Source organism: Abramis brama (genome assembly GCF_963993115.1).
Source record: "Abramis brama genome assembly, chromosome: 14".
In the NCBI taxonomy this organism is placed as follows: Eukaryota; Metazoa; Chordata; class Actinopteri; order Cypriniformes; family Leuciscidae; genus Abramis; species Abramis brama.
Window position 1 is genome coordinate 3,064,507 of NC_139976.1, and position 119,882 is coordinate 3,184,388.

At 38.5% G+C, this 119,882-nt stretch overlaps 6 protein-coding genes across 8 annotated transcripts; all 6 read left to right on the forward strand.

Moving 5' to 3' along the window:
* Positions 1 to 13,277: 13,277 nt before the first annotated feature.
* LOC311095874 (pancreatic secretory granule membrane major glycoprotein GP2-like) lies at positions 13,278 to 15,538 on the forward strand. Its single transcript, XM_084134718.1, has 5 exons — positions 13,278 to 13,343; positions 13,703 to 13,948; positions 14,649 to 14,811; positions 15,001 to 15,103; positions 15,235 to 15,538. Exons 1-5 carry the CDS (start codon positions 13,315 to 13,317, stop codon positions 15,342 to 15,344), a joined length of 651 nt encoding a protein of 216 aa, XP_083990844.1. The 5' UTR covers positions 13,278 to 13,314; the 3' UTR covers positions 15,345 to 15,538.
* A 19,131-nt stretch (positions 15,539 to 34,669) lies between these two features.
* On the forward strand, positions 34,670 to 51,642 carry LOC311095872 (uncharacterized protein). 3 transcript variants are annotated; one of them, XM_084134715.1, is made up of 13 exons: positions 34,670 to 34,722; positions 34,840 to 34,924; positions 35,231 to 35,416; positions 35,620 to 35,683; positions 35,768 to 35,794; positions 45,241 to 45,651; positions 46,025 to 46,414; positions 46,498 to 46,569; positions 46,831 to 47,223; positions 47,350 to 47,751; positions 47,846 to 47,935; positions 49,119 to 49,499; positions 49,576 to 51,642. In XM_084134715.1, exons 4-13 carry the CDS (start codon positions 35,635 to 35,637, stop codon positions 49,653 to 49,655), a joined length of 2,295 nt encoding a protein of 764 aa, XP_083990841.1. In that variant the 5' UTR covers positions 34,670 to 34,722; positions 34,840 to 34,924; positions 35,231 to 35,416; positions 35,620 to 35,634; the 3' UTR covers positions 49,656 to 51,642. The 3 variants fall into 3 exon arrangements, with proteins under 3 accessions (XP_083990841.1, XP_083990840.1, XP_083990842.1); XM_084134714.1 differs by lacking the exon at positions 35,231 to 35,416; XM_084134716.1 differs by lacking the exons at positions 34,670 to 34,722; positions 34,840 to 34,924 and having other exon boundaries at positions 34,927 to 35,416.
* Positions 51,643 to 51,742: 100 nt separating this feature from the next.
* LOC311095875 (uncharacterized protein) lies at positions 51,743 to 53,945 on the forward strand. The gene is made up of 4 exons (XM_084134719.1): positions 51,743 to 51,946; positions 52,040 to 52,186; positions 52,341 to 52,406; positions 52,513 to 53,945. The coding sequence occupies exons 2-4, from the start codon at positions 52,122 to 52,124 to the stop codon at positions 52,859 to 52,861; spliced, it is 480 nt and encodes a 159-aa protein (XP_083990845.1). The 5' UTR covers positions 51,743 to 51,946; positions 52,040 to 52,121; the 3' UTR covers positions 52,862 to 53,945.
* Positions 53,946 to 66,217: 12,272 nt separating this feature from the next.
* LOC311095873 (uncharacterized protein) lies at positions 66,218 to 77,570 on the forward strand. The gene is made up of 10 exons (XM_084134717.1): positions 66,218 to 66,310; positions 66,525 to 66,588; positions 66,674 to 66,700; positions 67,662 to 67,736; positions 73,934 to 74,344; positions 74,807 to 75,196; positions 75,280 to 75,351; positions 75,599 to 75,991; positions 76,118 to 76,519; positions 76,614 to 77,570. The coding sequence occupies exons 2-10, from the start codon at positions 66,540 to 66,542 to the stop codon at positions 76,739 to 76,741; spliced, it is 1,947 nt and encodes a 648-aa protein (XP_083990843.1). The 5' UTR covers positions 66,218 to 66,310; positions 66,525 to 66,539; the 3' UTR covers positions 76,742 to 77,570.
* Positions 77,571 to 77,641: 71 nt separating this feature from the next.
* Positions 77,642 to 85,943, forward strand: LOC311096285 (uncharacterized protein; the record flags this gene model as incomplete). The annotated part of the gene is made up of 9 exons (XM_084135352.1): positions 77,642 to 78,032; positions 81,473 to 81,883; positions 82,291 to 82,680; positions 82,765 to 82,836; positions 83,097 to 83,489; positions 83,616 to 84,017; positions 84,112 to 84,201; positions 85,384 to 85,723; positions 85,841 to 85,943. The coding sequence occupies 9 exons, from the start codon at positions 77,642 to 77,644 to the stop codon at positions 85,941 to 85,943; spliced, it is 2,592 nt and encodes an 863-aa protein (XP_083991478.1).
* A 277-nt stretch (positions 85,944 to 86,220) lies between these two features.
* On the forward strand, positions 86,221 to 103,351 carry LOC311095867 (alpha-tectorin-like). The gene is made up of 23 exons (XM_084134707.1): positions 86,221 to 86,407; positions 87,339 to 87,617; positions 87,743 to 87,838; positions 87,923 to 88,076; positions 88,235 to 88,488; positions 88,583 to 88,729; positions 88,816 to 89,395; positions 89,522 to 90,105; positions 90,437 to 91,001; positions 91,113 to 91,717; positions 91,831 to 92,386; positions 92,976 to 93,181; positions 93,454 to 93,663; positions 94,864 to 95,052; positions 95,157 to 95,446; positions 96,313 to 96,584; positions 97,044 to 97,163; positions 97,352 to 97,536; positions 98,908 to 99,068; positions 99,433 to 99,678; positions 99,925 to 100,087; positions 100,253 to 100,355; positions 100,494 to 103,351. The coding sequence occupies exons 1-23, from the start codon at positions 86,237 to 86,239 to the stop codon at positions 100,601 to 100,603; spliced, it is 6,246 nt and encodes a 2,081-aa protein (XP_083990833.1). The 5' UTR covers positions 86,221 to 86,236; the 3' UTR covers positions 100,604 to 103,351.
* Positions 103,352 to 119,882: the final 16,531 nt, after the last annotated feature.

Genomic DNA, 119,882 nt, shown 5'->3' on the forward strand with positions numbered 1-119,882 from the left:
TCCTACTGAGGTGCTCACACACACACACACACACACACACACACACACACACACACACACACACACAGAGAGAGTTGTTCTTAAAACATCTCCAGACATATTATTTTAATGAATATAGCCAGTGTTTTGTAGGTGTAATGGTATTCCTGAATGTCTTGACTCAAATATTTCTGACTCAATTAACATATAGGCTACCCTATTGATCAACCAGCAAAGATTTTGACACTCAGGGTGTCAACATTGCGTAATACTTGCTTGGGTGAATTTCACCCCCAACAATCAAAGGAAAATACAATCAGCAACAGTTTACCCCCAACAGACTGGAAGGCGCCAGTTACCCAGGATTCAACAAATGACCAGTCAGTTTGGCACTGTAAATCAGAGACACTGTTTTCTTGGCACATGGATTACCTGTCAATCATGAGTGACAAGGGGGTCATAAATCAATCAAAAGTGACACATAGCATATGTTAATACTACTTGTATGCATTGTATGTTTTGTCAGGCCCACATTAAGAAAAGCCACATATTTAACACAGATATAGAATGTATTGTATCTACAGTATATAATATTCCAGGTTACAACATATTAAAAGCATAAATGCATTAACACCAAATATGAGGTCAAAGCAAACAGGTTTCCAGAACAGCAACAACTTTTGCGCATATATGACTTGGTACACTTTAAATAGGTTTAACATTAGAATGTCTTCTTTCTGTCTCCATACGTTTCCTCATTAATGTTTTGCTGGGCTAAGTCCTTTAAATTGGAAACAAATAAATTAATTACTGAACAAATAAAATAAATATTTTTGAGTATACTGCAAATGTACTTAATAATATTAATATTGCATTATATTGCAAGGCTCTTAGTTGTTATATATATATTTGTTATGTATATATACAGTGCAATGCATAAGTGAATACACCCATGCTAAAGTTGACTAAAAAGAGGAATAAAAAATCATATTTTGGAAATTGAACTTAATGCCTTAATTTAAAAAATTAGGAAAAATCCAACCTTTAAGGACACCAATTTTCTTTGTGAATGAATAATGTATCGTAAATAAATAAATGTTCTTCCTTAAAATACATGGTGCATAAGTGAGTACACCCCTATGTTAAATTCCCATAGAGGCAGGCAGATTTTTATTTTTAAGTATTTTTAAAAAAAAAAAATTAGGATACTATGCATCCTGATAAAGTTCCCTTGGCCTTTGGAATTAAAATAGCCCCACATCATCACATAGCCTTCACCATACCTAGAGATTGGCATGGGGTACTTTCCATAAGATCATCTCTCAATGCAAATCAAACTAGCTATTAGGCTAACTGAAATAAAATCATGCCAATCTCTAGGTATGGTGAAGGCTATGTGATGATGTGGGGCTATTTTAATTCCAAAGGCAGAAGAATATGTGAATAACTAAATTTTGACAAAAATGTCAGATAGAACCTTATAATTCCAAGGGGACGATATATAAAGCATTGCTCAATTGATAACTGGTAAGAATAGAGAGCCAAATCAACATGGTGAAACATCTAGTTTAAATATTACTGCTTATTTAACTATATGTGTAAATTAATATGTGTTAAAATTTAAATTTTACGTTTGTACATATGTACATTTACAGAGGGGACACACTGTCTCTTATCAAAGGCATTGATAAGATTGTGAGCGCTGCAGTTCAGCATCACTGTATTGAACTACTGAAGAGAGAATCTCATAGACCAGTCATCAATCTGAGTTTGCTCTGCAGCAGCATCTGACCTCAGGTAAAGTTACTTCTGTTTTATCCCCTTTGGCTCTAATGAGTTTGGCTGTTTCTCATATTATGTAAAATTAGTGTGTCATTTAAATATTTAAGTGAAAGTTTAGTTCTTTTACAAATGTGCACAACAAAGAAAGAATAAAATACAACAAAATATAAGAAACATATTTCATGTGTGTGTGTGTGTGTGTGTGTGTGTGTGTGTGTGTGTGTGTGTGTGTGTGTGTGCAGGTGCCGTTCGTCACAATGAGGTTTCTGATCTCACTGTGTGTGTCACTACTGTTGCTGATTAATGGTGAGTGTTTTAAAATCTGTCATATAAAATTACAGATTTTTTTTTTTCTCAGTAATAAACAATTATGTTTATATTGTGAATTTAACAGGTGAAATAACCAATGGACAAACAACAGATATGGGCCCGGTTCCCTAAAATGTTCTTATCGCTAAGTAGTTCTTAACCTATTCCTTGGCTTAACCTCTCTCTTAACGTTATGGCACGATTCCCGACACGTTCGAGTATATCTTCTGTAAGTCACACTTTCGTAAGGTTGGTCTGGACCACTCTTAGCTTTACCTTATCACTGTTGCAAGTCTATATGAATATAATTCTTAAGTTTTAATACACCCAGACAGTGTTCAATTAGGGTAATTCAAGTGTTTTCATGCAAAGAATAAAATTGTCATTAGACTGATTGTTGTTAGATTTTTAATTATATTATTATTAATTTAATTAAAAAGCGCTTTTAAAGGCCAGTGAAAGCATAGGCTACTGTCAGTTAAGTCCTATTCGGACGCTAATATGGTTTCTCATGGGCTTGTATGGTAAAACGTTTATAGGGGTGAGTCGGTGATTTTAGTGCCGTCCGAATCCATAATATCAGTGTTTTTCTCACCCAACCCGCGTAAAAATCCCTGTCCAAATTAGTACCTACTGTTTTTTGACAAACAGGTCGTGTGGTAGGCTAATTTAATTGCCGTCTGAATCCACATCTCTGAGTTTATAAGAAGAGATTCAAAATCCACTGTTTAAACCCTTTTTGATCACTGCCGAGCACCGAGATGTAGGCCTGCCCTACACTTTTACTGAAATGCTGTAAAGTATTTCCAAGAACAATATTTCATCGCAGCTCCACCTCAGCGAACAAATTTGAAATGGTTATTATGGCAGCAATATATGATACAATTTAAAAATATGTAGGCTAGGCTATTATAGGCTATTATAGGCTAGTTTTGATTATTTTTGGTAACACTTTAGAATACTGTTCCTTCATTAATGAATAATTACACAGGAACAAACGAGTAACGAATTATTAACATTCTAGTAACTACTATTAACTAACAAGAAACTCTGATTAACAAATTAGTAAGTAATAGCGCTCAGATGAATGTAGTAGTTCATTATTAGCTAATCAATAACTACTATTTTTTTCATACCTCCCAGAGAACTACTATCTACAGGTTCATAATTAACATGAATAATGCATAATTTTAATAAAAGGTAATGGTAGCCCATTAGTAATGAATCAAGTGTTACTACATCCTTCTAAAGGATCTACTAATTATTTGGATAAGTATTCTAAAGTGAAAAACATGATGACTACCTAATACTGACTGAAGTCAATGTAAGCTTTTGAGATTTTTGTAAGATTTTGAATAGCAATTCCTTCCAATGGATTTGGTAACACTTTAGTCATTACTAGTGTGTTCCCATGATCTTCACTTTAGAATACTGATCCAAATAATTAGTAGTTCCTTTAGAAAGATGTAGTAACACTTGAGTCATTACTAATGGGCTACCATTACCTTATATTAAACATTGTGCATTATAAATATTTATTAACCTGTATATAGTAGTTCTTATAGTCTTCAGTGAGGTATGAAAAATAGTAGTTATTGATTAGCTAATAGTGAACTACCACATCCGACTGAGCGCTATTACTTACTAATTCGTTAATCAGAGTTTCTTGTTAGTTAATAGTAGTTACTAGAGTGTTACTAATGCATTACTCATTTGTTCCTGTGTAGTTATTCATTAATGAAGGAACAGTATTCTAAAGTGTTACCTTATTTTTTATAATATCCCATGAGTCCTAATAAATGCAATTTCAGCTATTTCTGAAGTACTTCTTTTATAAAGAACATCGCTTTCTCACATAATGCAGTGAAGCAGCCCCTGCACGAGAGAATAACTGATTCTCGAGCCGTCGATATCAACCAAATCAGCTCCATCGCCACGGACAGCACCGGGTAACGTCGCACGTAGGAAGGTATATCTTAAGCAGCTTCCTATGGTTCGGGGAACACACTTAGTAACATAAACAACTTTGGTAAGATATAGCCTATCTTTCCAGTCTTCTTAGCGCGCTAAGAGTGCGCGTTATCGGGGAACCGGGCCATGATCATTCTTTCATTTTATCCATTCTTCAATTCATTCTTCATCACAGAAGATTATTACTAAATGTATACTATATATATGAATTATTTAATATACACTGCAGTTCTATTGTAACACATAAAAGTTTTAAAACGAAACCCCCAAGCCAGGCACATTGTGTTTGGAATTTGTGACATTTATGAACTGCACAAATCTCCAACACTTGCTTGTTTTGCGTTCAGTCATTATAGTGAAACAAAGCCCTCGCAACACACTCATGTCATTTCCATCCAAATGCAAATAAATAAATGTCTCACAATTGTGACTTTGCTTCATATGTTTTATCTTAATTACTGTGCAGGTAAATATATTTACATGCATGCGTCCTCTGTATATGTAAGAGTTGTTTTTTTTATGTAATAGTCTATTTTCTTTTATTATTTATTTTAATTTTTATTTATTTTTCAATTGAAAGTACTGTTATAGCCTACCAGAGACAGTCACAATCGAAACCACGGACATTACGACTGGTAATAAAATGTGCTATATTAGTCTTTATGTATTTTATGAAGATTATGTATTTATTTAGGAGGCTTAATATGTCATATAAAACCTATGGTATATAGGAAATTAAATATAAAATGACATGTGTTACAGGTCCGTGTACTTTTTCGTTCATTCATTATTCTATTTCGGAATGAAAGATGAAATTTAAAAAAGGGTGCAGCTTGTTTTTTTGTTTAAAGGAGACATATCATGCTTTTAAATCGTTCCTTTTTGCATATAAATCATACATTTGTAGTCTATATAAAGCGGAACTGCAATGCTTGTCTGAATTCCTCATTATTATAGCTAACAGGCCCCTTTTCTACCCCTTTTCTGATGTGCGTCTGAGAGCAACCCGTTTTGGTGCGGTCTCTTTAAATACAATCGAGACACTTCATACCCCGCCCCCTCTCCAGGTTGTAGCGTGACACTTGGTTCAACTCCACCCCGTTCGGCCATTTTTGTAGTTTGATAGCAGAGATAAGATTATCTAGCGGCACAGACACGTTTTATTCACACGTTATTAACAAAATGTCAACAACGGAAGACTTGTCCAGCCAGCCTTACATGTTCGAGCCAGAGTCGGAGCCGGAGCGAGATGAAAATGAAGACGACGAACCTGCAGAACAACGTCTTCATGGATGTATCGCAATGGTGTGTTACTGTATTTACACATGAAACTTTGGTCTTCCGACCTTTTACCACCGTGTCGATTTATTTTGATTAATATGTGCGAGGGAGAGAGAGCAAGAGAGCGTCTAGTTTGGAGACGGTGAAGTCTTGAAAATCTTGGGAAATCCTAACCCCGCCCACCTTCTGACGCAGTGCGCGTCACTCACCTCGCTCTGCTACTCCGGTTATCTCTGTGTATATTTTAGGCAACGAAATATGTTATAAAACACCATACTAACTCTTTTCGTTTTCATTTAAAGAAATCTTAAACATTATAGCCACACAAATGTGGTTCAGGCAACACGTATTGATTATATTCACTGCACATAACGTTTGCCTATTTATAAAAAACGAAATATAAAACACAAACCTGCCTCTTTTCGTTTTAAATATAATATAAAAATATTAAACATTTTAATATGGTCCAGGCAATATGTGCATTTGTACTAAACAACAGATTTTGCAGTAAACAACTTTACAGATCATCTTTGTTGTATTAAAATTTAAAATGACAAAACTCAAACCTGTCTCTTTTTGTTAAATTTCACTTTTATCAATATTAGCCATTATAAAAGTATAAGTAAAAGGTACAAGAAGCTATACAAATAAAGCAAACAATTCAGTCAAAAATACAAAGTCAGCGCTCGTCTAACCATACAACGGTAAAGTTAAATAGCTTATAAAGTTATGAAACTTACCCTCAGCCAAAACGATTGGCCAGGGAACAAATAATAGATTCACGAGACCAAAAATCGCCCGTTAGATATACACAAAGACGAATTATATCTCATGTTTAACCACTACAGAGACGCCAGAGTCCGCGGCAAACGCCAGAACGACAAGCCGAGGAAAGGCTGTTCCAGGCAGGGTACATGAACGCCGAGCGCCCGGTCATCGCTGGATCAACTGGATAAAATTTTCATAAATCTTTAAATAAACCACAGATTTGAGATTTAAACAACTACATTCTCGCCTGAAAAACTCTTAAAACCACATTTCATGATACAGAAACAGTAGTATTATATTTCAACTGTGTTAAAAAATGGCGCTTCTTATGTTGTCATTCTCCTTGGCGCAGCCTAAGCTGTCAATCAAGCTGTCAATCAAAGTTAACCACGCCTTTATTTGTCATACATTTTATATCTAAATACGATCTAAACTAACGAGTTAGAAAAAAATTCACCCCCCTCACAGTTGTCAGGCACTCGGAAGCTATCGAAAAATACAATAAAAGTCCATGGGACCAACCTGTAAAAACATGAATTTATGCTGTGAAAACGGACATTTTAACATGGGGGCTATGGCCATTTGCTCCCTTTTGGGACCTCCCTCTAGCGGATTTTCGATGTATTGCAGTATTTCGCACTTCCGGGTAGGCTTCATTTTTCAGATTAGAATGTTGCCGCTTGGGTGTATGCTGGATTTACGGTGCGTGTCCACTATTTTTATACAGTCTATGGTCCACTGGCACAGAGCGAGCGGAGCGGAGCAACCGTTTTCAATTAATTCCTATGGAAGTCGAGCTTCACGCTCGCGCTGTGCATTTTGGGATTGACAGCGGACCAAAGAAAGCGTTGAGAGCGTCAAAAGGTTGAGCAGTTCTGTAAATTTTGTTTACAAATTAGACGCTTTGCAGTTGTTACATATAGACCTTATGTAGCCCCGCCCCTTTTCAGCGCTGCGCTCGTTGTCTTTTTACTTCCGGTCTGTATTTTCATAGCAATCTTATGTATTTATGAATGAACGGCTCGTTTTAAAATCTTACCGGTCTACTGACATTTGTTAAGACATCTGCTTTAAACATTACAATCCTCATGATAACTTTCGTTAACTTTACAATAAGTAAATCCACTTCAAAAGCTAATTACTCCTGGACAGCAATGCCATTGAAATATACAGAGCGACCGCAAAAACGAAAGTTCAAAGACAATATTCTAAAGATGGCGGCGCCCTCATTTCTCTGGCGCATAAGGTCATAATAATGTTATATGAGTAAAAGTAACTGTATAAATATGCTTAATTATTAATAAGGTAGGCCTATATTGTGTACTAAATTTGGTGCTTCAGTATCACTCACATTAAGCGTCTTAAATGGGGAAGAATGCTTGATTACGCTGCCATTGTCTGTTTTAGCAGAATACTGCCATCTAGTGGTAGCAGGTTTTTTCAGACATCTGTGTGTGGATCGTGCAAGGTGAAACCTGCGAAATGAAAGTCTCAAAATCCAAATGAATCAAATAGGATCGACTCGTGTCACCTCATCCACAAATACACATGCTTACTTGTTGTTGCATGCACAAATTCTGGCCTACATTAATACAAAATCGAGGTTTTGTATTAACAACTATGCCTCTATTTGTACAAATTGCTGCACATTCATGTGATTTTGGATTTTGCACACACAAGTTGTATTGTATCAGTTTAAATGTAGTGACACACATTTGTGAATTTGTCAAAGGTTGGGGAGAAACAAAATACAAACTAAGTAAAAGTAGCCTGATAATATTAATAATAATAACTTAATTATTAATTAGTTAATAATAGTTCATAGTTAAAAACAACTATTTTTGCAATATCTAAGCAGTTTCTTCACATTACATCTCAAATCTGAATATGGCATTGAATTGCCCATGTAGGAAAACTTACAAAAGCACATTTCTTTCATGTGTGTACCTTGTTTAGTCAAAAAGATATATTGAAAAATAGATTTCAGCCTGGTGGTGGCGGCCATTTTGAATTTCTCAATTTTGAGGCATTTTGGGACATTTTTGAGCTTCATATACAGCAGATTTGGATTCAGCACCCCTTAATACCCCTAGAAATGTTGTATAATATAAATAATCACAAAATGCCTTCGGGGTTCTGATTTTGTGAAAATTGACCCTGTCTAGCAAGTTGAAAGGCATGGATAAAACATTTCTGCAACATGTGATACGTGTGCTTGCACGTGTTAATCATTTTGATACTATATTCATCCCATAGTATGTACACTACTTGTTAGAATATAATTGCTATAACATAGTTAGAATATAATTGCAAGTGTATATATATATATATATATTTAATACTTTTTAATAACTCCATGACAGTTGCTTTCCAAAGCATCAGCAGTGATCCCTGCTACAACTATGAGTCTCTGGATCGTCCCTGGAGAGCCAACAATGAAAGTGGAGATTACATTTGTGATGAACATTTCTCCTGGAATGGCTGGTACAGGCTTTTGTACTATGGAATGGACATCCGGATGTAAGAGACCTGTGTTAGTTCATACAGCTGTAACACAGACATCAATCTGTGGCTCAATGATCCTCACCCTCTGATAGAGGATGGAGTGGTGACCAGGGAGGTCTGTAGTGGTGGTTATTGGAGTGACTGCTGTGAATACAAGACAAACCCCATCAGAGTGAAAGCGTGTCCAGGCAATTACTATGTCTATGAACTTGTGAATCCAGCATGGTGGTGTTCAGGATACTGTACAGGTACTGTGCTTTTATCATTTATTTAAGAATTTCAAACCTTTTTTTAAAAAAAAATTCTGCATGACATGAATTTCCTTCTTTTAAGATGTCAACACTATTTCACAGGCAGTTTCCACTATAAGTCCAGATATATTCACTGGATCCAGCATCACCTTGAGTAAGTTGTAAATAATATATATGAACAAATACATGAGTGTTATTAAAAATTATAGTTTTTTTCAATGAAAGATTTGCATTACAGTTTACATGGAAATGTTTATGCATGAACATTTTTACTATTACACAGTTGCATTGTGTATGAATGGTTTATGAATCTCATGATTATTAGTGTTTGACTGGTTCAGATTTGCTCTTGTGAAGTTTCTTGTTGAAATATATAACTTGTTTGTTTTGGTGTCATCATCTCTCACTAACAGATTATGACCCGTGTAATAATTACAACATACTCGACAACTACTGGAGAAGCACTCACAATTACTGGCCTAGTAATGGATTCATATCTGATCATGATGACACTCGTGTAGAATGGGATGGCTGGTATCGACTCTTCATTAATGGATCAAGTGCTCAGATGCCTGAGTGGTGTTTTAATTACATGTCCTGTGGAGGTTATAGTTCTCTGTGGCTTGGTGACTCTCATCCTCAGCTAGAAGATGGAGTTGTTACTCGTGAAATTTACGGCTCCCGTAATGATCAGTGCAGTCGCTACAGATCCGACCTGATCCAAGTCAAAGCTTGTCCTGGAAATTATTATGTCTACAAATTTACCAGACCATCTCTTTCAGTCCCGGCTCCTGTATATTGTGCAGGTACATTTGTTCATCTTTATATTTGATGTGCTTATCATGAATTGTATTGGTTTGAATTCATATGATCATCTTGAATATATTTAATCTTCAATATATAATGCTCTCTTTCTCCTTTTTCCTTAATAGTGCCTTTCTCCACCCCAAGTGTCGACCCCTGCTACAACTATACCAGTCTGGATGAGCCTTGGAGATCCACAGACAACTCTTACTATAATAACCAATACCACTATGGGATGTGTGATTATAATGTGGAGTGGAATGGCTGGTACAGGATGTTCTACAATGGTGAAAATATGATGCCAGAATCATGTGTAAATCAGTACATGTGTGGCACTTATGAACCACTGTCGCTCAGCGGCCCTCACCCACAGCTGGAAGATGGAGTGGTCACCCGTCAGGTCTGTGTCTCCTCATGGAATGGCTGCTGTACTTACACATCCCACCCTATAAGAGTCAAAGCCTGTCCAGGAAATTACTATGTTTATGAGTTTGTCAAGCCAATGTTTTGTGGAGCTTACTGTACAGGTGAGCATTTACTTATCCAATCCTCATTCTTTAATTTTTCCTGGATTTTGTTTGAAAATTATTGATGTTGATATAAAATGTTCCTAATACCAGAAGCCTCAAACCAGTCCATCTCATCAGCGTCTACAACAACAGAGACGATCCCATCCATAGAATCCATGACTCCACCAATCACAATCACTGGTAAAGTATTGTGTTGCTTCCTTAATAAACTCTCTTGAGCATCTTTTTGGACATGCATTTTCTCTGAAACATGAATTATTGAATTTTTGAATCATTAATGAACATTGAAATGCTCCTGATTATCACATATCACAAAAGATAATAATAATAAAAAAATCACATTAACAAGAAGTAATACAGCTCACAAATGAGTATGCAATTCAAACTCTTAAAATGGAAACAATGCATTTCTAGGCAATGTGAAGTACTGAAGTGTTGTAAATAGTGAAAACTAAACCACCAGAGTTCCTCAAACACATTTTGTGACACTAAACTTATTTTTTAACCCCAAAACCCTAAAGTTGTTCCAAACCTGTATGTTTATCTGCTGAACACAATAGAATAAATATTTGTAACCAAACAGTTGAGGGGCACAATTGATTTCCATTGTATTTTTCCCCCATACTATGGAAATCAATGGTGACCCAAAACTGTTTGTTAACAAACATTCTTTAAAATATCTTCTTTTCTGTTCAGCAGAAGAAAGAAATTCATAGAGGCTGGGAACAACTTGAGTGTGAGTTTATGATGACAGAATCTTCATTTTAGGATACATCTTCATTTCTGAGAGCTCTCAGAAAATTGTTTTCAGCTTTGAATTTAAAACACAAATGAAACAGGGAGCTTAAGTATAGATCGTTCTGGAGACAATGTTTTCAGCTCAACTACTACAAAAATAAAAATATATCACATCATCCATTTATTCATTCAGCAAAATTTATATTTGTAATGTTTCTGTGACAACAGCTCCCCCTGTTGACCCCTGCTACAACTACAATATCCTGGATGATTCATGGAGAGCCACCAACAATCAACATTCCTCTCAAATAATGTGTGACTCTGCGGTCAGCTGGAACGGCTGGTACCGTCTCTTCATTCAGGATCAGAGCGTTCAGATGCCAGACACATGTGTTGATGAGTATAGTTGTGGCACTGCTGCTCCACTGTGGCTGAACGGAGGACATCCAACAGTTGAGGATGGAGTGGTCACTCGAGATGTCTGCGGTCACTGGAGCAATAACTGCTGCGCTTTTCAGTCCAATCCCATTAAAGTCAAAGCCTGTCCAGGAGATTATTATGTCTATGAGTTTGTGAGCCCAACTACCTGCCATTTGGCATACTGTGCAGGTAAATATATTTACATGTGCACTTTGTTTATGTAAGACATAATTGCTATTTATGTAATATTTATCATTTATTTCAGATTCAAGCAACATCAACACTACCACTACTACTGTCATGCCAGAGACAACCACAGATGAAACTACAACAGCAGAAACTACAACCATGGACACTACAACTGGTAATATATTGTGTATTGTGTTACAATCTGGAGGATAATTGTTTGGCATAAGCAAATCAGATCCATGTTGTGTTTGTGATGCATGTAAATAATTTAAAATAATTTATAAAACCATATAGGCTATTAAATTATGAGCTATATTAAGGATGATTCAGCCATAGGCACAAGGTCAAAGGTAATCATAGCAATGCTGATATACTGCTGCTATGCTGTATCATGTATCATGCTGTATCTAAGTCAGTGTTATGGAATATGACTTATCAAGTCTCAGTTCATAGCCGGGTGAACACCGGCCGGTGCAGTAAACCGATTTCAGTAGCCTACAGTAATATCAAAGATCCTTGCTCCTTCTCAACTCTCTGGTAATATTCTATTCACAAAATACAACCAATAGTACGGTAATGTTAAATCTTACTTGTGAAAAGTAATCCCCTGAGCCCTATTTGCGATGGTCCGCCGATTTGAGCATATGCTGTACAGTGCTCGGCATCTTAACTGCTGCCATGCAACGAAACTATGAGTATGACCGGTTTAAGATGGCGGCCGCATTTCTCAGCGCCCAGTGGCCAATGGGGCGTATATCTCTATATTATGTCTATGGAGCAGCGCCCCGAACTTGATTACACGACACTGCTACTAGGAAATCAAGACTGGAGATCCAGTGAAGAAATCCATTTAATTCGCCTCAGAATTAATAACATCATCGCTGCGAGATCCAGTGAGAAGCATTCCGATTCGGCGGACCATTCGACCAGAATGTTAAGCTCTGTCCCTTAACATGACTCAGTGTCTTTGTGTTGTATTAAATCTATCTGTGCTTTTCCTCTTAGATCTGAGAGATCGCTGTTCTGAACTCGGCTGCTCTGAGGATGAATGGTGTGGGAAGAAAAATGGTGTTTATGGCTGTTTATGTAACGATGACCAACCCAGACCACAACCTGACTCTTTTGGTTAGTATCATTAAAAAAAAAAAATTCAGCCTCTTTGAGGCTGGTTTTCCAGCTGATGTCTTACACCTCAATGATCCCAGCTGCAAAGGAACGGTCCAGAATGGCAGAGTGGAATTCCATTTTGATGATGATGAACACATCTGTGGTACAAATCTTGTGGTAGGTTTAACTATGTATAATCTATTCAGTACACAATTTAAATATATGTAGTGCCTGATATAACCAGAATAGTTTGTCCTCTTGGGGAATCTCTATGAGACTTTGAGAAGTCTGTAGGGAGGTCTGTAAGGAGACTGAATCTGTAACAACCAAAGGAAGGGCCCAAACAGACCTCCCTATAGACTTCTTAAAGTCTCAAAGAGATTCAGAGGGGAAGGAAACGCAACACCATGCCACAAAAGATACTGGAACTTCTCCACCATTAATACGTAACCCATCATAATTTTACTTGACTGATGAAACCTTTTGGCTTTATATATATATGAATTCAGTTTAGACTAAATTACAAATGTTTTCTTTGTTGTCCACAGGCTAACGGCACCCACTTCATCTATAATAACTTTATTCTGGGGACACAGAGGTCAGAAGGTCTAATCATCAGCAGAAAGAAAATCCTGAAGCTTTCTTTCAGCTGTGTTTATCCTCAATCACAAACACTTTCCATGAATGCGGAAATCAACCCACTGGAGAGGTGGGAGTGAAACAGCACTATTTTTTAAAAGGGGTAGTTCACCAAAAACAGAAATTTTATTTGTTAATATTTGTTCCAAGGAACACACACTTTTTTCTGGTCATATCTTTCAATCCAGTTAATCCCCATGGGGAATTTCAAGCTTAAGAAAGGTAAAAATAAAAATAAAAAAAGGTCCATATAACTCCTGAAATATATTCCAAATCTTTTTAGGTGAACTAATCTTTTAAGCAGAAAAATAAATATATTTAAAAAGTAAATATATGTTTATATTCTCGAAACCAAGAATATCTATTTTAAACATAATTTTATCCATAAAAATAATAGTTTTAACAGAGATCCATCCATTATTTCAACAGCATTGTGCACAAGACTCTTCCCGCTGGTGAAGGCAGATATTGGGTCCGGATGATTCCATATGAGGATGATGAGTTTACCCGGCCCTTCACTGGTCGTGTGGATGCAGAGCTCGACCAGGAGATGCATGTGGAAGTTCGTGTTGAGGGGGTCGACAGCCGCCAGTTTGCCCTGGTGATGGACACGTGTTGGGCTACACCTGTGAATGATCCTGATTACAGCCTCCGCTGGGATCTCATCCTTTCAGAGTAAAGCAGAGATTTTTTCTATTCTTTTAAGAATGTAACATTTTTACTGAATAATCATATCACCTCTAGCATTACTCTCAGTGTTGGTTTATGTTCCCTGGTGTCCACTAGAGGTCCTCTTTCCCCACGATATCTTTCACATTAGGAACTGCATTCCCCACAATCCTTGTCTGCACTCATCACTGTTCATTGCACCCAGCTGTTCCCCATCATGATTGTTATTTTCTGTGTGTATAAATACCCTGCCTGTTTAGTGTTTGTTACGGAGTCCTTGTTATTGTCACACCACTTTTGAGATCTGGTGTATGTGTATGTGTATGTGTATGTGTATGTGTATGTGTATGTGTATGTGTATGTGTATGTGTATGTGTATGTGTATGTGTATGTGTATGTGTATGTGTATGTGTATGTGTATTTTTTTGTTTATGGACTGCTTTTATGGATTTTGATCCCTGCCTGGACTGGATTATGATTCATGGATTACCTAATGTGAAAGACACCGTGGGGGAAGAGGACCTCTAGTGGACACCAGGGAAAATAAACCAACACTGTGACAATTACATTACATGTTACATGTTTTTCAGGACTAAAGGAAAATATAAAATTTCTGAACATGGAATGCAAAGATGTGATGTTTTAAAGGAGATCACTCTGTATTGACTTTCAAAAAGAAAGATTTTGTCATTATTGATATTCTCAGGTGTCCCAATCCAAACGACGACACAGTGGATCTGCTGCAGAACGGCGTCTCGACATCCAGCCGTTTCTCCTTCAGGATGTTTATCTTCACTGCAAACTCCACTAAGCTTTACCTGCACTGTGCTGTTCACCTTTGCCTTCTGTCAAGCAATCGCTGCTCAACGGTGAGTTTAGTGTGCACTGATTGTGTGTCAGATTGTTCTGGTTCCTTCAGAAGACACTGGCACTGAGTCTTAATGCCAAAATCTGTTTTTGGCATTATATCGCCATTTAGAGTGAAGTAGTCTGTGTGTATGCAGTAAGACACTGTTGAAGACTGTAAAAATCTCATCACATCCATTTTTAATCTTTAGAACTGTTCTTCTGGACTCCAGCGGAGGGAGGGCAGGTCTCTCGACTTCCATGACAGCGCTTCCATATCCCTAGGTCCTCTGGTCTGGTCTGAACGGAGCTCAGGTAAACATTAAACTTAATAACCTAATGCTTCTTTTTTTTTACTTATTCAAATTTCAGTAAGATTTAATCCATATTTATTTATTTTTTGCAACTTTACAATGCACTGAATCATGTCTTGTCCCCCTTCACAGACATGCCAATCCCAGAAAAAGTGCAAGTGTCCAGGGCACCAGGCCTCTGTGGTTCCTTGATCATTTTGATGGTTTCACTCCTTAGTGCCTACACTTTGTTGTATGTTTAGACATACAATTACCTTTGAATTCTTTGATTCTTTGTTTCTCATATCTGATTTGTACATTGTACATTGGATTAGGAACAACTGGCATTGAACTTATAAATTGTTCTGCTTTGACTTGTATTTGCACCTAATAATAATGAGGACCCTTAAGTTTATGATGATAACTTTCTCTGTCTAGTATGGTAAAATAAGAATTTTATTGCTTTCTTTATTTTCAATTGTACTTAAAATACTTAAAATATATTTTAAATACTCTATATATTTACTGCGACAAATGCTTTCAGCTAATAACTGTGTATTATGAGAGGGGTGGGGGAAATACTTACTTCCTAAATAAAAATATTTTTTGAAATCCTCATCCAGACTGTGATTATGTGAAACTGTCCGGTCCCTGTGTAATTTTATGATCGTATCAGGCCGTTTTGTTTTTCTAAAGGGTGTCCTGACCTTCGACTGTTTCTAGTGACATGGATATTAAAGGTCTAATATGAAAAAAAATAAAAATAATTATTAACATTATCATATCTGTGTGTGTTTTGTTTAAAATATAGGAAAATATATGTAGCCTGCATACCTGCATTGAAATGACTGAACCATTGAATCTGATTGCTCCTGTCTGCCTTGCTGCCTGCTGTGTGAGTTTGATTGCTTCGGTGCTGTCAGATTCTTATAGCCTCGTATCTCCCTCTGTTTTGAACTATCATTTACTATAATTTCTAGTTGTTTATACTACTAAATACAGCTTACCCAAACATCTCAGATTAACCTGACATCACTAGCTTCCGTTATTACTAGCACAGCACGCTAGTAATTCGATAGCCTGTCAATGCGCCACCTGTGCGCTCAGTTATTTATTTTCTCTCGCGCGCCCACGCCTTTGAGTTCATAAAAGGCTCAGGTGAGTAAGAATCAGTCAACAATCACAGTGAGTAATGTCTTGTCCTGTTATTGTCACCTGCACTTCATGTCACATGTTTAGCATAGCCTTCTCTGTTGGCAATATAGGATTTATATGTGATAATTGCAAGGAGACTGTCAGGCTAACAGAAAAGATTTCAGAACTAGAGACACGCATCCAAACTTTAATTGAGGATAGTAAGAGTGCTGGAGCTTTAGATACTATTTTGGATATGCCTAGCATAGTGAACTCTCTACATGAATCGGTTAACTTACGTCTGAAGTAGTGCCTGTGCAGCAGGGCAAATGGGTGACAGTGAGGGATCGCTCTAGTCGAGGATCAAAAAACCACTCTTCCGTTCCGTTCCAAATGCCAATCCCAATGCATCTTTTTCATTATCTATGTGTATATTAAAATCACCAACAATTAGTACTTTATCTGCAGCCAATATTAATTCTGATAAAAAGTCTGTAAATTCTTTGATAAAAATCTTTATGGTGCCCTGGTGGCCTGTATACAGTAGCCAGCACAAATCTCAAACGTAATTTATCGTTTACACTATATATTTTTACATTAAGCACCAACACCTTTAAGATGGCTATGATTAAACCGCTAGTTAAAAAAACGCAACTTGATCCTACAGAATTAGTCAATTACAGGCCGATCTCGAATCTGCCTTTTCTGTCAAAGATATTAGAAAAGGCAGTAACTATGTTTCTTTCTTGAAAGAAATGATATCTGCGAGGATTTTTAGTCAGGATTTAGACCGTACCATAGTACTGAAACAGCTCTCATTAGAGTAAAAAATGATTTGCTCTTATCATCCGATCGTGGTTGTATCTCTCTATTAGTGTTACTCGATCTTAGTGCTGCTTTTGACACTATTGACCACAACATTCTTTTAAATAGACTCGAAAATTATGTTGGCATTAGTGGAATTGCACTCGCATGGTTTAAATCATACTTATCTGAACGTTATCAGTTTGTAGCAGTAAATGAAGAGATGTCTTATCGATCACAAGTTCGGTATGCCGTACCACAAGGCTCAGTACTAGGACCGTTGCTGTTCACTCTGTATGCTACCATTAGGAGATATCATTAGGAAACATGGAGTTAGCTTCACTGTTACACTGATGATACTCAGCTGTATATTTCTTCAAAACCTAACGAAACTTACCAATTCAAAAAATCAACGAATGCATAGCTGATATTAAAAATTGGATGACTAGTAATTTCCTACTTCTAAATTCTGAAATAACAGAGATTCTAATTATTGGACAAAAAACTTCCTCACATAATAACCTAGAATACTGTCTAACACTTGATGGCTGCTCTGTCAAGCCTTCGTCGTCGGTTAGGAACCTGAGAATATCAATAATGACAAATAATGACAATAATGACAAATTCTTTCTTTTTGAAAGTCAATACAAAGTGATCTCATCCTTTCAGAGTAAAGCAGTGCTTCTTTCTATTCTTTTAAGCCTATAGCCTTAACTCAATGTAACATGTTTACTGAATAAATAATAATCATATCACCTCTAGGATTACATTACATGTTACATGTCTTTCAGTTTTTCAGGACTAAAGGAAAGTATTACATTTTTGAACATGGAATGCAAACATCTGATGTTTTAAAGGAGATCACTCTGTATTGACTGTTTCAAAAAGAAAGAATTTGTCATTATTGATATTCTCAGGTGTCCAATCCAAATGACGACACAGTGGAGCTGCTGCAGAACGGCGTCTCGACATCCAGCCGTTTCTCCTTCAGGATGTTTATCTTCACTGCAAACTCCACTAAGCTTTACCTGCACTGTGCTGTTCACCTTTTCCTTCTGACAAGCAATCGCTGCTCAACGGTGAGTTTACAAAACCTCTCATAGTTCATAAATCTGTGATACATTTTCAAGAGTAGCTTTACTACTGTACTATACTATAACTTTAGTACTATAAATAAGGTTGCGATATTTTAAGGTTAAGGGCCAGATTTACTAAACAGGTCATATTAGTGTGAGACACTAAAGAACATGGATGCAGTCAGTTCATTTACATAATAACCAACGCAATCTATTAAGAGAAGTGAAATTTGTTTAGGGCTACAAAAAAGCAGATCCACTGATGATCATGTGTGTGTTATCTAACAACACGAGTGCAAAATGGGTTAAGACATGCTTTTTAGGAGCGGTAAATAATGGAGTAAATACCAATAAATTGACTAGCACAAACCTTTGTAAATTACATTACATGATTCATTAAAGTACTCTTCTCTTATACATTTTGTGTCTGAAAGTTAAACTCTTACAAATGCATATGCAATAAAGTCAGCAGCAAAAATAACAGTGTCCACATCCTTTCATCACTAATTCTTCACTGCAAGTCTTTAGTAAATCCTGACAGTATTGTTTTGTTTTGTTTTTTCGTTTTAAAATAATGCTACTGACACAGAGGTTCAGTACCGAGCCATAGAGCCACAGAGGCCGGAGCATCACTTAAAGAAACATTGTCAAAATGACAATACATTACATCTTCCCTCCTAAAGTATGAAACAAGAATGTCAACATAATCACTTTACATACATATGCAGATATTGCAAACATTATACACTGCTGTTTACTTTAACTCTGGAATTTGACACCATGATGACACAGAGCTTCAGTACCGAGCCATGCTCATACTTTTTACTTAATAGATAGATGCCGTGCACATACAAAGTAGGAGGGGACATAGGTACAACTACGGAGGCCAGAGCGTCACTTAAAGAAACATCAAAATGACAATAAATTACAAATGTCAAACGAGGTTATGTGCTGGCTCTATCTGTTAGTAAATCTGGTCCTTAATGTTCAAGGCTGCCCTCTTCTGGAGACTTTGTGCTCTCCTTTATCTTGTTGTTCAGTGATATTTAACAGGGATTCACACAGCTGGATTTTGATCTTTTCTCTATTAGGACTGTTCTTCTGGACACCAGCGGAGAGAGGGCAGGTCTCTGGACTTCCATGACAGTGCTTCCATATCCATGGGTCCTCTGGTGTTGTCTGCAGAGAACACGGGTGAACATTTCATTTACTTTAATCATTTGTAAATAAAGGTTTCTGTTGGTTTATATTGTGAATACATTATATTTCACTGCATTTCATTATATCCCCTGTTCACAGATAAGTGGGTCCCAGAACAAGTGAAGGTATCTGAGGCTTCTTGTCTGTGTGGTTCTCTGATGCTGATACTTGTTCCTCTGATGAGTGTCCTGACACACTTTTAGTTTAGTACCACAACATTTTACATGCATATTGTTTAATGCCATTTTAATTGGCCACACTGGTTTTGGGTTTCTAAATGTTTCTTTATTTCATAACTGTTATTTGATGTAGCATAAAGGATTTATTGTTTAATAATTTGCATTAATTGTTACTACATTAATACATAGGTCAAAACTGCCTAATGTTACTGAATGAAATGTCGACCCAGGACGAGCTATAGGACTGTGAAGCTTTGGGAGTGTTGATGGACTCGATCTACTCCATCTACGTTTTGATTCCGATCCAGATTTTGTCTTTGACAAAAATGTGATTTTCTCAGCTTTTTGTTTAAAATGCAAAGTTTCTTCTTCTTCTTCTTTTTAAAGCAGAGGGTATGTTCTTTCATTTGATATATTGCATGTTCAGACATTCATGCAACAAAATATTCTTTGTTTGAGTTTATTTGACATAAAAAGTAGCAATACAACTGCGTTACGCATTATTGGTCAAGGATAACACAATAAAGTTGCATTCATTTATTTCCATTGTGGTCCTTGATTTTAGAGAGTAATTCTCATTTATTTTCTTTAAAAAAGTTATTTAATATTTTATTCAGGCAATTATTATAAGGCATGTATGAAAAGGGTCTTAAAGGGACAATGTGTAGTTTTTTAGGTATTTTATTATCTAAAATCAATATTTTTATTCATAATTATGTCCTCAATGGTGTACAAATACCTCTGCCAATGATCTGACTTCTCCTCGCAAACGAAGAATTTATTATCTTTATATACATGGGACGGGTAGGTCCACGGAGGCTTCCTTGTAGTTCCGCCATCTTGAAAAACTATAATAGCAGAGAGGGAGAAAAAGTTCTAGGCCAGCGCGTTTCCGTTCAGAGCCAGCATCACGTGACTGAAACCAGCAGAAGCGGAGGAGCAGAGCAGTGAGAGGCCCTTGTCACTGCCCCGGCAAGTTTAAAAGGCTGCACTGCACGGTTATTTATAATGGAGGACCATACAAATGCTGAGTCACAGGATACCATCCTGTGTGCTGGATGGCAGAGGCAGGCTAAATACACATTTATTGCACAGATATTAACATAAATAAATATATAATCTCTGTATTACATACATAATACATTACATACATAGACTCCAATGCCATCTTTCTCATGTTCGTCCAACCAAGGGATGCTGCTGTTCTTCTTTGCGCAATTTTTTTATCCCGCAAACTACTTCAGCGGAGCCTACACCAAACACTGATCCCTAAACCTACCCGTCATTGTAACCTTAACCAATAAAATTAGCTGGTTTGCACCCAGTGGGATTTGTTTTACTTTTTTATAGAAAGATTAAAAATATGGGAGAAATACAGGAAAATATTTAAACAGGATGATAGCGGGATAGCAAGGTAAAATACGGGAGAATCCCGGGAAAAACGGGAGGGTTGACAGGTATGAAAACAAGGTTGTAAGTTTTGTTTGTTCAAAACTGTAACATTCGTTTGTTCGTTGTGTCAAGTTGCAGTTTGTTTGTAATAACAAACCAGTTCACCTGAAGGAAAACTCGATGAAGTGCTATTAGAAGACATCATGTCATAGCTTTTTGGTACATAACGGCTACCGTAGATGCAACATGCATTTGAAAAAGCAAGGCGCTGGAGAGCACTATTCGTTTGAATGCAAAATACAATTTCACCACTAGATGGGAGAAAATCCTACACAATGATCCAAAAGGTAAATGAAAAAAAAAAAAAAAATGGATGGTTGGCCTTTTCCTTTTGTAATATTTTTTCTTTCAGCAAAAGTATGAGAATGTTTAATGATCATAGTGCTATCTTTTTAATGATATCTTTGCAATCATTTTACTTCTTTTCTATTGTGAAGTTATGACAATATGCAAGAGAATATGCATGAGAAGAGTCTTGCTATTTTACTTTTAATTCTAAAGGCTTTGAAGAATTGTTCAGTTGAATTGTTCTTTCCAGAAAGCAAGACGGGGTGAAGTTCAGTCAGTGGTCAGATTACCAATTTTTTAATTTTTTTTATTGTACTAGTTTTTTAGTTATAGAAGGTGAAGAGAAAATGAAGTTAAAGAGCCAGTAGGACAGAGAGCAAGTTCACATTCAGGCAGTCCTCTGACACTGTCCTCGACTGAGAGCGTAATATTAATAACTGTTATTATTATTATTATTAATACCATATTGTGAACGTGTTTCTTTTATTAAATATGTTTGGATTTGACAACAAAATATTACAGATCAAATACTTAGAAGATATCTACATTTGATCATAAACAATCAGCATGTCAGTATAGTCAATAACCATATTGTGTGATTCAGATTACAAATTCCTATCAAACATGTTAAGGTAAATATATGAGCTATTATGTATGATAAAGTAGAAAGTAAGATAAAGTATGAACGGTTTCTATGTGTAACCTGTAAAATGTACTGATTGTGTTCCAGTTGGTCTCTAAGGATTAAAATGCTGAACATGTGAAAGACTCTTTGGCCTGTATGTCATGTTGGAGTTTAGCCTGTATATTCAGTATAGCAGGTTTTAAATGTGTCAGTTGTACAATAGCTTATTTTTCATTGTTCATTTTTCATGTTGTAGTCAGGCCCACATTAAGAACATTAAGAAAAGCCACATCTTTAACACAGATATAGAATGTATTGTATCTACAGTATATAAAATATGAATATTCCAGGATACAACATATTAAAAGCATAAATGCATTAACACCAAATATGAGGTCAAAGCAAACAGGTTTCCAGAACAGCAACAACTTTTGCGCATAATAGTTTACTTTAAATAGGTTTAACATTAGAATGTCTTCTTTCTGGATCCGTACGTTTCCTCATTAATGTTTTGCTGGGTTAAGTCCTTTAAATTGGAATAAATTAATTAATTACTGAACAAATAAAGGACAGAAACAAGAGTATTTTGAGTATACTGCAAATGTACTTAATAATATTAATATTGCATTATATTGCAAGGCTTTTAGTTGTTATATATATATATATATATATATATATATATATATATATATATATATATATATATTAAATATGTTCAATAATATTTTAAAGTTAAAGTTTATTAGAACTGCACAGAAGAAAACGTCATAGCTTTGTCCTTAATTCATCCAGGCTATAAAGTTCTTAATTCTCCTTTGTAGTTTCCCTAATAAAAAGTTGCCATAGTTATTGCTTAAAATCCGGAGTTTAAATGCAAGTTCAAGACACAGTAAAAACCAAGCTCCTCATTACCATGGTTTTATGGTTTCTATAGCAACAACAACAATACAATAATAAACTATGGTATTTGTAATGAAAAACATCTTAAACACTATAAAACAACCTCTATAAAAGTGACTTGTTTGCCCTAATATTACCCAATATTTAATGTAAAACTAATAATGTTAATATTAACAATAAATAACATTATGTCATATTTCTACACCTTTAGTAGCTGCATGGTAATTTCTGTGTGTATTGAAAAGCTTATGTAATTATGTTGTGTACAGTTGACCTCAACACTTCAGTTTACATGGAGCTGTTTGATCTGGTTTCGGCTAGTTTTACCACAGAACTTGTAGTTTAGCCGGTATATTCAGTATAACAGGTTTTTAAATGTGTACATTTGCTTATCCTTCATTGCACATCCATTTACCTTAGGCATACAAAAGCTTATGAAGAACATTTGGGTCAAATTAGTATCCATTTTAATTCAATAAGATGCTAATCAGAGATTGTTTAGGGAATAATTAAACAATATTCATCCTCTTAAGCGTGTTTCTATAACACTTTTATACATGAGGTTTGAGCTTCACTGAGAGCCAGTATACGATCAGCTCCTAATAATGTTCAGGTTACATGCTGTACATTCATAAGTTTCATTCTGTTTGTCTTTATTGATTGTTAGATAATCTCGTCATAATTTTTAACCCTTTTACTTTTTATCACATGATCCACTGCATTCTTATGACTGATTTTAACATGATTATTTTGCCAATTTGTAAAAACATGCAGAAACTGCAATCATCATATTTGCCGTTGTGTGATAATGCAAAATAAAATAAAAAGACTGTTAATGTAGTGATGACAGTCACGAACTGTAAGTAGTTTGAGGGATTCTCGATCAACCGAGAATCCCTCAGTTATTAATAGTGTTGGCGGGTCCACGCAACATTCTGTTGTTGGATGTGATACCCGCTTGGACTATCTGGCTGGATTTGGAACTTTCTCCTTTCTCTCTACTGTTTGGATTTTTGACACTACATAGACTACATCTTCCTCTGATTTTGTGAATCGAACTTGAGAAGCCCGATCACCAATATATCGTAAGGACACGTTACTACTCAGCATCTCTGTTGTTTATCTGCGCGCGCGCATAATTTCACGCGCAGCGCTTCTTTTTTTTTAAAAAAATCTGTATTTATTTATTTATTCTTATTTAATGTTGTGTGCATTTCATGTCAACATGTTTTGCTTATTGTTACTTGAGTTAGTTTTTATTGTCCTATTTCAGCATAGGCCAGACAGTCATGATAGCTCAGACATCCACTTTACCCCTCCCCCCACTTTCGCTAAGACCTTTACTGGTCCAACTGGTTTATACAACTCCCCTAGAGATGCAAATGTTTCTTTGTCACTCTACACATAGAACCCTCACACTGCTCTTACTTTGCTCAGGTGATATTGAATTAAATCCTGGCCCTGTAGCAAATAATGTCATCTCAACCCCCCAGGAGCTCTCTTATGCAGACTTCTGTAATAGTAATAATTTGAGGTTCATGCATATTAACATCAGAAGCCTACTTCCTAAAATGGATTTATTTGTTGCCCTTGCACACTCAACTAACCCTAATATCTTAGCAGTGTCTGAGTCCTGGCTCAGGAAATCCACTAAAAATTCAGAAGTTTCAATCCCGGACTATAATATTTACCGTCACCCAGTTGTGCCCTAGACAACCTATGTGAACTGATTGCTCCCTGTTTATCTTCTGAGTTTTTACTGCTGGGCGACTTAAACTGGGACATGCTTAATGCTTCATCCAACTTACTTTCCAAACTTGATGCCCTCAATCTCACGCAAATCATTAACGAACCCACTAGATACAACCTAAAATCTGCAAATAAGGGCACCCTCATAGATATTGCCCTGACTAATATGCCCACTAAATACATCTCTGGTGTCTTTAGCCAAGACATCAGCGAACACTGCATAATTGCATGTGTCCGTAACGGGTCTGCAATCAAAGGGCCTCTTCTTATCATTAAAAAACGCTCTCTAAAACATTTCTACGAACAGGCCTTTCTATCTGATCTAGCCCAGGTACCCTGGAAGGATATCAACCTTATCCCTACAGTTGAGGATGTTTGGTCATTCTTTAAAAATGCCTTTTTAGCTGTTCTAAATAAACATGCCCCTTACAAAAAGCTCAGAACTAAAAGTAGATACAGCCCGTGGTTTACTCCAGAACTCACTGCCCTTAGCCAACATAAGAACATTCTGTGGCGTACGGCATTAGCGTCGAACAATCCCCGAGACCGGCAACTCTTCAAGGAAGCCAGAAATCGATACACTCAGGCGGTCAGGAATGCTAAGGCTAGCTTTTTCAAACAGAAATTTGCCATCTGCAATACTAATTCTAGAAAGTTCTGGGATATAGTAAAAACTATGGAGAATAAGAACACCTCCGTACAGCTACCCACAGCACTAAAGCTAGATAATACTATCACCACTGACAAGCCCTCTATGGTTGAGAACTTTAATAAGCATTTTGCCATGGCTTGTCGTGCTTTTCATCTGGCGAACCCGACCCTAATTAACAGCCCCTCACCCTCTGTAGCACTTAGCCAAAACTTCCCACGTTTCTCCTTTGCCCATGTCCAGATAGCCAACGTTCTAAGGGAGCTGCAGCATCTTGACCCCTTCAAATCATCAGGATTAGACAATCTGGACCCTTCCTTTTTAAAGTTGTCTGCGGTAATTATTGATACTCCCATCACCAGTCTTTTTAACCTTTCTCTCAACTCATCAGAGTTACCTAAAGATTGGAAAACTGCTGCAGTAATCCCTTTATTCAAAGGAAGGGATAGCTTAGTTCCAAACTGCTATAGACCAATCTCCATCCTCCCCTGCCTTTCAAAGGTCTTTGAAAGAATTATCAATAAACAAATTATTCACCATTTCGAATCTCATCACAGCCTTTCTGACATGCAATCTGGTTTCCAAGCCGGTCATGGGTGCACTTCAGCCACACTTAAAGTCACAAATGACATAACTGCTATTGATCAAAGACACTATTGCACAGCAGTCTTTATTGACCTGGCCAAGGCCTTTGACTCTGTCAATCACAACATCTTAATTGATAGATTAAAGAACCTGGGTTTCTCAAATGATTGCCTTGCTTGGTTCACAAATTATTTCTCTGACAGGTTGCAGTGTGTTAAGTCAGAGGGCCTACTTTTACAGTCCTCTGGCTGTCTCCATGGGGGTGCCTCAGGGTTCAATTCTCGGGCCGACTCTATTTTCTGTATATATCAATGACGTTGCTCTTGCTGTAGGTGACTCTTTGATCCACCTCTATGCAGACGATACCATCCTCTATACGTCTGGCCCGTCATTGGACACTGTGTTAAAAAACCTCCAAGAAAGCTTTAATAATATACAACATTCCTTCCGTTCCCTTCAATTGCTTCTAAATTCTAGCAAAACTAAATGTATGCTTTTTAATCGATCTCACACTGCACCTGCCTGTCCAATAAGCATCACCACACTAGATGGGTCTGCAATAGAGCATGTAGACAACTATAAATACCTAGGGGTCTGGTTAGACTCCTCACTTTCTTTCCAGACCCACATTAATCAGCTCCAAAATAAAATTAAATCCAGGATTGGCTTCTTATACCGTAATAAAGCCTCTTTCACTTTCCCAGCCAAACTCGCCCAAATGACAATCCTTCCAATTATCGACTTCGGTGATGTTATTTATAGAACTGCTTCAAATTCTCTCCTTAGAAAACTAGATGTCGTATATCACACCGTCATCCGTTTTGTCACCAATGCTCCATATAATACCCCCACCACTGCAACCTCTACAGTCTAATCGGCTGGCCTTCATTACATACCCGACATCAAAAACATTGGTATCATCTCATTTACAAATGTCTACTGTGTAAAACCCCACCTTATCTAAGATCATTAATCTCCAGAGCTACCCCCTCTATGAACCTTCGTTCAAGCAGGTATATCACTTTGACTGCTACTAAAGCCCGTACTTCTTTTGGCCGTCTTTTCTTCCAGTTCTCTGCTGCTAATGATTGGAATACACTTCAAAAATCTCTGAAGCTTGAATCCATTGTCCCGTTACCCACCTTCAAATTACTATTAGCGAATCTATTGTCTGATCATTGTACATGTTAACCCGACTCACACTTTTGCCATTAATACATTTATTTGTAAATTCTAATCTACCATGGCTGTCTCTGTTTTTGTTTTTGTTTTGTTTTGTTTTGATGTTTTTGCATATTCCCCATCCAGCAATGGTCACTTGCTATTTTGCCATTTGCCACCTTTCATATTGCTCTAAGCATAGCCACTTTGTACCCGACAACAGTACCTCCTTATTAGACCTCTACACTTACTTCCTCTATTGACTGTATGGCACAGAGCAACGCTACTTTATCTACCAATCATTTACCTCCATATATTGACACCTTTTGCACTAATTGTATAAATTTGTAAATGTTTGATCTGCTGACCTGCATACTGTTGTGTACTACTTTGTCTTGTAATTACATGTGTAACTTTATGTTCTTTTGTACCTCGACGCTTTTATCTTGGCTAGGTCGCCATTGTAAATGAGAAAGTGTTCTCAATGTGCTCACCTGGTTAAAAAAAGGTTAAATAAAAATAAATAAAATAAACTGCATTTGCAACAATTACTGGAAAAATCCAGTACTGTAAGCCCGAACAGTACTACTAGCATGGGCGTTGGAACCATTGCATATGGGTGGGACAAGACCCACCTACTTTTTAAGACCAATGATATTATACCCACTCACTTTTACTGTCTCTAATTCAGCTCCGTCAGTCAAATCCATTCCACTTGAGGAATTAAAATTATTTTTTTATTTTTTTAAATTAAAATTAATAAATTAAACTTAAAATTAAAATTTCCGCTGAATCGCTACATTATATTTCTCAACGAGCCGCAACTGACGAAAGTAACCGCCCGTTGTACCTTTCCAGTCAAATATTGCGTTGCAAACATCAAAAACAGCTTTAAGTTGTCATTGCTGGCAAATGACCATGGTATTAGGGGATAATCCACGGATAGCTGTGCATTTAATGCGCGACGTGGAGGCAATGAACCGCCCGACGTGAAGTGGAGTTAGTTTACTTGTTTAATTAAAAGGCACCAGAATACATGAAATGGTATTTACTCCAGTAACATTTTTCTGGGGGAGGACCCACCCACTTTTTTTTTTCTTCTGACGCCCATGTCTACTAGCTTAAAGACTGAGGTCACTACAGTTAAAATCTCTTGCTGAGTTAATCCACCTTTAAACTATTAATGTCTTTGAACAAATATGTATTTTTATGTTTGTGTGCCTCAGCATTTCTGAGTGAACACCGCTGGTTCACTCACTATTTTTGTGTACTGTCGATCACGTGATATGATGTCATGATGTGCGGCCCTAACTGACGTTACCTGAAAAATCTATCCAAGATGGCTACCCTCTCGAGCGTCGTGGTATCAAGCATGAAACAACTTATAAGTAAACCAAAACACTTCAAAACTACTTTGCTTGTTGTAATATTGTAAGAATATCATATTGCACGTGATATTTGACTGTTAGACGAGGCTATTTTTAATATAACGTTATAAGTTGCAAGCGCGCAGCTTCACGTTGCCGCGGGCGCGATTACCGTGACCGTCAGTCCGCCTGCTAGTGACAGATAATATCCTGTGTACTGTTAATGTCGTGGCAGGGCAATAATGTTAATGTTAGTCAATAACTCTTTTCAGCAAGAGATAGTCCTTCTGTTTTTGAGTGTGTTGCTGCTGTTTGTGTGTTAAGCGCCCTGCTCTGGAAAGGTCAATGTGATGTTACATGCACCCAAATGAGCTAGTGGCTAACGTTAGCTGTAACTTTTACTCAAACAAAGTTAAGGTTATGGACATAATAGTTACCGAATGAACTCTGCAAGTTTTTATTAAACCTTTACAAACGTCTTTTCATTATAGGTTGAAGTGGAAGAAGTGCAGTGAGCATCCCCCAAAATCAAGGTGACTCAAATGTTAATTTAGGCTGTAACCTATTTTTCACCATTTCTTTTATTTGGAGCCTAATTCATTAGCATATAAAGCTAGCCTTACACTATCTCTTGAGCTAATATTTGTGAATAACAAGTTAGCCACCCTCTGAAGTGGAACAACATGGTTTCTGTGTTGTCAGACTACTCATTTAAAAGTGTAGGAAGAGCGGAAGCAGACACACTCTGTGTGATTTCATAATATCAAAGCATAAAGCAGATAAGACCCCACCTGTATTCTGAAATCTGATAACATTGTTATTTGTACTCTTGGGGCCCGTTCTTCGTACGTCGCTAACTCACTTAACGTTAGCTGGATTTGATTGTTGGCGATTTGGCATGATCTTGGATTGTTTGGTTCTTCGACGCTCATCCTGGACTTGCTGTCATAGCAACAGGTGCGCAAGCTTAAACCTGCTCGGGAGCAGGCTTATTTCATGTTAACAGGATTAGACTGCGGCTTCATAAGTGGAGCTGATACGGGAAGTATCACTTTCCATATATTTTTTCTCGTTGCTCGTGAGATTGTCGTTTACATTATTAATTTGTTGGAAACGCACATTTATTTTCGACTTGTCGGAGTCGGGCTTTAACTAAAGCACAAACTGTTTGCATTGCCCTAAGATTATTTGCGAGTGGCTCTTTCCTTTACACTATTGGAGATGCGGAGAACTTGATGGAAAGTGCTGTCTGTCGTGTCATTCGGAGTTTACCTGGCGCTTTTAGGTTTAAAAAACAGTTTTAGGTTTTTTTGTGGCATTTCCAAGCCACTTAAGACCCAATGTTGTAAAGCAGTTTTTTTAAAGCAGTTTTTTTTTTTTTTTTTTTTTTAGGCTATCATAATTTTTTATGAAGATCATGCAATCATGACCATGCCGATTACAGTATATGTCACTCAGGCTTCATTAACGTGATTGGCACCATAGATAGGCTAGACCATAGACTGCCATCAAGGCCTCAATGAAGGGGATTAGAAAGGGGGTTCACAATGTAAATGTGCAGCCCAGTTACTATTGTGATTCTTAATATTCCAGATTAGTAATATTATATCAATTATATCAAATTAAAAAAAGGCAGTTGACTAAAATCCATATCACAAATGTGAAAGCAAAATGGCCAGGATTTGTGCATGACTTAAGAATTTTCAGAGATTCACATTTCTGCATATTATTTGAAAGTGGTAAGGAAAGTTCCACAATTAAATATCAAGCTCACTGTATTACATACACTTATGCTGATCCTAACAGAACTGCATTTTTTCATGGGTGATTATGACATGTTCCTGCCTGCAGACAGGTGTGTCATGACCCCATTCCCTGACCCAAACCAGTTACAATGCAGCTCTAGACAAGGGCACACAATGAAATGAACTTTGGCTAACTAAAGGGAAGATTTCAGTGTCTGAAAAGTCTGAGGGTTGGACACCTGACAGGGCCTGTGACATTGTTGCATGTGCCATATTACACAACATTGCCAAAAAAACAAAACACTTTTCATTAAATGTTTAATAAAAGACAAATATGCTTAGTTCCTTGAGTTTTATTTCAATTGTTCTTTGTAAAGAAAAGCCAGTGGTCAAGTGCCTGCAACAAGAGATATTAGACACATGCCTCATGCAACAAATAAAAAGGAAAAGTTGTCTATACACTGCCCACCTGTAGGCCTATGTCTTCTCTGTCTGTGCAGACTCTTCTGTAGGCCTTTCTGTAGATGTGGAATCCTGCAACTTATATTGCAGCCATAAAGCATACAAGTATAAATTAAGTAAAGTTATTTATGCACTTGCATGTAGGCTAGTTCCTCCATATGACAGTTATCTGAGAGGGTTTATTCACTGTCCAGTGCAATGGAAACAAATGGACATTACAAAGTCTTATACTTTCTTTCCTTTGGAAAGTTAGAAAATGTCCACTTACTGCACATATTTCAGCCACTACTTTCTTGGGAACACATACAAGTGTTGGTGTATTATGTAAAAGTGCACAAAAGAGGAAAACACAATGTCATTACAATGAACTACACTCGGAAAAAATGTGATCAGTAACTCATGGCAAAATATTTTTACATTAACATAAGTTTATCAGTTTTCACTTTCACAAGTCAAAGCAATTCATCATTACTCAAGATTTAACAGTTGAAATGACTATACGGCCTTAATTTAATGCAGCAAAAATTATTTTACAGTGTAGGCTACTAAGATCTTTTTTTTTTTTTCTCAGCCTTTTTCTTGGTTGCTTTTATAAACAGACAACCATTTATTTAAAGGGTTAGTTCACCCAAAAATGAAAATTATGTCATTAATGACTCACCCTCATGTCGTTCCAAGCCCGTAAGACCTCCGTTCATCTTCGAAACACAGTTTAAGATATTTTAGATTTAGTCCGAGAGCTTTCTGTCCCTCCATTGAAAATGTATGTACGGTATACTGTCCATGTCCAGAAAAGGTAATACAGACATCATCAAAGTAGTCCAAGTGACTACAGTGGCTCAATCTTAAGTTTATAAAGCGACGAGAATACTTTTTGTGCGCAAAAAAACAACAAAAATAATGACTTTATTCCACTATTCATTTCCTTCTCTCTGGGCCTCGAGTTAGTTCACGTAGTATAACTGCGTAGCGCTTCTGTGTTGTACGTCACACGTAGGCTCACTATTGGCCGACGCTGGTCATTTGTGTGATGCGTGTGACGTACAACCCAGAAGCGCTACGCAGTTATACTACGTGAACTAACTCGAGGCCCAGAGAGAAGGAAATGAATAGTGGAATAAAGTCGTTATTTTTTGGGGGTTTTTGCGCACAAAAAGTATTCTCGTCGCTTTATAAACTTAAGATTGAGCCACTGTAGTCACTTGGAATACTTTGATGATGTCTTTATTAGCTTTCTGGACATGGACAGTATACCGTACATATTTTCAATGGAGGGACAGAAAGCTCTCGGACTAAATCTAAAATATCTTAAACTGTGTTCCGAAGATGAACGGAGGTCTTACGGGCTTGGAACAACATGAGGGTGAGTCATTAATGACATAATTTTCATTTTTGGGTGAACTAACCCTTTAACAGTGTCTTTTATAAAAGAGACTATAATATAACTAAAAATTACCATTATGTAGAATATTTTTGTACTTCACTTTTATTTGTTCCCGTGTTCTAGTGTGGTGACTCTGTCATTACAATGAACAAAGTAATTATGCAATTATTAAAATACAAAAATATAGGCTAATAAGTGATAAAAATATCTAACATGGCCACTTCTAACGGAATTAAATTTTCTGCTACTTTTTGCCAGCCCTCTCTCCTGGCTTTTGCAGACTTTGAGGTGTTCCCTGGCATTTTGATTAAACATTAAAATTCAGAATAAACTTCGACTATTAGTTCTTGCTCTGCTGAGGAGAAAAACTGAGCGCGCTCTTTGGCCACGCTGAACAGCCAATAGCAGCGTTGCTGATCAATGTTTCTACTATCGATACATATCCCCTTTTAAACCAGCGCATGAATGCGCAATTATCTCAGATAACTCAATCCAGCGATACTAATCATATCCGGCAGGTGTGTTCGAAGAACCTAATTAGCCAGATCATGATTAGCACGATGATATCATCTTGGATGTGCAACTCTAAGCAACGTACGAAGAACGGGCCCTTGGTCATAAAGTGCTTCACTGGTTGGGGAGTCAGCCCTGGTCTAGATCAGTTATTTTAGGCAGTCAGCAGTGAATGCATGGACACTGAAGACTTTGATCGTTTTTTGCAAAGTGAGTTGTAATAGTATCTATATAACCCAGTCTTTGCCAATTATTTTTGCTTTTTCTGTCCTTGAGTAAATCAATCTCTTAAAAATTAAATATATTGCTGTCTGTTTTTGTGTGCATGTGCAGACCTACATTGTCACCAGAGAGCAACTTTATCGGTAAGTTACATTAACACTTGAAATTTTGTATCATATTTTGTATCATTAATTTGTAAAGAGGTTGATTGTATAATTTGACTGGTTTCATATTGATTGTTTTATCTGTGCAGGTGAAGGACTTCTTGGGGAAACGGCCGGCTCGGCTTCGGATTGAATCACAGGTAAAACACAGACTCACTTCTCTTTTCTGCCACTCTTCACATATGTTTCTATGCCAAATTTTGAATATGTATCACATTCAAATGGAACAGCAAATGCCACTATTCACTGTGGGTAAGAACTATCACTTTGCATGTGACCATGTTGCTCAACAATGTATTTTAACGGAACATGTTGCATCACAAATGTGTTTTCTGTTGCAAATCGAGTATTAGTCTTTTTATATAATTATTTTTGTTTGTTTTTGGTTTTGTAACTTTGTGCTGAGTTCCAACGCATCACAAACGTCAACCTACGGAACCAGTTCTATGCTGTGCTTGACCAACATACACCTGCACTGGTGGCCTTGTATAGGCAGAAGGCGGCACGAACCGGAAAGATATCAGAGGCACTGCGTGACATCTTAAAGATTTATGAACTCCAGGTGAGTTAAAGATGAACTTTGAGCTTCAGGTCCTACTGGACAGCAGGGCCTCAGGGTGTCATTGTCTGTCTAACACTTTGCCAAATGCCATGAAATGTGGTCAGCACATCCATACTGAAAGAAGAATGAAATCTGTTATATTCATTTTTGCTTGTTCTTCCAGGAAGTGCACAATGTCAATATGAAGCGTACTGTAGCCCTTCGTGCCCTCCCGGTATACCTGCGTGAGGAGGACCCACAGTTCTTTAAGATGCACAGTTCCTGATTATCTTGTTCCTGTTTGATATACATATGTGTATATATATAAATATATTAAAAAATATGAACTATGACTATGAATATTAACTATTAGCTGGCTATGAATGAATAAGAACAATACATGACAGAGAATAAACTATAAGATGAAGATGTTAGATGTTATGACCAAAGTCCAGATTGTGTAGGAGGGCTAAAATAGCCTACACGACAATTGTACAACAGTCAAAGTAATAGAGAGAGACAACTGAGAGACACAGACTCTTGCTTAAAAGTCCATCTCTCCCCTCCCCCTTTGTGTGGTATTGAAGAGCTAGATGGCCCTGGGGACAAAGGACCTCCTCAACCTGTCTGTAGAGCATGACAATGACAGAAGTCTGCCACTGAACATGCTCCTCTGTTTAATGAACGTGCTATGTAGTGGGTGGCGATCATTGTCCATGATCGCCAGCATCCTGCTCATGGTCCGTTTCTCTGCAGTAGCTGTGAGTGACTCTAGCTCAATGCCGACAACCGAGCCAGCTTTCTTTACCAGTCTGTTCAGTTGCCCAGCGTCTCTCTTCTTAGTGCTGCCTCCCCAGCACACCACAGCATAAAACAGGACACTGGCAATGACTGACTGGTAAAACATCCTGAGTAGCTTACTGCAGATATTGAATGACCGCAGCCGCCTCAGGAAATTAAGCCGACTTTGCCCTTTCCGATACAGCGCATCCGAGTTGGCTGACCAGTCCAGTTTATTGTCCAAGTATAGCCCCAGGTACTTATATGTGCTGACCACCTCCACATTGACCCCCTCAATGGAGACTGGTAGCATGTGTGGCTTCGATCTCCTAAAATCCACCACCAACTCCTTGGTCTTTGTTGCATTCAGCTGCAGATGGTTGAGCCTGCACCATTACACAAAGTCATTAACCAGATTCCTGTACTTGTACTCCTGTCCATCCCTGACACACCCCACAATTGCAGTGTCATCCGAAAACTTCTGCATGTGGCATGACTCCGAGTTGTAGCTGAAGTCAGAAGTAAACAGGGTGAACAGGAACAGTGAAAGCACAGTCCCCTGAGGCGCTCCAGTGCTGCATACCACAGTCTCTAAGAAACAGTCCTTCAGTCTTACGAACTGTGTTCTCTCCGTCAGGTAGTCTGTTATTCAGGATACCAGGTGAGCATCAACCCCCATCTGCACCAGCTTATCCCTCAATCTGACAGGCTGAATGGTGTTAAAGGTGCTAAAGAAATCAAAGAACATGATTCTCACAGCACTTTTCCCCTTGTTCAGATGAGAATGCACTCTGTGCATTAGGTATATGGCATCATCCACGCCCACCTTCTGCTGGTATGCAAACTGAAGTGACTTTCAAAAGGTGAGTTACTCTGTTTTGGTTGCTACCATAGACATCAGTGTTTATTCTCGAAATATAAACTTTTATTTCAGTACTTCTGTAATCATTTTAATATTTGTAACACAGAAATACCGATACTGTGTTGTTGAAAAGATTGTGAAAGTAAAGCTGTTTCATATTGACAACTGCTCTCTCAGCGACAGCGCAAACAGATTTGAATGTTCCAGTGTGTAGTTTTTGTCATTTAGGGATAAGATTGCGTGGGTGTTTGAATCGAGATCGTCTCTCTCTCTCTCCCTCTCTCTCTCTCAAAACGTATACGAGTAGCGCGAGTGCTTTCATTACTATTTTGATGAGGTGAGTGTGAGACGTCGCTATTAAAGGATAAGCTCCCAGCACTTCGCCCACACATCGGCCCAGAACCGTTTTTGGAACCGAAACTTAGGAATTTCGCACGGTTCCGGTATTTTTCAAAACTTTGGTTTTCGGTTCCCAACCCTAATCAGACCTCAGGTAAAGTTACTTCTGTTTTATCCCTTTAGGCTCTAACGAGTTTGGCTGTTTCTTATATTATGTAAAATGAGTGTGTTATTTAAATATTTAAGTGAATGTTATAGTTCTTTTACAAATGTGCACAACAAAGAAAGAATAAAATACAACAAAATATAAGAAACGTATTTCATGTGTGTGTATGTTGTATATGTGTGTGTGTGCAGGTGCCGTTCGTCACAATGAGGTTTCTGATCTCACTGTGTGCGCCACTACTGTTGCTGATTAATGGTGAGTGTTTTATAATCTGTCATATAAAATTACAGAATTTTTTTCTCAATAATAAACTATTATTCTTATATTGTGTATTTGCAGGTGAAATAACCAATGGACAAACAACAGGTAGGCCTACAATCATTCTTTCACTTCATCCAATCTTCAATTCATTTTTTAACTTTATTTATTATTTTATATACACTGCAGTTCTGTTGTAACACATACACGTTTTAAAACGAAACCCCCAAGCCAGGCACATTGTGTTTGGAATTTGTGACATTTATGAACTGCACAAATCTCCAACACTTGCTTGTTTTGCGTTTAGTCATTATAGCGAAACAAAGCCCTCGCAACACACTCATGTCATTTCCATCCAAAGTGATCATGTGCTCTAGTAACCCGGGGAACCCCCGAGTATTACATAAGAGGGATCCCATGATTGAGTCAAACATCTAGAAATAATTAAGCAAAATAACAGGTATTCCTCAGACACTGTGTTGATACTATTCACGAGTTACGTCGTTGTTCTGGAAATGCTCCTCTGGCTGAGAATTACTGAAGAAAGCAGGAATCCACATTGAAAAGTTTGCTGTATAAACGCAATAAAAAGCATTTCCAAAATTGGGTACTATGAGATGAAACTATTCTACATTTAAAATTGTAAAAGCATTAACAAATGACTAACAGAGCATAAATAACCTCAAAAGGTTGATTATTTCTGCAGCAATATTACAGACGTGTTAAATATCACTGTAGTGTTCAAAATTGTTCATTAACTGATAATATTTGTGTGTGTATATATTAGTTATTTGCATCATTTTGAAATACAATATATATTGTATTTATTAACCTGCTTTATAAACATTCCAGTAAACACAGCTAATAGGGATTAGAAGTGAAAAAGGGAGACAATTACATTTTAAAGCATCTGTTGCACACACAAGAGTCTGTTTTTTCTGGTGGCACATATAGTTTTTATTTCTGTCACACACTGTAAGATCTGCAAGTTCAACAAAGACAACAGTATATTAGTTTCTGTATCACACAGTGTTGAAATAGCTGGCAGTGTGACTTCTTCAGGTCAACAAGAGAAACGCTCTCTTTCAATAAACTCATTACACATTTATCTGTTATAAAGCATGGTCACAGAAAATTAAAACCGTGTATTCCACCTAATAAAACATTACTGACATTAACATTTCAGTAGGCTACTAAGCTTATAAAGCTCAATTGACAAATACTAACTCTATACAAGCACCATTTAACGTTATAACTGTAAACTCTCTTTACCAAACGATTGAGTGCACTGAAACATAATAAATCTCATTTAAACATTGTAAAGCCGCGATCTCCCGCACGACATCCGACAGCGCGGCCGCGGACATCCGGAAGCAGCGCGGGCGAGCAGGCCGCACTCCCGCCGCGGGTGCGTCGACGCGGTCATTCTCATCGATTCCATAAAACAAAAGCATAAAACTAACACATCGAATTTACTTATACACCAGTTATGATGTCACATCACTTTACTTACCTGCAAGTTCAACAAAGACAACAGTATATTAGTTTCTGTATCACACAGTGTTGAAATCATAGATTGTAAAACAATAGACACGCTTGGTTGAAATAGCTGGCTGTGACTTCTTCAGGTCAACAAGTGAAACGCCCTGCGGCTCACCACTGCCCCCTAGCGTCACCCTCCAGTATTCGCAGGTTTAAGTGATATTAACATAGACATCTATACTTAATAAATGGTAACCAACAATACATAATAACAATAACACATATGAATAACAACACAGTATTTGAATCTATATGACTACACATCCATGTGAAAACAAACCTGGAAAGAGACGTGAGGATTTAGGGAGGAAAACGAGAGATTCTTAGTGCATTCCAGTGAATTATTCATGGGATAAATCGTAAATTAAATGGAGAGAGCAGACCACAAATGCGCAGGATATGTTGAAAGAGTTGAGAGCGGCCGAGAGCGTCAAAAGGTTGGGCCGTTACAAAAAGACGCTTGACGCAAAGCATCAATTTGTAAACAAAATGTTTTACACACTAAATCCAGCATACACTCTCAATAGAGACACAGCCCGAACCTCAGTGCTGCCGACCGCGTTGTTCACTTGATATTTGCATAAAGCCTTGTTTATACTTTCGCCTGGCTCCGCAGCGCGAGTCTCCGCAGACTGCGCGCGCACCTCCCCAAACAGACAAGGCGTTTATACCAGGGGGCCAATGTTTCATAAAACACTAAAGCTTCCCCAGGCGCCGCCATTGATTAGCAGACCATCACCTGCTGTTAGCATTCCATTGACTCCCATTAATTTTGGCGTCACTTTGACAGCGAATAACTTTACATCTGAGGCGTTTAAAGACTCCATTTGTCCATTATTTATTTCTAAAGAAACACGAAAATGTATAAAAGGCTCCATTACCTTGTATCTTACGTTATGGCCCCGTAGAAGCAGTTTTTGTAAAAATATGCTAACGATTGCATCATAACCACGCGACTCTCTGTCGCACAGTAGATAAATTACCATATAGATAGGAGGAGAAGCTCGCGGGCAATCGGGGAGACGTGGAGGCAAAATGACAAAATAATTAATCAGAATACTTAGCAAAAGTTGCTCCTGCTCCTAGCTCATGGACACCTCCTACTCACGCTCTCCGTCTCTGCAAGTTTCGGAAGGGAATGATTCAGATTTCTCTTGGCACAGCTACTAGAAGACAGACAGGTTGCTCATGTCACATCTACATTGTCAAGCTCAGTAATTGTCCTCTAAACCATCAGGAATCAGCAGTGAGAAGAAGAAAGCTATACACACGTGACAATGTTTATTTTAGTAGCCTACACAACCACCAATACCACACTACAAAAAGAATCGTGTAAAACCCAGTAAACCCTGAGATTATTACTTAAATAAAAGTAACAATAAAACAATAAAACAAAATATATGGATATGAGAATGTGTATACATAACTAAATTAACGATCTCTTACATAATTTCTAATTTCACTAAACATTTCATTAAGTTTCATGAACATTTTTATTAAACATGGACCTTATGTTCATTAAAAATACTTTTTATGCTATTGTATGCTATTTTTTTTAAATGTAAGCAACTCATTTAGACGTGCAAACTGGGTGCCGGTGTGGTGAAAAGTTCAAACTCGGCCAGATTCGACTCGAAGTCGTTCATCTTCGGATAAAGCCATGCACACCACCAAGCGAAATGGGGTCTTGCGCACCCAACGCGCATGACCGCCCACACCGCAATGACGTCATTTTTGCAGCACGCACCTTCGCGCTCATGCGGACGCGTCGAGTATAAACCTAGCTTAAGTCGGCCCAACCTTTTGACTCTCTCGACCACTCTCAACTTTCTCCGGTCCGCTGTCAATCCTAGTAGGCTTTCCTGTAGCTCAAACAGTAGAGTGTTGGCATTAGCAATGCCAAGGTCATGGGTTCGATTCCCAGGGAAAGCAAGAACTGACAAAATGTAAAATGTGTACCTTGAATACTATGTAAGTTGCTTTGGATAAAAGTGTCTGCCAAATGCATAAATGTAAATGTAGGAAGTGGGGGTTCACCTGCACCGAAAGGTTTTTTTTTTTAACCTGTTTTTTTGTAATCCTTAAGGTGTCTAGAAAAGGAATTTTGATTGCAAATTATTGTCCCATATGTGATTTTTTTGTATCATCTTTTGTGTCTGTGCTTGATTTTCGGCTGTGAAAATGAAAACTTTAAATCTACATAGAATCTGAACAATACATCCTACAGACACACCCATTTTCTCTTCGTCTTTGCATGAGGAATTGATAGATATGAGGATTGTCATGATTAGATGATGTATAATGCATAAATACTCAAATAAACACCAAAAAATGTAAAAAAAAAATGGTGACATTCGATCAGTGGAACTCCTCCCCTATGGACCCTATTGATATACGTTTTCTAAGTTTTGTATTTTTACAGTCTTTAAGATGTCTAATAAACAAATGTTGATGATCCCCACCTGAAATATTGTCACATGTATGTCTTTTCTGGCTATATTGGTTGCCACCCTGGATTTCCAAAAAAAAGAACATTTACATAATGTCTTAACTGTACATTATGTAATGACAAATGTCTTTTTCAAACTGTTATATATTTGTAATGCTTTAGGTGTCTGATAAACATATTCCCCACTTTAACATATTGTGCCAAGTTTTTAATTTAGATTTGAATCAATTTGAAACTTAGAGTAATAAGTGTGGTCGAAAGTCAATAACACTGAAGGCCATCAGAAAATCCAGACTTAGCAAGCTCAAAATACATAAAAAGCTGTTTGGAGAAATCCAGTGCCACACTGTATCAGTGCCGGCCCATCTTCCCACCAAATGATTGATGATAATCTGGGAAATTAAAACTGATACATGCTAATCATCCTCAAAAAAGAGAAGGGAGATAGTGATGGTGAGTCTGAAAAATATACTCCTCTACCAAGTTTCCAGTGTTACCAAGTCAACACTGTTATACTATAATAGCTAATTGGCTAGTTGGTGATCATTGCTAATCATGCCCAAGTCAAAGTCTAAGTCAAAGAAACACAAGGAAGAAAATGATAGTGAGTCTGAAGAGTTCAATCCTGCTACAAAGAAATCCAAGAGAGATGATGGTGTCAAATAAAAAGACCATGGTCCTGAAAATTGTATTTTACATGTACATGGCTTTGAGCATGCAGATTTCACACCACTTAGTAAAATTAAAGGGTCTGCTACTGACAAGCTGGCTCTGCTACACAGCATTCATGATAGACGTCTCCAAGAAGCTCTTGATTCGCATTTCGCAGGGAGGATGTCTGTAATCTCATTCCAGAGAGTCTTGTAGGTGCCAATTTAGAAACAACTGGCTATCATCGAGCCTGCTACCAAAAGTTTACAAAGAACCAGGGACGCTTACAGGAAAGACCTACTGTGACATCTCAGCAAGCTTCAACATCACCACGTAAATGTGGGTCCTCCTCAGCTAAGCAGCTGTTCCCCCCAGAGTGTATCTTCTGTGGAAAGCTGGAAGTGAAAGTATTGGGAAAGACCGAACGATGCATCAAGTTCCCAGTATATAAGGCTAAGGACAGAGCATTGAAGGAGCCTATATGGAAACAGATTACGCCTCAAGCCTTTGAACTTGGACCTCACTGTCTACATCGCATGGTGCAAGGTGAGGACCTTTTTGCGAGAGAAGCAAATTACCATCAGTCATGTTGCAAGTCATTCAACCTGAAATATGCAAAGCATATCACATGCCGAGGTAAAGCCCTTGCTACCAACCCTGTCAGTGAAACAGAGCAGACTACCATGGCTGCTGCACATCAGATGTCATTTAATGCTGTACTTGATGTCATTCAAGATCAAGTGATAAGACAGAACAAGATTGTGCGGCTTGCATCACTGCCTCTTGTGTACACCCAAGAGTTGGAGAGAAATGGCTTCCCCAATCCCAAGTACAGACGTGAGAAACTGAAGAGAAAACTTGAGAAGCATGAGGGGATTGGCATTTCTATGGTCACAGCAGATTTGAAGGGTTGTATCACCCATAGTTTGATATTCAGTGCTAGCTTATCCATCTCAGATGCAGTGCATATAAGATGGGGAGCATGGACAAGTATGAAGATGAGGCCCATCTTCTTCATGGTACAATCAAGAAGACATACAGAGAGTCAAATTGTCTTCCTTGGCTTCCCACAGCTGATGATCTGGTCATGTCCTTGGATGACCTCCTCCCATCTAATCTCATGAGGTTCCTGACCCTCATGATTTCTGGTGACGCTGACTTGGAGAAGAGTGAGAAGACAAGACGCCTTGTGCTGTCTATAAGTCAGGTATGACAACTCTCCACTTTGATATATTTTTTGCCTTTAACTATTGCAAGTGTTGTATTTTGTGTACACTATAGTGGCTTGAACACTTCAATGCTAATTGCTTTCTTTATTATTTCAGGACATCTGCCGTGCTGTGACAAAGTGTCACAATAACGAGTTCCAGATCCAAATGCAAGTTACTCAAGTTTATTAGACAGAGAAGATACTCAGATCAGACAAGATGCAGGAGACTGAAGAAACACTACAAGGGTGCACTACAAGAGACTGGTCGATGTGAATTCCTGAACTGGTAATCCAGCGCCACATGGGACTCAGAGGAGAACGCGGGGAACAAACACAGCAGGCAGCTCAGACGAGGTAACTGGCAACAAGAACAAGACATAAGTGACGAACCGACACCCAGCATTACTCTCTCCAGCTAGATATAGGCAGTAACTAGCTGCAGCTGAAGTGACTGATTGGAGTGATGAGCTGGTCACTAGGCAACAAACAAGCAACACACATAGACCCCACACCTAACACATACCAACAGATCCACAAAATGAACACAAGGATTTGTGAACCGTGACACAAAGGGAGAGTGGAAGTTGCCTAAGCATATCCTCCTCTGTACCACTATACATCACCTTTATCACAGTAAACTACTGACTACTATTCTCAGTAGGCTAGGTCACTGTGAAACTTACGACTTTGGCTTGGAACTTGAGACCGCTCTAACCAAGGCCCTCAATGAGGTTTCCATCTCTCTCGGTCCACAAATTATTACTGGTGAGGGAAACTATGTGTTTCATCTCGAGTGGGACAATCTGAACAAAATAACGACAAACATTCATGGCTCAAATGTGGTGAACTGGACCGGTGGGATCATGATACAGGAGGTGAAACCTGGATTTAATGCCCCCAACTCTCTGGAAATTCAACGAATGCTCCCACTCTACGAGCGGAACAAGACACGCTCTCTTAAGGTAGACATACCTGAGACCCTAAACACCGTCCATATCTATAGCCGAGTCGGCCCCAAATTTCCTGAGGGAGCAGTTTTTACTCCACCCGCAGCAAACAACAAAGTCTACTCAAACTGCATCCAAGAGTATTGTGTCTGGCTACTTGTCCGAGTGGTGGGAAGCAGTGGATCAAAGCAACTTGTAGAGGGTACCCTGGAACCAGTGTGGTCTTGTGGATCTATCCTCCCCACTTCACTCACTGACTTGCTGGAGGAAACTGTTGAGGAGATGGATGGAGATGGTGAAGAAGACGAGGAGCAAGAGATCGATTATGAAGACCTGCTGTATGATGAATAGACATCATTGCCCTTGACCTTTGATTAGAATAACTTTTTTCTATTTCAGTTGATTCTAATGGGGATTTGTTATACCATATATATATACACACATATTTGACTATATGAGTGGTTTTCTGTTTTGTTTCAATAAATACACTCACCTAAAGGATTATTAGGAACACCTGTTCAATTTCTCATTAATGCAATTATCTAATCAACCAATCACATGGCCGTTGCTTCAATGCATTTAGGGGTGTGGTCCTGGTCAAGACAATCTCCTGAACTCCAAACTGAATGTCAGAATGGGAAAGAAAGGTGATTTAAGCAATTTTGAGCGTGGCATGGTTGTTGGTGCCAGACGGGCCGGTCTGAGTATTTCACAATCTGCTCAGTTACTGGGATTTTCATGCACAACCATTTCTAGGGTTTACAAAGAATGGTGTGAAAAGGGAAAAACATCCAGTATGCGGCAGTCCTGTGGGCGAAAATGCCTTGTTGATGCTAGAGGTCAGAGGAGAATGGGCCGACTGATTCAAGCTGATAGTAGAGCAACTTTGACTGAAATAACCACTTGTTACAACCGAGGTATGCAGCAAAGCATTTGTGAAGCCACAACACGCACAACCTTGAGGCGGATGGGCTACAACAGCAGAAGACCCCACCGGGTACCACTCATCTCCACTACAAATAGGAAAAAGAGGCTACAATTTGCACAAACTCACCAAAATTGGACAGTTGAAGACTGGAAAAATGTTGCCTGGTCTGATGAGTCTCGATTTCTGTTGAGACATTCAGATGGTAGAGTCAGAATTTGGCGTAAACAGAATGAGAACATGGATCCATCATGCCTTGTTACCATTGTGCAGGCTGGTGGTGGTGGTGGTGGTGTAATGGTGTGGGGGATGTTTTCTTGGCACACTTTAGGCCCCTTAGTGCCAATTGGGCATCGTTTAAATGCCACGGCCTACCTGAGCATTGTTTCTGACCATGTCCATCCCTTTATGACCACCATGTACCCATCCTCTGATGGCTACTTCCAGCAGGATAATGCACCATGTCACAAAGCTCGAATCATTTCAAATTGGTTTCTTGAACATGACAATGAGTTCACTGTACTAAAATGGCCCCCACAGTCACCAGATCTCAACCCAATAGAGCATCTTTGGGATGTGGTGGAACGGGAGCTTCGTGCCCTGGATGTGCATCCCACAAATCTCCATCAACTGCAAGATGCTATCCTATCAATATGGGCCAACATTTCTAAAGAATGCTTTCAGCACCTTGTTGAATCAATGCCACATAGAATTAAGGCAGTTCTGAAGGCGAAAGGGGGTCAAACACAGTATTAGTATGGTGTTCCTAATAATCCTTTAGGTGAGTGTATAATACCAATATAACGGTTTGAATAGTAACTCCTTATTATGGGAGATGTTCATTTGGACCAACATGTGACAATATTACAAGTAGGGATCTTCAACATTTGCTTATTAGACATCTTAAAGACTGTAAAAATACAAAAGTTAGAAAACATATATCAATAGGGTCCATAGGGGAGGAGTTCCAGTGATCTAATATCACCGTTTTGTTTTTTTTTGTGTTTATTTGAGTTTTAATGCAGCATACATCATCTAATCATGACAATCCTCATATCTATCAATTCCTCATGCAAAGACAAAGAGAAAATGGGGTGGATTGTGTCTGTAGGATGTATTGTTCAGATTCTATGTAGATTTAAAGTTTTAATTTTTCACAGCCGAAAATCAAGCACGGACGTAAAAGATGATACAAAAAAATCACATATGGGACAATAATTTGCGTGGGGAACATCACAATTCCTTTACTAGACAACTTAAGGAATACAAAAAAATAGGCTAAAAAAATATACCTTTCGGGTACAGTAGTTTGCGTCTGGATGGGAGAAAGTGTGAAATATATGATTTTACAATGCTTTATTTTTCCTTTACAATTGACAGTTATTTATTAATTTGTTTATTTTAAGTTTTATTTAGAATTTTTCATACAGTACACAGCATCACAATCTTTAATTATCTGAGGATGATCTTGAATGTTGTTCCACTTTTATATATTTTGTTTCAATGGGAAAATAATCGTATTAAAATATTTGAATCTCACATTTGTCATCAAAGTTCCAACACTAAGTTCAACATTGTTATTCAAGTGGTGAAAATAAATATACAGTTCCTTAACACTCAGTTAAGATCAAGGTGGCAGCTCTTTTTTAATTAGTGAGAGAGGGGTATAAAGGATACACTTGTTGTAGGTTTAGTCAGTTTATCTAATAATCCATTTTCAGTTTACCATCCCAATATCTTCTCTTTCAGACAGACACAGATGTTAGATGTTTACCTGTACTCTTGTGTTTGACACCTCAGTGAATGAGTCTTTTTTCTTTATTCTCTCAGAACCTGCAACTGATCCATGCTATGATTATAACACTCTTGATGAATATTGGAGAGACATACGGCAAAGCCCATATCAGTACTCTGGATATGATGACACTCTTGTTGAATGGAGTGGCTGGTATCGGCTGTATTTGAATGGAGAAAGTGCCCAGATGTCTGAGTGGTGTGTGAGTAATGTGGGATGTGGTGGTGACACTGGACTGTATCTCAGCGGTTCTCATCCAACACTTGAGGATGGAGTGGAGACCTGTGAAGTCGTGGGAAATAATGCATGGTGGTGGTGGAGTGATTCCCGTGAGTGCGGCGCCTACAATTCCACATCCATCCGAGTTAAAGCCTGTCCAGGAGATTATTACGTCTATGAATTGGTCAAACCCATCATATCAGCTCCAAGGCCTATGTACTGTGCAGGTACAATTTTAACCCTTGTCTCTGGGATTTTTGTTATGATTTTTTATTTCACTATAATGAGTAAATGCTCTATATATTAGATAATTTAACATACTTTTTTTTTTGTTTTATGAAAATAATCATGTTTTAACTAGTTATAATCAGTGGTGTGCAGTCCATTATCTATTATGTATAGTAGGTTATGTTACAGATCAATAGCACCTAGATCTCTTTGTTACACAATTCCTTAAATTACACGTTATGCCATTTGTTCAATAATTAATATGTATACTGTATATGAACGTATCATAATATTACTCTACAGTCCTCTTGTGCCTATCTGCAGTCAAGTTTTTGTCTCAGAATAAAGCTTATTTTCATACCTCCATGACAGTTGCTTTCCAAAGCATCAGCAGTGATCCCTGCTACAACTATGAGTCTCTGGATCGTCCCTGGAGAGCCAACAATGAAAGTGGAGATTACATTTGTGATGAACTTTTCTCCTGGAATGGCTGGTACCGGCTTTTCTACTATGGAATGGACATCCGGATGCCAGAGACCTGTGTTAGTTCATACAGCTGTAACACATACATCAATCTGTGGCTCAATGATCCTCACCCTCAGATAGAGGATGGAGTGGTGACCAGGGAGGTCTGTGGTCATTATTATTGGAGTGACTGCTGTGAATACAAGACAAAACCCATCAGAGTGAAAGCGTGTACAGGCAATTACTATGTCTATGAACTTGTGAATCCAGTATGGGGGTGTTCAGGATACTGCACAGGTACTGTGGTTTCCTCATTTATTTAAGTATTTCAAACCTTTTTGTAAATGATTTCTGAATGACATGAATTTCCTTCTTTTTAGATGTCAACACTATTTCACAAGCGGTTTCCACTATAAGTCCAGATATATTCACTGGATCCAGCATCACCTTGAGTAAGTTGTAAATAATATATATGAACGAATATATGAGTGTTATTAAAAATTAAAAAAAAATTTCAATGAAAGATTTGCATTACAGTTTAAATGGAATTTTTTATGCATAAACATTTTCACTCTTACACAGTCACATTGTGTATAAAATGGTTTATGAATCTTATGATTATTACAGTGTTTGACTGGTTCAGATTTGCACATGTGAAGTTCATCATTGTAATATAACTTGTTTGTTTTGGTCTCATCATCTCTCACTAACAGATTATGACCCGTGTAATAACTACAACATACTCGACAACTACTGGAGAAGCACACTCAATTACTGGCCTAGTAATGGATTCATTTCTGATCATGATGACACTCGCGTAGAATGGGATGGCTGGTATCGACTCTTCATTAATGGATCAAGTGCTCAGATGCCTGAGTGGTGTATGACTTACATGTCATGTGGAGGTTATATTTCTCTGTGGCTTGGTGACTCTCATCCTCGGCTGGAAGATGGAGTTGTTACTCGTGAAATTTACGGCTCCCGTAATGATCAGTGCAGTCGCTACAGATCCGACCCGATCCAAGTCAAAGCTTGTCCTGGAAATTATTATATCTACAAATTTACCAGACCAACTCTTTCAATCCCAGATCCTGTATATTGTGCAGGTATATTCGTTCATCTTTATATTTGATGTGCTTATCATGAATTGTATTGGTTTGAATTCATATTAACATCTCAAATATATTTAATCTTCAATATATAATGCTTTCTTTCTCCTTTTTCCTTAATAGTATCTTTCTCCACCCCAAGTGTCGATCCCTGCTACAACTATACCAGTCTGGATGAGCCTTGGAGAGCCACAGACAACTCTTATAGACAACTCTATAATAACAATGGTATGTGTGATTTTAATGTGGAGTGGAATGGCTGGTACAGGATGTTCTACAATGGTGAAAATACTCAGATGCCAGAATCATGTGTAAATCAAGGCATGTGTGGCACTTATAACCCACTGTGGCTCAGCGGCCCTCACCCACAGCTGGAAGATGGAGTGGTCACCCGTCAGGTCGGTGTCTCCTCATGGAATGGCTGCTGTAACTACACATCCCACCCTATAAGAGTCAAAGCCTGTCCAGGAAATTACTATGTTTATGAGTTCGTCAAGCCAATATTTTGTGGCGCTTACTGTACAGGTGAGCATTTACTTATCCAATCCTCATTCTTTAATTTTTTTCTGGATTTTGTTTGAAAATTATTGATGTTGATATAAAATGTTCCTAATACCAGATGCCTCAAACCAGTCCATCTCATCAGTGTCTACAACAACAGAGACGATCCCATCTATAGAATCCATGACTCCACCAATCACAACCACTGGTAAAGTATTGTGTTGCTTCCTTAATAAAATCTCTTGAGCATCTTTTAGGACATGCATTTTTTCTGAAACATGGTTTATTGAATTGTTGAATCATTATTGAACATTGAAATGTTCCTGATTATCACATTAAGCAAATGCATTATAATTTCTACAGAAACAGATAATTAAAAAACACACATTAACAAGAAGTAATACAGCTCACAAATGAGTATGCAATTCAAACTCTTAAAATGGAAACAAAGAATGCATTTTTAGGCAAAGTGAAGTGAAGTGTTGTAAATAGTGAAAACTAAACCACCAGAGTTTCTCAAACACATTTTGTAACACTAAACTTATTTTTTAACCCCCAAACCCTAAAGTTGTTCCAAACCTGCATGAATTTCTTTAATCTGCTGAAAACAATAGAATAAATATTTGTAACCAAACAGTTGAGGGGCACAACTGATTTCCATAGTATTTATTTCCCATACTATGGAAGTCAATGGTGACCCAAAACTGTTTGTTAAAAAACATTCTTCAAAATATCTTCTCTTGTTTTCAGCAGAAGAGAGAAATTCATAGAGGTTGGGAAAAACTTGAGTGTGAGTTTATGATGACAGGATCTTCATTTTAGGATAAATCTTCATTTACGACTCGGCTCGCTTTACTTTGGCTGGGTTTGCTTTTCCACTGCAGTTTAGTACTGCTGTAAAGTGGGTGGGATTATAGACTGATCGTTATAGTTGCAACAAATCCAATGACGCTGGTAGTGACGATTCTCTCTGACCAATCAGTGATCTGCAGTGTTAACACGTCACATTTTAGTATCCTACGGCTCGCTTGGAACCTCAAATGAGGTGGTACTAAAAAAATAGTACCAGGTACTAGGTGTTGTACACAGTGGAAAACCCCCCAAAAGTGAGCTCATGCAGTGGAAAAGCACCATTTGGGCTCAATTGCAAAGGGACTCAAGTTTAGATGTTTTTAACACTTGTTTTGTCAGCTAAATGAGTGGAGATGTTCTGAAAGCTCATGACAAATTGTCTTCAGCTTTGAACTTAAAACACAAATGAAACAGGGAGCTTAAGTAAAGATCGTTCTGGAGACAACGTTTTCAGCTCAACTTCTAAAAAAATGTTTTTATCACATCATCCATTTATTCATTCAGCAAAATATATATTTGTAATATTTCCATGACAACAGCTCCCCCTGTTGACCCCTGCTACAACTACAATATCCTGGATGATTCATGGAGAGCCACCAACAATCAACATTCCTCTCAAATAATGTGTGACTCTGCGGTCAGCTGGAACGGCTGGTACCGTCTCTTCATTCAGGGTCAGAGCGTTCAGATGCCAGACACATGTGTTGATGAGTATAGTTGTGGCACTCATGCTCCACTGTGGCTGAACGGAGGACATCCAACAGTTGAGGATGGAGTGGTCACTCGAGATGTCTGTGGTCACTGGAGTAATAACTGCTGTGCTTTTCAGTCCAATCCCATTAAAGTCAAAGCCTGTCCAGGAGATTATTATGTCTATGAGTTTGTGAGCCCAACTGGCTGCAGTTTGGCATACTGTGCAGGTAAATATATTTACATGTGCCCTTCGTTTATATAAGACATAATTGTTATTTATGTAATATTTATCATTTATTTCAGATTCAAGCAACATCAACACTACCACTACTACTGTCACGCCGGAGACAACCACAGATGAAACTACAACCATGCCCTTGTGAAAAAAAAGTGCACTTTAGTGTACTTTTATAAAGTGTACTTATACAAATAATATACTTTAAATGTATACACTTAAGTGTGACTTAAATGCAATGTTCGGTGCACTGAATGCACATTAAGTGTAATTGATTTCAAATATATCAAATATTAAGTTGAAATACAATGCAATAAGTTGTCATTAAGAGTAATTTTTTTGGTACAACTTAAGTGGGACTTTAATACAACTTTATATTTACTTTAATAATTGCTTCTAGTGTCTTTAAAATTGATTTAAAGTGCACTGCTCAATGTACTGACAATCAATTAATGTGAACTAAAATGTACTTTAATGTCAGTTAACAATACACTTAAGTGTGAATTAAATGTAATGTTTTCACCGCTTAAGTGCATTTTATTTGTATTTAATTTCAAATGTATCACAAATTAAGTTCATATTAAATGCAATTAGTTGAACTTTTGAATGCTTTTTTTAAACAACTTAAATGGGACTTTAATACAAATTTAATAAGTACTTTCATAATTGCATATAGTGTATTTAAAATATAGTTAAAGTGTACTGTTTAATGAACTGACAAGCAATTAATGTGAACTAAAATATACTTTAATGTCAGTTAACAGTACACTTAAATGTGAATTAAGTGTAATGTTTTCGACAAACGTATTGCATATTATATGTAATTGATTTCAAATGTATCACAGATTAAGCTAAAATTAAATGCAATTAGTTGAAATTAAGAGTGATTTTTTGGAACAACTTAACTAAAATATACTTTAATGTAATATACATGTACACTATTATATAATTAAATACATTTGTAATTAAAAAAAATAATAATAAAGTTGCAATTTATTTCAAATTTGAATAAAAAATATCTTAATAACCTAGTTACAATCAACACAAATTCAATTTAAAACCCTCTACATTTACTAACAAAACAATCTCTAAAATAAATACATAAAAACCTTTCTGTTGATGCACAAGAAAAACCCAAGAAACACTATACATAAACAAACAGTTACAACACTTTAACTCTCATTTAGAAAGAGTCTGGAGGACAATGATGCTTATATGCACAATCATTTTCTCCCTCATACAAAGGTACCTAAACCTAAACCTATCCATCACAGAAAACATTTTCCGTTTTTACATTTTCAGAAAAATGTATAAGATTGTTTCCATGTAATTTACTGGTATCACTATACTTTTGGGGTAATTTGGTCCCCATAACCTAGGGATTACCAGTACACACATCATTTTAGAAGCAAACACACAGTACCTCAAACACACAACCCATGAATTAATTACAAATGTTTTCTTTGTTGTCCATCAGGCTAACGGCACCCACTTCATCTATGATAACTTTATTCTGGGGACACCGAGGTCAGAAGGTCTCATCAGCAGAAAGAAAATCCTGAAGATTTCTTTCAGCTGTGTTTATCCTCAATCACAAACACTTTCCATGAATGTGGAAATCAACCCACTGGAGAGGTGGGAGTGAAACAGCACTATTTTTTAAAAGGGGTAGTTCACCAAAAACAGAAATTTTGTTTGTTAATATTTGTTCCAAGGAACATACACATTTTTCTGGTCATATCTTTCAATGCAGTTAATCCCCATGGGGAATTTCAAGCTTAAAGCTACACTGTGTAATATTTTCCCCCATCTAGCGGTGAAATTGTATGTGACTACCCAGTGAATATTAGTTTCTGTTCCTTTCAATTCCGAGGGCGTTTTAACTCCTATGGTGGCCGTATTATTCCAAGATTAACATGGCTTTCAAATTGCGCCTTTAAAACTATTCATCACCTATGTTCATCACCTGTGATCTGTCGCAGCACAGATTTATGTTACAAGGTAAACAATACTTTTTCACCATTGACGCGAGGAAAAGTAACGCAAGTTACACTAGAGGTCGTTCTGGCGTTATGTACAACCATGCTATGGTTAGACATGCAACTATAAAAAGAAGGTGTCATGTAAACGGGCTATTCTGTAAAAAAAAAAAAAAAAAAAAAAAAAAACTACCTCTCATCTAAGCCATTTTGCCTGTGACATGCTTAGCTGTAAGTGCCTATCCTTTAACACCATGTTGGAGCAATCTTGCCATATCACTTTTGCGTGATTGTACATTGTAATTATTCCTAAACGGTCTTGATGCAACACTTAAATGATAATCAATGTGATGTTATCCCTAACTCAGTGTCAAACAAAGTGTCAGGCACAGGGAGAGTCAGTGTGCGAGCTATGTGCCACAGGTCCCTGAAGAAAAAGGAGAGACCTCACAACTTGAGAGTAGGATATAGTTCACATCACATTATACTGCACTTGCTAGGATTAAGGTTTGTTATGCGTGAGTAGTAACTTTTTCTTCTGTTTTCTTCCTAGATTGTCCTCGAAAGACTCCTCCCCAGTGCAGCTGTATGAGACGGTGTGCTCGTGTTCTGCTGGCAAGGCACTCCTTTTTCAGATGGCGACCTACTCTCAGCTCCGCCTCCTTGCTGTGACCCCAGCTGGCACAAGCCAAGGACTATGGTAATTTTCAGAGCATTATTATTATCAGTAGCCACATGTGCAGGGTGTAGTTTGTCTGTGCATAAAAGACAACATTTTCCACACGTTACATTTAACCACCTCTGAAATACCATTTCTTTTTACTTTTATCATTGGTTGATGGGTGTAAAACCAGGCCGGTCAGTGATATGGTTGTGCTGTCTGCCAAGCCCAAACAAAGGACAGTTGCCAGTGGGGTCAGGTAGGTTATGTCTTGTTAATTAAAAAAATAATCATGAAAATGTGGTTATCTGTCACACAGATATGTATAGATACTAATTTGAATTGTGATATAAAATTCTACATAGGAGCACTCTCTACAAGGTGATGCCGGGGGATATGCCTGATCCTCATGTTTTGAAAGTGACAGAAGCATATGAAGGCTTTTCACCTGACATAGCACCCCTTATTACCACCACGTCCATCAGTCCTGATGTCCCGCTGGTCAAATCAGCTTTGGGCAAAGTTCAGGAGGACAGCCTGCAGCCAGTGCCAGTCAGCGCATCACGTTACTCCACACCGGAGCTCCTCCACGCCCACCTCTGCCCTTGGATGGCTACAGTTAGGAGCCCACTTGTTGCCAGTTTGTGTGCAGTCTCCACCAGTAACTGCATCTGCAATCTCTACAAACCAACTTGGAAATGGCAAGGGGAATAGAAGTGGCAACAAGGGACCAGAGTATGTCTGTGGAGTGGTATCGGGTCAGAAAGATGAGATTAACATCTTCTCACTTTAGGGAGGTTTGTCATGTTCGTGGTCAGACATCAGCAGAACATCTCACTGAAAGACTGCTCAGGGGTGTGGCCCAAACATCGGCCATTAAAAGAGGTCTGGCATTGGAGCCACAGGCCATTCAAGAGTACTGTAAAATGAAGAACAACAGCTACTGGCCTTGTGTCTTCGTCATACACCCTGATGCCCCCGTTTAGGATCTTGTCCCGATTGTATTGTTTTTGACCCCACAGACAACCCACCCTTTGGCCTGTTGGAGGTAAAATGCCCCAATGTCAAGAGTTATGTTGACTGCAAATACCTGAAGCTCCACAATGACTCCATAAAGCTGAAAAAGCAGCACAGTTACTACTGGCAGGTCCAAGGGCAACTCCTGCTGACAGGTATGAACTGGTGTGACTTTGTTTTTGCAGAAGAGGAAATGGTCATTCAAAGGATCTACAAGGACCCAGAGGTGGCTGCAGTCATTAGGGAGAAGGGGGATTTTTTCTTTTTCTACTTTTACTTATCATGTTCCATGAAAACATTAATCACCCCATTCTCCCTAGGTATGAGTTTGTGTAAAATTGAATCTCATAGTTCTCATTACAAAGTACACATGCACATGTCTGTAAATAGTTTCATGTTTATTATGTATATAGTTATCATTACAAACCTATACAAGGTGCCTTTTGATGATGTATATAGTTTTCATTACAAACCTATACAAGGTGCCTTGTTATTGTTAAGTGTTCAGCTCAAAGACAGATGCCGCTCTTTCTGTGTACAGGTAAATGTCAACAGTTCTATACAAACCCATGATGTTCATCCAGTACTGACTTAAGTCATACAGTTGTGTATGTACAAACATAACTAAAATATACATGCCTGTAGCATGCTTGTGCATACAGTTATCACTACAAACCTATACATGGTGCCTTATGTTACAGTTTTTCTCGATTGCTTAAACATGTTTCTTGAAACTATGCCTCGTATTCTCAAAACAGTAAACACAAATCCATAACATCTCACCCAGTTCCCCAAACATCCTATTTTCAGGTCAAAATGAAGCTCTACACTCAAAACCATTCACTCTTGCTGAAAAAACAAACTTTGCCATCAGACAGGACACACAAGCCCTCAAAATCACACACACTACAACATAGTCTAACACACTGGTGCAATAAATTCAAAACAACATTTCCAAAACTGGTAAGTTATGTTGCTTGTGGTTCCCCCCCTCACAAACCTTTTCACATGATGAACACAACCAATGGATACATTGGCACATTTTTATTCATTCATGTACTACACAGTACAACACATCACAAGCAACATAACTTTACAACACAGTACAACCCAGACGCGCTACGCAGTTACACTACATGAAATAGCTCGCGACCAGAGAGAAGGAAATGAATAGTGGAATAAAGTCGTTATTTTTGTTTACTTTTTGCGCACAAAAAGTATTCTCGTCGCTTGATAAACTTAAGTTCGAGCCACTGATGTCACATGGACTACTTTGATGATGTCTGTATTGCCTTTCTGGACATGAACAGTATTCCGTCCATTGACTTTCAATGGAGGAACAGAAAGCTCTCGGACTAAATCTAAAATATCTTAAACTGTGTTCCGAAGATGAACGGAGGTCTTACGGGCTTGGAACGACATGAGGGTGAGTCATTAATGACATAATTTTCATTTTTGGGTGAACTAACCCTTTAAGCTGGGCTAGAGTTAAAAGATAGTAGAAGACTGAAACTATTTTACAAGTTTATGAAAATGCAGTTGACAGTCCTGAATGCCCAAGAGTCTCTCTCTCTCTCTCTCTCTCTCTCTCTCTCTCTCTCTCTCTCTCTCTCTCTCTCTCTGATTGCCATTCAGGGGGCAATTTGTAGTTAAATGTTTTTAAAAGTAAAACTGAATGACTTTAAAGAGGGCTTTAAAATATTAATACAAATCTTAAATGATAGAAGTGACATATTTGACTAATTTATTCTATGACCAGTAACTTTTTTTGTCTCATCTTATATATTGCTGCTTTGAATATGTCTAATGGATTTTAGTGATTAAATACTCCTGTTATTAACCTGTCTCCATGTTTTAACACTGTTAGGCAACTTAATGGATGGTGTCTCTTGAATGCACCTTTCCTAAGCTCGAGAAAACACCTTATTCTGTTGAAGAAAACAATAGGAAAAAGCGGTTACCCAGTGTACACGAGGTGATTTCTCAATGACGGGTAAGATCCTCTTTGGCCAAACAGGGGGCAACCTAAGGCAGGGGGTCACCACCGCCACTGGGCATCTACCCTGATGGAAGGTGTTTTATGTGAGATGGGTATGAGAGTGGAGCGGATCTACAAACAAGGACCCATATCCATGGGTCCTCTGGTGTTGTCTGAAGGGAACACAGATGAACATTTCATTTATCTTAATCATTTGTAAATAAAGGTTTCTGTTGGTTTCTATTGTGAATACATTACATTTCACTGCATTGCATTATATTCCCTGTTCACAGATAAGTGGGTCCCAGAACAAGTGAAGGTATCTGAAGCTTCTTGTCTGTGTGGTTCTCTGATGCTGATACTTGTTCCTCTGATGAGTGTCCTGACACACTTTAAGTTTAGTACCACAACATTTTACATGCATATTGTTTAATGCCATTTTAGTTGGCCACACTGGTTTTGGGTTTCTAAATGTTTCTTTATTTCATAACTGTTATTTGATGTAGCATAATGGATTTATTGTTTAATAATTTGCATTAAGTGTTACTACATTAATATAGTTCAAAAGTGCCTAATGTTACTGAATGAAATGTCGACCCAGAACGAGCTATAGGACTGTGAAGCTTTGGGAGTGTTGATGGACTCGATCTACTCCCTCTACGTTTTGATTCCGATCCAGATTTTGTCTTTGACAAAAATGTGATTTTCTCAACTTTTTGTTTAAAATGCAAAGTTTCTTTTTCTTCTTCTTCTTCTTCTTTTTAAAGCAGAGGGTATGTTCTTTCCTTTGATAGATTGCATATTCAGACATTCATACAACAAAATATTCTTCATTTGAGTTTATTTGACATAAAAAATACAACTGCGTTACAAATTCTTTGTCAAGGATAACACAATAAAGTTGCATTCATTTATTTCCATTGTGGTCCTTGATTTTAGAGTAATTCTCATTTATTTTCTTTAAAAAAGTTGTTTAATATTTTATTCAGGCAATTATTATAAGGCGTGTATGAAAAGGGTCTTAATGATCCAAAAGGTAAATGAGAAGAAAAAAAAAATGATGGTTGGCCTTTTCCTTTTGTAATATTTTTTCTTTCAGTAAAAGTATGAGAATGTTTATGTCACGGTTCATAAGTCCATTGTCTTCTTCTTGTCTCGTGTTCTGTTGTCATGTGTGTGTTGTGCATTGATTGTGTGGGCGGGTCGTCTGATCAGCGATCATCAACAATTAAGCTCATCACTCCCGTCACCAGCTGCAGCTCATCTCATCACCCCATAAATACTCACCACTTTCTCATTTCCCCTGTCAGATCGTTGTATGTGGTTCCCGGTTGTGTTCCCAGTCTTCGTGTCGAGTTTGTTCCTACCTTGTTCCTGTTCTGTTCGTGTTCTCTTGGATTTTGGATTATTCGTCACCTGGGAGACTCACCGCACCACTTCACCGTCTGCACTGGATCATCTGACCATCGGGGTCCCTGCGTTGCCATCCTGTGTCCCAGCTGTTGTTTGTTCATTGTTCTGCCTTCTCAATAAATGAGTACACTTGCAATTGCTTCCTCATCTTTTACCGTTACAGAACGATCTGACCATAAACATGGAAGCAGCGAGTGGATCCTCCAGTCCAATGGAGGATTTTCTGAATCAATACATGAAGAGAATGGACACGCAGGAGAAGAATCTCCATGAGACAGCTCGCGCTGTTCAGGCTCTGGTAACGCAGGTGTCCGGGCTCACCCAGCAGCTACAACAACCACAGGGTCCCGCTGCGCCACCCGCACCGCCGATTCCCCCACCACCATCAGCGGACCCATCCCAGTCAGAGCCCCGCCTGCCGATTCCGGAGGCTTACGCAGGTGAACCCAATTACTGCCGATCTTTTCTGACCAGATGCTCTATGCATTTTTCTCTGCAGCCCCGTACTTTCCACGACGAGCGAACCAAGGTCGCGTTTGTTCTGGCGCTTCTGACTGGGAAAGCGGCGCTTTGGGGAACGGCGGTGTGGGAGAATCAGGAAGAATGCTGCTCCTCGTTCCAGAGGCTCTCCGAAGAAATGAAACAGGTGTTCGACCGTTCCGTGTCCGGACGTGAGGCTGCCAGAGTATTAGCCGACCTTCAACAAGGAGAAAGATCCGTATCTGACTTTTCGATCGAGTTTCGCACTCTGGCAGCCGAGAGCCAATGGAACGAGGAGGCGCAGTGGGACATGTTCCTGCATGGGCTGGCTGACCGCGTCCAACGAGAAATCTACGCCATGGACCTTCCGGCCAGATTGAGTGATCTCATTGCCCTGGCGATAAGAGTGGATGGTCGCCTTTCTCGAGCTGATCGACGTCTTCAGTCCCAGCGGGTCCCGGGAGGGATCGAGGGACAACGATCCAGAGAGAGGGACGCGGTCAGCCCCGTCGAACATCACGAGCCCATGCAGGTGGGTCGAGCCCGGCTTTCCCGGGAGGAGAAGGAAAGGCGGAGATCCCTGGGCCTTTGCATGTACTGTGGGAGAGCGGGACACTTTGCTTACAGCTGTCCGTTAAAAGGCCCAGCCCGGCAGTAAATATGAGGCTACTGTCGGGTGGGATCTCTGCCGAGAAGACCTCATCCACATCTACTCTCCTTCCGGTAAGGCTCCGATGGTCCTCTCACCTTCACGACTGTCGAGCACTTCTGGACTCTGGGGCTGAGGGTAATTTCATGGACTACACTTTTGCACTCAAGTTTCAAGTTCCCCTCAGATCCCTCACACAGCAGATAGCAGTACACGCACTCAACGGTCAAGAACTCCCCACCATTTCACTTGCCACCGAAGACATCACCCTCATCACATCAGGCAACCACACCGAAACCATCTCATTCTACATCATGGACACTCCTCTTGCACCCATCGTCCTTGGTCATCCCTGGCTCACCCGTCATAACCCCAGAGTGGACTGGTCATCACAATCTGTGTCTTCGTGGAGTAGCTTTTGTCATAAGTCTTGTCTAGTGTCTGCCTGTCCGTCTGTTTCTGTCCCTGTGTTTCAGGAGGAGACAGTGGAGTTATCTAACGTGCCCGCGGAGTACCTGGACCTGAAGGAGGTGTTCAGTAAGTCTCGGGCTGCTTCTCTTCCTCCGCATCGTCCCTATGACTGTGCTATAGAGTTATTACCAGGTACGTCTCCGCCTAAGGGCAAGTTATATTCACTCTCTGTTCCGGAGAGAGAGGCCATGGAGAAATACATTTCTGATTCTCTAGCAACGGGGTTCATCCGTCCTTCCTCTTCTCCAGCGGGGGCGGGATTCTTTTTTGTGGGGAAGAAGGATGGGTCGCTGCGACCTTGTATTGACTACCGGGGGTTGAACAACATCACGGTAAAGAATACTTATCCTTTGCCGTTGATGTCTTCAGCTTTCGAGAGGTTGCAGGGAGCATCTATCTTTACGAAATTGGATTTACGAAACGCTTATCATTTGGTCCGCATCAGGGAGGGGGATGAGTGGAAGACCGCTTTTAACACCCCCAGGGGGCACTTTGAATACTTGGTTATGCCTTTCGGCCTTTCCAACTCCCCAGCGGTCTTCCAGGCACTTGTCAATGACGTGTTACGAGACATGGTCGATCAGTTCATTTATGTCTACCTGGATGACATATTGATTTTTTCTTCGTCTCTCCAGGAACATGTGCAACACGTCCGGCAAGTGCTTCAGAGGTTGCTAGAGAATGGGCTTTTTGTCAAGGCGGAGAAATGCGTTTTTCATGCACAGTCTGTTCCTTTCTTAGGTTACATCATCTCGGTTGAGGGAATGCGCATGGATCCTGAGAAGGTTAAGGCTGTGGTGGATTGGCCAAACCCAGATTCCCGTAAGGCCCTACTGAGGTTTCTGGGGTTCGCCAATTTTTACCGGCGTTTTATTCGCAACTTCAGCCAACTAGCCGCACCTCTGACCGCCTTGACCTCCCCCAGTACTACGTTCAGGTGGTCAGACGCAGCCTCGGCTGCGTTTGCCAAACTGAAGGGTTGCTTTGTTTCAGCCCCTATTCTGATAACCCCTGATCCATCACGTCAGTTCGTGGTGGAGGTCGATGCGTCAGAGGTGGGGGTAGGTGCAGTGTTATCCCAGCGTTCTCCTTCAGACGACAAGATGCATCCTTGCGCGTTTTTGTCACATCGTTTATCCCCTGCCGAACGTAATTATGACATTGGCAACAGGGAGTTGTTGGCAGTCAAGTTAGCATTGGAGGAGTGGCGCCACTGGTTAGAAGGGTCGGGGGTACCTTTTATCGTCTGGACCGATCACAAGAATTTGGAATACATTCGGACTGCTAAAAGATTGAACTCCAGGCAGGCTCGGTGGGCTCTTTTTTTCGGTCGTTTTGACTTTACTCTCTCGTACCGCCCGGGTTCTAAGAACATCAAACCCGATTCTTTATCGCGCATTTTTGACCGTTCCGAACGCCCGTCTACTCCCGAGTGCATTTTACCAGAGAATCTATTCATCTCTTCACTCACATGGGAGGTCGAATCGAAGGTCAAGAGAGCCTTAGAAGGGGTAACGCCTCCGACTCGTTGTCCACCGAACCGTTTATTTGTGCCTGAGGGTCTACGGTCCAGCGTTATTCAGTGGGGTCATTGCTCCAATGTGGCTTGCCATCCAGGAGTTAATCGTACTCAATTTTTAGTCAAGCAACGATTCTGGTGGCCTGGTATGGCTCGTGACGTTCACAGTTTTGTTTTGGCTTGTTCAGTCTGCGCCATGGGTAAGACTTCCAATCGGCCCCCGGATGGGTTACTTCAACCGCTGCCGGTGCCTTCGAGACCCTGGTCCCATATCGCTCTAGATTTTATCACCGCCCTCCCACCCTCCCAGGGTCACACGGTAGTTTTAACCGTGGTGGACCGGTTCTCGAAGGCGGCCCATTTCATTCCCTTGCCCAAATTACCCTCAGCCAAGGAGACAGCGTTGATTGTCGTTAACCACGTCTTTCGGCTTCATGGCCTCCCGACAGACGTGGTTTCTGACAGAGGACCCCAATTTGTGTCCAAATTTTGGAGAGAGTTTTGTAGACTTCTGGGGGCGACTGTCAGCCTGTCCTCCGGGTTCCATCCCCAGAGCAATGGTCAGACCGAACGAGCCAACCAAGATTTGGAAAGAACGTTGCGATGTTTAGTGTCCAAGAATCCTTCCTCTTGGAGTCAGCAACTGTCTATGGTGGAGTACGCCCACAACACGTTGCCAGTGTCATCCACGGGCCTATCACCGTTTGAGTGTAGTGTAGGGTACCAGCCACCTATTTTTCCTAGTCTGGAATCCGAAGTCGCGGTCCCCTCCGCCCACGCCTTTGTCCAGAGGTGTCACCGCACTTGGACTAGAGCCCGTGAGACTCTACTCCAAGTGGGGGCACGCACCAAGGTCAAAGCCGATCGCCACCGGCGTAGGCCTCCCGTATATGTCGTCGGTTCCAAAGTGTGGCTTTCTACTAAGGATATTCCGCTCCGCTCCGTTTCCAATAAACTTGCACCCAAATTCATTGGCCCGTTCTCTGTCACTAAAATCATTAGTCCGGTGACAGTCCGCCTCAATCTTCCTCCAGTGTACAGGAGGATTCATCCCGTCTTTCATGTGTCTAAAATTAAGCCCGTCTTTTTTGCACGCATTAATCCGCCAGCCCCGGTTCCCCCCCCGCCGCGACTCGTAGATGGGGAAACTACTTATTCGGTTAATCGTGTTCTGGACTCGAGGCGAAGGGGACGCGGATTTCAGTACTTGGTGGACTGGGAAGGTTACGGTCCGGAGGAGAGAAGTTGGGTACCTGCTAGAGACATTCTGGATCACTCCCTTATCGATGATTACAATCGACAGGTAAGGGAGCCTGGGAACGCCAGGAGGCGTTCCTAGGGAGGGGGGTACTGTCACGGTTCATAAGTCCATTGTCTTCTTCTTGTCTCGTGTTCTGTTGTCATGTGTGTGTTGTGCATTGATTGTGTGGGCGGGTCGTCTGATCAGCGATCATCAACAATTAAGCTCATCACTCCCGTCACCAGCTGCAGCTCATCTCATCACCCCATAAATACTCACCACTTTCTCATTTCCCCTGTCAGATCGTTGTATGTGGTTCCCGGTTGTGTTCCCAGTCTTCGTGTCGAGTTTGTTTCTACCTTGTTCCTGTTCTGTTCGTGTTCTCTTGGATTTTGGATTATTCGTCACCTGGGAGACTCACCGCACCACTTCACCGTCTGCACTGGATCATCTGACCATCGGGGTCCCTGCGTTGCCATCCTGTGTCCCAGCTGTTGTTTGTTCATTGTTCTGCCTTCTCAATAAATGAGTACACTTGCAATTGCTTCCTCATCTTTTACCGTTACAGTTTAATGATCATAGTGCTATCTTTTTACTGCTATCTTTGCAATCATTTTACTTATTTTTTATTGTGAAGTTATGACAATATGCAAGAGAATATGCATGAGAAGAGTCTTGCTATTTTACTTTTAATTCTAAAGGCTTTGAATAATTGTTCAGTTGAATTGTTCTTTCCAGAAAGCAAGATGGGGTGAAGTTCAGTCAGTGTTCAGATTACCAATTTTTTTATTTTATTGTACTAGTTTTTTAGTTATAGAAGGTGAAGAGAAAATGAAGTTAAAGAGCCAGTAGGACAGAGAGCAAGTTCACATTCAGGCAGTCCTCTGACACTGTCCTCGATTGAGAGCGTAATATTAATAACTGTTATTATTATTATTATTATTATTAATAATACCATATTGTGAACGTGTTTCTATTATTAAATATGTTTGGATTTGACAACAAAATATTACAGATCAAATACTTAGAAGATATTTACATTTGATCATAAACAATAAGCATTATGTCAGTAGTCAATGACCATATTGTGTGATTCAGATTGCAAATTCCTATCAAACATGTTAAGATAAATATATGAGCTATTATGGTAAATATATGATAAAGTAGAAAGTAAGATAATGTATTAACTGTTTTTGTATGTAGTTTTAACCTATAAAAGGTATCGATTGTGTTGCAGTTGGTCTCTAAGGGTTAACATGCTGAACATGTGAAAGACTCTTTGGCCTGTATGTCATGTTGTAGTCAGCCCCACATTAAGAACATTAAGAAAAGACTTTAACACAGATATACAATGTATTGTATCTCTACAGTATATAAAACATGAAAATATTCCAGGTTACAACATAAATGCATAACACTAAATATGAGGTTAAAGCAAACAGGTTTCCAGAACAGCAACAACTTTTGAGCATATATGACTTAAATAGGTTTAACATTAGAATGTCTTCTTTCTGTCTCCATACATTTCCTCATTAATGTTTTGCTGGGTTAAGTCCTTTAAATTGGAATAAATAAATAAATTACTGAACAAATAAAGGACAGAAACAAATAAAAATAACTATTTTTGAGTATACTGCAAATGTACTTAATAATATTAATATTGCATTATATTGCAAGGCTCTTAGTTGTTATAATTTATACAGACCCTTTCCAAAAAATTAGAATATCATGGAAAAGTTTATTTATTTCCATAATTCCATTCAAAACGTTAAACTTCCATAGATTATAGATTCAGGGCCCACAACTTAAATGATTTCAAGTATTTAGTTGTTTATTTGTACATAATTTGAGTTTAAATGTAAGTTCAAGACACAGCTAAAAACCAAGCTCCTCATTACCATGGTTTTATGGGTTCTATAGCAACAAGAACAATACTAATAATAAACTATGGTATTTGAAATGAAAAACATCTTAAACACTATAAAACAACCTCTATAAAAGTGACTTGTTTGCCCTAATATTACCCAATATTTAATGTAAAACTAATAATGTTAATATTAACAATAAATAACATAATGTCATATTTCTACACCTTTAGTAGCTGCATGGTAATTTCTGTGTGTACTGAAAAGCTTGTAATTATGTTGTGTACAGTTGACCTCAACACTTCAGTTTACATGGAGCTGTTTGATCTGGTTTCGGCTAGTTTTACCACAGAACTTGTAGTTTAGCCGGTATATTCAGTATAACAGGTTTTTAAATGTGTCAGATAGCCTACATTGCTTATCTCTCATTGCACATCCATTTACCTTAGACACACAAAAGCTTATGATGAACATTTGGGTCAAATTAGTATCCATTTTAATTCAATGAAATGCTAATCAGAGATTGTTTAGGGAATAATTAAACAATATTCATCCTCTTAAGCGTGTTTCTATAACACTTTTATACATGAGGTTTGAGCTTCACTGAGAGCCACGATCAGCTCCTATGTTCAGGTTTCATGCTGTACATTCATACATTTCATTCTGTTTGTCTTTATTGATGTTAGATAATCTCGTCATAATTTTTAACCCTTTTACTTTTTTTATCACATGATCTACTGCATTCTTATGACTGATTTTGACATGATTATTTTGCCAATTTGTAATAATATGCAGAAACTGCAATCATCATATTTGCCATTGTGTGATAATGCAAAATAAAATAAAAAGGCTGTTAATGCAGTGGTGACAGTCACGTACTGTAAGTAGTTTGAGGGATTCTCGATCAACTGCATTTGCAACAATTACTGGAAAAATCCACTTTGGAGACTTGATAACAATCATTCATTGTCTGGAATCCGTTCTGTTGGTTCAGAGCCTAAAAGCTCTGAAATGGTAAAAATGAGAGTAAACCGGATTATCAGGTTAGGAAACACACAGCACTTCTCATGAGATGCTCATACTTTACTGTAGTTCAGAGGATGAAATGTTCTTTATATTAGTGCCAGATTTACTGTGTGAATTTAAACTCATAATACATGAACTAATCTTCATTTATTCAGCTTGTTAAAAAATGATCATGCTCTCAAGCTTTTCGTGATCCCCATTTTGACAAGGGAGTATGCAAATGACATAATAATGCCATGACTAATTAATCAAACCATACTGTTCAATTCTTTACCAAAAACTCTTGGCATACATATACAAAGCATTGCACATTTGATAACTGGTAAGAATAGAGAGCCAAATCAACATGGTGAGACATCTAGTTTAAATATTACTGCTTATTTAACTATATGTGTAAATGTATACAAATACATATGTTTGTACATATGTACATTTACAGAGGGGACACACTGTCAGGACACATTAAAGTGTGTCACAGGCTTCTTTGAATGATGATGAAGTTTTTGTGCACGTGAGGAATTTAGAACAATCCTTCTGAAGGGTGTAATTGTTGCTCCTCTGGTAAACGGTGAACATAATGTTCACTTTCTTAAATTCTTTAAGAACAAAGGCCAGAGTTGCAGGTCTTATGAAGGGTGTTGTCAATGCGAAAACTATATATAAAACATATAAGCCTATTTATATGACATGTTCTCATTTAGGGAAGGGCCAGCATGTCTGTTTGGCCTTATTTTATGTATTCTCTGCGGTCTTTGTAAATCAAGTTCCATGATTAGGATTTGTTGCTGTTTCTCATTGTTTTTCCATTCATTGTCGATGCCCAAATATTAGATATCGATTTGCCTAATTGATTTGCAAACTAGCATGCTGTTTCCAAGCTATTTTAAAAGGCATTACAGTTTACTTTAGGCTTTAGCTTTGAGGTTGAGTTGCTTTAAAAAAACATTTGATATGTATTTCTGTATTCCTGTTATGATCTTGCTAGTTTGCACAACTTACAAACCTTTCCTTACTTGAATTTGAATTTATTTCAGGATAACCCCTTGAGATGTATCATCTCATTTTCAAGGGGGTCCTGCACCAATGTACAGACACAATAGTTAATCACACACTAAAAAAGACACAGATACAAACATATAAACAAAACAAAACCTCGCTCACCTGCCCTTACCCACAACTAACATAGCACACATATTAATGGATATTTAACAAGTAATCAGCCTACACTAATCGGTCAATTATCAATATGCCTTATAACAAAATGTAACATACAGGATAAGTCACATCTCACATAGAAAAGTAAAAGAGAATCAAGTTAAAGAAAAAATGACAAAGAAAGTCATAATTGTACACAAATTAATAAAATTGTTTTACATGAATCATTTATATGTAATAACATTGGTGTCCCTAATTACAAGAACATGTAGTTTTAAGAAAAGAAAAAAGTGACGACTTAAACAAACCAAATATAGAAATAGACCTCAAAAAAAGAGGAAGGTTATTCCAGTCATGAGGTGCTTTATATTGGAATGCTCTCCTACCAGCTACAGAAAGTAGCCTTGGTACCGTAAAAAATGTTGGGCATTGGAGGTTTCTAAGTGAGTACGTTGAGCAATACGGTATTAAGTGCTGTTTAAGGTATGCAGGACAATTAAAATAAACACATTTAAAAATAAACAGAATCCAGTGGTAATCCCTTCGTGATTTAGGTTGCAACCAATGAAGTGAATCATACATAAAACAATGATGAGTTTTAAATGGACAGTTCAATATAAATCTGCAAAGAGAATTGAATACGACATTAAGGGGTTTGAGATTGGACTCAAAGGTATTAGTATAAACTATGTCTGCATAATCAATAATTGGTATTACCAGCTGAGAAATAATTTTTTTTCTGACTTGAGTTGAAAAACAATTAATTGATCTGTACAGAGTGTTAAGACATCCATATACTTTCCTAATTTTACTTTGACCACTTGCCTGCATTGAATTACTTGACCACTGCCTGCATCCAATATGTCTTAGGGATGAACTCTAAAGCTTTTGATGTGATCATTAATTATTTAAACTAATAATTAATTACCATTATTAAAATAATTAATGATTTTTTTTTTTTCTGTGACACTTGGATCACTCACTGTGTGTTTTAAGGTACTATTTTTGTACATTTACTAAAGAACTGAAGTAATCAAACTGACCCATCGTTATTCTATCTAGATTCACATCTATGTGAACAAAGAGTGAAAGAATGTCTTTCTGAATGCAGGTGTACACAAGGAAACAATCAGTTAAAATAACAAATCTCTTGATGTCAAATGAAAAATGAAAAACTGGTTTAAGCTATTGTTATCAAGTTCCAGTAATGATCCACCCACAGTTATTAATAAAGGCACTGATAAGATAGTGAGCGCTGCAGTTCAGCATCACTGTATTGAACTGCTGAAGAGAGAAACTCATAGACCAGTCATCAATCTGAGTTTGCTCTGCAGCAGCATCTGACCTCAGGTAAAGTCACTTCTGTTTTATCCCATTAGGCTCTAATGAGTTTGGCTATTTCTTATATTATGTAAAATTAGTGTGTTATTTAAATATGTAAGTGAATGTTATAATTCTTTTACAAATGTGCATAATATAAATACAGAATAAAATACGACAACATATAAGAAACATATTTCATGTGTGTGTATGTTATATGTGTATGTTGTATATGTGTGTGCAGGAGCCGTTCATCACAATGAGGTTTCTGATCTCACTGTGTGTGCCACTACTGCTGCTGATTAATGGTGAGTGTTTTATAATCTGTCATATAAAATTACAGAATTTTTTTCTCAATAATAAACAATTATTCTTATATTGTGTATTTAACAGGTGAAATAACCAATGGACAAACAACAGGTACAATCATTCTTTTACTTCATCTAATCTTCAATTCATCCTTTGTTTTTCATTAAAAATGTTGAAATAAATGTAGTAGAAATAATTAATATGATAAAAGAGTTTTCCTATTGATATAAAACCTTCATGTTGTAGCTCTTTCTTACACATTGATTTTCACAGGAGAATCCAAAAGAAAAGAAAAAAAGTTTATTTGTCACAGGAGATTATTACTAAATGTAAATGTATACTAATATATATATATATATATATATATATATATATATATATATATATATATATATATATATATATATTTTTTTTTTTATTTAATTATTATTATTGTTTAATATACACTGCAGTTCTATTGTAACATAAAAGTTTTAAAACGAAATCCCCAAGCCAGGCACATTGTGTTTGGAATTTGTGACATTTATGAACTGCACAAATCTCAAACACTTGCTTTTTTTGCGTTCAGTCATTATAGCGAAACAAAGCAACATGCTCATGTCATTTCCATCCAAATGCATTAAATAAATAAATAAATAAATGTCTGACAATCTTAAATGTCTGATATATATATTTTTTTTTTATTTTTTATTTTTTTTTAATTATTGTTATTGTTTAATATACACTGCAGTTCTATTGTAACATACAAGTTTTAAAACGAAATCCCCAAGCCAGGCACATTGTGTTTGGAATTTGTGACATTTATGAACTGCACAAATCTCAAACACTTGCTTGTTTTGCGTTCAGTCATTATAGCGAAACAAAGCAACACGCTCATGTCATTTCCATCCAAATGCATTAAATAAATAAATAAATAAATGTCTGACAATCTTTATATCTCACAATTGTGACTTTGTTTCAAATGTTTTATCTCACCTACTCTGCAGGTAAATATATTTGCATGTGTCCTTTGTATATGTAAGAGTTGTTTTTTATGTAATAGTCTATTCTGTCTTTTTTTTTTTTTTTTTAGTTGAAAGTACTACTGTTCTACCAGAGACAGCCACAATCGAAACCACGGAAACTACAACCACGGACATTACCACTGGTAATACAATGTGCTATATTAGTCTGGAAGATTATGTATTTATTTAGGAGGCTTAATATGTCATATAAAATCTATGGTAGCCTATATAGGAATATGAATATAAAATGCCATGTGTTACAGTTGCATTTTATTTTGCATTTGTAACATATTCCAATACTACATTTTGATATATATATATATATATATATATATATATATACAAATAAAAAAAAATATATAGTATATATATTTGCTCTTATTAATGGAATGTAGGAATATACTGAAGGTACAGTAGTTTGCAGCCGAGGGGAAGCCATTCCCGGGGATTTTTCTTTTATTAATAATAATAAAAAAGAATAAAAATTGCATAGTGAGACATCTAGTTTAAATATTACTGCTTATTGATGTACACACATACAGTATATACATGTACATATATCCGCTTACAGAGGGGACACACTGTCAGGACACATTAAAGTGCGTCACATAGGCTTCTTTGAATGATAATGAGCTTCTTGTGTAATGTGCAGGTGAGGAATTTGGAACAATTCTGAAGAGTGTAACAGTAAACTCGTGAATATAATAATGTTCACTTCCTTAAACTCTTCAGAGATGCATGTCTTATGAACGGTGTTGTCAATGCAAGCAATATATAAAACATATAGACCTACATATATGACATATGCAAAATTTTCTCGCTTTAGGGAAGGACCAACATTTGTCTGTTAGCCTAATGTATTCTTTGCGCTCTTCCTAAATCAAGTTCCATGGCTAGCATTTGTTGCAGTTTCTCTCTCTCTTTCTCTCTTTTTTTCTTCATTGTTGGTACCCAAATATTAGACACCCATTTGCTTAATGCTAATCTGCAACGTAAGAAACAATCTTGGCTGCGTTTCCCAAAAGCACCGTTAGCAAACTATGGTGGCAAGTTCAGCTGTTGCCAACACAGTTCAACAATTCAGTGTTTCCTGAAACCACAGTTCCAACGAACATTCACAAACAGCATCGCAAGGTTGAATGGTTGGAATTAAAGCTCTTGACACGTGGTTAGAAGCATAGTTTCTTACTAGTATGACATTTAGAAAGAGATCAATACTGAGCAAAAAAAGTGAGCTAACATGCAGTACAATCTGTATCTTTCATTTTTAATGTTTTTGAAAGAAGTTTCTTCTGCTCGTCAAGCCTGCATTTATTTGATCAAAAATACAGATTTTTTTTTTTAATATTGTGATATATTATTACAATTTAAAATAATTGTTTTTTAATTTATTATACTTTAAAATATAATTTATTTCTGTGATGCAAAGCTGAATTTTCAGGATCATTACTCCAGTCTATCACATGATCCTTCAGAAATCATTCTAATATGATGATTCATTATCAAAGTTGGAAAAAGTTCTGCTGCTTAATATTTTTTTTTTCATAACCTTTTATACTTTTTTTAGGATACTATGATGAATAAAAAGTAAAAAAAAAGAAAAAAAAAAGCAATTTTTTAAAAATAGAAATCTTTTGTGACAACAATATACACTAGCCTACTGGTCAGTAATTTTTTTTTTTTTTTTTTTTTTTAAATAAATCAATACTTTTATTCAGCAAGGATGTGTAAAATTGATAAAAAGTGATAGTAAAGAATATTTACATTCTTAGAAAATATTTTTTTTTATTTTGAATAAATGCAGTTCTTTTTAACCTTTCATTCATCAAATATATTAGGCAGCAGAACTGTTTCCAACACTCATAATAAATCAGAATATTAGAATGATTTCTGAAGGATCATGTGTTAGACTGGAGTAATGATACTGAAAATTCAGCTTTGATCACATACAGTCGAGCCCAGAATTAATCATACCTCTGGTAAATATGATCAAAAATGGCTGTAAAAAATAAATCTGCATTGTTTATCCTTTTGATCTTTCATTCAAAAAATTGGCAAAATCTTAACCTTTCATTTAAGTAAAAGAATTGAAAGTGGGGGGGAAATCACATTATAAAATAAATGTTTTTCTCCAAAACACGTTGGCCACAATTATTCATACCCTTTTATTAAATACCTTTTTGCAATCTCCTTTTGCCAAGATAACTGCTCTGAGTCTTCTCCTATAATGCCTGATGAGTTTGGAGAATAACTGACAAGAGATCAGAGACCATTCCTGCATACACTTCTCTTCAGTTCAGCCCACTCATCAGGTCAGGGGACTGGGACGGTCATGGCAGAAGCTTCATTTTGTGCTCCCTAACACATTTTTGTGTTGATTTTGATGTTTGTTTTGGATCGTTGTCCTGATGGAAGATCCAACCACGGCTCATTATAAGATTTCTAGCAGAAGGCGTCAGGTTTTGATTTTTTATCTGTTGATATTTGATAGAATCCACAATGCCATGTATCTGAATATGAAGTCCAGGACCTCCAGCAGAAAAATAGGCCCACAACATATAAGATCCAATAGTATATTAAATTGTACACATGGGGTACTTTTTATCCTTGTGTGCACCAAACCCATCTAGTGTGTTTGCTGCCAAAAAGCTCTTTTTTTAGTTTCATCTGACCACAGAACCCTGTGCCGTTTGAAGATCCAGTCGTGTCTGACAACTGAATTTGCTGGAGTTTGTTCTTGGAGGAGCGAGGAGCATTTTTCTTGAAAACCTCCCAAACAACATGTGGGGATGTAGGGGTTGTTTGATTTTTTTTAATAGGCTTTCTGACCCCCAAGACTCAAGTAATCTCTGCAATTCTCCATCTGTGATCCTTGGAGAGTCTTTGGCCACTCAAACTTTCCTCCTCACCGTCCATTAAGACAATATAGACACACGTCCTCCTCCTGGCAGATTTGTGACATCTTTAGTTGATTGGAACTTCTTAATTATTGCCCTGATGGTCAAAATGGGGATTTTCAATACTTTAGCTATTTTCTTACAGTCACTTTCTATTTTGTGATGCTCAACAATCTTTTGCTGCACATCAGAACTATTTTCTTTGGTTTTATTCATTGTGATGGATGAGCAAGGGAATTTGGCCTTTGTGTATTCGTCATATTTAAACTCCTGTGAAACAAGAAGTCATAGCTAGACAATTTCATGTTCCTAGTCACCCTGGTGTGCTAAAAAAGGTCAATATTAATGGGAATATACTTCAGAGATATTTTATTCATAAAAAATTCTAGGGGTATGAATAATTGTGGCCAATGTGTTTTGGAGAAAAACATTTATTTTATAATGTGATTTCCCCCCCATTTCAATTCTTTTACTTCAATGAAAGGTTAGATTTTTGCCAATTTTTTGAATAAAAGATCAAAATTGTTTGATTTAGTTTTTACAGCCATTTTTGATAATATTTACCAGGGGTATGAATAATTCTGGGCATGACTGTAAATAAATTATATTTTAAAGTATATTCAAATAGAAAACCATTATTTTAAGTTGTAATAATATTTCACAATAATACTGTTTTTTATTACTGTTTTCACAATATTACTGTTTTTTTTTTTTTTTTTTTTTTTTTTTTTAATCAAATAAACGCAGCCTTGATAAGCATTAAAGACTTCTTTCAAAAATATAAAAAAAATCGTAATGTTTCCAAACTTTTGACCTGTACTGTACGTATATACAAATTTCATTCTACTTCCTTTAGTTTGTCAAGAGAATGAAAGCTCCATTTTTGAAGAGTGATCATGTGCTGTAGTAAGCCAGGGACCCCAGAGTATAACTTAAGAGGGATCCCATGATTGAGTCAAACATCTAGAAATAATTAAGCAAAATAACAGGTATTCCTCAGATACTGTGTTGATGCTATTCACGAGTTACGTCGTTGTTCTGGAAATGCTCCTCTGGCTGAGAATCACTGAAGAAAGCAGGTATCCACATTGAAAAGTTTGCTGTGTAAACGCAATAAAAAAGCATTTCCAAAATTGGGTACTATGAGATGACACTATTCTACATTAAAAGGACATTTAAAATGGTAAAAGCATTAACAAATGACTAACAGACCATAAATTACCTCAAAAGCTTGATTATTTCTGCAGCAATATTACAGACGTGTTAAATATCACTGTAGTGATATATGTCCGTATTATGTAACATTTGTTGCCTTGATCAAAAATGTTCATTAACTGGAACACTGATAATATTTGTAAGTGATTTACATTATTTTGACAGACAGTAATTGTATTTATTAACCTGCTTTACAAACATTCCAGTAAACACAACTAATAGAGATTAGAAGTAAAAAAGGGAGACAATTGCATGTGAAAACAAACCTGGGAAAAGAAGTGAGGATTTAGGGAGGAAAACGAGAGATTCTTAGTGCATTCCAGTGAATTATCCATGTGATAAATAGTAAATTAAATGGAGAGAGCAGACCACAAATGTGCAGGATATGTTGTATTTTGTCATACTGTTACACCGGAATACAAAGCAAAACAGAAAATAATCAAGTGAATACAGTGATTGAAAAGAGCTTTTGTCATAAATATTCTTGTTATACTGTAACAATCGACCTAATCGTATGAGTTACATGAGCTAAAACAGGGGTCAGATTAAACTGTGAGAGTTTTGGAAGCGTTTTAACCCTTGTGTGGTGTTCATATTTTTGTTATTCAGCCAGTGTTCGTGGGTCTGGTGGACCAGCTGCATTTTGGGGTTTTTAATTCAACATAATCAAATAATTTATGTTAAAATACTCAACAGATGTTTAATTCATCCCAATTACAAGCAATATAAATAGCATTTATGGTTAATATTTCCTCTTTAGCTTTGTTAGATCACATTTAAGAATTGCAACCTTGTGCGGGAACGGCAGGGGTAGAAACAAAACTCACTTTTGGACTCACACTCTCTCACACTTACACACAATCTCTCTCTCACATGCACGCACACACTCACACACACACACACACACACACACACACACACTCACGCACGCACACACACACACACACACACACACACACACACACACACACACACACACACACACACACTCACACACACTCACTTGGATAAAAACTGTATAACAGTTTGTCGCTCAAACTGTATAATCTATCCCCCTACACTAACCCTACCCCTAAACCTACCAATCACAGAAAACTTTTGGCCTTTTTTGCATTTCAAAAAAACACCATTTAGTATGTTTTTTAAAGCAGATATTTTTATCCAGACTGACTTTTACACATAGTACTTTTAATAAAATGTATTACTTTTAAAAATGAAATGCCTCCTGTAGAAAAACAGTGGGTTACACTTTATTTTAGTGTCCTTGTTACACGTTACATGTAGTTACTGTAGTAATAACTATAAATTATGCGTAATTACATGCAACTAACCCTAAACCAAACCCTAATCCTAACCCTAAAGTAAGTACATATAGGTAATTATTATTACTCAGTAATTAAATGCATAATTACACTGTAACACAGGCACCTTAAAATAAAGTGTGACCAAACAGTGTTGGCATAATTAATCTCAATCAAATATTTTGTGTAACTTAGTGGGAATAAACAAGTAGACACAAGTGTTTTTCAATTCAGGGATATTCTAGAACAATTTCTGGAAAATATCAATGGGAGGCTTAACATGTTGTATGAAACATATGGGTGTCAATGAAAAATTTAATAGGGAATTTCATATATTACAAATTTATTGGAAATAAAAAAAATTGAGGAAATTAATTAAGGAAATTACAGTAGTTTGTGGTCTGAATGGGAAAAAACGTGAAATATATGATTTTGCAAACCCTTATTTTTCCTTTACATTTGTACTGTTATATATTCATTTGTTTATTTTAAGTTTATTTTAAAATTTTCATACAGTACAGCACCACAATCTGTAATTATCTGAGGATGATCTTGAATGTTGTTCCACTTTTATATATTTTGTTTCAATGGGAAAATAATTGTATTTATATATTTGAATCTCACATTTGTCATCAAAGTTCCAACACTAAGTTCAAATTTTTTATTCAAGTGGGTGAAAATAAATATACAGTTCCTTAACACTCAATTATGATCAAGGTGGCAGCTATTTTTTAATTAGTGAGAGAGGGGTATAAAGGATACACTTGTTGTAGGTTTAGTCAGTTTATCTAATAATCCATTTTCAGTTTACCATCCCAATATCTTCTCTTTCAGACAGACACAGATGTTAGATGTTTACCTGTACTCTTGTGTTTGACACCTCAGTGAATGAATGAATGAATGAGTCTTTTTTCTTTATTCTCTCAGAACCTACAACTGATCCCTGCTATGATTATAACACTCTTGATGAATATTGGAGAGATATACGGCAAAGCCCATATCAGTACTCTGGATATGATGACACTCTTGTTGAATGGAGTGGCTGGTATCGGCTGTATCTGAATGGAGAAAGTGCCCAGATGTCTGAGTGGTGTGTGAGTTATATGGGATGTGGTGGAGACACTGCACTGTATCTCAACGGTTCTCATCCAACACTTGAGGATGGAGTGGAGACCCGTGAAGTCGTGGGAACTCATGCATGGTGGTGGTGGAGTGATTCCCGTGAGTGTGGCGCCTACAGTTCCACATCCATCCGAGTCAAAGCCTGTCCAGGAGATTATTACGTCTATGAATTGGTCAAACCCATCACATCATCCCCTCGGCCTATGTACTGTGCAGGTACAATTTTATCTCTTGTTTCTGGGATTTTTGTTATGATTTTTTATTTCACTATAACGAGTAAGTGCTCTATATATTAGATAATTTAACATAATTTTTTGTTTTATGAAAACAATCATGTTTTAACTAGTTATAATCAGTGATGTGCAGTCCATTACCCATTCTGTATAGTAGGTTATGTTACAGATCAATAGCACCTAGATCTCTTTGTTACACAATTCCTCAAATTACACCTTATGCCATTTGTTCAATAATTAATATGTATACTGTACATGAACGTATCATAATATTACTCTACAGTCCTCTTGTGGCTATCTGCAGTCAAGTTTTTGTCTCAGAATAAAGCTTATTTTCATATATTTTTTTAGCCCCTGTTGCTCTGCCTTGTTCTTCAGGCTGCTGTCAGCTACTGTAGACTTGTGTATATATATATATTTAATACTTTTGCAAACTTCATGACAGTTGCTTTCCAAAGCATCAGCAGTGATCCCTGCTACAACTATGAGTCTCTGGATCGTCCCTGGAGAGCCAACAATGAAAGTGGAGATTACATTTGTGATGAACGTTTCTCCTGGAATGGCTGGTACCGGCTTTTCTACTATGGAATGGACATCCGGATGCCAGAGACCTGTGTTAGTTCATACAGCTGTAACACATACATCAATCTGTGGCTCAATGATCCTCACCCTCAGATAGAGGATGGAGTGGTGACCAGGGAGGTCTGTGGTAGTTATTATTGGGGAAGCTGCTGTGATTACAAGTCAAGACCCATCAGAGTGAAAGCGTGTCCAGGCAATTACTATGTCTATGAACTTGTGAATCCACAATTCTGGTGTTCAGGATACTGTACAGGTACTGTGGTTTCCTCATTTATTCAAGTATTTCAAACCTTTTTGTAAATGATTTCTGAATGACATGAATTTCCTTCTTTTTAGATGTCAACACTATTTCACAGGCGGTTTCCACTATAAGTCCAGATATAACCACTGGATCCAGCATCACCTTGAGTAAGTTGTAAATAATATGAACGAATACATGAGTGTTATAATTTTTTTCAATGAAAGATTTGCATTACAGTTTAAATGGAAATGTTTATGCATTAACATTTTTACTATTACACAGTCGCATTGCATATGAATGGTTTATGAATCTCATGATTATTACAGTGTTTGACTGGTTCAGATTTGCTCTTGTGAAGTTCCTTGTTGAAATATATAACTTGTTTGTTTTGGTCTCATCATCTCTCACTAACAGATTATGAACCATGTAATAACTACAACATACTCGACAACTACTGGAGAAGCACTCTCAATTACTGGTCTAGTTATGGATACATATCTGATCATGATGACACTCTTGTAGAATGGGATGGCTGGTATCGACTCTTCATTAATGGATCAAGTGCTCAGATGCCTGAGTGGTGTTTTTATTACATGTCATGTGGAGGTTATAGTTCTCTGTGGCTTGGTGACTCTCATCCTCGGCTAGAAGATGGAGTTGTTACTCGTGAAATTTACGGCTCCCGTAATGATCAGTGCAGTCGCTACAGATCAGACCCGATCCAAGTCAAAGCTTGTCCTGGAAATTATTATGTCTACAAATTTACCAGACCAACTCTTTCAATCCCAGATCCTGTATATTGTGCAGGTATATTCGTTCATCTTTATATTTGATGTGCTTATCATGAATTGTATTGGTTTGAATTCATATTATCATCTTGAATATATTTAATTTTCAATATATAATGCTTTCTTTCTCCTTTTTCCTTAATAGTATCTTTCTCCACCCCAAGTGTCGATCCCTGCTACAACTATGCCAGTCTGGATGAGCCTTGGAGAGCCACAGACAACTCTTACTATAATAACTATAACTACTATAGTATGTGTGATTTTAATGTGGAGTGGAATGGCTGGTACAGGATGTTCTACAATGGAGAAAATACTCAGATGCCAGAATCATGTGTAAATCAGTACATGTGTGGCACTTATAACCCACTGACGCTCAGCGGCCCTCACCCACAGCTGGAAGATGGAGTGGTCACCCGTCAGGTCTGTGTCTCCTCATGGAATGGCTGCTGTGACTACACATCCCACCCTATAAGAGTCAAAGCCTGTCCAGGAAATTATTATGTGTATGAGTTTGTCAAGCCAATATTTTGTGGCGCTTACTGTACAGGTGAGCATTTACTTAACCAATCCTCATTCTTTATTTTTTTTCTGGATTTTGTCTGAAAATGATTGATGTTGATATAAAATGTTCCTAATACCAGATGCCTCAAACCAGTCCATCTCATCAGTGTCTACAACAACAGAGACGATCCCATCTATAGAATCCATGACTCCACCAATCACAACCACTGGTAAAGTATTGTGTTGCTTCCTTAATAAACTCTCTTGAGCATCTTTTTGGACATGCATTTTTTCTGAAACATGGTTTATTGAATTGTTGAATCATTATTGAACATTGAAATGTTCCTGATTATCACATTAAGCAAACGCATTATAATTTCTACAGAAAAAGATAATAATAAAATAAAAAAACACATTAACAAGAAGTAATACAGCTCACAAATGAGTATGCAATTCAAACTCTTAAAATGGAAACAAAGAATGCATTTTTAGGCAAAGTGAAGTACTGAAGTGTTGTAAATAGTGAAAACTAAACCAGTTTCTCAAACACATTTTGTAACACTAAACTTATTTTTTAACACCCAAACCTAAAGTTGTTCCAAACCTGTATGAATTTCTCGGCTTGCTTTACTTTGGCTGGGTTTGCTTTTCCACTGCAGTTTAGTACCGCTATAAAGTGGGTGGGATTATAGACTGATCGTTATAGTTGCACCAAATCCAATGACGCTGTTAGTGACGATTCTCTCTGACCAATCAGTGATCTGCAGTGTTAACACGTCACAATTTAGTATCGTACGGCTCGCTTAGAACCTCAAATGAGGTGGTAGTAAAAAAAAAAAAAAAAAGGTACTAGGTGCTGTACAAACCCCCCAAAAGTGAGCCTTACCGAGCCTTACCATACAGTGGAAAAGTGCCATTTGGGCTCAATTGCAAAGGGACTCAAGTTCAGCTGTTTTTAACAATTGTTTTGTCAGCTGAATGAGTGGAGATGTTCTGAAAGCTCACAAAAAAATGTCTTCAGCTTTGAATTTAAAACACAAATGAAACAGGGAGCTTAAGTAAAGATCGTTCTGGAGACAATGTTTTCATAGCTCAACTACTACAAAAATAAAAATGTATCACATCATCCATTTATTCATTCAGCAAAATGTATATTTGTAATATTTCCATGACAACAGCTCCCCCTGTTGACCCCTGCTACAACTACAATATCCTGGATGATTCATGGAGAGCCACCAACAATCAACATTCCTCTCAAATAATGTGTGACACTGCGGTCAGCTGGAACGGCTGGTACCGTCTCTTCATTCAGGGTCAGAGCGTTCAGATGCCAGACACATGTGTTGATGAGTATAGTTGTGGCACTGATGCTCCACTGTGGCTGAACGGAGGACATCCAACAGTTGAGGATGGAGTGGTCACTCGAGATGTCTGTGGTCACTGGAGCAATAACTGCTGCGCTTTTCAGTCCAATCCCATTAAAGTCAAAGCCTGTCCAGGAGATTATTATGTCTATGAGTTTGTGAGCCCGACTGGCTGCAATTTTGCATACTGTGCAGGTAAATATATTTACATGTGCACTTTGTTTATGTAAGACATAATTGCTATTTATGTAATATTTATCATTTATTTCAGATTCAAGCAAAATAAACACTACCACTACTACTGTCACGCCGGAGACAACCACAGATGAAACTACAACCATGGACACTACGACTGGTAATATAATGTATTATGTTACAATCTGGAGGATAATTGTTTGGCATAAGCAAATCAGATCCATGTTGTGTTTGTGATGCATGTAAATAATTTAAAAGAATTTATAAAACCATATAGTCTATAACATATTAGCTATATTAAGGATGATTCAGCCATAGGCACAAGGTCAAAGGTAATCATAGCCATGCTGATATAATGCTGCTATGCTGTATCATATGTATTTAACTAAAATACAAATCTTATGATGGGGTAAATTAAATTGAAAGATGTCTATGACATTACTAATACATTTTCAATCCTGTTTTTTTTTTTTTTTTGAGAATTACTGAAGAAAGCAGGTATCCACATTTTTCCTAAGTCCCTATTTGTGGAAATTATTTATATTTAACTGTAAACAATCAGTGAAAATTTTGCTGTATAAATGCAATAAAAAGCATTTCCAAAATTGGGTACTATGAGATGACACTATTCTACATTAAAAGGACATTTAAAATGGTAAAAGCATTAACAAATGACTAACAGAGCATAAATAACCTCAAAAGCTCAATTATTTCCGCAGCAATATTACAGACGTGTTAAATATCACTGTAGTGATATATGTCCGTATTATGTAACATATGTTGCCTTGATCAAAAATGTTCATTAACTAGAACACTGATAATATTTGTAAGTGATTTACATTATTTTGATAGACAGTAATTGTATTTATTAACCTGCTTTACAAACATTCCAGTAAACACAACTAATAGAGATTAGAAGTAAAAAAGGGAGACAATTACATTTTAAAGCATCCATGTGAAAACAAACCTGGGAAAAGAAGTGAGGATTTAGGGAGGAAAACGAGAGATTCTTAGTGCATTCCAGTGAATTATCCATGTGATAAATCGTAAATTAAATGGAGAGAACAGACCACAAATGTGCAGGATATGTTGTATTTTGTCATACTGTTACACCGGAATACAAAACAAAACAGAAAATAATCAGGAGAATACAGTGAATACAGTGACTGAAAAGAGCTTTTGTCATAAATATTCTTGTTATACTGTAACAATCAGCCTAATCGTATGAGTTACATGAGCTAAAACTGGGGTCAGATTAAACTGTGAGAGTTTTGGAAGCGTTTTAAAAAATGAGACGACAACAGAAATAAAGTGAATAAATTAAGTGTATTTACAATTTCCACAATGAACTTAAAACAACATAATACAACTAGAAGCCTTAGGCTGTTAAAAGCATAGAGTCCATTGGTTCCATACCATAAAACAGTCCTTAAGAGTCCTCGTGTGCTGTAAATCCCAATGTGTAAGTGTCCACCGGGGTATATACAATCCAACTGTAGTGATAATCCAATGAAAAGTGATTGGGTTTGCTGGAATGTTAAGTCCTTAAAAGAAATTCCTCGATCCAGCTTTGGTCGTCTTGACAGAGCCCTCATTTGTTTGCCATGCTGCTTCCTTTATGCTGGCTATTTCCTGTTTCCTGTCATGTGATCAGTCACATGACAAGCAGACCCAGTATGGTTTACACACATTAAAACAGATAAGAGGAATAAAATTGACAAAAATGACTAAGACAACATGTAAACCTATTAAAACTCTAATATACATATAATCATCATAATATATAGAGTGGTTAAAACATGTGTCATGTGTGACAGTGTCACAATACCACGTCACATTAAAATACCAAACGTTACGTTATTCTCCTGATGTCTGAAAATAGAACATGAAGAAAATTTTACAGCTCATTCAGTCAAATTGACAGATAAATATTATTCGTAGCTCAACCTTATAATTTGTTTCAGTCTTTTTGAACTTCCCCGAACCTGAAGTGGCTCCCACAATATAAAACGCAGTAGACTCGATAGGAAAAAGGTGGATATATGCTATGCTTGTAGATAATGATATAATCAGAGGTAATGATGAACAGATGAAATGGGCGGAGTAACAGGTGGGATGATCAATGATAGACAGCAGAACAGTAACACCAGACTTAAACAGTAACACGGGATATTATAGTAGACCTGACAGCATACCGTGTATTTAAAGTTTTAAAGAAAATTACATTATTTATGAGTGTGCACTATATTAAAACACCATTTTTAATAAGCTACTGTGTATTTCATTGTTTCAAAGGGATAAAAGGACGTATTGTTTTAATTTACAAAAAGATTATGCATTTGAAGCTTAAAGCAGATATTTTTATCCAGACTGACTTTTACACATAGTACTTTTAATAAAATGTATTACTTTTAGAAATGAAATGCCTTCTGTAGAAAAACAGCGGGTTACACTTTATTTTACAGTGTCCTTGTTACACGTTACATGTAGTTACTGTAGTAATAACTATAAATTATGCGTAATTACATGCAACTAACCCTAAACCAAACCCTAATCCTAACCCTAAAGTAAGTACATATAGGTAATTATTATTACTCAGTAATTAAATGCATAATTACACTGTAACACAGGCACCTTAAAATAAAGTGTGACCAAACAGTGTTGGCATAATTAATCTCAATCAAATATTTTGTGTAACTTAGTGGGAATAAACAAGTAAACACAAGTGTTTTTCAATTCAGGGATATTCTAGAACAATTTCTGGAAAATATCAATGGGAGGCTTAATGTTGCATGTTGTATAAAACATATGGGTGTCAATGAAAAATTTAATAGGGAATTTCATATATTACAAATTTATTGGAAATAAAAAAAAATTAGGAAATTAATTAAGGAAATTACAGTAGTTTGTGGTCTGAATGGGAAAAAAACGTGAAATATATGATTTTGCAAACCCTTATTTTTCCTTTACATTTGTACTGTTATATATTCATTTTTTTATTTTAAGTTTATTTTAAAATGTTCATACAGTACAGCATCACAATCTGTAATTATCTGAGGAAGATCTTGAATGTTGTTCCACTTTTGTATATTTTGTTTCAATGGGAAAATAATTGTATTTATATATTTGAATCTCACATTTGTCATCAAAGTTCCAACACTAAGTTCAAAATTTTTATTCAAGTGGGTGAAAATAAATATACAGTTCCTTAACACTCAATTATGATCAAGGTGGCAGCTCTTTTTTAATTAGTGAGAGAGGGGTATAAAGGATACACTTGTTGTAGGTTTAGTCAGTTTATCTAATAATCCATTTTCAGTTTACCATCCCAATATCTTCTCTTTCAGACAGACACAGATGTTAGATGTTTACCTGTACTCTTGTGTTGACACCTCAGTGAATGAATGAATGAATGAGTCTTTTTTTATTTATTCTCTCAGAACCTACAACTGATCCCTGCTATGATTATAACACTCTTGATGAATACTGGAGAGACATACGGCAAAGCCCATATCAGTACTCTGGATATGATGACACTCTTGTTGAATGGAGTGGCTGGTATCGGCTGTATCTGAATGGAGAAAGTGCCCAGATGTCTGAGTGGTGTGTGAGTTATATGGGATGTGGTGGAGACACTGCACTGTATATCAACGGTTCTCATCCAACACTTGAGGATGGAGTGGAGACCCGTGAAGTTGTGGGAACTCATGCATGGTGGTGGTGGGGGTATTCCCGTGAGTGTGGCGCCTACAGTTCCACATCCATCCGAGTCAAAGCCTGTCCAGGAGATTATTACGTCTATGAATTGGTCAAACCCATCACATCATCCCCTCGGCCTATGTACTGTGCAGGTACAATTTTAACCCTTGTCTCTGGGATTTTTGTTGTGATTTTTTATTTCACTATAATGAGTAAACGCTCTATATATTAGATATTTTAACATACATTTTTTGTTTTATGAAAATAATCATGTTTTAACTAGTTATAATCAGTGATGTGCAGTCCATTACCCATTCTGTATAGTAGGTTATGTTACAGTCAATAGCACCTAGATCTTTTTTTTCCACACAATTCCTCAAATTACGTGTTATGCCAAGTTTTCAATAATTAATATGTATACTGTACATGAACGTATCATAATATTACTCTACAGTCCTCTTGTGCCTATCTACAGTCAAGTTTTTGTCTCAGAATAAAGCTTATTTTCATATATTTTTTTAATATTTAATATTTAATACTTTTGCAAACTCCATGACAGTTGCTTTCCAAAGCATCAGCAGTGATCCCTGCTACAACTATGAGTCTCTGGATCGTCCCTGGAGAGCCAACAATGAAAGTGGAGATTACATTTGTGATGAACTTTTCTCCTGGAATGGCTGGTACCGGCTTCTCTACTATGGAATGGACATCCGGATGTCAGAGACCTGTGTTAGTTCATACACCTGTAACGCAAACATCAATCTGTGGCTCAATGATCCTCACCCTCAGATAGAGGATGGAGTGGTGACCAGGGAGGTCTGTGGTGGTGGTTATTGGGGAAGCTGCTGTGAATACAAGTCTAAACCCATCAGAGTTAAAGCGTGTCCAGGCAATTACTATGTCTATGAACTTGTGAATCCACTATTCTGGTGTTCAGGATACTGTACAGGTATTGTGGTTTCCTCATTTATTTAAGTATTTCAAACCTTTTTGTAAATGATTTCTGTAATGACATGAATTTCCTTCTTTTTAGATGTCAACACTATTTCACAGGCGGTTTCCACTATAAGTCCAGATATATTCACTGGATCCAGCATCACCTCGAGTAAGTTGAAAATAATATATATGAATGAATACATGAGTGTTATTAAAAATAATAAAAAAATTTCAATGAAAGATTTGCATTTCAGTTTAAATGGAAATGTTTATGCATAAACATTTTTAATATTACACAGTCACATTGTGTATGAATGGTTTATGAATCTCGTGATTATTACAGTGTTTGACTGGTTCAGATTTGCTCTTGTGAAGTTCCTTGTTGAAATATAACTTGTTTGTTTTGGTCTCATCATCTCTCACTAACAGATTATGAACCGTGTAATAACTACAACATACTCGACAACTACTGGAGAAGCACTCACAATTACTGGTCTAGTTATGGATACATTTCTGATCATGATGACACTCGTGTAGAATGGGATGGCTGGTATCGACTCTTCATTAATGGATCAAGTGCTCAGATGCCTGAGTGGTGTTTTTATTACATGTCCTGTGGAGGTTATAGTTCTCTGTGGCTTGGTGACTCTCATCCTCGGCTAGAAGATGGAGTTGTTACTCGTGAAATTTACGGCTCCCGTAATGATCAGTGCAGTCGCTACAGATCCGACCCGATCCAAGTCAAAGCTTGTCCTGGAAATTATTATGTCTACAAATTTACCAGACCAACTCTTTCAATCCCAGATCCTGTATATTGTGCAGGTACATTAGTTTATCTTCATATGTGATGTGCTTATCATGAATTGTATTGGTTTGAATACATATTATCATCTTGAATATATTTAATCTTCAATATATAATGCTCTCTTTCTCCTTTTTCCTTAATAGTGCCTTTCTCCACCCCAAGTGTTGATCCCTGCTACAACTATACCAGTCTGGATGAGCCTTGGAGAGCCACAGACAACTCTTACTATAATAACTATAACTACTATAGTATGTGTGATTATAATGTGGAGTGGAATGGCTGGTACAGGATGTTCTACAATGGTGAAAATACTCAGATGCCAGATTCATGTGTAAATCAGTACATGTGTGGCACTTATAACCCACTGTCGCTCAGCGGCCCTCACCCACAGCTGGAAGATGGAGTGGTCACCCGTCAGGTCTGTGTCTCCTCATGGAATGGCTGCTGTACTTACACATCCCACCCTATAAGAGTCAAAGCCTGTCCAGGAAATTACTATGTTTATGAGTTTGTCAAGCCAATATTTTGTGGCGCTTACTGTACAGGTGAGCATTTACTTATCCAATCCTCATTCTTTAATTTTTTTCTGGATTTTGTTTGAAAATTATTGATGTTGATATAAAATGTTCCTAATACCAGATGCCTCAAACCAGTCCATCTCATCAGCGTCTACAACAACAGAGACGATCCCATCTATAGAATCCATTACTCCACCAATCACAACCACTGGTAAAGTATTGTGTTGCTTCCTTAATAAACTCTCTTGAGCATCTTTTTGGACATGCATTTTTTTCTGAAACATGGATTATTGAATTGTTGAATCATTATTGAACATTGAAATGTTCCTGATTATCACATTAAGCAAATGCATTATAATTTCTACAGAAAAAGATAACAAACACATTAACAAGAAGTAATACAGCTCACGAATGAGTATGCAATTCAAACTCTTAAAATGGAAACAAAGAATGCATTTTTAGGCAAAGTGAAGTACTGAAGTGTTGTAAATAGTGAAACTAAACCACCAGAGTTTCTCAAACACATTTTGTAACCCTAAACCTTTTTTTAACCCCAAAACCCTAAAGTTGTTCCAAACCTGTATGAATTTATTTTATCTGCTGAACACAATAAAGAAAATAAAAAATAAAATATTTGTAACCAAACAGTTGTGGGGCACCACTGAAAAATAGTATTTATTTCCCATAGTATGGAAATCAATGGTGACCCAAAACTGTTTGTTAACAAACATTCTTCAAAATTTCTTATTTTGTATTCAGCAGAAGAAAGAAATTCATAGAGGTTGGGAAAAACTTGAGTGCGAGTTTATGATGACAAAATCTTTATTTACGGCTCGGCTTGCTTTACTTTGGCTGGGTTTGCTTTTCCACTGCAGTTTAGTACCGCTATAAAGTGGTTGGGATTATAGACTGATCGTTATAGTTGCACCAAATCCAATGACGCTGGTAGTGACGTTTCTCTCTGACCAATCAGTGATCTGCAGTTTTAACACGTCACATTTTAGTTTCGTACGGCTCGCTTAGAACCTCAAATGAGGTGGTTCTAAAAAAAAGTACCAGGTACTAGGTGCTGTACACAGTGGAAAACCCCCACAAAGTGAGCTCATGCAGTGGAAAAGCACCATTTGGGCTCAATTTGCAAAGGGACTCAAGTTCAGCTGTTTTTAACACTTGTTTTGTCAGCTAAATGAGTGGACATGTTCTGAAAGCTCACAACAAATTGTTTTCAGCTTTGAGCTTAAAACACAAATGAAACAGGGAGCTCAAGTAAAAATCATTCTGGAGACAACATTTTCATAGCTCAACTTCAACAATTTTTTTTTTTTTTTTTTTTTTATCACATCCATTTATTAATTCAGCAAAATGTATATTTGTAATGTTTCCGTGACAACAGCTCCCCCTGTTGACCCCTGCTACAACTACAATATCCTGGATGATTCATGGAGAGCCACCAACAATCAACATTCCTCTCAAATAATGTGTGACACCGCGGTCAGCTGGAACGGCTGGTACCGTCTCTTCATTCAGGGTCAGAGCGTTCAGATGCCAGACACATGTGTTGATGAGTATAGTTGTGGCACTCATGCTCCACTGTGGCTGAACGGAGGACATCCAACAGTTGAGGATGGAGTGGTCACTCGAGATGTCTGCGGTCACTGGAGCAATAACTGCTGCGCTTTTCAGTCCAATCCCATTAAAGTCAAAGCCTGTCCAGGAGATTATTATGTCTATGAGTTTGTGAGCCCAACTGCCTGCAGTTTGGCATACTGTGCAGGTAAATATATTTACATGTGCCATTCGTTTATGTAAGTGATCATTGTTTTTTTGTATGTAATATTTATATATTTCAGATTCAAGCAACATAAACACTACCACTACTACTGTCATGCCAGAGACAACCACAGATGCAACTACAACAGCAGAAACTACAACCATGGACACTATGACTGGTAATATGATGTATTATTTTTCAATCTGGAGGATTTTTGTTTGGCATGAGAAAATCAGATCCATGTTATATGTTTGCGATGCATGTAAATAATATAAAATAATTTATAAAGCCATATAGGCAAGTATATTATGAGCTATATTAAATGGATTCATCCATAGGCACAAGGCCACTGGAAATCACAGCCATGCTGATATATGGCCACAATACTGTATAATATGCATTTCATTATACTGAGAATACAAATATTATGATGGGGACACTAAGGTAAATGAAATTGAAATGATGCACATTTTCAATGCGTTTTTTTTTTTTTTTTTTTTTAGACAATGGCATCAATATTACGAGCCAATTTTATCCATTTGGAACTGGAGACTTAGTAAATGGACGCAGTGATGATGGGAGTTCATCAGTTATATACCTCCAGCAGCCATTTATATTTTTTGGGCAAACATACAACCAAATTTATGTAAGTCAATCTGATATGAGAGGATATTGGATTATGAGTGTCTATAAACCTATGTCTATAAACAGGGGTGCATGTGTGGTGAAAATAAACAATGCGCATCAGAAAACGTAAAAAGAATACTTTTGAGTACCAAAAAACAGGGACACGTTTACTTACTGGAGTAGGATTTTTCTCTATCTCTGGTATAGCAATCATTATGATAAGTGTTTTCATTAATTATAAGGGGTGCAACTTGTCAATCTAAACAATTTAAAAGTGGAAGAAGAGGAGAAAATCAGGACTTGCACGTTGTTATCTGTACGCACAGCCTCACATACCCAAAGCGAGCGCATGCAGAGAAGGGGGGGGGGGGAGTGGGGGGGGGGGAGTGGGGGGGGACACGTTTCAGACAGCACTCAGACACCAAATTGATTCCTCTTTCACATTAATCTGCGCTTGAATGGATACATAGACACAAAATAATGTCAAAATACCCATCTGGACAAGAATTCTCTCGATTGTTGAGAAAGAAACTGGATGTGTGTCAGTATATTCGGTCCATGCATTTGGTCTTAAAGTGACAGCAGCCTAATATTCCTGCTGTTGTCTGTGTCATTAATGTTAATAAAATAAAATAAAAACATCATCATCATCATCTACCATGTTCGAGAGAAAAGAAGATAGTGAGGAGAGCAGTCAGGAGGAAAGTGATGACAACAGCTTGTAGGATAAGTGTGCCATGTAAAGTGTGAGTACCAAGCAGCATCTCCAGATGCTCCCTTGAGAACCAGACCAATAAAGTTATGTGCACCCCTGTATATAAACATTGCACTCTTTGAGAAAAAGTAAATGGGAAAAATGACCATTCACTGCGGTTTAAATTACTGTTACAAGCAATGTAGCATCTTTTTTAAGAAACCTGTACCTGATAATCAGTCCTCTTCTATTTCAGGTTAACAACAATGGACACTTGACTTTTGATGGGGAATGGTACAGCTACTCTCCATACCAGTTCCCAGCTTATGAAGGGAAAGACGTCATTGCTCCATTCTGGACAGATATTGACAACCGTAGGAATGGTGTTATCTCATATCAACAGTACACCTCTGGCAGTGTCCTTACACAGGCGACCCAAGACATAAACCAATACTTCCCTGACTTGAGTTTCTCTGCTTCATGGGTTTTTGTTGCGACATGGGATAGAGTTGCATACTTCTCCAATTCAGGAACAGTAAGTAGAACAATTTGGTACCGTGGAGATCGTCATGTGCCCATTTAAAAATAAAAATCGGTATACCACATGTTTTCTTGCTTCACTAAAAAAAAAAAAAAAAATTATTATTTGTCTTTTTTAAGGAAACATCTTTCCAAGTGGTTTTGATTTCAAATGGCCATCTCTCATTTGTTGTAATAAACTACGGTGCAATCGCTCCAACGCAACGATATGTACAGGTAGGCACAATATGACATTGATATGATCTATTGAACTGTTTATGACTAAATAATCAGACATCTGAATGTCTTCCTTATCATTAGGCTGGTTATGACACCATCGACTCAAGTCACCATTTCTCAATTACTGGATCACTCCAGAATGACATCACAAGCCTACCATACAGCAGCAATGTCAATGTGCCAGGCAGATGGGCCTTCAGAACAGATCATGGAACACGTGGTTGTCAATTTAATGGTAAAACTGCTTTTCTGATTGCATGAAATATTTGCTAATTTCTGGAAGACTATGAATGACTTATTCAAATGTAATGATATCATGCTAGTGAGCCATAGGTGAAGCCTTCCAGTAATTACGCATTTTTGGTGTTTATATTCATAAACTCTTTGTTATAGGTTTTCCAGTGCAGCTGGGAGACTCCTTCTGGAGTGATTCCACCTGTCAGCAGAGATGCTCCTGCACCAGAGGAGGCATCCAGTGCAGCTTTGAGCCCTGTACTTATTCCCAAGCTTGTCGTCCAGCTGCTTTCCAATACTCTTGTCAGAACATTCAGAGACAAACATGCACCATCTCGGGTGATCCTCACTACTACACCTTTGACAATCAGATATTTCACTTTCAAGGAACCTGCACATATGTTCTGTCTGAGGTTAGTAATTTTAGTAATGTTGCTATGACTTTCTATTTATTGTAGAAGAGATTGTACAGTCCTTTACTGATTTTGAATTTGTATTATTGTTTAGGCTTGTGGAAATGGTTTGCCGTACTATCGCATTGAGGGGAAAAACGAGCATCGGGGTAGTACTCATGTGTCATGGACTCGGATGGTCAGAGTATTTGTCTATAATGAAGAAATTGAACTAGTCAAAGATCATTATTATGAGGCAAAGGTAATTATCACTGGATTGCTGTAATGTTGATTTTAGTTCAGCTATCCATCCATCTTCCTAATTTCTTTTTTGTCAACATTGTCAAGGTTAATGGGACCTTTCTAGCAACACCATTCACCCTCCACAATGGATCCATCCAAGTCTATCAGTCAGGGTTTTCCTTGGCCATCAGCACAGATTTTGGTCTCCTAGTGACCTATGATGCATATAGCTATGTCACCATCTCTGTACCTTATGACTACCAGAATGCCACATGTGGTCTGTGTGGGAACTATAACCTACATCCTGAAGATGACTTCCGTTCAGTCTCTGGGGAGATCTTGAGCTCAGATGTTGATTTTGCCAACTCTTGGAAGGTAGAGGGGGACACAGATCCTGAATGCCATGATGTCAGGTGCACAGGTCTTGCTTGTGCGGTTTGTACCAGCAGTGAAATGAGCCTTTACAGTGACACAAATCACTGTGGAATCCTGGGAGATGTTTCGGGGCCTTTTGCATCTTGCCATTCTGTGTTTTCACCACAGACCTACATAGAGAACTGTGTCTATGATCTTTGCTTAGGAGGAGGTTACCAGCCTATTCTCTGCCAGGCTCTCAATGTGTATTCTGCTCAGTGCCAACAGCAGGGTGTACAACTTGGACAGTGGAGACAACCAGGCTTTTGTGGTAAGTGCCTTGTTATGTTTTTATTAGAAGTAAGTTTGGCATTCAACTTAATGTAACTGAAATATTTGTGCAAGGTAAAAGATCCAGAGTTTGATGCATATTTGTATTTCTGCCCTCCATTTACAGAAATCATATGCCCTGAGCGCAGTCATTTCGAGTCTCATGGAACAAGCTGCCCTGCAACTTGCAGCAACCCATCTGCCCCAATATACTGTCCCTTGCCCCATCAGGAGAGCTGTATTTGTGATGATGGGTACATCCTCAGTGCTGGACAATGTGTGCCTGAAGTGAACTGTGGCTGCACATTTGAGGGCTTCTATTACTCTGAGGGACAGTCAGTAGTGTTGGATGAGGACTGTGGGAGACAATGTGTTTGCAGTAGCAGGTCAATGGTCTGCTATCAGCACCAGTGTGGTCCAGCAGAGGTGTGTGGACTCCATAATGGTGTGAGGGGCTGCCGACCCATCAGTTATGCTACCTGTTCGGTTGAAGGCCTGGGTTCATACCACACCTTTGATGGACAAACTTTCAGATACCCAGGAGCTTGTGGACTGACCCTTGCAAGAGTGATGGGGCCATCCCAATTGCCATACTTTGTTTTGACAGTGGAGAAAGTACCCAGAGGCCTTCAAGACTTTTCCAGGTTCCTAAATTTTGAGGCAGGAGGAACTCATGTTTCCATTGAATTGGGAGAAGGTAGCAATGTACAGGTTAGCTAAAAAACTATTTTCTCTTTTCATGTATTAAGAACAGTCTCAAGAACTCATATGCTAGATCAATTGGTAACACTACAATAAGTTTCCATTTATTAACATTAGTTAATTCATTAGTTAACATGAACTAACAATGAGAAATACTTCTAAAGCATTTATGAATCTTAGTTGATATTAATTTCAACATTTACTAAAATTATTAAAATATAAAGTTTTATCTGTTAGTATTATTTAATTCACCTGAGCTAACAAACTAAAAATGAACAGTAAAAAAAAAGAACTTAATTGTAAAGTGTTACCTATCAATTTACTTGTATACTCTCCTCAGGTGGATGGACAGATGGTTGGCCTTCCCATCAGTGTTGGCTCCAGTCAGATCCACATCTATCACAGTAGTGTGAGGGGTTTTGTGTTGGAGACAAACTTTGGAGTGACCGTTAGAGCTGACTGGCCGCACATTGTCCGAATCACGGCTCCAACCACTTACAATGGTACACTTGGAGGTCTGTGTGGGAACTTGAATGGAAACACTGATGATGAATTCTACAGCCCAGATGGGGTCCTGCTGGATGACTCCCAGCTATTTGCAGATAGTTGGCGTGACGGATCCCTGTCAGCCCACTGTGAGGACCCAGCTGACATTTGGGAACCAGGACTTTATCAGAACAGAACAGAGTTCAGTGAGCTCTGCAGCATCATGGCATTGAACGATGGACCATTTGCTGAGTGCAGCAGAACACTAGACCCTTGGCAGCGGATTGAAGACTGCATTCAGATGCTGGAGCAGACGGAGGGTGCCAGGGAGGCTCTATGTGAAGCCCTGCGAGGGTACACACTACACTGCCAACAGAATGGCATTGCAGTTGGAGAGTGGAGGAGTATTACCCACTGTGGTTAGTATCTTATAAAGTGATAAAGATAAAGTGAAAGAATAAAAAGTATATATCTTCAAAATTCTGATCATTTATTGCCTTTTCCATCCCGTTTTGCCTTAATTGTCCCAGATCCCAACTGTCCAGCAAATACTCATTTTGAACTGTGTGGCACATCCTGTCCTGCGTCCTGCCCTAGCCTCTCGTTTCCCTTCCAGTGCGCTCTGCCATGCCAGGGGGGATGCCAGTGCAATGATGGACTAGTGCTGGATGGAGATCGCTGTGTTCCCCCCACTGGTTGCGGCTGCCACTATCATGGCCGCTATCGGCAGCCTGGAGAGCAGTTCTGGCATGGTGAAGAGTGCCAGTTCCTGTGTGTCTGTGATGGAATCACTGGAAATGTCCGTTGTACACCATCATCTTGCAGTTACCAAGAAATCTGCAGTGTGGTGGAGGGGGAGTATGGCTGCCATCCTCGTCCACATGGTAGCTGTTATGCTTCTGGAGATCCCCATTATATCTCCTTTGATGGAACCTACTTTGACTTTCAAGGCACATGCCGATATGTGCTGGCCACAGTATGTAATGATACTCGTGGACTACCACACTTCCAAGTGGAAGCAAGAAATGAAGCATGGAATGGATGGCCTGTGTCAATAACTGTTGAAGTTTTTGTTAATGTCTCTGGGCATCTTGTGCATATGTCACAGGACATGAATGGTTATTCTGCTGTTAAGGTAAGCAAGTCCCACTTACAGTATTTTGCCATTGAGTATACGTGAAAAACTTTATTGTTGTAATTATTGATAAGAATGTTTGTATTAACAAGCTCAACGTTTTCTTCAATTAGGTTGATGAAGAGATCAGAAACCTCCCTGTTTATCTTGACTCTGGCCGAGTATCTGTCTACTCCACAGGACAGTTTGTCTATATCTCCACTGACTTTGGTTTCAGTGTCATTTATGGTGGTTCCTGGGAGGTAAACATTGTTGTGCCAGCAGACTACAGTGGAATTATGTGTGGCATCTGTGGTAACTTTAATGGCCATCCGGAGGATGACTTCCTCACTCCTTCAGGTGCTCTGGCACCTTCAGCAGACCAGTTTGGGGCAGAATGGATGGTTGAAGATGACATGTCATGCAATCATGGCTGTGGGGACCATTGTCCTTTGTGCCAAGATGAGAGCACAACTCAAGCCTTGTGTGGGATCATCAGAGACAATCAGGGCCCCTTTAGCTTCTGCCATGGATCTGTAGATCCACAAGCCTATTTTGATAACTGTGTGTTTGATGTGTGCATCTCTGGGAACAGTAATGAAGTTTTGTGTCGCTCTGTCCAATCATATGTGAGTGCTTGTCAGTCTGTCAATGCCATGGTCTACCCCTGGAGAGAACTTGCATTGTGTGGTAAGTGACTGGAGATGTGGCTGAGATACAGTGTGTAAAAAGACCAGGGCAATTAGGGGCCGTTCACATATCGCGTCTAAGAAACCGTGGAAAGCGCGGTTGCACCGTTTTCTCCTCCTTTCCAAAGCGCTTGCGCTCCAGTGATGTCTGTCGTTGCTATGAAACCATGAACTGCGCTCTCCACAACGACCAGGAAGTTTAGTAATGGATTTCCACCACTGAAAAACGCTGTAGCTCTGCTACAAGATTTATTTACGGAGAAGAGAAAAAAACCTGTAGTGTTTGGGTGCACTCCATCCTTCAAAAACGTAAAAAACATGGAGAAAATTCATACATTTGAAATAACAAATTTGAGCGCGCAAAAGATGCTATATGTGAACGGCCCCTTAAACTACATTTTAATTTATTGTCCTAATGTTAGTTTAACTGCTTCTATTGTTCTCATTTGTAAGTCGCTTTGGATTAAAGCGTCTGTTAAATGAATTAATGAAAAAAATATGTTTTCATTTAATCTCAAATATATAATATTGTGCATATATATTAAAAGCATTTATGTTTCATAAAAATACTTTTGTTGTTACATTGCCAGTCATGGACTGCTCATCAAACATCCCAAACAGTCATTATGAGGTGTGTGGAACAGACTGTGGCCACACGTGCGCCAGCAGCATCGATGCTAGTTGTGAACACACATGCTCAGAAGGTTGTTTCTGTGATGAGGGATTTGTGAGGAGTGGAGGACTCTGTGTACCAGTGGAACAATGTGGCTGCTTATATGATGGATTCTACTATCATGTGAGGATTAAAATATAATGTTTACATGTTGAGCCTTATTATATAGAGCATTGGATAAGGGGAGGCATAGCCTTAGTGTATTATGGTTCCATAAATCATCTTAAACACTTAAAACAATTGTGGTGATGCCATGGTACAAAGATTGTATAATCATCATACATGGTACTCCTAAAAACTACATGGCTATATCATGATTTTTTTTTGTATGTAAAAATACTCACTGATGTTATGTTATGGAAATGTAAAGTTTGTTGTCATTGTTGATTTTGTAGATTGGTGAACAGTTCTGGGATTCAACATGCTCCCAACGCTGTCAGTGTTTTGCTCCAAATGATCTACGCTGCACTGCATCTTTCTGCCCAGCGGCCATGGAGTGTGCCGTCAGAAATGGACGTCGTGACTGCTTCAGTCCAATGTCCACATGCACAGTCTGGGGCGACCCCCACTACATCACCTTTGATGGGGCTGTGGCCCACTTTCAGGTATAAACTGAAAACTGTTATGTGTAGATAAACATGCAGAAATCAGAATGAATTCCACAATTCTTTTTAATAATCCAGGGGAATACGCTGGAGAAAACCAACAAGGCAAATACACAATAACATTAACATGACTGGACAAAGAACTGGCCTCACACTTCAAGATTTTAAGCCCAATTTTGGGGCCTGATCTGCATCCAGCAACGATCTGGCTTGTCGAGGCTTGTCGCAACCGACTTTTTGTCCAAAAAAATCCTTAATTGTGTTGTCATTACGAATATTTTACTGCTCCCAATCGAGTCTGAGCCTCTCCAATCCCAAATTGTTAATATATATTTTTTTATATTTATGACTCTTGATCAGGCCGCCTCCGACGGGATAACCGCAATGTAATTTCAACCAGATGTTATGTGTTTTTATAGCTGAAACATGGCACCCACAAACATGTCACGAAAGCTTGCGCTGCAAAATGTATAAGCCGCATCTTTAGTGTCTTCTCAGCCAAGATTTCACCCTATTCTTTCTCCTTTTATGGTTTTCGCTGTAAAATATAACACATGCCAGAAGATCCAGCTGACGACGTTGATCATCCTCCATATTTGTTTTTCTTTTAAAGTCACATTTGATCACGCGATTTTCTGTGAGATCTCATATATGTGTAATTGCCACTGTGATGTGAAAATGTTGCTACAATCGGCAGGTGTGTGGTCCCGCGGTCTAGCCAAATCGTCTAGTGTGTGCGTTGAGAGGATTATAATGTTTTTTTTTTTTTTAAATCAATCTCCTTTTAAAATAATATAAGATTTGAAAATTCTTGTGTGTTCCAGGCCTTCACAGTGAAGTAATCAACAGAAACTGAAACTAACTATGGAAACAAACTAGCAGACAGAAATCAGGCAAACGGGAATGTGGCAATCAATGAAAACGAACCCAAAAAAAAACAGAACTAGACCATAACATAAAGTCCGCTGTTTTTATTTTATTTTATTTTTTTATGCACCTTACCTTAACTGTTGTTTTGTATCTGACTAACGGGGGACAGCTGAGTTAACAGTCAAGTTTAGAATATGTTAACAAGTTTGACTGCAAATGTATTTCATAAATACATGAAGATTCTTCGATTAATGAATGTATGCCATGTCTTATTTCTGTGTTGGAAGTGAAAGTAGTAATGGAGACTGTGTATTGTGTTAATCCTACCAGGGCACGTGTTCGTATGAGATTGCCCAGACCTGTGGTAATGTTACGGACAGTGATCTGCAGTTCCGTGTGGTGGCCACCAACAGGCACCGGGGGAACATGGTGGTGTCATTTGTGTCTGCAGTGGATGTTTGGTTGTCTCAGCATGGACAGCAGATGCACATCACTATTGGGCAGAACAGGAGAGTTAAAGTAAGTTGCACTTCAAATTATATAAATTTGGTATACACTTCAATGTAAATTTTCTCTCAATTTCTCTCGTTTTCTTATGATGAAATTTTCTGATTCTGCTTCAGGTTGATGGAAATGCTATTGACACACCAGCTTATCAAATCAATGATCTTGTAGAGGTACATGAGGATCAGGGATTTGTGATTCTAAATGCATTCAATGAATTTATTGTCCATTTTGATGGACATAGCAACCTTCTAGTCAGAGTGAGTGAAAGATTCTATGGATCTCTATGTGGAATGTGTGGAAATTTCAATGGTAATCCTGAGGATGACAAAGTGCTGCCCAGTGGAGAACTCGCTTCTGATGACATTTCCTTTGGCCACAGCTGGAAATCAGACACCAGCATTCCAGGGTAAGAACCGCAAGACTTTACATTTGTGACAAAAATGTTTCTCAGGTTTGTTTTGATAGAGTGGTGGACAGGGAAAATGGCAAGGCACTGTCAAGGCAAGACCATTGGTTTGATTCCCAGAGAATACATGAACTGATAAAATTTATGAAAGCAATACACCCACTTTGTATAAAAGAGTCTGGCAAATGCAGAAAGTAAAAAGTAAATGGAGTGACAGAATGAAACACTGCATAAATGTATTTGCATAAATGCATTAAATGGTTTATTATTGACTGGCTCATGTTCCGGCTGAACAAAGAAGCCTTTCTGTATGGGTTTTGCATGCTTTCCTTGTGTCAGGGTGGGTTTCCAATGGCATGCAGGTTAGGTCAATTGGATGCACTATATTTCCAATGAAGTCTGAGTGTCCCAACCACTACGGTTACACAAGCTACTGCACTCTAAGTGCCGCTCAGTGTTACATCAGTTAAGGACTTTTAAAGGGTTATGTATCCGGTGTAAAAGCTGTGCCGAATAACTCTGTGGATGACTCCGCTCTGCCAACCCTTGAGTGGGAGAAACCAAAATAGAGAGAGAGAGAGAGAGAGATTGGCTTCCAAATGTTGATTTCATGCTAATGTTCAATTTGTTTAATGTTAAACTTCTTTACTTTTGTTTGCTTTTTGTATTTTGTTGAGTCACCACTCAATGTCCAATGTAATGCCTCTCCTAAAAGGTCTTGCTTCAAAACAAGTTGAGAAGCACTGCTTTAGTTTAAAATATTCATGAATAGGAAATTATGTTTGTTGTTCACCTGTAAACCCTTTCTTTATCCAAACGATGAAATAGTATAGGCAACTGACCTGAATTTTCCTTGTATTCTTCAGTTGTGGTGCCAGAGACCAGACTGGTAATGTTGATGAGTGTCCATCCAGGCAGAGGTATTCTGATCTCTGTAGTATTATCACCAACACCACTGGCCCCTTCCAGAACTGCCATCTTCATGTTGACCCGGCACCTTACTTCTACTCTTGTGTGTATGATCTGTGTCTCTACACACGTGCAAATGGCATGCTATGTTCAGCTGTTGAGGCCTATGAGACAGCTTGTGCCATCTTGGAGACACCGATCCCAGAATGGCGCTCGATTCTGCGGTGCGGTAAGTCAAAATCACATTTCAGCACAGATTATTTTGTCACCAGTGTTACTAAAAATTTAGGCAGCTGAACTAAACTAAGAGCTAACCTTTAGAGAAAGAGGCAATTAGGCAGACTTAGATTGGGTTAAAAGTATTCGTTGCTACACATTTCACATGCGGAGAACTTTGAGGACATTTATATGGAAATCTTAAAGGTAAAGTAACAACCCCCCAGCAATTTAATTCTTATGGCCAGGTGGATGGAAAATGAATGTGAAAAACCCTGACTATCACTATCTTTTTGGATCTGAATGGGAAAATGATTAAAAATAAAATTACCCATTTAATTCACTAGAGAAAAATACCTTGAGGAATACAGAGCAATATTCATTCAGGGGACTAGAATGTTAAGCTCTGATTCTGTTAACATGACTCAATGTCTTTGTGTTGTATTTCATCTATCTGTGCTTTTCCTCTTAGATGTGAGAGATCGCTGTTCTGAACTCAGCTGCTCTGAGGATGAATGGTGTGGGAAGAAAAATGGTGTTTATGGCTGTTTATGTAACGATGACCAACCCAGATCACAACCTGACTCTTTTGGTTCGTATCATTAAAAAAAAAAAATCAGTCATTTGTTACCTTTTATATATATATATATATATATATATATATATATATACAGTATGTATGTGTATATATATATATATATATATATATATATATATATATATATATATATATATATAATTCTGACAATCTTTTGCCTCTTTTTTTTTTTTTTAACTCAGAGTTCTCAGAAACCTGTGAAAGCAGCTCTGGCTCCATATCTGTGTCTCGCTGTCAGCTCTTTGAGGCTGGTTTTCCAGCTGATGTCTTACACCTCAATGATCCCAGCTGCAAAGGAACGGTCCGGAATGGCAGAGTGGAATTCCATTTTGATGATGATGAACACATCTGTGGTACAAATCTTGTGGTAGGTTTAAATATGTATAATCTATTCAGTACACAATCTAAATATTTGTAGTGCCTGATATAACCAGAATAGTTTGTCCTCTTGCGGAATCTCTATGAGACTTTGTGAAGTATGTAGGGAGGTCTGTAAGGGCACTGAATAATCAATCTGTAGCAACCAAAGGAAGGGCCCAAACAGACCTCCCTATAGACTTCTTAAAGTCTCAAAGAGATTCAGAGGGGAAGGATACACAACACCATGCCACAAAAGAAACTGGAACTTCTCCACCATTAATATGTAACCCATCATAATTTTACTTGACTGATGAAACCTTTTGGCTTTATATATACATATATATATATATATATATATATATATATATATATATATATATATATACACACTACCGGTCAAAAGTTTTAGATCGGTAAGATTTATAATGTTTTTAAAAGAAGTCTCTTCTGCTCACCAAGGCTGCATTTATTTCATTAAAAATACAAACAAAAACAGTAATATTGTGAAATATTATTAGAATGTAAAACAGCTGTTTTCTATGTGATTATATGTAAACTGTAATTTATTCCTGTGATCAAAGCTGTATTTTCAGCATCATTACTCATTACTGATGATTTGATGATCAAGAAACATTTATGATTATTATCAATGTTGAAAACAGTTTTTTAAATTTTTATTTCATGATGCTATGATGAATAGAAAGTTCAAAAGAACAACATTTATCTGAAATCTAAAGCTTTTGTAACAAACACTACCGTTCAAAAGTTTGGGGTCAGTAAGAATTTTAATTTAATTTTGGGGGGAATAAAATAAAATAAATCAATACTTTTATTCATCAAGGAGTTAAACTGATCAAAAGTTACAGTAAAGACATTTATAATGTTAGAAAAGATTCTATTTTAAATAAATGCTGTTCTTTTGAACTTTCTATTCATCAAAGAATTTTGAAAAAAAATGTGTACACAACTGTTTTCAACATTGATAATAATAACGAATGTTTTTTGATCATCAGATCATCATATTAGAGTGATTTCTGAAGGATCATGTGACACTGAAGACTGGAGTAATGATGCTGAAAATTCAGCTTTGATCACAGGAATAAATTACAGTTTAAAATATATTAAAATAGAAAACAATCATTTTAAATTGTCATAATATTTCACAATAATACTTTTTTTTTTAATTATTTTTGTTATCAAATAAATGCAGCCATGGTGAGCAGAAGAGACTTCTTTTAAAAACATAAAAAATCTTACCGATCTAAAACTTTTGACCGGTAGTGTGTGTATATATATATATATATATATATATATATATATATATATACTTTGAATTCAGTTTAGACTAAATTACAAATGTTTTCTTTGTTGTCCACAGGCTAACGGCACCCACTTCATCTATGATAACTTTATTCTGGGGACACCGAGGTCAGAAGGTCTAATCATCAGCAGAGAGAAAATCCTGAAGATTTCTTTCAGCTGTATTTATCCTCAATCACAAACACTTTCCATGAATGTGGAAATCAACCCACTGGAGAGGTGGGAGTGAAACAGCACTATTTTTTAAAAGGGGTAGTTCACCAAAAACAGAAATTTTGTTTGTTAATATTTGTTCCAAGGAACACACACATTTTTTTCTGGTCATATCTTTCAATCCAGTTAATCCCCATGGGGAATTTCAAGCTTAAGAAAGGTAAAAAAATAAATAAAATAAAAAGGTCCATATAACTCCTGAAATATATTCCAAATCTTTTTTGGTGAACTAATCCTTTTAGCAGAAAAATAAATGTATTTAAAAAGTAAATATATGGTTATATTCTCAAAACCAAGCATATCTATTTTAAACATAATTTTATCCATAAACATAATAGTTTTAACACAGACCTATCCATTATTTCATCAGCATGGTGAACAAGACTCTTCCCGCTGGTGAAGGCAGATATCTGGTCCGGATGATTCCATATGAGGATGATGAGTTTACCCGGCCCTTCACTGGTCGTGTGGATGCAGAGCTCGACCAGGAGATGCATGTGGAAGTTCGTGTTGAGGGGGTCGACAGCGGCCAGTTTGCCCTGGTGATGGACACGTGTTGGGCTACACCTGTGAATGATCCTGATTACAGCCCCCGCTGGGATCTCATCGTTTCAGAGTAAAGCTGGGATTTTTAAAAATTATTTTAAGCTTAGCCTTAACTCATTGTAACATTTTTACTGAATAAATAATAATCATATCACCTCTAGGATTACATTACATGTTACATGTCTTTCAGTTTTTCAGGACTAAAGGAAAGTATTCAATTTTTGAACATGGAATGCAAACATGTGATGATTTAAAGGAGATCACTCTGTATTGACTGTTTCAAAAAGAAAGAATTTGTCATTATTGATATTCTCAGGTGTCCCAATCCACATGACAACACAGTGGAGCTGCTGCAGAACGGCATCTCGACATCCAGTCGTTTCTCCTTCAGGATGTTTATCTTCACTGCAAACTCCACTAAGCTTTACCTGCACTGTGCTGTTCACCTTTGCCTTCTGTCAAGCAATCGCTGCTCAGCGGTGAGTTTAGTGTGCACTAATCGTGTGTCAGATTGTTCTGGTTCCTTCTGTTTTTGGCATTATATCGCCATCTATAGAGTGAAGTAATCTGTGCGTATGCAGTAAGATACTGTTGAAGACTGTAAAAATCTCATCACATTCTGGTTATCCATTTTTAATCTTTAGAACTGTTCTTCTGGACACCAGCGGAGAGAGCGCAGGTCTCTCGACTTCCATGACAGTGCTTCCATATCCCTGGGTCCTCTGGTTTGGTCTGAACGGAGCTCAGGTAAACATTCAATTTAATAACCTTAATGCTTAATTTTCTTTTTTTTTACTTATGTCAAATTTCTGTAAGATTTAATCCATATTTATTTATTTTTTTGCAACTTTACCATGCACTGAACCATGTCTTGTCCCCCTTCAGACATACCGATCCCAGAAAAAGTGCAAGTGTCCAGGGCACCAGGCCTCTGTGGTTCCTTGATCATTTTGATGGTTTCACTCCTTAGTGCCTACACTTTGTTGTATGTTTAGACATACAATTACCTTTGAATTCTTTGATTATACATTTAAAAAAATGTTGTTTGTCATATCTGATTTGTACGCTGTACATTGGATTAGGAACAATTGGCATTGAACTTATAAATTGTTCTGCTTTGACTTGTATTTGCACCTAATAATAATGAGGACCCTTCAGTTTATAATGATAGCTTTCTCTGTCTAGTATGGTAAAATAAGAATTAATTTGATTGCTTCTTTCTTTATTTTCAATTGTACTTAAAATACTTAAAATATATTTTAAATACTCTATATATTTACTGCGACAAATGCTTTCAGCTAATAACTGTGTATTATGAGGGGAAAAAATGCTTCCTTCCTAAATATTTTTTATTTTTTTTTAAATCCTCATCCAGACTGTGATTATGTGAAACTGTCCGGTCCCTGTGTAATTTTATGATAGTATTAGGCCGTCTTGTTTTTCTGAAGGGTGTCCTGACCTTCGACTGCTTCTAAGGAATGGATTTAAAGGTCTAATATTTTAAAAAATGTATTAACATTATCATATCTTTGTGTGTGTTTTGCTTAAAATATAGGAAAATATATGTAGCCTGCATACTTAAAATTAAGTTAGAACAGTAAATAAACACAAACCGAAGAAAAATAGGACTTGTGCTTTTGTTACTTTTGATAGGAAACAAAGTCTCGGCTTACAAATTCGGTCAGTTTTATTACAAATTCAAACAACTTACCAAAAAAATAACTTTAGATAGGATTTTTTCCTAAATGCACTATATTAGGTCTACATAGCATTTACTTAACCTGTACTTCACTTAAAGGTGCACTCTGTGGTGATGTTGCGAATTGAAACCAACAGAAGTTACGGTGGAGACAGGAAGTGATGTTGTTGTCTGAGACAGCAGAGAGTAGCCAGTTAAAGGCACAATATGTATTTTTTTTGCTTTAAAAATATAAAAAATCACTATATCTATGTTATATATTTTTTAAAGTTGTGTATTTACATTATCCCGACAGTTCCAATTAACTTCTAAATCCAGAGAAATTAATATTTTAATTCGAAGACACGGACCGTGTCTTTATTTCCGTTATGTCGCAGTCAATGGCGTCATATCCGCGTTGTCCCTGGTTTCCGCTCGTGCTGCCATGGTAACCAGAGCTATGAACCAGAGCCCTCTGATAGTAACCAAGACGACAGACGTGGACCACTGTAGTTCGCAATGTCTATTTGCACGCTGTTGTTGTTTCGTTCAAACATTATGGACCATGGCAAGCAGACTTTGGATAAAAAAGGAGAACTAAAACGAGAATCAATATCAGCGCGGTGTTTTCGAGATGCCGAGAGCTCCCATAGACAGTATATAAACGAGAGCTCCACGTCCGAGACTTCGACCGCTCCTACATGTACTTTATTAAACAGGTGAGCACATTTACATAAAACTAATCAATGTTATATAGTTCAACAATGATAAAATGTCAGAATATGATCTGTATGTTATTCTAATGTTGATCTAGCTTAACGTTACTGCTAACGTTAGTCTCATACAGACAAACTAACACATAAGTTACATTTCAACACATTCAAATGCAGTTTAGTGTGATAGTGTAATGTTAGACCAAGTGAAACAGCGCTGCGTTACCTCACAAGTTTAATTTGTCTAATAAACTGACCTGTAAATAGTGATTCTGCGTGTAGTTCGGTAGAATGAAATGTCCATATTCCTTTTATATCCGCGGGACTCGCGTCGCGTTTGGAGCTGATAGCTGTCTCTTAGCAATCCCGAACTGCTTCATATCATAGTCATGACAAAAACATTGATGTATTCAGTCATCCATAAACATTATTAGATCGGTCGGCTTGACGTTGACGACAAGATCCATAATTCTTAGCAAATGTTGCGTCATCAAACTACGCCTTTGTTATTGTAAATAGGTTAGCGACCCCTAGTGGAGAAAAAATCCCATACTGTACGTTTAAGCAATGATGTTTCTTTACAAAGATTAATTAAGAAATTATGTTTACTTAATTATTCAGTAAATAATGTTATTGCTACTCGTTCATCATTGTGTCAGTGTTTTATTCGCTGACTTTAGCTAGCTTCTTTGCACAAAGAACAACATAGTAACGAAACGCGCTCTGAAGTAGTTTGTCCGTTAAGGGCTACTGGCTAATGTCAGTGCAAAATGGCTATTTCAATATAAGGGGACCCTTATATGTGTATGAAGATAGAAATGGCTCATTCTAAGGTAATAAAAACATAACGGTACATTATTGTCGTTATACACCACTGAAAACATAGTTATGTATATGATATTGCATTTCTGTCAACAGATCCTCCTAAATATTACACAATGCACCTTTAAAGGCACTGTGGAAATAAATATTAAATATGCAAGCTTATTGCATTGCATATAGTCAGGCATGCTGATTTAGTATAGGGATCTCCCAGTCACGTGACCCCTAGCCGCGTGTCAGCCATTTTGACGGAATACTTCAGTGCACCTACATACATGAGAATGCGGATTATCACATGTTTTATGGCTGCGAATTGATTAAAATAATGAATAATGGTCACTGTATTAATTATCTTGAGCCTGCTGAAATGTTCCTATAAATATATTTTCTTTCCAACTGTGCAATCTGAATAAAAATAGGCTAAATATATTTATCCAATAAGCTGCAGCTCGTCTTCCCATTAACAGTTTTTTTTCTCTTTCTGACATTTCATACCTGTTGGGTTTACATTTTTTAATTAAATTTACTACAAAAAAAGATTGATTGTGTGTGCTGGTGTTTATTCCAGTCTTTTAAAATAGTTGAATGAATGAATGCTCGCGAGGTGCCTGTAACGATGTTAAATAAGCTAGGCTTATAATGTACACAGGGTACAGTCCACTACTTTGAATAGTATAGCATTTTGGGCATAAACATGTAAATAGTGAAAAGATTGACATTGAAAAATGACACAGAATGATTAAAATGTATTATTTAAATATTTAATCCAAATAAATAAATGTTCGTGGTTAGCACTGATGTTATTCATTTGTTCTCACACACTTCAGCGTCGCGGTCACTGGTTTAGACGAACACTGCCACTATCTATTATTAGCGCACCGTCAGCTAACTCTTCACGTCATGTCATCACAAAAAGAAATATACAAGAGGAAGATAAAGGAATTAGGAATCATAGATCCATATGAAGCACCACAAGTTCTTTTTACAGGCATTTAATGTGTAGAAAAACTTCCTGACATTGAGTTCGGTGACATTTACAGCTACTGCTACCTTATTCACTTCTCATCACGTTACACCGGAGCTTCATTAAAAGCATACAAAAGCTTAGCAGGCTATCGGTATCACAGCATCGCTCGGGCATGATGGAGATGAATATTTCGCGACGAGCTGTATTATCACCAGCGGTTTAGCATTTTCTATTCCGTCAAGATGGCTGCTCCAAATGGCGTGACGTCACGCGGGACGTCCCTATAGGCCATACATGCTGATTTAGCATGCCTGATTACATGCAATGCAGTAAGCTTGCATATTTAATAAATTCCACAGTGCCTTAAAAGGTGCATTGTGCAATATTTAGGAGGATATGTTGACAGCAATGCAATATAATAAAAATTTAAAAAAATAAACAAGTCAATATACAGTTATGAAGCAGACTACGAGGTAGATCATATTATTAACTCCCCACCATTGATGAAATGTATAGATTTCTGTGTTTTCACTGATATACGGTAGGGGGCGCTATTACACAACTTCCGAAAGAGTACAGAATCTCCTGATTAAAGGGGTCATGAACTGAGAATTCAAATTTTCCTTGATCTTTTGACAGTTGTGAGTTCGTCATACTATATTAAAAAAAATACCCTGTAGCCCAAGTTTCAAAACTCAAAACTTACTTGTTATTACAAAACTGCTTTTATTGAAACCATGGCCAGAAAATAACAGGATCTAAAAAGAGCAGACTTATTACGTCACAGGGCAGCGAAAGCCCACCTTTGCAGAAGAAGATCAACGCCTACATCTACGTCAACGCGTCTTTGGCCCCGCCTACTAGAGTGGTAGTAAATATTAATACCATTACCTTCCAAACGATCCTAATGCTAGGATAGTGTTGTTTTGTTTGTTTTTCTTCAACAATGTGAATGTCTCAGCAGTGCATTATTTGTTTGTATTTGGTGTATTTCACTGTGGATTATTTGGTAAATTTCGGTGCGACTTTTACGATATGAAACTGCCAGCAGCGCCACAAACATGCAAGTAATCATGTGTACTCCAATGCTTGATCTGTGATCAGTGATTTCTGATGTATAATTATTCAAGTTCAGACAGATTCTCTCAAAATCGTTCATAGCCTACTGTTTATGCATCATCAAGCCAGTGGCTAAACAAACAACTTCACGTCATTTCTCTTAGTAGGATGAAAATAAGATTATTTAAATTGTGATTAAACTATATCATCAATCATCAATCGGCTGCGAACAGGGTAGGTTGACAGTCAGTCAATAATTTTCTCCATTCCTTGTGATTGCTGGCAACTTCTCGTAGTTCGCTCGCTGTTGCTGGTACGTCCTTATTGATGAGTTCGCCGATATATATTGATGGTATAGCTTTCGCGCTCTGCCTCGACTTCTTGTGCCATGCCACTGTTGTGGCGCGTACAAGACATACTTGTGGATCAGGTCGCTCTCATGTCTTCTTAGGCAGTGTCCTACAAATCTTAGCTGTCTCTGTTGTACTTGAAGAACGAGTTGGTTGCGGACGGCTCTTTCATAAATCTCTTTATTGCTTTTCTTGTCCAAACGCTTTATGCCAAGCATGATTCTGTAGCAGTTGGTGGCAAAACTGTGGAGTTTGCTGCTAAGGATCCAGCTCTTGCAACCATAGAGCAGGATTGAGTCACACGCAGCTTTGAATATGTTGATCTTGAGTCTAATTGGAAGACTTCTTGACTGAAATATGTTCTTCATCTTCCAGAAGGCACCCCATGCTTGGCCTTTTCATATTTTGACGTCGGATTTGCTAGAGGCGATGTGGGAGCCAAGATATTTTAAGTTTTTAGTCCATTCGATGGTCTGTCCATCAAGCTCAATGTGCTGATGATTGTGTATTGCCATGTCCAGACCAGCATATTCTTTAAATGTTTGAATATTCTTCTTGTTTAAATTATATACGAAAAGCGATCAAAGAATGCTCCCTTATAATGCTCTGTTATATTTTTGTTATATTTTCTAGATAAATTCACGAGACAGGAGTAAGCGTAAACCAGTGCTTGCCGTTTTATTTCAACGAATGATACACTCAAATTCTATGGTGTTTACGTAGAACAATCACGTAACATAGGAGGGTATAAGGAAACACAGAAAGGTCAATTTGCATTTCATAAATACACAACATATTCCTCCTAAACTTGTAGTAGAAAAAAACAACAACAAAAAAACATTACTTCAACAGTAACATTTTCTTTTAGCTTCAGATGCACACAATATCCAGAAGATACACCGAAATAAAAATCGCAAATGTTCCACTTATTGTCATCGGTTGTTTTTGTAACGATAACCAGCTGGAGTGCCCTTGAGAGCCACCAGAGGGCACTCCACACCTGACTCTCATGTTCACTCACAGACTACATCTCCCATCATTCTCTGCCTGGACTCATCAGCACTCATTATCACATTCACCTGTATCTCATCTTCTTGTTTAGTTCACCCCATATAAGCCTGGTTCACCCCATCACTCACTGCGAAGTTTTGTATGTTGTTGCACTGCACTTCTGAGCGTTTTTCCCTGGTTTTGTGTCTCTTGGTTTTTGGATATCTTGCCCTGTTCCCTGGATTACTCTCTTGCCTCTGGTCCCTGGATTACTCTCTTGCCTCTGGTCCCTGCCTGTTTTGTTTGTTTGTTTGGACTGCCTTCCAGTGTATGACCTATTGCTTGTTCTTTGGATTACCCCTAAATAAAGCTGCGTTTGGATCTTTACCTTCGAGTCTCGGAGCAGTTCGTAACAGAAAACTTCGCCATACCTAGATCCAGCAGCGATGCCATCAGATACAGCAGTACAAATCCTGCGTCTCCGTCAGGGGAATCGGCCGATTGAGAGGTATGTCGAGGAGTTTATTGAACTGGCAAATCTCACCTCAAAGAACACAGAATGCCTTAAGATCTTTTTTCGGGGAGGGCTATCTGAACCGCTCAGTTCATTCATGCCCTTGCATGATCCTCACGAGACTTTGGAGCACTATATTGATCTGGCCCTTTTGTTAAGCGGATCATCGTTTACTGTGGGCGGGGTAGAGGAGGAGCTCCGTGAGCCTGCAGTATCCCCTCAGCCTGATCTTCTCCTCGTCAGCCCTGCCGAGCCTGCACTTCACGCCAGTCCAGCCGAGCCCGCACTTCACGTCAGATCTGCCGAAGCCAAGGCAGTATGCGTCATGCCCGCCGCCCCTGAGACTGAGAGCATCATGCCCGCCGCGCCTGAGACAGCAAGCGACATGCCCGCCAAGCTAGAGTCTTCACCGCTGGTCCCGTCCAGCACAGAGCCCTCTTCACCGCTGGTCCCGTCCAGCACAGAGCCTTCTTCACCGCTGGTCCCGTCCAGCACAGAGCCCTCTTCATCGCTGGTTCCGTCCAGCACAGAGCCCTCTTCGCCGCTGGTCCTGCCCAGCACAGAGCCCTCTTCATCGCTGGTTCCGTCCAGCTCAGAGCCCTCTTCGCCGCTGGTCCTGCCCAGCTCAGAGCCCTCTTCGCCGCTGGTCCTGCCCAGCTCAGAGCCCTCTTCGCCGCTGGTTCCGTCCAGTTCAGAGCCCTCTTCATCGCTGGTCCTTTCCAGCTCAAAGCCCTCTTCATCGCTGGTCCTAACCAGCTCAGAGTCCTCTTCGCCGCTGGTCCTACCCAGCTCAAAGCCCTCGCCGCTGGTCCCGTCAAGCTCAGAGCGCGCTGATCCTGATCCAGAGACTGTTCACGTCACTTCTGCCGATCCAGAGACTGTTCACGTCACTTCTGCCGATCCAGAGACTGAGCTTCACGACACTTCTGCCGATCCAGAGACTGAGCTTCACGACACTTCTGCCGATCCAGAGACTGAGCTTCACGTCACTTCTGCCGATCCAGAGACTGAGCTTCACGTCACTTCTGCCGATCCAGAGACTGAGCTTCACGTCACGTCAGCCGATCCAGAGACTGAGCTTCACGTCACGTCCGCCCGTCAAGAGTCTCGTCCCGCCGAGACTGAATCTGTTCCTGAGCCTGAATCTGATCCTGATACTGAGCCTGAATCTGTTCCTCTTCCTCTTTCTGCGCCTGTGTCTTCGGACAAGATGGCCGACTCCACGCCTGTGTCTTCGGACAAGATGGCCGACTCCACGCCTGTGTCTTCGGACAAGATGGCCGACTCCACGCCTGTGTCTTCGGACAAGATGGCCGACTCCACGCCTGTGTCTTCGGACAAGATGGCTGAAACCACGCCTGTGTCTTCGGACAAGATGGCCACCGCCGAGCCAGTGTCTCAGGACAAGATGGTTTCCGCCGAGCCAGTGTCTTCGGAAAAGATGGCTTCCGCCGAGCCAGTGTCTTCGGAAAAGATGGCCGCCGCTGAGCCGGTGTCTGTTCCTGAGCCGGTGTCTGTTCCTGAGCCGGTGTCTGTTCCTGTTCCTGAGCCGGTGTCTATTCCTGTTCCTGTCCCTGAGCCGGTGTCTGTTCCTGAGCCGGTGTCTGTTCCTGTGCCATGGTCGCCTCCCTGGCCGCCTGAAGGGTCGTCTCCTCCCTGGTCGCCTGCACAGCCTGCTCCGCCCTGGTCGCCTGCACAGCCTGCTCCGCCCTGGCCGCCTGCACAGCCTGCTCCGCCCTGGCCGCCTGCACAGCCTGCTCCGCCCTGGCCGCCTGCTCCGCCCTGGTCGCCTGCACTGCCTGCTCCGTCCTGGCCTCCCGTATTACCGCAGTCTCAAGGTCCTCTTCCGCTCCACGGACCTGGCCCTCCATCCCGCCCCCGGATCCGCCTCCGGGCCACCTCCCACCTGGACAGTTTTGGAGCGTCTGGAAGCCGCTCTTTGGGGAGGGGCTATGTAACGATAACCAGCTGGAGTGCCCTTGAGAGCCACCAGAGGGCACTCCACACCTGACTCTCATGTTCACTCACAGACTACATCTCCCATCATTCTCTGCCTGGACTCATCAGCACTCATTATCACATTCACCTGTATCTCATCTTCTTGTTTAGTTCACCCCATATAAGCCTGGTTCACCCCATCACTCACTGCGAAGTTTTGTATGTTGTTGCACTGCACTTCTGAGCGTTTTTCCCTGGTTTTGTGTCTCTTGGTTTTTGGATATCTTGCCCTGTTCCCTGGATTACTCTCTTGCCTCTGGTCCCTGGATTACTCTCTTGCCTCTGGTCCCTGCCTGTTTTGTTTGTTTGTTTTGTTTGTTTGTTTGGACTGCCTTCCAGTGTATGACCTATTGCTTGTTCTTTGGATTACCCCTAAATAAAGCTGCGTTTGGATCTTTACCTTCGAGTCTCGGAGCAGTTCGTAACAGTTTTAGGTCCCCTTCTGCCATTAATGGTAGCATCACTAGTCTGTCAGAGGTGTTATCAAATTTTCACTCATTTGAATTGATCTTGTTAGGTGACTTGAACTGGGATTGGATGACCGAGAAGTCTGAGAACATAAAGCAGGTTTGTGATTCTTTAAATCTAATACAGCTTATAAATTGTGCTACCAGGATAAATCCTTTACAGCCAGGTAAAGATACACTCATTGATGTTATTTTAACAAATGCAGCACATAAATATGTTGCTGTTGGTGTTTTTCAAACAATATGAGTGATCATTGTACTATTGCATGTGTTAGGAGTACAAAATTACCCAAATCCGAAGGTCGGACTGTTCTCAGACGTTGTTTCAGGCATTTTTCGGAGCAAGCTTTCCTTCAAGATTTTTTCCAGAGTGAAATGGTTTCAAATAGAATTGATTCCTACTATTGAGGATGCTGTAGCTTTTTTTCAGCAACATTTCTTAAAGCTTGCAAATAAACATGCCCCTATTAGGAAGTTCAGGATAAAAAACAGAGACAACCCTTGGTTTTCTAAAGATATAGCTGACCTAATACATGCCAGAAATAATCAATGGTCTATAGCTAGAAAAACACAGAGTGCTAACGATTGGCGTCTTTTTAGAACTCTTAGAAATCAGTGTACAGCTCTCATTAGAAAATCTAAAGCTGAATACTATTTGGCGCAAACGTCAATTAGTTTGCATGACCATTCAAAATTCTGGAAAACTATTAGAGCACTAGAATACGAAAGTTAACAGCTTCCCTCACCAGTTGAAAATAGGAAATGCTGTTACAACAGAGCAGAAGGATATGCTAAATGCTTTTAATGATCATTTTGAAAAGGCAGGACATATCTTTGAGGATACATTGGGTGAAACCTCTCTTGTTCAACATAGTTCCCAGGTAGCAATAGGTGAAATTCCCCATGGCGAACTCAACTTGCAGGAAGCTTGGAAACATTTATTCCTGGCTGAACCTAGACACCAGTCACTACAAGGGGAAGTGGTTTCTGATGCTGTTTCTTCTTTGACCTTTGAGCTTGCACCATTCTTTGTGTAGCACCGGTATCACACCACTTACTGCGCCACTGGACCAGTTCTAGGTTCTAAGGAGTGGGGAGCAAAAAATAATTACACCAGAGACCGTTGCTTTAAATACAAAAGGCCGGCAATTTACTGAATGCAAAACACACATAGAATATACAGAATGCAAAACAAAAAAAATACCCTGCAGGTTCTTAATATTGAGGTAAATATAATAAATGAAAAGGTATTTCACTCTCTTTTTGTTCTTTAGTTCACCTAAGTTATTTTAGTCAGGCTAATCTAAGTTAGACCGGTCTTTTCCTAGGTTGTACCTATTTTAGAATTCCTATTTTTCTTCCTGAGTTAACTCTTTTTCCTTTCGTTTACAGGTAAGAAAATACCTTCAATTTACACAGCCAAATCAAAGTGGACCACAAGCATTTCAAGTCACATTAAAACATATGAACTCAATATGAAAATAAAAGTATGACACCTTAAACTCAAGTTCAAGTCCAAATGTGAGTTCAATTATTCAGTTCAATGAAGAGTTTCAGTTCAATTCAGTCCAAAAATAATAGTTCAATCAGTTTCCAGTTCAGTTCAAAAACCAATTTCTGATACTCCTACCACTCTGGCAGAGTCACCATAAGCAGGAGATTTCCTCACTGATGCGATGGAGAAGATGAGTTGAAAGTCTGGGTCTGGCTCGCCATCTTGAATCCCGTCTGTGCATGTGCACACTGCCTGTGTAACAGGTCATAAGCACAATAAATAAATGTTTAACTCCTCAAAATACACAAATAAATGTTTCACAGTCTCTGAGTTGTAAAGTTACTGCTACGGTGCTTTTTCACCTCAAAAACGGTCTCTTTTAACTCACGGCTCCGTTTCCACACAACTACCACACACATCTTTCATTACAAAGCATACATTCACTTTTATAACATTCACAGGTTTCATAAACCCAAAATATTAACTGGTAAACAGTTTATGGCGAAGCATTTCCTTGTAAACAGCTACGTTTTTAATGTTAGCTCTCCGCCAGAGAAAGGAAAAAAAAATACAACACGGCAAAATGCAAGAAAACAACTCAAACTCACCAAAACCGGTGTGGCTTAGTTCTCATAAAATCCCCGTCAGTTCCCGACCAGGTAAGTTATGTTTTTCAACTGCAAAATCAACTTTTTCACTCTTTTCTCTGCTTATTAAACACAGTTCGTTCTCTCCGATCTCTCCTCTGCTCTCTCCCTCAGCCCTCCTCCCCCTAGGAGCGCCTCCTGGCGCTTCCAGAGGCACCTACCTGTTGATTGTAATCATCAATAAGGGTGTGATCCAGAATGTCCCTAGCAGGAACCCAACTTCTCTCCTCCGGACCGTAACCTTCCCAGTCCACCAGGTACTGGAATCCGCGTCCCCTCCGTCTCGAGTCCAGAATACAATTGACCGAATATGTAGGTTCCCCATCTACGAGTCGCAGCGGTGGGGGAACCGGGGCCGGCGGATTAAGGTGAGAACGAAAAACAGGTTTCAATTTGGAGACATGAAAGGCGGGATGAATTCTCCTGTACGCCGGAGGAAGTTTGAGGCGGACTGTCACCGGACTAATGATCTTGGTGACAGTGAACGGGCCAATGAATTTGGGAGCTAGCTTATTAGACACGGAGCGGAGCGGAATATTCTTGGTAGAAAGCCACACTTTTTGACCCACGACGTATACGGGAGGCCTTGACCGGTGGCGATCGGCCTTAGCCTTAGTGCGCACCCCCACCTGGAGCAGAGTCTCACTGGCTCTGGTCCATGTGCGGTGGCACCTCTGGACGAAGGCGTGAGCGGAGGGCACTGCAACTTCGGAATCCAGACTCAAAAAATTGGTGGCTGGTAACCTAGACTACACTCAAATGGAGAGAGGCCCGTGGATGGCACTGGTAACGAGTTATGAGCGTACTCAACCATAGAAAGTTGTTGGCTCCAGGATGAAGGATTCTTGGACACCAAACATCGCAACACTCTCTCCAAATCTTAGTTGGCTCGCTCGGTCTGACCATTGCTCTGGGGATGGTAACCCGAAGACAGACTGACTGTAGCCCCTAGTAACCTACAGAACTCTTTCCAGAATTTGGACACAAATTGGGACCCCCTGTCAGAGACCACGTCCATCGGGAGGCCATGTAAACGAAAGACGTGGTCTACAATATTCACCGCTGTCTCCTTGGCTGAAGGTAATTTGGGCAAGGGGATGAAATGTGCCGCCTTCGAGAACCGGTCCACTACGTTTAAAACAACCGTCATGCCATTAGAGGGCGGGAGGGCGGTGACAAAATCTAGTGCTATGTGGGACCAGGGTCTCGAAGGGACAGACAGCAGATGGAGTAACCCATCAGGAGGTCGTTTAGACGTCTTACCAATGGCACAAACTGAGCAAGCCAAAACAAAACTGCGTATGTCGCGAGCCATTAATGGCCACCAGAATCGTTGCTTTACTAACCAGCTAGTCCGGTTTACTCCTGGATGACAAGCAATGTTGGAGCAATGACCCCATCGAATGACTTCAGACTGTAACTCCTCCGGTACAAACAATCGACTCGGTGGGCAACCGGGCGGAGGCGTTACCCCTTCTAAGGCCGACTTGACCTTCGATTCGACCTCCCATGTGAGTGTGGAGATAACTATCTTCTCGGGTAAAATGCACTCGGGAGTAACCAGGCGTTCGGATGGATCAAAAATGCGAGATAAAGAATCGGGTTTGATGTTTTTGGACCCGGGGCGGTACGAGAGAGAAAAGTCAAAGCGTCCGAAAAAAAGTGCCCATCGAGCCTGCCTGGAGTTGAGTCTTTTAGCAGACCTAATATATTCAAGATTCTTATGATCGGTCCAAACGATAAAAGGTACCCCCGACCCTTCTAACCAATGACGCCACTCCTCCAACACTAACTTGACGGCCAACAACTCTCTGTTACCAATGTCATAATTACGTTCGGCAGGTGATAAACGGTGGGACAAAAACGCGCAAGGGTGCATCTTGCCATCTGTGGAAGAACGTTGGTAAAGTACTGCCCCTACCCCCACCTCTGATGCGTCGACCTCCATCACGAACTGACGTGATGGATCAGGGGCAACGAGGATGGGAGCCGAAACGAAGCGACTTTTCATTTTAGCGAATACAGTCTCGGATGTGTCGGACCACCTGAACGTCGTTCTGTGGGATGTCAAGGCAGTCAGAGGTGCGGCTAGTTGGCTGAAATTGTGAATAAAACGCCGATAGAAATTGGCAAACCCCAGAAACCTCTGCAGGGCCTTACGGGAATCTGGACTTGGCCAATCTATCACAGCCTTAACCTTGTCAGGATCCATATGCACTCCCTCAGACGAGACGATGTATCCTAGGAAGGGAACAGACTGTGCATGAAAGACGCATTTCTCCGCCTTGACAAAAAGCCCATTCTCTAGCAACCTCTGAAGCACTCGTCTGACGTGCTGAACGTGTTCCTGGAGAGAAGATGAAAAAATCAATATGTCATCCAGGTAAACATATATGAACTGATCAACCATGTCTCTCAGCACGTCATTGACAAGTGCCTGGAAGACCGCTGGGGAGTTGGACAGTCCGAAAGGCATGACCAAGTATTCAAAGTGCCCCCTGGGGGTATTAACCCCCTGAGGTCGGCTATCGCGCCGGCGCGATAGGCTCGTTTTTTTTCCGTATGAGTGCAAAAAAAAAAAAAAAAAAAAAAATTATTTTTATCTTATATGCTTGTGTTATACATCAATCTATCCTGTGTATTATTTTTGTGTACACTCACAATAAAAACAAAGTGTTGTGCTTTTCGCCAAATAAAGAAAAATAAACATGATGTGAGTTCTGCCTTCTCTCTGTCAGTGTAGTCCATTCTGAAACGCGTCCGAAAATGAACCATAACTCAGCGAATACTCAGTCAAATACAGACACACAGGCATGAAGCTTGAATTCTCTCCTTTTAAATGAAGTAATATATGTAAAAAACAAATATTCTCAGCTTGTGAAATCTGTATTAAAAGAGAGCGATTCCAGTCGAGCTAATTAGAGCTCATTCAGATGTAATGTGACCCCGCCCCGGAGCGCGCGCGCTATTCAAACGCAAATGTCTGAGGCAATCCGCGCAATTCTGTGAACGCCCACATATCAGCTCGAGAAAACACATCAGATCATTGTACTTGTTTACACAGTCTCGCAGCGCTGTGAGGAATAATACTATAATGGAAAATTTACCTCAGAAGTACAAGGAGCAACAGATCCGAGGCTATGGAATAATGTAGTAAGTTTTTTTTTCATTCTCAAGGGCGGCGCGTTTCTGTGCATGAATGAATGAATGAACGGCAGAGATGCCGCTGTTTACCACAACTGGCAAAAGACGGTTTAAATTTGAATCGTTTCTGTCTGTGAATGTTTCGCTTTTAGCAAACTGTATTGCTATAGGCTACTGAGTAAAAATCGAGTGAAATAAAATGCATTTGTATAAGCAACGTATTAAACTGCAAATTAACATTTATATTTCTTATTATAAAAACGAAAGTTACTATGTTACAGACATATGAAAGACAACATTTCATTGATTAGTTTTGAATAGATTATACATTTTCACTGTAAAATATCTGCGACCTCAAATAAGCTTTTGTTTGACAATATTTGCTCATATGTTAAATATAGTATGTTTTGTCAAAAATAAAGTAATCAAATAATATGTTATAGTGTTTATTCCAATGTAGCCTAGGCTATATTCAAGTAATGAATCCTTAACTTTGAAATATGTATGATAAATGTATACTTTAGTTTTTACAAATAAATATTACACTTGAATTGTTGTTGTAATTGTAACCTTTTTAATAAAAAAAAAAATACAAGGTAGATGTAAACAAACTAATAAAAGGTAAATATAAGCCTTTTCTTTAAAATAATATTTTATTTTGTTTTATTAGTGACAAATTTGGGGAGAGGATAAATATTCCAAAACTGAAAATACAGTATGAGAATTAACTGCACAATTACTAGACATGTTTTCCTTTTCATATTATAGGCCAATACTAGATGCTTCCAACTGTTGCTCCTGCATTCTTTCTTGTGACACACCTGAATGAATGCCTCATTAAGTATGCGGCCCCATTGTCTCCAGGTGCAAACCACTAAATATGCATGATCGTTGACGCCCACTCCGCATATCGACTTTCCAGACAGAAAGTGTTTTGTAAAATTTAAATCAATGTATTGTGTTATGTGAATGATTAGGCAGGATAATTTTCACATACTTTTGAAGAAAAAATGGCAACGACATCCATTAGTCAAAAGTCTTATTGACACATATTTACTATGTGTTTTGTGGCCTTATTTCAGAAACTTTAGTTTTTAGTTTTTAAAAAAAACCATGCATAAACATTATTCTCTCAAAAATACAAACATGTACATACAAGTTGTTCACATATTATGGTAGCCCTGTTTGTGCTAAATAGAGTGAATTTACACCTTTGCCATTAATATGTTTATAAGCAACTGAAAAAAGCACAAATGTCAGGGCATGTCAGAACATCTCAAGGACCCCAAAAACCCCTCAGACCCCAGAGGGTTAAACACGGTCTTCCATTCATCACCCTTCCTTATGCGGACCAAATGATAAGCGTTACGTAAATCCAATTTTGTGAAGATGGATGCTCCCTGTAACCGCTCGAAGGCTGAAGACATCAACGGCAAAGGATAAGTATTCTTTACCGTGATGTTGTTCAACCCCGATAATCAGTACACGGTCGCAGAAACCCATTCTTCTTCCCCACAAAAAAGAACCCCGGCCCCGCTGGAGATGAGGAAGGGCGAATGAATTTGGAAGCTAGAGAATCAGAAATATATTTCTCCATAGCCTCCCTTTCTGGAACAGAAAGTGAATATAACTTGCCCTTAGGCGGAGACTCACCTGGCATTAAATCTATGGCTAAATCTATAATCTAGGGAGAGAAGCAGCGCAGGACTTACTGAACACCTCTTTCAGGTCCTGGTACTCCTCGGGCACGTTAGATAAATTCACTGCCTCCTCCTGAAACACAGAAACAGGTACAGACGAACACGCAGACACTAGACATGACTCATGACACCTATTACTCCAAGCAAACACAGAATTGTGACCCCAGTCGACTCTGGGGTTGTGTTGAGCGAGCCAAGGATGGCCAAGTACTATGGGTGCGAGTGGTGAGTCCATGAGGAGAAAAGTTATTGTCTCAGTATGGTTGCCAGATGTAATGAGTGAAATGGGTTCAGTGGTGTGAGAAATACTGGGAAGTTCCTGGCCATTAAGAGCAGTGACGGAAATCTTGTGCGTGAGTGGTGAGATGGGGAGCTGAAGTTGGTGAGCAAGTCTAGCGTCCATAAAATTACCTTCAGCCCCCGAGTCCAGTAAAGCCTTGGTGTCGTGTGAGTGTGTTGCCCACCTCAGTCTTACCGAGAGGAGTGTAGATGATGAGGTCTTCTTGACGGAGATCCCACCCGAAAGTAGCCCACCGAGCATCGACTCTCAGTGCCAACTCAATTAGTCCATTCAAGCTTGGAGGAAGATCCAGCATGTAAATTTCTTTCTGGACACTGTCAGCCAACTCATGCAGGAATCTGTCCCACTGCGCCTCCTCGTTCCATCGGCACTCTGCGGCCAGGGTGCGGAACTGGATGGAGTATTCCGACACCGAGCGATCTCCCTGGCGGAGATCGGCGAGTAGTCTGGCCGCCTCCCTACCCACCACCGCGCGATCGAAAACTCTCCTCATCTCCTCCGAGAGTGCCTGGAACGAGGCGCAGCATGGGTCTTGGTTCTCCCACACCGCCATTCCCCAAAGAGCCGCCTTGTCGAAAGCAGTGTGAGAACAAACGCCACTTTAGATCGTTCCTGGCTGAATCTTTGTGGCTGTAATGAAAACTGCATAGAGCATCGGGTCAGAAAAGCTCTGCAAAATTTCCTTTATTTCCTTAAAAAAAGATTATCTGACATGCTGACGGACATGTGAACTTGTTTTAATTAATGGTAGGTAGATCTCGACTTTAGTCCTTATTTCGTTTGTTTATATATTTTAAACTCATTGCATTTTTTTCTATGTACATATTTTGTAAACTTTGTGTAAATCTGTATTGTATTTAATTTACGTAATGTATTGTTTTTCAGCTCATGGTTGAAAATTGTGCTATACAGGACTCCCTTGTAAAAGAGACTGTGTCTCAGTGGGACTTTTCCTGTTTAAATAAAGGTTATATATATGTGTGTATATATATATAACCTATCTACCTATCTATATATATATAACCTATCTATCTATCTATCTATCTATCTATAGAGATAGATAGATAGATAGATAGATAGATAACAACATTATTATTATTATTTTCTAACTAGGGAAAGAGGGTAGACTAATCTCTATTCCCGGACATAACCCTGGGGATTATTCTGCCCTATTGTTGTGGGTTTGTCACTAACTAGAGTGTCAGTCTATTTGGTGGTCGACCTTCTCTTTTAGGATATGGCCGCACAGTAGTTAAAGTCTCTTTCACAGGGGTTTGGGTTGACAAGGGCACTGACTGACTTGTACCTGGAACAGTCTCTTTCGCCTGACTTGGTAGAGTCTCAGTCTGTGCATTCTCGGGGGTTGGTGTGGAAAGATTCTCAGACAGATCATGTATTCTGGAGCAATTTCCAGGTAAGGATCTACCGTTACCTGTTCTCCCGAGTTGTCACATGAATTTGCAGCTAATAACTGGTCTACATGCCTTTTCCAGATGAGATGACCATCAGCCAGCTCAACCGTGTAAGACACTGGCCCTGTTTGTGCAATCACTACTGCTGGTAGCCATTTGACACCTTTCCCATAGTTACGAGCTGGCACTTTGTCTCCAGGTCTGAAACAACGATGTTTTGCTTTTAGACGTCGTTCTATCTGAAGGTGTTGTTGCGCTTGAACAGTCTGTTTTATTTTCAGGGGTTTCAACAAATCCAGACGTGTGTGAAGTTGTCTTTTGAACATAGCAGCGGCAGGAGACACTCTGATGGCGGCATGGGTGGTGTTTCTGTAAGAAAGTAGAAAAGTGGGTAACACGTTATAATAACTGCACACTATTAATCATTAGTTAAGCATAAGTAAATAGTTATTTTATCATTTATAAAGCATTAATAGACATTGATAAGCAGTTTATAAGCTATAAATGCTTTAATCTTGATCTACAGTATAACGTGTTTAATAATATATTTTCATACTTTTTTAATGATCAATTTGTCATTTCTAAATGAAGTGTTGCATTATTTACAAACCAGTTATTTAGGAGTTGTCAGTGGTTTAAAACATTTTAATTTAATTAATTACATAATTAAAGAGTAAATTTTCCTTAATAAACATATAGGGCCTACACCTCATACCATAACTTGTTCACATGACTACAATGCCAGTAAATGTGGGGTACTGTTTCCAATTGCAGAGAGCAAAAAGAGCAGCTAACATGTTTCTCGTCTGCAGTTAGTCCAAAATGCAGCAGCCCGGCTTCTCACAGGAAAGCGCAAATACGAGAATATTACGCCGGTTTTAATTTCACTTCATTGGTTGCCAGTTAAGTATAGAATCGATTACAAAATCTTAATGTTTGTTTTTAAAACTTTACACAGTCCGGCCCCACAGTACTTAACTGATTTGTTACAGCCTTACATTCCATCAAGATCACTCAGATCTACTAATTTTAATTTGTTGCAAGTGCCTAGGACAAGACTAAAAACCAGAGGTGACCGTGCCTTTTCTGTTGTTGGTCCAAAGTTATGGAACGATCTCCCGCTTTACATCAGAACTGCTCCAACCTTGTCTGTTTTTAAGTCCACTCTTAAAACCCATCTGTTTTCCTTGGCGTTTAACATCCCTTGAACTATTGCTCTGTGTTTCTGGCCTTAGGAACCTCGCCTGTGTTTACAGCTTGTATGTTATTATGTTTTATAATTTTGTGTCTTTCTTACTGTGTATTTATTTGTAGTATTTATAGTGTTGTAAAGCACTTTGGTCAACCTCGGTTGTTTTTAAATTGTGCTCTATAAATAAAGATTGTATTGTATTGTATTGTAACATCAATGTCTTTCTTAAACTTACTAAGGAAATGTTTGACAGGGTTGAATTTGTGTATTATCTTGGAAAAAAAATCTTACACCTTGTTTGTAACAACAAAAAAAAACCTTACGAGGTAATAACTAAACACTTTCCCAATCGAGGTCATTAACAAATTTAGCCCAATTAGCAGTAGAGCAAGAGTTGGTGACAATCTCGTTTAAAAATAGAGAACAAATAAATTTGTTATTGTTTTTTGGACTGAAAAAACCTAATTTTACCACATACTGTTACAGTATGTGGTAAAATGTGTTTTTTACCCTCCAAAAACAATAAATATTGTATTACTGTATCAGTTTTTATTGCATCATGCCAGCACACAGATCTGATCTGCTGCGTTAGAGTTCTCAACGGGCCTGAAAATTACAACCCGACCCGATCCGGCCCGTGGCTTTTAAAGCCCGGACCCGATCTAACCCGACACATCAACATAATTATCTGCCCGAACCCGGCCCGCGGCCCGACGCGCGTCGGATTTTTTTTCTTCTCATACACGTATTATCATGACCAGCAGACGGGAATTCAAACCAACCTTTAATGTTCACGCCTTTTAATAATACAAACAATACAAACAA

Excerpts from the sequence above, each read along its gene's own strand:
- LOC311095874 (XM_084134718.1), top strand. The coding sequence starts at position 13,315 with ATGAATGCGGAAATCAACCCACTGGAGAG. Across the intron at positions 13,344-13,702 it reads GAAATCAACCCACTGGAGAG|CATTGTGCACAAGACTCTTC; the intron begins GTGGGAGTGAAA and ends TTATTTCAACAG. Across the intron at positions 13,949-14,648 it reads TGGGATCTCATCCTTTCAGA|GTGTCCCAATCCAAACGACG; the intron begins GTAAAGCAGAGA and ends TGATATTCTCAG.
- LOC311095872 (XM_084134715.1), top strand. The coding sequence starts at position 35,635 with ATGAGGTTTCTGATCTCACTGTGTGCGCCACTACTGTTGCTGATTAAT. Across the intron at positions 47,752-47,845 it reads TTGTGGCGCTTACTGTACAG|ATGCCTCAAACCAGTCCATC; the intron begins GTGAGCATTTAC and ends TCCTAATACCAG. Across the intron at positions 47,936-49,118 it reads TCCACCAATCACAACCACTG|CTCCCCCTGTTGACCCCTGC; the intron begins GTAAAGTATTGT and ends CCATGACAACAG.
- LOC311095875 (XM_084134719.1), top strand. The coding sequence starts at position 52,122 with ATGGCGACCTACTCTCAGCTCCGCCTCCTTGCTGTGACCCCAGCTGGC. Across the intron at positions 52,187-52,340 it reads GGCACAAGCCAAGGACTATG|GCCGGTCAGTGATATGGTTG; the intron begins GTAATTTTCAGA and ends GTGTAAAACCAG. Across the intron at positions 52,407-52,512 it reads ACAGTTGCCAGTGGGGTCAG|GAGCACTCTCTACAAGGTGA; the intron begins GTAGGTTATGTC and ends AATTCTACATAG.
- LOC311095873 (XM_084134717.1), top strand. The coding sequence starts at position 66,540 with ATGAGGTTTCTGATCTCACTGTGTGTGCCACTACTGCTGCTGATTAAT. Across the intron at positions 66,701-67,661 it reads AACCAATGGACAAACAACAG|TTGAAAGTACTACTGTTCTA; the intron begins GTACAATCATTC and ends TTTTTTTTTTAG. Across the intron at positions 74,345-74,806 it reads TCGGCCTATGTACTGTGCAG|TTGCTTTCCAAAGCATCAGC; the intron begins GTACAATTTTAT and ends ACTTCATGACAG.
- LOC311095867 (XM_084134707.1), top strand. The coding sequence starts at position 86,237 with ATGCGTTTTTTTTTTTTTTTTTTTTTAGACAATGGCATCAATATTACG. Across the intron at positions 91,718-91,830 it reads ATGGTTATTCTGCTGTTAAG|GTTGATGAAGAGATCAGAAA; the intron begins GTAAGCAAGTCC and ends TTCTTCAATTAG. Across the intron at positions 97,537-98,907 it reads TCTGTGGTACAAATCTTGTG|GCTAACGGCACCCACTTCAT; the intron begins GTAGGTTTAAAT and ends TGTTGTCCACAG.